The sequence below is a fragment of the Cimex lectularius genome, unplaced genomic scaffold (assembly GCF_000648675.2).
Source record: "Cimex lectularius strain Harlan isolate CLEC.00 unplaced genomic scaffold, Clec_2.1 scaffold17, whole genome shotgun sequence".
In the NCBI taxonomy this organism is placed as follows: Eukaryota; Metazoa; Arthropoda; class Insecta; order Hemiptera; family Cimicidae; genus Cimex; species Cimex lectularius.
In genome coordinates this window covers 1,953,200-2,097,378 of record NW_019392640.1, presented here as the reverse complement: position 1 = coordinate 2,097,378, position 144,179 = coordinate 1,953,200, and the positions used below count along the sequence as shown (strand labels likewise).

The following is a 144,179-nucleotide window of genomic DNA, read 5'->3' as shown; positions in this document are numbered from 1 at the left end:
AAATTCTAAAGGTTTTAGGTTGAGACGAGGGGTTGGTGTCCGTGTGAATTGAAGTCACGATAGCTCAAGTGGCTAGACCAGCGGCGTTTTGAGTCGAAGTTCATGAATTCAAATACCACTCATGGCACTGACTTTTTCATCTCAACCAAGACCTTAATGAAAAAGAATAATTAATTGAAATAAATTCAACTTTAATTTTTGATATTTAAACAATTAAATATAATAGATTGATCTAATAAATACTCATATTTAATTTTGTAAAACTTGAGAGAACAAATAAATAAAATGGATGAATTATATTGTCGTTCATAGATTTCAAGTTGATTTTGATTAACATGCATCCCCCCCAAAAAAAATTGTTACACACATTCTGCATTTCTTTCATGCAAACTCTGGGGCATCTGTTAAAACTAAAATTGGTAAAGGGGGCAAATTTTGAGAAAAAAAAGTCTAAGGGAAGGTTGTTTGTTTTTCCAATTTTTTTTTCTCTATAAACGATATTGTTAAAAATATCAGAGTAGGCGAAAAAATAAGGAGCATTAAAATAAAGCAGTAGTTTGGTTGTTTCTGATCCCTTTTGTGTGTCTATTCTCGTTGACTTGGGCTATGGGATGCATTTAAGCTAATCCGGTCAGCAATACAACCACGATTTACTGACTTCTTCATCACTTTGAAGATTGTGAGAAGCCGAAATTTATCAGACAGACCAATACAAAAGGAAGAGGTAGTCTTCTACTTAAGCAATTGGTAAAAACCAAACTACACATTGCAAATTTTTCATAAAATTTCATAACTAAAATAAATATTCTATATATTCAGTTTTTATCGTTACATTTGCTTCATTTTACAAGAGCATAAAATATAATGTTTATTAGATTGTTAAAAAGTTAGTTGTCAAAGGCAGTCCAAAACGATCAGAAACGACTTAACTATCATTAGGGGTACATCACCCTGCAGACCCTATGAAGGATTCCCAATTTAAAATATAACAGTGTAAAACAAAACAAAAAGAAAATGTTTTTTAACTAATTCAAAATACAAATTACATTAATCCATATATGTTTAGTGGTTATAATTGACGATATTAATTATTTCCATTAATTAATCTTTTCATATAAGGTATTTATTAAGATGAAAAGCTTAACGTCACGAGCGAGATTCAAACCCACAACCTTCGGCTAAATACGCCACTGCTCTCACTCACTTTTTCATTTCAATCAAGACCTTTGATAAAAAGAATGATTAATGGATACAAATTATAATTGAAGTGTTAGTATTTTCTTCAGTTCATTCTAGGAAATATTATTAAAATCAACATTTCCAGGCAGCCTATTAATATTAACTAGGCCCATCATTCCTGTTTAAGGGTATCTAATGTTGGTGCATGAGTTAAATTAGTTGAATAATTGGACATTTCGTGAGCAGACAGATAGGATATTCAAATTTAAATATGCTAATGATTCTGGTGATCAATTATGTTATTGAGAGAATAGAAAAGAAAGCAAATTGGTTGTCTTTACCTCCACTTAATCAACTTAAATAAACGGAACCTATATACTGGCATTTACAGCAGAATTACGGCAATTTTAACTATTTGGTTTGTACCTTTTCAATCATACTATAAACAATTATATGGGAGAGACCAGAAACTAGAATATTCAACGGCGGGACAAAACAGTACTAGTGTATCTGAGTAGGTTGTATGCTCATTTGCAGATAGAGTCTAATCTGGAGAAAAAGTTATTGTGGGATCAATCCAGACAAATAGATATTTTGAGGCAGATAATTTTTTTTTTTTTTAAATAAAAATATCCTTTTTTAGGGTGAGGGGGGTATTTAATAAAGTTAGTACTATCTTATTTTGCTTGAAGTGAGGTGGAGGTGGTTGAGTGTTGGACAATGGAACAATGCCTATATTAATAATTAAGAGAGGAATAAAATTATTAAATGCAAAACAGGAGGCCTGATCATTAATAAAATTCCGATTAAAATTGGATCAAAGTGCTATGTGGTGAGGAGACGATGGCTCCAAGACAGATGTTTGATTCATTAAAAGTCTAGGAATATACAGCCCCTGCCTTCAAGCCAACTCAATGGGTACTTGGGATGTGATGAGAAGGGCAGATACCAGATGAAATGTGATAGGTCGCCATCGAAATTTCCCTCTGGGCACCTGAACTCCGGCTGGATATTTTAAGCACCGATAAAACAGGAATATTTGTCCTGTAGTCCTGGACCTCATGGCGGCGTATGAAACCGAGGTGGGTTGACTCGAGTAGCAGACCTCAAGATATGGAAATACAGGGTGTTAAAAGGAAGCCCTCATGGAACTTCACCAGAAACATTTCTTTCTTTTTTAGTGTAGTAGTGGGAACACATGAGGGTGCATATGAGCAGACAAAAAGACACTCAGGGATCTCAGGAACTCCTGAGAATGCTCATCTTTTCCCTAACTGCTTTGAAGTCCTCACTATACATAGCCTGAAGATATGTGGGAATCTTTTCAGCCACTTGTTACCTCGCAATAGTGATGTTAAAATTGGATCAATGTGGGAGCCTTAAGAAACTCCGGAAAGAACATCAAATTCATTCGAATTGAAGGACAAGTATTTACAGCTTGGAATTATTCCATTCCGTCAGGTGGAGGTTGACCTGATAATATAATATACTCTTCTCCTCTCTCTCCCCTCCCTCGACAGAATATGAAGATTTTCAAGTATAAAAGATATAGAAAGCAAGAGAGAGAAAATTACAAAAAAAAAAAAATATAATGTAACACTTAACGATAAAAATACAAATATTGTGTAAATAAACATGTGAAAGAGAAAAAAAAGACAAAAAGGGAACAAATAAAATGCAAATCATTGTTAAGAATGAGTAAGAATGTTTAAAAATTGAATTGCTGTACTAGAAAGTATCTATCTATAATGCCACACAATACGTGCAAATTTAATGAGTGGTCGGCAATAGGAGTCGAGAAGAGAAATGAGCTGGGAATCACTAAGCTTGTAAGTACCCAGGTAATGCATACGGAACTCGGCAGGAACAGGACATATTGCTAAATAATGGAATACATCCTCTCTTGCATTTAGGTTACAAAGAAAGCGGGTAATTTCTTGGTCTATTAAGATACAAAAGTCCTCTCAATTTGAACAGCCATCTTGACTCTCTAAATGGCCAACTACTGGGCAATTCATTATTTTCAGAAAACAACCCTGATTGAATGTTTAGGCTTTAGTTTCTTATAAAACAAGAACCTGGACGACGATATGGCCCTAGTCGCAGCCTCTTCCCTATGATTCTCGTCTATTTTAATTAATAATGTGGAGAGTTGCCCCTTCCACAGATGCAAGTCTGAAAACTCCGGATTGAATTCGCACGAATGCTTTGCAGTAAGACTGATCCAGGTTTAGAACCATGAAGTTCTGTTGATTTACTTCAATCGCTAATATTCTCGGCTTCATTAATGTGAAAATCTCCAGCAGGTCTACATTAGTTTCTAATAATAACATAACATTGGGAGTGATCGTAGGTAAAGCAATCAACTTCTTTAGGAAAAATCTTAACAATTTTTCCAGACTCTCAAATCACTGATATCACAAAATTTGTGAACCATAGCAGGCAATGATCTAGCCACCGAGTAAAAAAGGTGATATTTTTTGGAAAGAGGGATCATGTTCTGTGCAAGGAAGCCCGACCAAACAGTATTGAGGGCCATCCTCGCAGAAGAGACTTTCTCTTTAAAGTGTGACACAAAATTATGTAAAAATATAAAAAATATTGTGACATGTGGAATCTATTAATAAACACAGAAAAAAATGAAATAATAAATATTGGAGCTATTTGGACACTATCACGACAAACTATCAATTTAATAAATACTTGGTGGTGAAGCTGGAAATGGCAAAATTCTTAGTAAAGATAACTTACGATGGAGTTGATTGGGCTGTGAGCAGATGCAGTTGACACTGATCACTGGTTCATCAGTTCTCGCTGGTAACGTTTGATCCATTAAAGTGATCAGTGTCGATTAGGTCAGCATAAAAATTTGTTTAAAAATGACAATATCCAGGTGTCAATAAAAAAAAAATCTTTAATAGAGTAACATGGGTAGTCATCTATTGAGTGGCTTTCATGAGTGTAAATTCTATATAAAAGTGACAACCCTTCCAAAACAACTTATGCCTTGTGCCCCAATTACAGTGTGTACACTGAGATAAACCAACTCAATTGTTTTTGTTTACCTGTCGTTTAAAACCTCAAATACATTCACCACATATTTCTATTACCTAATTTTGGCATACGAAAACATATAAGCTCCATATAAAAACATGTATTGATTTCTATGATTGAATTTTATTTTTTTTACGAAGATATACGAAAAAATAACACATGTATCTGTAGGATTTAAATGGTAAAAGCTGTCTTTATAGTCATATCGTATAATTGCTACATTTAGAATATTCTTAGTTAATTATAATACCTGAATAAGCCTTAACTATTGTTATATAACTAAATATGCTACGATCTTATATTTAGCTTTATTCATGAGAGTTGAGATAGGTAGAGATAGAGATAGAGATAGAGATAGATATATAGATAGATCAGAGACAGAGAGAGAGAGTGAGAGAGAGAGAGAGAGAGAGAGAGAGAGGAGAGAGAGAGAGATNAGAGAGACACACACAGACAGACAGAGAAAATTACAAAAAAAAAATTAGAATGTAAGAGAAGCAGTGTAAGGCAAAGACTTCTTCCATTTATTCCAAACCACTAAAAAATGGTGAAAAGCTGAAACGTAAACACATCTGACCTAAATAGCGAGGATAATCACATTAAAATGCACCAAAACAACCCAGATACAGCTTTTTCAAATTTCAATTTAACCGTTCTAATATAATATTGTACAAAACTCAACTGTCTTATTATTGCTCCATGTAGTTAGAAATTATTCAAAAATCTTTCATTCTGTGCCCTATGAGTTATTGCTCTGTTGTGATATATAGGATTGTAGCTTTTTTCCCATCAAAATACCAATTTTTAACTTCAAACCAATCTTTTTTCATTTAAAATTTACATTTTTTTATATTAAATTAACTCTTTTTAATTTCAAATTATCCCTTTCTTTAGATCATTAAAAAACTTGGTATTAACTGGTATAAAATATAAGCATGTAAAATAAAATTCCCTCCATATTTGTGATTTTTGTTTAAATATCAAATAATTGGGCTTTTTCAAATGGGCTCATATGAAAATGAATAACATTTAAAATTGAAAAATATATTAAGTTAAATATACAAATTTGAGAATTAAAAAATTAAAAGTTATAGAAAATTAAATATAAAAAACAAATAATTCTTCTATTGATTTAAGATTTAAAAAAATATAAACTAATTATTTCATGTTAAAGTTGTGCTAATCTCAAATTAATACTATAATTTGTTGAAATATTTTCTTTTATATAAATTTTAATTATAATTAATTTTCATTTGGTATTATATATATTTTTTTGTCTAAAATAATAAATAATTTGTTTTTCTACCATTTTTAATTTGTTATTGTAATTAATTTTCATATGGTCTTCTAAGAGCCAAATCATTTTATAATAAATANATTATATATATTATTTATATATTAGTACTAAAAAGGTTTAATTTGGCAGAAAAAAGTTAGAACATCAGTACACTGAATACGAACAGAAAGTATCATGCAATTTTTTTTTTTAATTAGAAGTTTGGGCAAATATTCAGCTTCATAACTCAATATAAATTGGTTAATAGTATTAAATATCATTACATTGTACAGAATTGAATTTCTTACGCAACCAAAATGCTTGTGTCCAGGAATCACTAGAAGACTGGATGCCTCAGTTAACATCCATAAAGAAAGGTTATCAGTTGTCACCATCAACACTAACTCACTATATTTAAAAGTATTATACGTTTACGGAACAAGAATTGGCCAAGAAGATACAATGAAGATGGCGAAATGCAGAATGTGTCTACCCATTGAGGATAGGTAGACCAAAATTAACAGTAATGACCAAATTTCATGCTTAACGCTCAATCACTATTTAATATTAAACTATTGCTTGTTCAAGAATATATTTTATTGTGCAGTTTGGTTGTTCTGCTTCTCATAGTTCTCTTTTTCTCACTGTTACGGTCTGTCAGAAGAGTTTTGGGAGTTTCAATATTTTCAGTTGTCATTCAGGATTATTTTTCATCTCAACCAAAAACCTTAGATGAAAAGAATTATTAATTGGAATAATTAATAAGGTCAATTAATGACCACTAAACAAATATTGATTATAAACAGAGTGAGTCAATCACTTTTTCCATTTTAAACACTGAACTACAGGTTCAACACGCTGACCTCAAGAAGAAATCTCGCAATATTTTAAAATTGTTAAGACCCTGCTATTTAAACCCTCGTTTCTCCTTAAATTTTACTATTTTTCGGATTAAACGCGCGTAATATCCTTAGAATCAATTTTTAAGGGATTACACAGACAGTTGGCGGAAGTAAAGAGATTTTAAATTCAGTTTAAGATTATGACAATTTTCAATCATGGTTAGCAAATAATGGCAGGAAATAAAAACAGTTTAGGTCATAAAACCCTGATGTTATAGTGATTCCTAGTTTAGGTTCATTGGCGTGTTCGCCAGCATGACCCGGCGTGGTGGAGGTCGAACCGTTATAAACACAGGGTACACCTGTTATTTCCAGCCTATCCGTACAGTCGTGTCACTCGACCGTTCGATTTTTGATCTAACGTAATAAATCTAGCATACGGTGCTGAAACTGCGGTGCTAATTTTGCGCAGGAAAATGGCGATGACACCGTCAAAACTGCAGCGGTCATTGTCTTAAGGCCGGTTGGGTTCCTGCTCAATAATCCACGCCAACCTTGGGAGACGAGTAATAAAACCGGTTCTATCCCTCACTCAGGCATGAAATGCCCCTAATTATAAAAAGAAACTAAGATTAATATCAACTGTACTGCAGAAAAACAGCCTTTTCAGAAAAATTCTTGCTTTGAACTTAGGTATAAGATTTATTCATAACTAATCTTTATGTAAGATATTGGTTGAGATAAAAATGTCAGTATCACGAGCGGGATTCGAACACACGACCTTCGGCTAAATACGCCGATCTATCACTTGAGCTATCGTGACTTCGATCAACTCGGACACTAACTTCCACTTCAAACCCAACCTTTCGAATTTTCCTTCCTTTTTGCCATTTTTTATCTCAACCAATACCTTACATAAATATTAATTAAAAGATGTTATTTGTTCAATCCGACCACGAAATCTATGAATTTATTCATTACTCTCAATTCTTTGATTTATTTATTTATTTCATTTTTTTTTTTTTTCAAAGAAACGATATTATTCATGCCTACGTACGCATAGAGAATTTATCGCTGATGCATCCGGTTTTATTCTTATCGCATCAGACGAAGTACAATAATTTCTTTTCACAGGGTTAGAAAATCATGCTAACTTTACAGATTGCCGATGGCAAATTAAAACTGCACAAACGCGGGCATTTTTTCAAATGCCGCATAAAAATCTAACAGGATGTTAACATAAAGCGCAAATTGTCCGTCCACTCGCTCATCATAATATTGCCGAATTCGATTCATAACCGTGCAGATTAACCCCGATAAATTCATCGGCTTTTAGTTGGATTATTTTTTTAATTTATTTCTTATCTCCCTTCGAGGAAACTTGTTTACAATTTATTGTACATCTGAAAAATTTACTGCGTCAACAAATTCATCGTACTCGAATTCTCGCGAAAAAATGTTGTGTAAGGGGTCTCATTTCTCAGGTCTCATCAGAGAGTAATTACTAATAGGATATTAACTCGTTCTTCGTTCTTTACACATAGATCATATAATTTGACTGAGAATTCTCGTTATTATGTCTTATTTAACATCATTGTAACGATTTGATCTTGCCGCCTGTGTAAAGGCAAATAATTTCACATCCGGCTACCAGTTAGTATGGCAATTGAACAGTTATCGAATTTCAATTGACCCAATAACGATCATTTGACCTTGTCATAGTTAGTCAATACTTAGATAATAAATCCAAAAAAAAGTTACCATCATTTTTTATTTCGATCATTAAGATTTTTTGACTATATCCTACTATGAAGTCAAATAATTTGACCATATTTGAAAGCGTAGCAAAAAATTTGACATTATTGTTGACTACATTTCGGCCACACCATCACAGTCGAGTATACAACTACGGTCCATTAATTTGACCACATCAACATCATTAAGTCAAATAACTGAATACGATCATTACACAGTCATCATAATCGACATTTTAATAATATAATCGTCACCTCAAAAAAAATTATATGATCAATTTCGGTCGTAGATGAAGAAGAAAATATATTTTAAGAAGAAAATAAATTTTATTCTGGGGCTTTGGGTCTCCTTGAATAACAAAAAATACAAAAATCATCTCATCAAAATATTTTACTAGGTCCTATTAATTTAACCTAAGAACACAAATAAGTGTTCATTGATCAATTAACATAATAAGAAAATCAACTTATCGTGTCATAGTGAGTCAATAGTAAAATCCAAAGGACAATACAATTATTAAAAAATTGACTTTTTGAGTATTCTATTAATTTGAACATAGTTCAACAGCAAAGTCAATAATTTGGCAAAACCATCATTGGCGAGTCAAATTATTTGATTGCATTCCCTAGCCTAATGCTATAAATAGGTCTTGATCGATCAATTAATTGAATATGAGATCAATTCACCTTGTCACATCCAGTCATAGTAAAATCCGAATGAAAGATACAATCATTACAAAATGGACTTATTGACTACATTATTAATTTGATCATGGCACTACAGCAAAGTCAATAATTTGGCAAAACCTTCATTGGCGAGGCAAATTATTTGATTGTATTCCATAGCCTGACGTCATAAGTAAGCCTTGATTGATTAATTGACTTTGTCACATCCAATCATAGAAAAATCCGAATGAATGATACCATCATTGAAAAATCGAAGTATGACTACATTATTAATTTGATCATGGCACCACAGTAAAGTCGATAATTTGACCCTGTTTCAGACATACCATCATTTGCGAGTAGTTACTTGACTTGTTTCCATTAATTTAACCGTATCATCATCAATAAGCCAAATAATTTGTCTGAATACATGATTATGGAATTGATATTTTACTAATTTGATCGTGTCACCGATATGAAGGCAAATTATTGACAATTAATTAAGGTTTTTAGTTGAGATAAAAAGTCAATGGCATGAGCGTGATTCGAACCCACGATCTTCGGCTTGATACGCCGCTGCTGTACCACTTGAGCTATCGTGACTTCGATCCACTCGGACACCAACTTTCCATCTCAACCGCACCTTTTGAATTTTCCCTCCTTTTTGCCATTTTTCAAATGTCGTGTAATCGGATTGGATTCTCGACGACAAATGGAAATGGAGAGCTTTAGCGAAGTATACTTCATTTTAAATCATTAAATTCACTAATTTCGTGGTCCGCTTGACCAATTGATGAAATGGCAAAAAGGAGGGAAAATTCAAAAGGTGCGGTTGAGATGGGAAGTTGGTGTCCGAGTGGATCGAGGTCACGAATGCTCAAGTGGTACAGCAGCGGCGTATCAAGCCGAAGATCGTGGGTTCGAATCACGCTCGTGCCATTGACTTTTTTACCTCAACTAAAAACCTTAATTAATTGTAATATATTAATTGGTCAAGCGGACCACGAAATTAGTGAATTTAATGAAAGCAAATTATTGATTACATTTCGGTAATATCATCATTGTCGAGTCAAATGATTTGACAATTTTCATTAATTTAATCTTACGGTCATCAACAAGTCAAATAATTTGACTAAATATGATCATTATATTGGGTTGTCCGGAAAATAATGCAGGATTTTGNTGACATTCATACAAATGAGTAATCCTGTAAACGTAAACAGAATATTTTATATAGATTTTTTTTAATGAAAACTTAAAATCCTGCATTATTTTCCGGACAACCCAATATAATCGTTACATTTGAAATGTTATTAATGTGTGCCAACGCTATTCAGTCAAATAGTTTTATTACAACTCGGTAATATCAACGTTGACGAGTCGAATGATTTGACAAGTTTCATTAATTTAACCTTACCGTCATCACTAAGTCAAATAATTTGATTGAACGTGGTCTTTTTTATTAAAGTCGTCATATTTGAAATTTTGTAAAACGCTATAAATCCAAATTATTTTTTATTACATTATCATATCATCACCATTGTCTAGCCAAATTATTTGTCTACGTTTGATAAATTTAAGCGTATCATCATAAGTCAAATATTTTAATTTCGCACCAGTAACTATATTAATTGAAAAGTTATTGAATTTCAATTGACCTAATTATGATAAAATGACCTTGCCACGGCTAGAAATAATTAAATCGAAACGAGATACCGTCATAATTAAAACGAAGTAATTGACGACATTGTTTTAATTTAAAGCCATCGCCAGGACTAAAGACCCACGACCCCACCCCAAGACAAATTTGACTAAGCTCGATTATATTGTTCATATCATATTATGTAAATTAATTTGACTAATTAATGGAGACGACGGCCGTGTCATCACAGACTTCAATGAAACATTTATCGGTGGTGACGCTAAATCGAAAAATATTAGGCGGTTTTTTTTTTTTTTTTTGTCTTTGAGTGTATATGTATTGTATGTTTTCTGTCTGTTCTGCAGTTGACAAGCTGAGGTACAAACGAAAGGCTTGCATTTTAAGACATCGACTTAGTTTTCATATAAAATCAGAGAATAAATAACAGATCGAATTGCTGCAGGTTGAAAAATACGCTTGAAAGAACCGAAAAAGAAGTAAAAAACGCAGAAGGACGATGATGATCTCAAAGATGGTTTATATCAGTCGATTTTCCTTATAGATTTGATAAATATAAAAAGTTATAAAAACGGTAAGACGCTTCCAGTAAAGAAGATGGAAAAAATTGTTTTCAGATAAAACAAATCAGATTTAAGCACCTTTAAAGCCTATAAATACAACATTTGGGCAGGATTAACCTAAGGCAATTTTTTCCTGCGATGCCCGGTATTCCTCTTTAAAAAAATTCATATCACTTCTGAATTTTATCCAAATTCAATGTTATTGCAACCTTTGGAAAGTTTTATGTCTCTTCTTTCGGACTAAGTTAACTATGTTTAGATTTTATGTCATTATAAGTGATTAATATAAGAATCAAATCAACAGAAAGTCCTCAAATATTTTATTTTATATCTCCATTTCTAAATTACGTACAGTCAACTAGTTCTTACCATTTCGTGAAGTTTACAGAGTTGTAAATCCGAGATAAGTTATGAACATTTTTACGAATTTTTGAAAAAATCTTTTGTTTGATTTAAATAAAAATTGGTAGTTTTTTTGGGTCGGGGGCAGGAAACGAATATCAACTTTATTTCTTAAAAAAAAAAAATATTTTAACCCAATTTGCAATGTCCCTTGGTCACAAAATTATTTCCATAGATAATGCAAATTTGCTCGCCAGCATAAATTATTTTCGTTTTTCTTTTGCAAAGAAGGTTAAAATAGTTTTAATAGTATCAAACAGTATTACTAAAATAAAAAAAAGGTCATTAAAAAAGGTATCATTAAAATCGGTGTTCCTAAGTCCGCAGCCTCACCTTGTAAGTTCAGTCAATTTGACCATTTCACCATTAAAAGTTAAAAAAGTAAAGTAATTTCTGTCTTACAAGAGAGCTTAACGTACAACTACCCTTGGGTGTTGCGGAAAAGGGAGTCAAACCGATTCACTATACATATTTCATACTATTTCCGATTAAAAAAAGCCATGGGCTCTGCCGGGATTTGAACACAGGGCTGCTAACATAGCAAATCGATTCGCATACCCCATTAGATGAGTTCAGTTTCCCTCGGGAGGTTCTGCCCGTCTTAAGATTCACTTACGTCTTCTGAAAATATGAAGTCGTTTAAATGATTTTTGACGATCTGGTGATTATTATTTAAGACTTATTGGGCTAGAATTAACATTCAACTGGCAAGTGCTGTTGTTCTTCCACCTTCGATATTCGGCGACCAGCAAGGAATTTTAATCACACTAGAAACATTCAGCATGGTCTGCAATCAATAAGAATCATCGACTCTTGGAAAGAAAAAAAAGACCAGCAATTATTACAATTACAAGCGACCCCCGTCCTGAAACGGTCGGTAAAAAGTTCAATAAAACTTTCAAATATTCTCACTATGCGTTTAAATTCAAAATTATGTTATATTTATCTCCGGGGAAAAACGGTGGAAAAGGTAAATTTCCTCGGCCAAGTTATTATTACATAGGCTGAAACGAAATTGTGCGAATCGGTTCCGGTTCGAGGAGGGGCCCTTTTGTTTGCACAAGGCCAGTGAATTTGCATGAAACTAATTTCGAACACGATAGAATTAGACAATTCTGCCAGTCAAGAGTACAATAGACTTGAGTGGAAACTATTAAAGATGAACAATACATTTTTTTACGACGCTCGAAGAAACCACGGCTATGGAACTGTGAAAAAAATAAACTTCTTGAACAGTGTACAAACATATTGGAGAATATCTATTACCTTCTCTGCAAAACTATTTACAACTAACATACTAATGTTATTATAACTTAACGCAAGTTTCCTAAGGTTGTTTTGCCGTAGGCAATCTAATTAAACTTTGTAAAACAGTTAATTCTAAACTATACAAAAAAATAAGCTTTCTACACAACAAAATAGAGAGCAGCACTATTCCAGAATTAATCAATTTTAAGACTTCTTTGAATGTATTTATTAGCGTGAATAGAGGGGCATATCCCCACCAATTACCCCGAGGAATATCGCCTACTCTGGCGTAGTGAGAATGAATGTGAGAATGTAATTTATTAGCGTGAATTGAGAGTCATATCCAAAATCACCCCGAGGGATATGGAGTACTCTGGCGTAATGAGAATGAATGTGAGAATGTAAATTATTAGCGTGAATTGAGAGGCATATCCAAAATCACCCCGAGGGATATGGAGTACTCTGGCGTAATGAGAATGAATGTGAGAATGTAAATTATTAGCGTGAATTGAGAGGCATATCCAAAATCACCCCGAGGGATATGGAGTACTCTGGCGTAATGAGAATGAATGTGAGAATGTAATTTATTAGCGTGAATTGAGAGGCATATCCAAAATCACCCCGAGGGATATCGAGTACTCTGGCGTAATGAGAATGAATGTGAGAATGTAATTTATTAGCGTGAATTGAGAGGCATATCTCCAATCACCCCGAGGGATATCGAGTACTCTGGCGTAGTGAGAATGAATGAGTTAAAGTAATTTATTAGTGGGAATGGACAGGCTTATCCCCAATTAGCTTGAGGAATATCAACCATCCGAATTGATAAAAGTGCTCTGAGTGAATTCAGTTTATTAAATGTAGTTGTGGACCTAATACATTCCAAAATGTAAGAACTGTTGCTGGTCGTTTATGTCCAACATAAGAGAAGCATGTCAAAAATTGAATTTACTTGAAAACCATGCAAAATAGTTCACTAGCTGATGCAATTTCTACTCAATCATATATGCTCTTCATAGCAATCATTTTATCAACATGTTTACCATAAAATGTAAATGAATTTTGGGGAAGATATAATGGCTTTATCACTAAAGACATTCATGCAAATCTCAGCAGAACTGTATAATGAAGAATTGGTTTTGGTTGACGACATATTCCTGATCACAGTTAATAAAGCTGATAATAACGTCTTAACTGGAACGACCTCATCTAATCGACTAGCTAATGAGTTATGACATATCTGATACTGAATTACAACGCTAAAAAAACTTCAACATCAATTAAATTGCACAATCCAATATTCAAACATTACCTCAAGAACGAAAACACGTTTTTAATGCGATAATACGAGCAACGAATGATGACAGCGGTGAAACGTATTTCTTGGATGCGCCATGTGGCACAGAAAAACATAATTCAATGGTACTGGCCTGCACAAAAATAACGTCGCGTTGGATTTGAATTTGGTTTTATATCAGTTCAAATGCGCACATGGTAATATACATGTATAAATTAAGCCTACAACGCTGCCGGGGGTGGGGGGGGCAGTCCTCGATCTTATCTGTCCAGCCACCAAAGTTGCTTCCGGTGCTGTCAGCAACTAGGTCAACCCAACGCAAACAATTCCTAGAATCAAACCCATTCATATTTAAATACCTTCTTTCCTATTTACATATTCTTTTAATCAATGAGGGTAGCGGAGTATTCTGATATTCCTACGTCATCCTTTACACCTATTAAGTAACTGACCTAATTGTGGGTTGGTGGGGTACTCAATATTCCATCGTCGACCCTTTCACGCTAATAAATACAGTCATTCATCAGCTACAGCCAGCATTACCTGGAATTGCACATCTCTTTTGGATAGTTGCAACTTAACTTACCATTGAACATGCAAAACACTGAACCACCTGACGATAGCTAGATTATATGGGATGAATGCACAATAGCGCATAAAAAAAATCGTTGGAAGCATTGGAACGAACATTGCAAGATTTACGTGAAAAAACGGCCATTCGGTGGTGTGCTAATATTATTAGCACGTGAATTTTCGACAGAACCTGTTATTCAGCGTTGAACACCATGTGGTGAAGTAAATGCGTGTTTACAAGCATCACATTTGTGGAGACATGTTAATAAATTGTCACTGACGACAAACATGTTAAACGTGTTAAATTACAAAAGGACCCTTCTGCAGAACATTTTGCAATACAATTATCGGACATTGCAAATAGGTTAATTACAATCAAAGAAATAACAGGCTGCATTAAGTTACCAAATCATTTTTACAAATCAATCACTCAGAAGAATTTGTTCAATGCGTATTTCGCGGCTTGCAATAACCACACAATAGTCATGTTATCGAAGAAACAGCTACATACAAATCATAGATAATGCTTTAAATCAAAATAAAACTATGAATTATATAACTGAATTAACTTGATTTATCTGGAATGCCATCAAACATAATTAATCTTGAGGTTGGTGTTCCTTTCATTATTCTTAGAAACACTAATTATTACGCTATGTCATCGAAGCGACAATTTTAATTGGCAAATTCAAAGGAGAGGATGTGCTAATATCACTTATACCAATGTTACCAACAGATATGCCATTCAAATTCAACGATTGCGATTTCCAATTAAACTAGATTTGGCAATAACGATAAAAACAAGGTCGATTGTTACAATTGTGTGGAATGAATTTAGAGGGTACATGTTTTCTTCAAGGGTCATGACACGTTGCCTTGCATGCTACCATATGCGAAAACCAAAGGATTTGTATATATGCCAAATGGAATCACGAAAAACATTGTATATCCAAGAGTATTGCAATGAAATTAAAGTTGAATACGAATTAAAATGTATAATACATAGGGTTGGGGGCGTAAGTGGCCGCAAGGGTTTAGGCGTTCACACTGGTCCTCATCACTGTATAATAAAGGTCCTCGGTTCGAATCTCCAAGGGAGGATATGACGAATGGGCTTTTTTTCAAAAACACCTGCACCCCGAGGAATTATATAACCTCGTAGATGAAGTACCCCTCTTAAAAAAAAGAGAGAAATATTGGGAAATATTTACACAACACACTACAAAGGTTATTGGCTAAATATGTGTTTAGAGACTCACGTCAAAATACAGAATTATAGTCTAGATAAAAAAAAGGAATATGATAAATTTAAATGGTTTTATGATAAAAAGAAAATAAAAAATATAAAATCTCGTGACATATCTAGGCAATCTATACCACAATATATCCTTAAAATCAAACTATTCCAAATTAAGAAAAACTCTTATCTGGAACAAAATATCGTCGCCTGCAGAAACAAAATTAGGTCCTTTATGAGGCCATATTGAGAGATTATGTTTTATAGTTTTTTCTTGTCAAATTAGCACTTTTTAATTTCAAATGAGCCCTTTATAAACCAACAGGATTTAAATAGAATAGTCTATTTTCAAATAAACAAATATCCATAATATGATCATAGTACAAAACGCTATTAGGCGTCATGGACGTCAGACTCTAACAACTTAATAATATTAGCAACAAATTAACAACTATACTATTATTAACAACTTAATACTAGCCTAAACAGTTCATTTTGATTTGCATGAATAAGCACACGAAGGAAAATTTTTACAATTTTATTTTACTATTCTGGCTGGTCGGCCTACCATTTCACAAAGCGATTTATAAGTATTGAACCTTAGTCATGCACCCTTGCTAACTCTGTACAAACAAAATTAAATTTAAGAAATATGAACAACCATCATTTAAATATCATGTAAAAGCGTCTATACGAATAAAAATACTTTGTATTTACCTAAACTCTTTTATTTTACACTACACTTCGTAGATGTAGGTGCATTAATCGTGAGTGATACACTGCGCCCTTTAAGAGCTGTTGTATCCCCCGTTCTGTGCTTAAAGCACACCGGGGAGTCCTATATCATCAACTTGATTAGTAGGCCTGGTTTCAGCGGTTGAATTTCTTCTACGGTCACATTGTCCCAAAACACTTCCTTCTGCGGGCAAGTGTAGCACTACAGTTTGTTAATAGGTGAGTTGGTGCCGCCTCTGCTTCTTTGCACAATCTGCATATGCCGTCTTGCATTATTCCAATCTTCTTTAAATGTCTGTTTAGTTCGCAGTGTCCTGTTATTCGCAGTTTTTTCCTGCTTCCTTTGATACATTCTGTTACTTCTTTCCTTTCTAAATTCGTTGGGAGGTTCTTGGTTTGTTTGTGCCCAATTAAAGTTCCATTGTTCCCTCATTTTCTTTTCGTCTTTCTGCCTGAGGTACTCATTAATAGAGTGGGTTCCTATGCCACAGATGGGTTCGAGTCCTATCAACGGTATAGCAGCTTTCTCGTCGCCTTCTACTCCCACATGTCCTGAGACCCATCAGATGCTGACTTAGTTCTGCATACTTAATATGCTTAATTTGGTATTTGCAGTTCAACACCATATTTGAACTAGCGATGTTTAGATGTAGCTTAGTGCTTTGATGGCTGCTTGGCTACCTGACATGATAGCTATGTTCTTGTTTTGGAACCCTTTATTCAAGTTGAATTAAGTTCATCTCTTGACTCATACACTTTACTACACTTTGATCTTAGCCAAAAGGCCAAATTTTATTTTAATAACTTTGTTCAAAAATTAAAACTAATGTAAATATCATGCAAGATTATTATATACAAATAAATATATTCAACCATAACAATAATAAACCATTCAGACAGATACCATTGAAAAATCAAATAGATAAATTTATGCTACGCCAAGGCATTTTTTCAATAAATATAAAATATAACGAATAAAAATAAACTTAAATTTAAATAAATAAAAAATATGTTATATTTTGCGAAATTTAATTAAATCATTTCATTTTAGTAATTGTATTCTAAAACTAAATTTGTTGAAGTTTTGAAGTTGTGAGGAGCGGTCAAGAATGAGGCTGTTTAGAAAAACACCTTTTCATTTTTTTGTTTGTTGACGTGTCGACCTTTATTCGGGTCATCTTCAGGGCATAAAGTGTGGTGTCGTAATGGTTTTGTGTGAAAGTGTTGTGGTGTTTTGATGTTTGATGGTGATATGTTTGTAAAAACCCATGTTAGTTGTGTTCTCGGGTAGAAACGTGTGTTTCTTACTGACCTGTTCTTTCAAAATTTGTTTAAGTCGTGACGAGCGGTCAAGAATGGGGTCACAACACTGTCACACAAAACCAATACGACACCACAGGAATAGCACCACACCTTATGCCCTGAAGATGACTCGAATAAAGGTCGAAATGTCGGCAAAAAAAAATGAAAAAGGTGTTTCTCTAAACTGCCACATTCTTCATCGCACCTCACGACTTCAACAAATTATGAAACAACAGATCACTAAGAAACAGACGTTTCTACAACTAATGCTCTCCTACACCTTAGTGAGTGTGATACATGTGCAAGCAAATTTTTCCAATTTTCTTTTTCATAAGCCATAAATTCAAGATAATTTAAGCATTCTTTTTTAAGCCGCATTCTTCTGTATTTCTTTATTATTGGACAAACACACACACACACACACACACACACACACACACACACACACACACACACACACACACACACACACACACACACACACAAACAAACACACAGTGGAAAACCTTCTCAACCTCCCCTAAATTACATAAGGAACACAGCTCCTGTTTTTCTTTGCTATTAATCGTACAATTCAATCCCACAAACTCCTCTCTGGTTTTAAACATTATACTCAATTAATTATACACATTTTTTCGAAATGAAAAATCTGTGTCACAGGCGGGTTTCGTACCCATGATTTTCGGCTAAATACGCCGCTGCTCTACCACTTGAGCTACCGTGATTTCGATCGCCCATGCCACAACCTCCCATTTTCGATCCCCGTTTTATTTATATTTTATTTATTAAACATTATAGACATAAAATAAAGTTTATTACTATTATGTAAGTAATATGCTAGCCCCGACTCGCAGTTGACAACTTTGTGTGCAAGAAAAAATGTCGATTGGCTCTTTTTTTTAATCAAAAACTGCAAACTATAACCATTCTTTATCCAATCTACAAGTTTATCCACAATAGTTTGTTCTTTACTTACATTTCTCTAGGGTTTAAATTAAATTTCTCGCTAATTTTGCGCTCATTTCTTGAAATCAAAATAATTTATTTTTCATTATGTTTTTAGTTAGTTTTTAAGTTAAGTGTGATTCAAGCTAAGTACTTTTCTAGTGTAATTTTTATTTAACAATATGTGCATAAAAATAGGATACCGTCTGGTATCAAGATACAAAATGTAGTTGGGTGTGTTTTGTGGTAAAGAAAACATCCATCGTTTACAAATAATAATTAATAATGAACCTGTTGGTTGATCGTTTTCGATTGTTTTTGACTTATCATCAGTGTTTTCTTTGCCTGGCCCCTGGTTATATCCATCCCATAATTTCGTTCCAATAGATCAAAACCGTTAAAGTAACGCTATAATGTAAAAATTAGCAACAGACCCAGAGAGTTGGTGGCGGATGGCTGAAGCGCGTCTGACAACTGGTGCTGCACATTTATTAGGTCATTGTAGACGATCGAATAATACGTCCACAGTTCAATTCAGCGAATCAAGCCGAGAACTCGTAGCTCCCAGGGCCTGTTAACCCCCAGTTTGACCTGACATGCGAAGTCGATCCACGATTTATAAGTTTGTCCTATGGACGGACGAATTATCACGGATCGATGGATTGACAGACGAGACGAGTCGAATCACCCACAAAATCGGCGATCTTCGTTTACACGGCCGACCTAGAAATAACGGTTCGGGGTCGATCAACGGTGGTCAACCTTGACCAAAAATTGGTCCAAAGGCAGCGAAAAACACAAGATAACGCTTGGCAAGCTGTTAACCATCCTAGTTCATCACCTAGAAGACATCAAATCAGAAACATTCGATATGAAAAAAGTACAATGTTCTCCTGTTACTCATGCAAACATAACTATAACAATTGTTATCCCTTATATTATTATTATAAAACTATAGTAAAGAGTTTACTCGCTTTATTAGCTTAAGACATTGTAGCTTCATTTGTCCCAAATCGATAAATAACAATAGTCTTTATTACAAAGAAAATGAATATTGCTATTATATAAGAAACACAAAGCAAAAATTGAAAACTAAATACGTGCATTGTATTGGTAACTAAGCCCACCAGACAAAGGTTTCTTCTATATTTTCCACTTAGGTTGGACCATTTTATGACGAATCCTCTTTTTCATCCTCTTTTTTTTAATACAACGATAAGACCTTATCCACTTCACCCTGGCAATATTCCTCGTTTGCACTTTAAAAAGCATCCTTAACCTGGCATTTCTTTTAATTTAGATTTTTCTAACTTTTTTTGAGATTCTTAATTCGTTGTTTACATCGCTAGGCATCTCTGACACGTGTTTCCAAACCCAGTTTCTACTTTACATCCCTTCTCTCCCAAAACTTCAAGTTCCAGGGATTTTTTTTCCACGAAAGTGATAGGGCGAATGACTGCCTTGTGTTAAACGTGCGTCAAGGTCCCAAAGTACCATAGGAAGTCGGTTTTAGTCTCAGGAATATTGTGAGGGGTTTTGCTTCTTCTTGGTTAGTGGGGGTGCATTTGTTTTCGTTAATCTTCATCCTCCGACGTTGATTCCATTCGGCTCTTAGTTGGACATGTGCCTGGTGCTCGCTCCTCCGAGGTAATTGCAGGATCGGGGTCAGAGCCCGTCCGCAAAGGATGAAGGAGTATAGAGGGTGTAGTTGGGATGTCTGAGGTGTAAAGGAGGTACGGTATTGTTCAACGTCTATTGCCCTGTGGAACTCCTCTGCCGACGTCTAACCTTGCTAAACACACCGCTTCTCGTCCGATCACCGAAGTTAAGCAGCTTTTGTTTTCGTTAATCTTTATCCTCCCAAGTTGATTCCATTCGGCTCTTAGTTGGACAGCCTGGTGCTCCTCCGAGGCAATTGCAGGATCAGGGTGAGCCCGTCCGCAAAGGAGAATGAAGGTAGAAGGTGTAGTTGGGATGTCTGAGGTGTAGAGGAGGTGCAGTATTGGTCTTAGCACATTGCCCTGTGGCAATCCCCTGCCAACGTCCAAACCATGCCGAACACCGGTTCTCGTCCGATCACCGAATTTAAAAAGCATCGAGCGTAGTTAATACTTGGATGGGTGACCGCATTTTCTCACGTTAAGTGTGTATGGTAGGTCAGAGACCATTAAACAAAACGATCTATCAATCAATCCCGCTCCTACAAGGCACTAATCCGACCCTTGGCGAAGTTGGAAAAGTAAGAACAAAGATTAGGGGTTTTGAAGGCCACACCCGGTAGGTGATTTTACAGGTTCATCACCCCGCAGATCGCAAAGAAATCTCACTTTTTTTTGTTGTAAAATACTGATTAAAAAAACTATATTTTCGTTCAAAACAACAATTTTAATAACGTTATATAAACGGCACTCGTCATTTAACTGGGTTGATATTGTAAATTAAAAAAATGGAGTGGTGTCGGTAACAGAACACTTATCTAATGGGCAATTGACTAAATGAATTTTAATTTTAGGTACGATAAATGACACTTGAAATAGAATTACGTTATTTCTAATTAATCACTACTAACTGTGTTTTTATCTTTGAAAAAATAGTTCTTTGCGACAACTCCCGATTATCGACGTGGGCATTTTATGCTGAAATTTATAAATAATTGAGTTTATTGTTAATTCCCGACCTTCCGATTGAAGGCTGGCGATAACGGCGAATGCAGAAGATTCCGATGTCTGTTTTTCTTATCAGAACACCAGAAAAAATAGGAAATCCGTCAATAACTTTTTTCAAGTAGAAACAATGACGATGAATGTTTCAAGTGTATAAATAAATTTTGTCTGACTTAGATAACACGAGGATGGAATTTATCGTTGTACAGCCTGGTTTTTTTTCGCCGAAAATGTTTTCAAATCCTCTCATCCAGTTCGGCAAAGAAATCGATGAATGAAGCCAAGAATGTTGGGCCTAAATGAAAAATCCAGCTCATTGGACAAATTTTACAAAATTTGTATTTTTAAGGGTCGATGTTTCGACCACTCTTTTACTCACGAATTGTCTGGAGCCTTGATGAAAAAGCAAATTCAATTGTTACTGCCAACCTTCCGATCCATCTTAAGGTCAGGGGCATAACAACCTTAAATATGTCTACAAATTGACATAATTGAGTTTTTAATAGACGATTTCGGATTACTTTGAAGAACGACTCTGTCCCAACACTGCCAGTACTGTACATTAGATTATATTATTTAAGATCCGGCCTCTTTAGGACCCGTGCACCTCGACCAGTACTGGTCTATTGTGCATCTCCATTTTTGTTCTAGATCTCACCTGGTCTTGTAAAGCTTGAGGCTTTTTACCAGCCTCCAAAGCATTTTCAAAATCTCCCATGTTTATCCTTCAGGCCCTGGCTTTTCCTCTCCCAGGATAAGGAATCTCAGCCTATATAGTCCTTCGCACCAACAGGGGATGTATTCCGCTGTTTCTTCTTCTTGGAAATATCTGCACAGGCTTGTTTCTGCCACTCCGAGTCTACACGTATACCTCCGGAATCTACAGTGTCCAGTTAGCAGTCTAAATATTATTCTAGTCCTAGATTTAATAGTTCTGCTGTTTCTGCGATGGTCCTTCCATAAATTTGTTCGCATGCCTCTGTCCTAGGCAACATTCCCATTGAGCGGAGGACTTATTTTTTAATCCATTATCTAATGGAGCCGCGTTTTTGGCAGTTTTGGAAACCACAAAAGGGTTTAGGGCTAATAGGTGTCCTCATTGAATTTTCCTTGACCAATTTATCGGCATTTTCGTCGCCACTCTGCCCTTGTGCCCTGGTACGCCAAGGACTGTAACCTGGCATGATTCTTACGTGCCAATGCGTAACCTGAAATGCCAAGTTTACAGTCCTTGGCAATGTTGGAGTGTCATTTTTCAAAAAAAAATTTATCTGTTAAAAACTTAATTACGTCAGTTTGTAGATATATTTAAGATTGCTTTGCCCTGATAATGACCTTAAAATAGGTCGAAAGCTTGAACGAATTCTTTTTATTTGTACAAAAATTCGATTGTTTCCAAAATTTGAAAATGAGATTGGTTTCTTACAATTTCCTATTTAATTTTTTAAATATTAATTTACATAGAGTTAAAAACAAATTATTGCAGACTACAATTTTTTTCTCTCTAAAATAATGTTTGAAACCCTTAAAAAATTAAATATCTTCATCTAACGTATAAGTGAAGCAGCTTGGACTAACCCCAACGATTTTCCAAGCTGAAGTCAAAGCAATACAACTTCGTGCAGAGGAGTTAATAAAGATATATATATATGAAAGGTTTATAGATGATACATATATTCTCTGACAACCAGGCAGCCATAAAGGCACGTTGCTTTCAACTCCAGACTTGTCCGGGAGTGCTTAAACTGCCAATGACTCTGGGAAAGCAAAACAATATTACCTTAAAGTGGTTACCGGACATGAACGCATAGAAGATAAACAGGATGCCAGCCAAAAAAATAAAAGGGGGCAACCATCTCACTCATGGGGCCAGAACAAACCTAAGTACTCCGGAGTGTATGAGTTGGAAAAATGGATTGAAAAAGAAAAACACAAATACTGGACAAACACTCCAGATGTGAGGCGAAGATATTTATAAATATCTCAAAAACGGAACGCCTAAGATCTCTTTCTCAGCAGATATGATTTAAGGAGAATTACTGGCCTCTTATCACCTTAAGATGTCAGGAGGTACCAGAAAATCGGCTCATATCTTTTGCGAATGCACAGCTTTAGCCTTACGGTACAGCCATTTCGGTAGGGCATTTCTCATACCCAAAGAGATCCATGAAGAAGCACCAAGGAAACTGCTGTTTTATAAGGAACGAAATATAAGTGGATCGAAGTCACGATAGCTCAAGTGGTTAGAGCAGCGGCGTATTGAGCCGAAGGATGTGGGTTCGAATCTCGCTCGTGACCCTAACTTTTTCATTTCAATCAATACCTTAAATAAAGATTAATTAATTGAAAGAAGTTAATTGGTCAATCGGGCCATGAAATAAAATGGATTTATAAGGAACATCGCACTTTCCAAGGTATGGCTATAAGCTTAGGGGTTCCACAGTTTAGGTCGCAGTGAAAGAATTGTCTTCTGCATCAACCACTCAAAAACCCCTTTTAAAAAAATCTTCAACTAACCGTCTTTAACAGTAAAGCAACATAAAATATTTACCAAAAATTTCACAAGTGAATTGAACATTAGGGTCAATTTGAAAATCTAAGTAAGGAATTTCTTTTTTTTCAATTTACAACAAAAATTGACCTCGTAATAGAGGCATTTACAAATATAACAAATACATTATCAATAGTTTAATCAGACCTGAATATTACATGATTTCCTTCAGAGGTTTAGAATTGAGAATAATTCTTTTTTAAAACAGTTTTGTGTCTGGTAAAATATTTCTAGTTGGTATTTTGTACATTTTAGTATTTTATAAGCCCTCTCCAGGGGAGAATTTTTACCATAATTGTTTTTATGATGTGCTGTATAAAACAACTCTGTTTGTCTATTTCTATAGGCAGGTACATGAAATTTTATCTCTTCTAGTAGAGAGGGGTATTTAATTATATTGTTAATTATTTTGAACAATATTAGCGCATCAGACATTGATCTTCTACATTCTAGTGAATTTATACCTAATTCGGATGTCAGTTGAATGTTTTGGTCATCTTGTTATAAACGTATTTGTAGTTTGAATCCAAAGAATCTTAAAAATTTGTTTTGCACTTTTTCTAATGTAAATACATGATTACTGTAGTAGGGTGACCAAGCAGGTGAGTTATTCTATAACTGGGACCTGACCAAAGCGAAATAAAGGTTTTTAATGACATTAATGTTATTTATATTTTTCAATTAATTAATCTTTATATAAGGTATTTATTGAGATAAAAAAGTCAGTGTCACGCGCGGGATTCGAACCCACGACTCTCGGATTAGTGTCTCGGATGTGAAGTCATGTGGTAGAGCAACGGCGTATTTAGCCGAGGTTCGTGGGTTCGAATCCCGCTCGTTTTTTTAATATTTTTTATCTCAAACAATACCTTAATTGAGCTTTTGTTTTGTACACATTCTACATATTCAAGGAACGTTAACTTAAAATCAAAAATTACCCCTAGGTCCTTTATGGAGTCTAGTGAAGAAAGTTTAATATCACAGATCTTATAATCACAGATTAGAGGGCATACATTTTGCAATATTAAGTTCTAGCCAGTTTACTGAGCACCACGTCACTATGCTATTTAATTCTGTTTGGATATCACAGTCGGTTGGACAATCTATAGTTCTGTACAATTTAAGATCATCTGCAAATAGATTAAATTTACAATTTTTAAAACATGATTTAACGTCATTTATATATTAAATAATAGAGGTGATAAATGTCCTCCTTGGGGAACACCAGATGTGACCACAATGGGATTGGATGGGGTATCATTAATGGTAACATATTGGATTCTATTATTTAAGTAACGGCTTATCCAATTCGGTAAATGGCCATGAACACCAATTCCATTCAACTTTTGGAGTAAAATACGATGGCTAATCTTGTCAAAAAGCTTTTGAGAAGTCTGTATATACCACGTCTACTTGCTTCTGGTCTTCGAAAGCATGTAGCAACATCATATTGGAATGATAGTAAGTTACTTAAAGTGGATTTATATTTGGTGAAGCCATGTTGTTCATCGAATATGACATCATTGAAATGTGGTGTGATTTGTCATTTATTACTTTTTCAAAGATTTTCGATATTTATCTAGTAACGAGATTAAATAATAGATTAGAAATGACAATATAGCAATATTATCGTAAGGTACTTTTTTCAGGATAAAATTGCATTTTTATTTTACTGATCTACAGTGCGGGAGGCTCTTCATTTATAAGACGAAGTTCATCAACCGAATAATATGTACATATGTGATTTTGTAACAAATATTCTTCTTTTCGTCCAAATTGAGTTTAATTTCCTGAAATGATCGGTTAAATTGCTTTATACGCCATATTACACATTCAGAGATAAATAGTGATTGCTGAGGTTTTCCCTAATGATTAATTGTGATTTTGGATTTCCGAAACATCCTCTGCTCGGATGGTTATCAAACAGTTTCTCAGGACCCGACATCAGTTAAAGTGGTCATTTGTGTTATATATAAAATAACGTGTCTGGATACAATCATGACGTGGGAGTAGTTTTAGCCAAATAGTTATCATACGTTTAAATATCAAGGTAGCATGTGGTGCACCTGTCTCCAATCTCACATAAGATCCAGCAGACCTGAATAAGTAATTTGACAAATTATTTGTTGCGCCTTGTCAATTTCCCGTTCGTACGGAATACCCCAAAAACCACAAGAGTATAGCGACTCTGTGTTTATCAGTGTTGGACAAATATACTTTTGAATCCCATGGGTTTGCTTTTGGTTTTAAAATTCTCAACTGCTTTTGTAAATTTACCATAGGACGAAATTGGGACGCCCAGATAGGTAAATGAGTGACAGGAGATTCCCCGAGTATTTAAAAGTTAAAATAGGCCGAAGGCTTAGTAAAAATTAAATTGCCTTTTCACAACCGCGATCCAGATCCTTTGTTTATTATTTATAAGGCGTTCACCTGGTTTTTAAAGGTTGATATCATTGAGCAGTTTCCTTAAAAAAGACTGCTAACACGAACGACACATATACAATCAATAATTAAGAGTTAAACAAATCTATGGAATTTTGATATCGCATCTATATTCTATTGCATTACAAACTGAAATTACATCCTTTAAAAAATGTTCAAAGAAATTTATCTCGTAACTTCAGAAATTGAGTTTCTGCTAAGAGCAGAGTCTTGGTGGAAGTTTAATTTAATTATATTTTTATCTAATCTAGCAAAAAATGTGACTAAACGTTTTCTAGACAAAAGACTTTAAACAAAAAGAAACAGTATCACAAACAGGCTTCCTCAAGAATCAAACTTTATCGTCGTTCTAAAATCTGTTATGTGATACAAAGGATAAGAAGTTAAATTTTACTCTTTCTTTAGACAACCTTAGAGTGATGTAAATACGACAGATACTTTTTTCGCAGTATTTCTTAATATATAGGGCTGTGATTTGCGTGTTTAATAAAAACAGGCAAATATGCACATATATATGTAAATATATTTGGTAAAAAATGCAATTTAAAACTGAAAATATGCGAAAACTACCATGGGAAAGAAATAAGGAAACCTCAGATTAAACCACATAATTGTATTGAAAAGAGAAACAGTGGCAATAGGAACACATGGCGAATATTAAAAAAGAAAAACGCATTAAAAAAAAATTAAATTTAAAAAATCCGTCCTCATCCATCAAGACCCAGATCGGTCCATTTTCGATTAAGTCTCTGATTTTATAGTGTTTCATTGTATATAAAATCCCGGTATCGTAGGGAATGGTTTTCCCTGTGTATTTCTCAAAAAAAAAAAAATTCAAGGTGGCTTAGTAGGGTATGTCAGCTCTAACTAAAGCACGACATAAATCGGTATCGAAACCGGACTTTCTAGACCCAGCACTTGTGGCAGGTTGTGTCACAAAAGTTTGTTGAAACTTAACCTTCTACCTTTGTTTTCTTTGTGTTTGCTGTCTTTATGTGATGTGTTACCAAAAAACGTATAGCCGTTGATACAGGTTTATCACAACAAACACAGTACAAAATGTCTGCATAGCCCTTAAAAGTCACTTGAAAACTCACGCACATACTTTTGAACAAGATCTGTCGTCTTTGCGGTGACTTTCGGCATTTTAAGAGTAGTCAGTTCATAACACACAAATGAGAAACTGGGTAAAGCTGAAGATGGTAGGGAAATGGGAGAACTGAGGTCGTAATGTATCCATGAATCCAATTAAACTATTCCAAAAGAACATTTACTGTGGTACAAACACAAAAATTTTACATTTATTTCAAGAGAAGCAAAAGGCTACCGAAAGTACGCGGAAAGCGGTGGAGCATCAAACCAACAAACACAAACTCGTTCGTTATGTGGACACGGAAGAATGGGAGCCCGTAACACGGAGAATTTTTTTTTTTCCTGCTCAGAAACATTAAATTTTGACGTGCCAAATGCCGATATGTAAAAAATATGCAATTACAATCCACTTATGCAAAAATATGCATTTATGGCAATATATGCACAAATATGCAAAATAAATATATCTTAAATTGATTCCAAATGCTTCAAAACATATACAGTTGTTAAAACTGGATGTTTTAATTAACCAGGCAAAATATACAAATGCACTATTAAAATGCGTACTTCAAGGAAGTACGCTGTTTTAAATCCTAGAAATTTTTTAACTAATCAAGCAGTACGCAAGATAATCAAGGTCCATCCTACGGCATTGATGAAACACGTGGGACTTAAGAATCATTCCGTTAATGTTGGAACATTAACCTGGGCAAGGTCAGAAAATGACATGGGATCCCTTGTAACACCTAGACTAATGACCTGAAAAAATGTTGCTGCTCACAATCCAATTATTTCTATTCCGTTTCAAGGCCAGTCGGAGTACCTCCAAGTACAAATCGTCAGTCGACTTCCTTCTGTACTAAATATAAATTAAGTTGGACCGTGTCGAAAGGAGTGGGAGATCAAGGCATCCGGTGCCAAAAAAAACCAGTAACGAACAGCATGTGATGCGAAAACTCCGCGAGACGTCTTTTCTTTTTATTAAGGACCGTCCAAGGATCTTTTGTTAAATCTTTGCTCCTGCTTTATTCTGAAATGGGTTTCATAAGCTCCCAGGTATACAATAAAATGACAAGAAAACATTTTTTTGTATAATAAATATGTAAAAACCCAAACAGAATCGGGTAGTACGTTTACATTAATTAAAGACAACTGCCCTGTGAGGGGCTCTCAGTGTGGTCCATTTAGGTTCGGTGAAGTGATAGTCTGTGGACGGTGTTTATTATGGGAGTGCAGCCTGGGTTTCAGCTGGATGGTTGCACTGGATCGACAGATTGACGGTTCAGCCATTGTGATGGTTAGTTTGGAGGTTGACAATTCGACTGAGGATAGGTAAGATGGGATGTGCTGGATATTGGTACGGATTGGCGAAACCCGTTCTGCTCCGTATGTCCACATTGGAAGTAACATATTACTAATGCGTTCGTATTGTTATTCTCAACCGCTCGAAATATATGGCCAGATTGGTAGCCGGAGTACACATGTGAGCTGCCTATCAGTGTGAATCCATTGAGAAGTCTCAAGGTCGTCGGTTATGGTGAATTTGACGTTAAAACGGATGGGGTGGTGTAAAGAAAACCTTATCAGATAGGGTAGAACAGATCTAAAGTTGTGAGATGTTACTTGCCCTCAATAGGAGTTCATTGCCAACCGAGGTCCCGAGTTCATCGTATATGGCGAAGTTGAAGGAATTGGGAGAGAATTGATAGAAAGTTGTGAAATTTCTCTTTATGGTCGGGGGGGGGGGACCATTGAATCTCTAATTTGGTCGTTACCGATCATTTTCGGCAGCCTCTCCTTGCTGGTTTGGCCTGCCAGACTCGGCTTTTCGCCGTTTTCAGAAGAGTGCAAGGAATAAAGGAATTTTGCCTCACCCAGCTTATGACCCTAGCAGAAATGGCATAACGCGTCTGACTGATTAAACCACCAAATTATAATATCGAAAGGTCTAGATGGAACTTTAAGAAGCGAGAACGGATCGATTCGTTGAATAATTCAGGTTGTTGTGGAGTGAGGTTACCTAGTTGACAATTCTGATGCACTATCCTGATGGATATTGTGGTGGGACGCCCCATTGTTCCGTTGCATTATCCACATTAGTGAAGTAAGATACTACAAATTTTCAACCGGCCGGAACAATAACGATATGGTCAGAACTGCCACCGAGACACAAGTTAACTGGAACTCAGTGTGAATCCATCGAGCTCTCTAAGTCATCAGTTTATGGCGAGGTTGATGGGATGTGTAAAGAAGCCTTGATGGTTGGGGTCTGATAGATCGAAAATGGTTTGTGAAAATTCTATGTGATCTCCGAGATCTTGTGATTAGAAGGATTGTATGCTATGTATATGCTAAAGTTTCATCAGTAAGTAAGGGATCAATTCACTAACAAAAGGAACTTTGCCAATTTATCGGAGAACTTTTGATTGGATAGTTTGGATAAGCTGGACATTGATATGGATCGACAGAACGCTGTTAATTCTTGTTTAAGGATACCACGTCTGCCAGGTATAGTTCTATGCTTTAGTTGATGTTGGTAACACTTTGTTGTTGTTGTTGTAATCCAGTGGAGCGAGGTTTTTTGCGCTATGTCCAGTTATCCTCGTTCAGTGTTGTTTTCATTAGCACCATGATAACCTCGTGATCTCGGACTACAGATGGCCTGAATAGGATTCGATTTAGGTGAAAGAATTGCGCTATGCTGCGAGTATGTTGAAATTGTACGGTGGAACAATGGTGTTCAAAACGGGGACATAAAACAAACCTCTCAAAAACCACCCTACTTGCTTTCACCAATAAAAGAAATATAAAAATGCAAAGCTTACGTTTCTATAACGAAATGCTGCAACTAAAAAATGAGATTAAATACCTAGGAATAATTATTCATAGGAAATTAACCTGGAACTCTCAACTGCAACATACTACAGCAAAAAGTAAAATATCGCTAATGACCGCAAGAAGAACCCTAGGCAAATCTTGGGGATTTAAACCGAAAATGGCCTATTGGCCATACACGGCAGTAATAAGACCCAGAATAACCTATGGATCATTAATCTGGTGGAACAAAGCTCATCAAAAAGTTGCTACCCAAACATTAGGCAGCATACAAAGACTAGCAAACCTATGTATCACAGGGGCAATGAGAACAACCCGTACAAACCCTCTAGAAACTCTACTAAACCCACCTCCGCTGGAAATATTTATACAAGGAGAGGCTAGGAAAAGCTCATTTAGGCTAAAGAAACAATCAAATTGGATAGGACCTAAACAATTCGGGCATACAACCATAATTAACAAAATCAGACACCCATTCTTAGAAATGGGGACTGACTATATGATTCCGGAAACATTCTTTATAACGTAAGTCTCAACGGACTATAAATGATGATGATAAATGATCATACAATGATATGGTATACAGATGGCTCCAAAACAAACGAAGGAACCGGATCGGGCATTTTCTGTACAAGCCCAAAACAAGAGCAATCAAACTCATTAGGGAAATACACTTCGGTCTTTCAAGCAGAAATACATGCCATCAATGCTTGTGCTCTGGGAAATTTTAAAAGAGGTTACACTGGCAAAAAGTCCTCACAAGATCTGAGCCTCAATTAAAGCATTAGCATGTAAAAGAATAACCTCAAAATTAGACAGTGAATACATCCAAAATCTCCAAAACCTGGGAAACTCAACAACGTGATGATATCTTGGGTGCCAGGGCATAGAGGAATTTTGGGTAATGAGAAAGCCGACGGACTGGCGAGAGGAGGATCCGTAAGACCATAAATAGGCCCCAAACCTATCCTTGGGATAACAAAAACAAATATAGAATCCTCCATCACAGAATGTTTCCAAACAAAACAAAAGGAGAAGTGTAAACAGTAAACTTATGTTAAAACAACCCTCACCAAGACTGGCAAACTAACTGCGGCGGTTGGAGAGGGCTAGACTCAGAGGAGTGATAGGACTATTAACAGGTCACTAGCATCTCAGAAAACATCCTATCTGCAGATTATGCAATGAGGAGGAAACAGCCACGAATATCATCTTCGAATGCGGTGCAACGCCTCAATTTAACCTAACATACAAAAAAAAAAACCTAGGGAATGAAATTGTAGCAGCGACAGTCAGACCTGATACTTCTAAGGAGAAGGATTGAGTCTATTGCACTGATCTAAGGAACTAGTAAGGTACAATAGGCCAGAAGGCTGCAGTGCCTGGGAGCACAAACCCCGCTTCCTAGTATCCTTATTACCATACCATACCATGTTGAAATGGTATAAGGTATGTATAAGTTATACCATAAAGGTTTTAGGTAGGCCGTCCACTGGAGCCGTTTTCGGCCGAATAGGGCCGGATGATCCAAAAGCGAAGAAACGAATGATCACGCGTCCATTAGAACCAATTCGTTCGGTCGTGTTGGGCCGTGTACGGCCGAAGCACTTTCCGATCCAAATAAAGTTGGATTTTCCAGTCCTATTCAAATTGTTACTTCGACTTCAACTGTCAACCACGTGACATCAAACCCTCAACATTGTTTAACGCCGTTCTTTGTTTTTTGCTTACCTTTTCGTTTCGTTTTCATTTCGATGGATTGCGAAAAATTGATAAGTGCGGTTGAGGAGCAGGCTCTTGGGACATGCGTGATCCACTCTATCATCGGAGAGATGTCCAGAGTAAGCTGTGGTCAAGGATAGCTTTAGAAATATTTTTGTTTATTTCTTTCATTCCATTTGTATGTAAACTAAGAATTTTCGAGCAGGAACAAATCTTCTACATCCATTTGGGCTGTGTCGTGAACTGACGAAAATCGGCTACAGTGGACGACGGCGTTCGGCTATATTGCCGGTCGTCCGTTTGGTCAAATAGTTCGGCTGTTGAACGGCCGTCTTAGTTCGGTTCCAATGGACGAGCAGCGGATTCTACGCCTGATGACTAGATATTTACCTGTGTACCTAATTTGCTTTTATGTCTGCATCTATTTGCTGATATACAGTGGAACACATGTTTTTTTAATGTAAATATGTTCTGAGCGTATTTTCCTCGTTCAGTTTTGTTTTCCACTTGCACCCCTCTTTTTGACTATCACAAGGTGTTATAGATAGGGTTGGAACTAGTAAACGACCAGTATGTACAAAATTTTTAAAATCATACTGGTATAAATTATAACAGTTGTATAAATATCAAGGTCAAAATAAGGAAGCGCTTATTAAATTTTATCTTACTCCTATTAAATTTCCCCATCAAACCTTATCTTAGCGGATGATACATCTGTTTTCAATCATTATTTTATATACCCAGCTTTTATGCACTTCCAGAAAACTGTTAAAAAATGTGCTAATAAATTGGTAAAAATCGAGTCTCAACAAGCAAAAAATTGACATTTATATCTTGTTACAAACAAGTCAACAGGCCATAAAGTAGGAAATATCTTTTAAAAGCCCTTGGATTCAACCGACTGTGTCAACTTATCAGACTGGCTTTCTTTCAACCTTCCGACGAGTTTGAACTACTTACAGAATAAAAGGTGCTTACGGTCACTATTAAATTACCACAGTCTACCAATAAAAATAATGATTTTAACAATTAATAACAGCATTAATAATAATGGCATCCTTATTCCGTATTTACAACATAAGAACATAGACTATGGCTTCAGTAAGTCCTTTTCTTTCAAAACATAGGTCTATGATAATTTTAACTTAAGGAAGGCAGTCTGTGCCATGATTGATCCGAGATCATAAGACGACCAATCTTCACATAATCCTATTGATGGGTCACGCCAAGAAACAAATAGCTTCTATTTTTCTGCTATCAGGCCAAATTCAATAAGAACTCGGTAAATGGTTCGTAAAAGAGTGATGTGCAAACAGTGTTAAGTCCAAATACGATTCGATGTCTTTAAGGGCGTTTAGAAAGATTTTAAATAGTGTTGGAGCCAGCGCGTAGCCTGGGGAACACCTGCTCCAGCATTCCCTACAAAAGACTTAACCTATACATAAAATTTAATAAGTTATTACATCTAGGAAAACCTAGTAGGCCTAGTTGGCTTTTGAGACCTCATTGAGATAGATTGACTACCGTGTTAAGTACCGTATTGATGATGATGTAATATAGTGGGGTTTGTATGTCCCCCTGAGCATTGTAACATTCTGGCTTATTGTACTTTTCCTAGATCTCAGTTCAATTCAATTGACTCGATCCTTCTCTTTAGAAGTGTAAGGTCAACGACTGCCGTTGCTACAATTCCCTGGGGTTTGTAGCAACCTTTGAGCAGTTACTTGACATTTGAAGATGGCGTAGGTGGCTGTTTCTTCCTCCTCATGAATAACCTTCAAATGGGATCATCAATGAATATAACCACGTTTTGTAGATTTTTTTTTCTCAGATGCCATTGACTTAACTAGCTGTATCAATAAGTTTACCAGTTTTGGTAAGGGTTCATTTAACATAAGCATACTATGCCTAACACCTCTAAAGTTTATACACTTCTCCTTTTATCCATTTTTTTAATCCATTCGGAAAATAGAGGATTCTATGCTTGTTTTTGTCATCCCAAGTATAAGTTCAGGCGCTAAATGTCCTCACCTTGCCAGTTTGTCTGCCTTTTCGTTACCCAAAATTTACTTTGTGTCCTGGTATCCATCAGGATGTCCCAGGTTTTGGAGATTTTGCATGCAATCACTGATTAATTTATGTTTTTTTTTATATGTTGATCAGTTAATGCTTTAATGGCTGCTTAGATCTTATGAAGATTTTTTGGGTGTAACCTCTTTTAAGATTTGCTAAGGCTCAAGCGTTATTGGCCTTTCAGCTTAAAATACCGAGGTATTTTCCTAATCATCATCGTCGTCTAGTATCGTGTAAACCATAAAAAAATCGGTAGCGCAGGCTTTTGATATTGCGTTTTCTAAATCGTGAATCCGTTTTCATTGGATATACAGTCGAGTTAATATCCAGGTCAAACAAAGCTCAATTACATATCTCTTTAGACGAGATAGTTCGTCTTTAAAACGCCATGATATCGATTTCAAATTAAACTCTACTTAGAACGTTAAACGTTCAACGGAAAATTGACTAAATGTTTTATGGGAAAAGTTTTGAATACCTTTCATGTATAATCGTGAGCAAGTTGTTTAAAAAATTGTCAAAGATAAACACTAACTAGGAGAGTGTACAAAGTGCCAGTCATGTAGGGTGAAAAAAAGCTGTTGTTTTAGATAATGAAAATTAATTAATTGTTCTGAGTGTGTTTAAATTTGAAGAGGAGCCATCGATTATGAAAATGTCAAATTGTATCATTCGATGGTTCTGGATGAGAAAATATATTTGCAAATATAAAACTGGTTAGATTGTCCAATTAAGAAATACCTGATCCCAAGAGCAGTTCTTTTTTAAAATTAAATCAAGGTCGAAGACGAACGACTTATTTATTAATTTCAAATCAATAGTGGCTTCGTATAAGTTCAATGACTCGAGGTAAATCCCGTCGTTAGTTATTTCCTCAAAATGCCAGAATTAAGGAATTGAATACTTGAAAATAACGGACTAGTCTCATTTTAAGCGTATCTTTCTATGAATTTTGTTCTTTAAACCTATGCCATCTTTTTATTGGTACTCTATTTGCATTACAAATGTGACCACAAAACTTTTTTTCACGTGGTTACAGCATTACAGTAAAGCCAACGCTTCACCTGGAATACACATGCCATAAGCTTACTGGGCCTAGCAAATCTAGAGTTTATCCACTCCACCTTTTGACGTTTTTAGGTCCATTTTGGATGTTACTCTATATATGTTTTTGTTTTCCCAAGAATAAGTTCAGGGCCTACATAGGATCTTGCAGATCCTCAACTTGTAAGTTTGACTGCCATTTCGTTACCCGAAATTCCTTTGTGTCCTGGTACTCATATCACCAGGATGTAGCGTTTTCCCAGGTTTTGCAGATTTTGATGTGATTTTTTACACGTTAATGCTTTAATGCTTCTGAGGATTTTTTTCAGGGATACCTCTTGACTACTGAATGATATTGGTGTACCTACCAATTCTAGTGTATTCCACTAATAATTAATTACATGGTTAAAGTAACTTAAGATCGAAACACAGCTTTAAGTTCTTACACGTCCAAACATGCGAGCTATTCTCCGGAAAATACCGATGACCAATAAAACCACATTGGTACGCAAATAAGATCACTTTTTTTCACACGGTCTAACACTAACACTAAGGCCAGCGTTGCACCTAGAGGACACATGCCAGGAGAAACCAGGCAATTAATACTCAGTGTGAAGGATTAAGGGACAAGGAGGTGTCGAGGCCAACGCCGATTAACGCGACGAGGCGGGTCCTCTGACTGGGAATGTGTAGAGAAGGCTCGAGCAGTAGAACTATGATCGAGAGGTTGGTGTGAGAATTTTGGAATCGGGAACGGATCAGTTAAAGGAATGTCTAGGTCGTTGTGGATAGGTTAGAGATGTAGTAAGGAACTTTAACGGTTTTTCTGAGAACCTTTGATTCGAAGGATCGTATGCATTGGATGTTAGATGGCTTGACAGAACAGTCCAAACTGGTCGCAGTAAAGTCTCGGATAACGTTAGTTTTGTTTTGATGGTCAAGTAAGATGTTGGTCCTAGAAGTATTTTTTTAGTTGTCCAAGTCTTCTGTTGAGTTTTTGTCTCTTAAGTTTTGTGTGGGGATTCCATGTCAGTGTGCTCGCTAAGTACAGTCCTAAGTATTTGATTTGACTGGAAGTCGGTATCTACCTGTTGTTCGATGTACAATGGAGGGCAAGATCATTTTCTCAGTGTGAACGCTGAGGACATTTCTCTTCATTCAGTTTTGTCCTCTATTTTTTGCACCAAAAGCTAAGCTCAAGGTGTTCTTTAATATTGGAGGTACAAATTAGAGGGTGAACTTGCAGAATCCTCTGCTTAGGTGGTAATGATGGTATTAGGACGTATAGGTAGATCAGATTATAAATTATATTAAGGATGGGACCAAGAATGCTCCTTGCGGGACACCGGCTGTAGCTGCCTCTGAGAACTCCTTTGCCGCACCTCACTCTAAAGCAGTGTGGATTAGATAGGATTTCAGGATAAAGGAGGGAGTAGGAAGCACTTAAGTTTACAAAGCATGCCCGAGTGCCAGACCATATTAAAAGCCTGTGTTGATGCAGACCATATATATCTAGGAAGCACCCAAGCAATACTCCTTATTCTCTAGAGCACAGGACAGTATCGACAACTATGAAACCTAATTGAATCATGGAATGATGACAACGATAGAAGGAATAATTTTATGAGTATCTAGGATGGGCGTTAAGCGCTTTAAAAGGATTTTGGGCAATGAAGGAAGAAGAATGATGGGCTGTAAGAGGATTGTGGTTGGAACGATTGTGAACTTTAGGAATGAGAATGAAATTATTTAACAAAGGCACTTTTTCGTGAAAAAACGTTTTCGGCGTACTTTAATAATTCCAATAATAACCAAGATAGAATAGGCAAACCAAAATGATCGTTGACGATCAAATTACAGGTTTATCACCCACAGATCTCAAGAGGTACTCTCAAAATTTTAATAACAACAATCAAAAACCGGTGAGTGTAAACTAATTGAAAAAGACAAAAATACTGTTTAATATAGGTTCTATTTATATTAGAAAAATATTAATTACTTTATCCATCAGATGAACTAATAATTTATCACGGATTATTAGAAAATATCCGTACAATCAGTATAAACTGACAGAACTGAGGTTCCGTTTTCTACCAAAGTTTGGTAGAAAAACAAACACAACAAAAATTGTACCAGTCGAAATATGGTTTGCTGTTAAACAATATTGAACGGAACTTTCAAAGTTAATATTATAGTTCAATATTCTATCACATTTCAACCATGTAAGCTTGCAGGATAGATTGATTTTGGCAAAAGCAGATTTTTAGAGCCCATTGCAAAAAAAAAAATATATTACCGAGAAATGGTCGAAAAGTAGTGAATCCGTCACTAAATTAATAGGAAAGTTTTGATTAGATGATCAATGCCCAAACTACAAGACAATTACAACTGGCACCTTTCAGTGTGCATGGAAACAAACCATGAACATGAACAGTAAAGAAAAATGCAGAAAAGATCGTAGTTCCACAACTAAAACGATAAATTGTTATAAAATAACTCTAAAAGGTTTGCATAGAAATATTTGTACAATCTGGAGTTAAGAAAAGGAATAAAAACTGTAGTTCGGTCCAAACTGCAATAGAACTACGACAAATGTCATCCTTCAAGTCGTATGCAGGCAAACTGTGAATGTGAAAAGGCCAAAAAATGTAGAAAAGATACTTGTTCCTCCACTAAATCGATCATTTTTATAATCTAATAATTTTTCATGGATAACTGAAAAAGTTTGAATAGAAATGTGAGTGCAATCCAGAGAAAATGACCAGTAGAAAAAAAACTGTAGTTCTATTTTATCAATATTTGGTCCACTCTCTAAACTTCACTAGAACTACAACATCCATAATCATAGCGCAAGCAGACAATATACATGACTGGTACAGGCAAAGGTAAAAAAAATCGTATTTCTACGACTAAATTCAATTTTCTATTATAAATTATTAATGTTTCATTAATTATTAGGAAAGTTTAGGTAGAAATGTTCGTACAATCCGTTAAAAATGACAAGGAATAAGAAATGCAGTTCCATTTTCTTTTATCGATGGTTCAGCCCACTGATCAAACTACAATAGAACTACAACACCTAGCAACTTTCATAGCACGAGCAGACAAACTTTGTACATGACTGGTAAAGAAAAAATACAGAAAAGGTAGAAAAGATCGTAGTTACACTACATAACCGATATATTTTTATAAACTAATAAAATTAATGCATTATAAGGAAACTTTAGATAGAAATGATAGTAAAATCCTGAGAAATTAAAAGGAGGACCTACGGTTCCATTTTGTATGTTCAGTTCGGTCCACTACCCAAAATTCAAAAAACTACAATCACCTGCATTTTTTACGGTGCGCATCAGGTAATATACAGAGTAAATATAATGTAGAAAAAGCCGAGGTCAAAAGTCCATAACCAAATCGATAAATGTTTTATAAAGTAATAATGATTCTTGGATTATTGGGAATGTTTGGTTATAAATGTTTGTACAATTACAGCGAAATTAAAAAGCGGAAGTACGGTTCCTCTGCCCAAACAACAACAGAACTACAGCAACCGGCACCTTTTATAACGCTTGAAAACCAAGTACATGACTTGTAAAGAAAAGTGAAACAAATCGTAGTTCCGCTAATAAATCGATCAATTCTTTGCAAAGTAATATTTATTAATTGATTATTACAAAAATTTAAATAGAAATATTCGTACAATGAGGAAAGAAAAGTAAAAATAACTGTAGTTCAAGTTTTCCAGTTTATAAAAACAGTTCGGTCCATTGCCCAAACTACAATAGAACTACAACAACCGGCACCGTTCATAGCGCAAGCAGACAATGTACCTGACTGGTACAGAAAAGTGCAGAAAAGGTGAAAAACGTGAACATAGTTCCACGATTAAATTGAATTTTTTTAAAATAAATTATTAATGTTTCATGGACTATTAGGAAAGTTTAGGTAGAAATTCGTTAAAAATGCAAGAATAAGAAATTCAGTTCCAATTTATATCAACAGTTCGCTCCATTGCCCAAACTGCAATAGAACCACAACCGGCACCTTTTACAGCGCAAGCAGACAAACTATGGATATCACTCGTAAAGAAAAATGCAGAAAAGGTCGTAGTTCCGCCAATACTTTTACGTCACTTTTTTATAAACTGATAATTCTTCAAAGAATATTGGGAAAGTTTCGAGTAGAAATATTAGAACAAACCATAGAAAATGACAAGCAGAAAAAAAATGATAGTTCTATGTTATCAATATTTGGTCCAGTCCCTAAACTAAACTAAAAACAACCGAAAGTTAAGAAGGTGACTCTCTTCTCAACTTTCTGTTTGTTTACACTGGAACTCCAACAACCTGCACCGTGGTACATGCAAACTAAACATATTTAGTTAAGAAAAGTGCAGTCGAAAAGATCGTAGTTTTGCTAATAAATCGAGAAAAACGTAAGTTAATAATGTTTCATAGATTATTAGGAAAGTATAGGTAGAAATGTTGGTACAATCCGTTAAAAATGACAAGGAATAAGAAATGCAGTTCCAATTTATATCAACAGTTCAGTCCATTGCCCGAACTGCAATAGAACTACAACAACCGGCACCTTTTATAGCGAGCAGACAAACCATACACATGACTGGTACAGAAAAGGTCGAAAAGATCAGTTTCTCTACTAAATTGAAAAATAAAATGGAGAAAATGAGAATGAGGCTGAACTGTAGTTCCGTTTTATATTAACAGTTCGGTAACTAAACTACAATAGAACTACAACAACCGGCACCTTTAATTGAGGATGCTTGTAAACAAAAGTGCAGAAAAGTTCGTAGTTCCGCCAATAAATTGATATAGATATACAAAATAACAATGATTCATACATTAGGAAATTTTGGATAAAAATGTTCGTACAATCCGGAGAAAATGATAAGGTTGAACTAGTTCCGTTTTATATTAACAGTTCGGTTCACTGCTCAAACTAAACTACAATAAAATTACAACAACCAACACCTTTTATGGCGTATGCTGTTAAACAAAGAGAAGGCTTTTAAAGACAAGTGCAGAAAAATCCGTAGTTCCGCTATTAACGATAAACGTTATATAAACTAATAATGATTCATGCATTATAAGTAAACTTTGGATAAAAATGTTCGTACAATCCGGAGAAAATGAGAAGGAAATTGAACTGTAGTTCCATTTTATATCAACATTTCGGTTCACTGCCCAAGCTAAACAATAGAACTACAACAACCGGCACATTTAGTAGAACATGCTTGCAGACGAGGTGAATGACTTGTAATGAAAAGTTCGTAGTTCCGCTACTCAATCGATATAAGTTATATAAATAATGATTTGTGTATTATTAGGAGGCGAGCAGACATACAACATATAACGTCTGGTTTGGATAGAAATGTCCGTACAATCCGGAGAAATGGATAAGAAGGATGAACTTCGATACCACCCTCTATCAATGTTCGTCCCACTGCCCTAACTAGTAACTACAAAGAAACTACAATCACCGGCATCTCTCATCATGCACTTCGAGCAACATGCAAGACTATGTAAATAAAACGTAGACAAATTCGACAAGTTTTGTTGTTATCAAACGTGTGCAAAAGAACTAGTATCTGCGACGCTGGTTAACCCCGTTTCACTGACATTTACAGAAAACCGAGTACTTCGGTTTTCCACCTTTCTGAGCATTTTTCAGATTTGTTAAAACTCCGATAACCATAGGTGATAGGAAGATGAACCGCCATCGTTCGATTTTGTACTCAGGGGTTCGTAAAACTAACTTCGCAATGTTCTTTTAAGCTCATTTGGTGGCAGTACAAAACATGATTCTATAAAGTATTAATTCTTTGTTAAAAATATGTCAGTTAAGATTACTGGTGAAAGTATAAATAGAAGGAAGATTTGAATTGTCTTATGTATGTCAATTAAAATATACGAACATGGATTGGGAATGTTTGTCGTTTCTAAAACGAAAATATTTCATAAAAGAGAAGCGTGTAAAGCGGGCATCAGCCGAGGGAAGACGTGACGTCGTATGTCCCCGGGGGCGGCGTTACCGCCCTCCGTTCAACGTTTTAAGACGGACGAGCGTAAATGACACTCACCTCGGTGATGAAAAGCGAGACCCGGCGACGTCTTCGTCGGTTGAACGGCCGACGGCGGTACGTTTCGCGTAACTGGCGACAACGGCACTGGGCAGCCGGCCTCGGCCCGCTCCGCGCTCGCTCGATCAGCTGTTCGACGAGGTGGGGACGCCGTGGCCACCCCGTGCCAGGGGGTATCGATCCTACCGCCATTATTCAAAACAATCCGTCTTTTTTTAACTTAAACACTCTATCTATCAGTGTCGTTTCCTATAATTTTGATATTTTTTTAAACTATTTAGGTCCATCAGGTTTCGGTTTCACGCCCCCTTTAGTGTGTAGATCTATGTTCCTGCCTCTATCTGCTTATACCCGATCAACCAATGAAAAAAGGAAACTACTAAACTACCATTTAAATGTTTTATACTAAAAAGTACTATTTTGGGGGGGATAACAATTTCCAACAAAAAGCAAGAATTTTAATCTTTTCTCTCCAGTACATCCTATGCAGCACTATCGAGGAAGAGTTATGATCGTGACTATAAGGCATAAGGTGAAAAGTACATTTTTCCCAATAAAACTAAGCATCTTCTTCTGTGCCTCTTTGCATCTCTTGATGTAACTTAAAACATCAGAATTGTACAGACTATTTAGGTCCATTAAGCTTGTTTCAGCCTTCTTCAGTGCTGGATCTATGCTGCTGCCTCACCCTGCTTATAACCTGACCAACCATTGAAAAAAAGGAAACGACCAAACCATTTAAACTTTTTATACTAAAAAAGGTTGTTTTTTTTTTTTTTTGGGGGGGGGTAAGGACGACAATTTCCAACAAGAAGTAAGAATTTTAACCTTTTCTCTTCAATCCAATCTATGCAGGACTATTGAGGAACAGCATCATAAGGTGAAAAGTATGCTTTTTCCAAAAAAATTAAATATTTTCTTCTGTGCTTCTTTACATCTCTTGATGTAAGAATTACCTTAGCAAAGTGGCTATACTGTATCCAGCCAAATTCACAAAGCATGTTGTGCTCACCCCAATTGACCTTCCACAACATACCACCCATACCTTCAAAAGATCCTTTCTGATCCAGGGCATCCAGGCCCCTAAGCTCTGGAACTCCCTTCCCTTTTCTATTCAGCACTCCGCCTCCTTTTCCTCCTTCAAACCCCATGTGTATAATCACCTTCTCCCTCCAAACATAGACTTTACATTAATATTTGTTATTTTTGTTTATTATTCTAGTTTTTTTCTTCTTATGGCTTGCCCTACTGCCATTGTGCCAAGACTTTTATTTCATTTTATTTTTAATTTCATAGAAGAAACTTCCTTTATTGCATATATATTATTCTAGGGGACACCAGTCCTAGAATAAAGTTTTATTTTTTTAATACGTGCTGATTTCTCTTCTCTGGCTTCTCTTGAAAGAGTTACTCTGAATGGGATTCACATACGTCAGAATTGAACTACAGGAAAAAAAACTGCCAGACCTACATTCAAAACATACTAATCAGAAAAACTGATAAACCAAAGGATGTTTATTTATTTCCTTTTTAATATTTAATTTGTGGATATTGTAGCCATAATTGAAAAAGATGTAGGTCTTTGTTGGAATTATTTACTGTATTTGTATTCTATATCAATTTATTTAATTTAATACAACAAAATATACATCTGTCTTAAATTGAATTTATTATTAAGTGTTTAATGTTCTTACAAGCTGGGCTTGAAATATGGATTACATTGGTATTTTTCTTCGTGATAAGTGTTGCATCTCTGCCTGACAGACGCAAGAACGAAGGCTTGGGAATTCATGTGGTCGGTGTTGCTGACGAAGATGATTTCAAATTGTATGACGACAAGACGCTTATAAAAACTCCAGACCTGTTTAGAAAAAGACAACGTAGAAAGGAGAAATTCTATTCGGTGAAGAAGTATTTCAAGTACCCCGAGCCCGATTATCCCCAGTTGTTGGAGAGGAAATACAGGATTAAAGTAAAAATACAAAATGTCGCGAATAAAGAAACAAATTACGACTACGAGGCTTTGAAAGATGAATATTTGACGATAGAAGAGGTAGAGAAAAACATTGACCGTTTAAATAATGCATCAGGTAGGATACAAGCTCGTGTTCCGCAGGTCTTGCACGAGATCGTCGATGTAAGCATGCCGAAAAACTGTTCTTATGAAGAAGACACCAACTACGGCATTCAGGCGATTCGGTGTGTCATGAGCGAAGCGGCGCAGTCTGGCTTGACAAAAGGTGTGAGAAGGCATGCAATCAGATTAGTGCTTTTCTGGCTGATTGTGTACGCAGTGATCGCCATCCCGCTTTGGCTTGTTAAAGGTTGGTGTTGCTGCTGCTGCCGGTGCAAGATCTGTTTCCCCGAACTCATCGCCGAAGAAGTCAAGACTTACATAGTACGAAATCCACCCGGCGTTATCACGCTCGCGAATGGAAAGACGAAGAAATACCCGGCGCAGATCTATGAAATTGACATGTTCAGAGAGCTGGAAGTAAAAGCTTTTAGATTCTAGTTGTTTAAAATTTTAACAAAAGAATAAAACACGGTGTAAAATTAAAATTAAAAAATTGTAAAATTGTATCAAATGTGATAATGGCAGCTGAATATAAAAACTTTCAATTTTTGCTAATAACCAGTTTTATAAACTATTACAAAGAATAAAATGTTTTAAAAAATTCTGTGTAAAGCCTTTTTTTTTTTTTTTTTTTTTTGTTAAGCCATTTAAAATGTTATTATTATAGTAATGTTTTTGTCTAATAAATTAATTTAAAAAATAATAAAGGTTAAAAGAATTGCAAGGGATATTTATATATTCATATAATATTAACAGGATAAATTAAAAATAAATATTCCTATGCGGCAATAAAAACATCAAATAAATTAATCATTAGTAGAAAAACAAATCCCTTTATACAGATAATATACATATTAAAATTAAAGATTTCAACAAGCGCTTAATTCATATAATTTTTTTCTAATATTGTCAAAAGTTGGTATGTCGACGTTCAGAGGGATCACTTTGCCACCGAGTACCGGGTCAACTGTTGGGATTGTAATTTCGCACAGGTCAACTGGCTCATTTTCTTGTATCACCTACGAAGAGGAAAACAAAAGAATAAATTTGTAATAATTTAATTTTTTATTAGTAAAATACCTTGACCATTTCGGGCGTCGGAAACAGTGTTAAGTCTGTTAGGATGTGGCCGCCCTTCTTCTGCTTTACTACTTCGAGCATGACCTCATTCTAAAGGGGGAAAAAATTATGACAATTATTTTATACAATGACAAGTATACCGGCTTTGTCCTACCTGAAGCGCAATGGTCCTTTCACGTATTTTCTTCGCCCTAAGTTCATCCTGAAGGATATGTGTTCGTATCGCAGAGCCCCAAAGCTCATGCTTCTTGCCTGAGAGATTCACAACAGTTGGCATCGAGTTTAAGTAGTCCTTGTGCAGCTCTTTCAGCTTCTTCTTCAGCTCGTTCACACGCTTCATCTCGTCATCTGGGATCTTCTTCGGAATCTTTTTTTAAAAATAAAAATCACCTTATTATTTCATATTATTTGCTACAAATTTTAATCCAAGCAATTATTATAACATAATAATTATGGAGGACCATGGTGGCCGAGAGGTTATGGCATCTAGTTCGTATTTGCCGTGCTAGCGATTCTGTGTTCTAAATCCTTATAATTTTATTTAAGATTTTAAATTTGAGATTTTATCTAGAGATCTTCGGGGCATTTAGGCTGGTCATTTCATCCTACATTCACTATTTTGGGTTGTCAGATGTCTTTCAGCTTATCGCCATCACGTTTAAAAAAAAAACAAAAAAAACAGGTATTTCAACAACAAGATTATATGAATCTTCAGGTGCCAGTGTTTTTGAAAAAGACCGATCTGTAAATATGACACCTGGGACCTTTACCTTAGTGATGAAGGCCATGGCCAACGTCCCCTCCCAAAAAAAGTGCTCAACATCCAACAACCTGTTACTGCTAGTTTCGTTCAGAAATAATATTTGGACGGGGAAAAGTGTTTTTCTTACATGAATCGGACCGAGTTTGTTAAGCATATCAACATATTTTTTCATCTGTTCGCTCATAGTTGACTTCCTTTCCTTTTTAACGAGCGATTTCAAATGTCTTATCTCTTCGAGGAGGATAGGTGATTCCATGACCTTGAGAGTGCCGCCGCCGGGCAGTTCTGTCGTACTGGTGACCACTTAAAAAAAATTGGTTTTAAAACAACTCGAACAGTGTGAAAACTTTGCTCTGTACAACTTACTACTGCTAGATATGAATTTCAATGAATCTGAAGACTTTTTCGGTGCGGATTTCAGCTTGTCCTTGAGTTCAACCTTCTCCACTTCAAGCGAGTCGATGTCTTTCTGAAGGTGGTCCATTGTGTCCTCGAATTCTTTTTCCTTCCTTCTCAACTGCTGTTGCGCCTCGTCGACTTTTCTCTGAAATGCGGAAAAGCAAACGTACAAAGGGAGTTTATTGGAAACAATAAAATAAGTTTTTCTAAATAATAATAAGTCTTTTTAATATCACATTTTCAGTACTTCGAGTTTCCTATTTTTTACGTCCTTATTTTCTTACCTTTTTTCTTTCTTTTAACAGGCTGAACTTCGCATATGAATGTGATGATATTTATGTGTAATGTGTATTTTTTGAAAGGAAGGGTTCGTGGGAGGAAAAAAAAAAAAAAAGGCCAGGGGGGATGGCTGGAATCGAACCCATGACAGTGGGGGTCTTCCTTCGAGCCGACAGTCTATCACGCTGACCTCTTGGCTTCTGCAGTCCCCTTCTTAGTTTGTAATTGTAAGTTGTACAGTTTTTTTTTTAAATTTCCCATAATTTTTGTAGTTACCCAATAAAATTTTTCAAAAATAATGTGCTTGTAAAGTTGTGTCACCATTAATTTATCGTATTAAGATTAGCGACAAGAAAATTCAGAAAACCTAATGAAGATGACAAAAAAGTTTGTCGAACAGGAATGGGACACTAGATCGTCCAAGCAGATGAAGGATAAAAACCCATGTTGATATTTTAAAACTGGGTTTCCATTGTGCAAAAAATTCACTGCCCAACTAAATGTGAGAATTTCTCGCAAAATGCCATCTCGGGTTAGCCATATCCATGAGGTGAAACAAGGTGAACCATCAGATTGCAAATCAGATACTGTTTGTAACTACACCAACTGCATTTGCTAAATGTCTCATTTTGATGTTCATTTCCTTCCACACACCCTCTCTCTTGTTCTTGTTATGATCAGTTTTATCTTTAGCATCACACAAAACTCGTGGCATTCATACATTTGGATAAGTCGAAGAATGAACTCTTCCTGGTTCATTCTCATACTCGACCCAGAAACAAAAAAGAAACAAACAACGCAAAATACTTTTAAGCGCACTAAAAAACTGATAACCAGTCAGCTCGTTCCGAAACATTCTCGCACTAAAAGTTTCGCAGTCCCGGCTAGGTCTCTACAATGAGTTTCGTGAAACAATTGCACGAGTGATGTTTTCGCACAATGAAAACCCAGCTTAACAAGATTTTTGTTGGGTCTAGTGGCGACATCCTGATAACTTTGAATGGTCAGATTGGGGTTAAACCTATTTTCCAGTTGATAAAAGGAACAACCCTGTTATTACGTTATCAGGCTGATGAAAAATTATTGTCACATCCACCATACAGCCCTAATATCACTGTCAGGTGACTTATTTCTTCGCCCCATGGGCCATTGTGTTTTGAAATTTTGCAGAATTGTCAGATTTCTTTGTAATAGCCCTATTGTAGTGAACCTGTTGGTACCCCTGTGGGTTTGAGCAACTGGCTGGGTAAAATATTGCTGATGACAGTTAATAAAAATGGGTATTATTATGCAGAAAGAATTTTTTCTTTTTAATTTTACTTACCTTTAAGGTCTCAACTGTTATTTCGTTGTCTCGTATGACGTTAGCGAGTTTCTTATCTGCAATTTCTTTCCTGAGGATCATTTCGGCAAGTTCATCTTGCTTGGCACGGAGATTCAGCCTAAGCTCGCGCAGATCTTCCTCCTTGCTCTCCAGTTTCCTCCGTAGGCCTGCCATAGCGTTGAGCTCTTCTTTGACCTGCTTAGATCTCAGCACCAATGGCGGATCAATTCCATCCTGCAAAATAAAAAGGTGAAAAATAAGCATTCATAGGGAACAAAAACCTCCATTACTTTTGCGTTTTTCAGGGAAAGATATTTATCCTCATTGTCTTGGAGCGCTTTGACAATATTGGTCACATTGGTTGTTACGGTGTTCATAGCCCATGGGATGTAAGTGTCTACGTTTCTCTCTTTATCGCCGATAATGTCATTGTGCTTATTGAAGCTCTGTTTTAACAACTCGGCAAGAAGCATTGGAGAAAGTGTATTATCATTATCTAAAATATACACAAGAAAATAAATATATGCAAAGATTTGTGCGTTATTTTTATATTCTTACCTGTGGGAAGTACAGCGAGGCGAGATGCGACGCCAGAAAGTATCTTGCTCAATGTCACGACAGGAAGAGCGATGCTCGTCAAATCGGTATTCTGTCCGAGAAGGAGGTTCGGGATTTCGGCACGGTGTCTCACCTGGCGTAGTTGAGCCCGTAGGGTATCAAAACTAGGCTTGATCTTATTCAATGTTGCGATACCTTCACCCTAAAACAAACAGTCGATATATTTAATTAATATGAAAAAAAAAAAAGATTAAAAATGTTTTACTCTTGGATATTAGCAATTTTATTGCTTAATAAAATTGTTTAATAAAATAATTGTCCTTTTAAACCATAATTCATTATATAAACTAAATTTGTTCAAAGATATCAACTTGCCTCGGGTAAAATGGCCGAGATGATGCTGATGTCTGTTTGTACGCTGTCTAAGGCACAGAGTAAACCTTTTCCAATATCTGCAAGGAGAAGGCCTTCGTGAATGGAACAATCGTCGCCTTGTAACATCAGCATTGGATGGAGCGTATTAAAGTATGTCACTATCTTCTCGAGGCTCTCTGTGTTCAGGTTCTCGTCGACCTGTTCCCTCTTTAGCATTTCTATGTACGAGTCAAGCGCTTTTTCCTGTTGCGCCATGTTCGGATATGACGCACCGACTTTAAGGAGCATCTCTGGTTTGCACGTATTCAACGAGTGTACGAATTGGTGCAAAATTGCCTGTATAAAAAATAAAAAATAAAAATACAGTATATTAAGACTGTAAATTATCATTTATAAGTTATATTACCTGCAGCATATGAATGTGCGCTGAAAATCTTGACATGGCTGAAAACTGCTGCGCTGATGTTACATTACTTTTATCGACAGTTGTGACCGGTGGGAATTTATCGCGTAATTGTGAAATCAATACTTGGCATTTTGCGAGAAGACGAGGCATAAGGAGCACCAGCATAATCGCATCTCCATCACCTGGCAAATACAAAATTTAAAAAGGTTTATTTAAAAAATGTATGAATATTCATACCTCCTCTTGTTAAAAAGGTGTCGGGCATGTATGAAAGCAAGTACTGAACATGTTGCTGCGCCTGTTGCACCTCCATGTGACGCAGTTCCAACTCAATGGCTCTTGCATGCGCTTTTGTCTCTGCGAACATTTTCTTGAAATCGAGCATTTCGGGTATGGCCGAAGTAGAAAGCGACGATGACTTGGAGGTGATCTCCAGCTGTGATCGTAGTTCCTGGTTCTCTTCTTGAAATCTCTGAACTAGTTCACGGAATTTCACTATTGTGAGCTCTCGGTCAGCCAGACTCTCAAGGACTGACTCGGTCTTTCTTTGTGCCTAGGATTAAAAAACAAAAATTATACCTATATCGCTTTAAAACGTCTTACGATTTGTTCTCACCTCCCACACTTGGTGATTTTTCATGTCCAGCTCTTGTCTGAAGTCGAGCTCTTGCTCCTTGAATCCTTCCTGAAGCTGATCGTTGATATCTTGAAGCTCTTCGAGCTCCTGCACCGCCTCTTCAAGCTCCTTAACCCTTTCTTCAAGAGAAAGCTTCTGTTGGCCTAACGTTTCCACCATCTCTTCTGCGCCAAGAGCTGCATCGACCTATATAGACAAAAGCTAATTAAACCTGACAAACATTTATTATATTGGCACATACGTTTGCATGAAGTTCAGATATTTGCTCTTCCATTTGATCAATCTGCGCTCTGAGTTTTTCATTCGACTTGAAAATCGTATCAAAATCTGCCTTTTTCTCTTCAAATTCCTTCAGGAACTTTTGTTTCTCGTGTTTTTCATGAGCCGACAAATCCCTTAATCTGTAGAATTTTGAAACCAAAATTTTTATAATTTATTCCTCCATATAAATAGCAAAGGTTTTGCATTGTTCGACACATACCGCACAAGTGTCTCCTTTAGTTTTTCATTCTGCTGTACTAGTTGCTTCATCTTGAAAGACGAGGAGCCATCCTCCTCGGTAGCAGGCTGCGTCACACCTTCCATTTTGTCAGACAGTTCAGATCTAAGTATCTCCAGTTCCATTTCCAGCTCTTCGATGCGTTCTTGTGCCTGCTCGTACTCTTTCTGAATAGCATCCGCCTTTTCCTCGGCCATCTCCTTGTCGAGTGTGGTCATCTCTAGCGTATCCGCTATCTCAGACAGCTCCTCTCTCGCTTGGACCGCCTCCTCTTTCTCCTTCTTGACCTTTTCAAGCTCCTTCTTGAGGGACGCCTGGGCTTCCATGATCTTGCTCTTGAATTCGACCGACTGCTCCAGCTGGAGCTTAAGTGTTTCCAGTTCATGTACCTTCTCTTTATACCTGACTAATTTTTTTTTTTTTTTCAGAAAAACAATTTTTGAGACAAGAAAAACAAATATACTGTATCTACTTGTAGCAAACTACTCACTTCTTAAGGTCTCCAGTTTTTCTGTCAGATCTTTATGCTGTTCTTTAAGCGCCTCAAGCTCAGGGCTGGGCTCTAGGGCAAGAGCTCTCCCAGATGAGACCGTCGTTGTAGCAGTGCTCACGACCTGCCCAGGTGTAAACTGGGGCTTGAGCGTCTCGACAAAGCCCGTCTAAAATGGATAAACATAACATGAGCATTCATTCAATCTGTACAAAAATCCCTTAGCTCAATTTTTATACACATATGTAACAAGTGTAAGTAATCTATTTGCAATTATTAGATTTAAACAATTATTATTAGATATTAAAATGCAAAACTTGAAAATGTGTAATGAATGAGTCAAATAGTATTTGTACAATCCAGAAAACTATTATACACTCCAAGGTAACAGATAAAACAATTATATTAATTTTTTTTTAAATTTACATTCAGCAAGAAACAAGATCTTTTATTAGTTGTTAAATATAGAACAAACATTAAAATTGTTAAATTTAAAATATCTATATCTGGCAAGTATTAAAATTTTAAATATTTCTTTCGTATTTGCCACGTACTATCCTTCAAATGTTTATTTTTGCATACATTGTGATAAATGCAGGTCGTCAAAGAGTAGACAAAAGATGCAGCATGTTCGACAACTGATCACAATTAGTGAGCGTCAGAAGCTTCTAGAAGTTCCAGGAAATCAGCACCCATGCACGGAGGAAGGGATAACCATAAGTGAGAAGAACAATAGACTTTTGGGCCTACATACTTTCAGTACAAGACAAGTGAAATGTTCTGAACTGTCATCTCATTGAAATTGTCAGAGGTGCAACTATTTCGGCTCTGCAGATAGAAAAAGGCTAAAAGAATGTGGATTGATCAGTGTACGAGTTGCTTAAGGGTCTCTTCTAACTAAAAAGCACTTGTCTGGGAGAGGGTTCTGATAGTAGTCTAAGATGTCCAGATTCAGATTCCAAGTTCAGATATTTGCTCAATGCAATATTATTCCTCACCTCACCTTTTGTCATGTTCTTTATCATGATGGAGGCGTGAATAAGTTGTTCAAGGAAGGAATGTGAATGCAGATAGGTATGTGGAAGAAAATCCTACAAAATCATGTAGCTTTTACTAGTAATGTTGCAGATCACTTTTTAAAGAACAAGATCACACAGTCGAGATCGGGAGAACAATATGTTAAGAGTATTGAAACGAATGAATAGCCAGTTTGAAATCCTGATCTCAACTTCATTGAACATGTGTTGTAATCAGGTCAACAGAATGTCCAAAATTTGGGTGTTGTGGACAAAGGTCTTCTCGAATTAATATCAAATAAAATTCCAAGAGCTATGCTAGGATTTGAACTCAGAAGCACAAGTTTGGCAAATTTTTGTCTGACACCTTCTCTCAGCCAACACAGTCCCTTACAAAGTTTGTATTATATTGCAAAGAATCAATAATATAAATAAATTTTTAGTTTTACAACTAACATCAGTGCTTAAAATGAGTTTTTCACCTTCACAAAAAAATTTTCAAGGGCCTTCAGCCTGAGAACATCTGTACCAGAGTACAGAATCACACAAACGGTAATCAAAGCTCAACACTTTAATTAAATCTCAAAAATAATTGCTAATAACCAACTTAAAAACAATTGAAAATATTTAAAATTGTAATCTTGCTAGATATATAATTAAATTTTAAGAAAAATTAAAAAATATATTTAAATTTTCCTGTGAAATCATCACTTTCTATTGCACTACAAACGAGGAATATTTTATTTAAAAAATCGTAGGAGGTAGTCATTCAGAAAATTTGAAATAAATTAAAAAAAGAAGTACAAAAAAAGAAAAAGCGAATGGCAAAATAAGCTTCAAGTGCAGAAAAATTGAAATTAAATTTGAAAAATGTGCTCACAAGACTGAAAAAAGGGTAGACCATGCGATTTATATGTTAAAAAAAAAAAAATAAATAAATAAATATTATAAGACAGAATTGGTGTTTGTAGTTGGCGAGTTGTGCTTGGGAAAAATTCCTACATGCTTTTGAATCCCGACATTTTCCCTTTTCGCATATATAAATCAAGTTCTTTGCCTTTGGGAAATTATGAGGTCTCACTTGTTTTCTATCACATTTACAGTCTAAAGAGGCTATGACAATCTTCTGATAATTTAACATTTGGCTATGTACACGTTAAAAGTATTCCACCACCTAAATATTCATGAAAACATTCGTCCATTCGTTTTCAAATAAATGACAAGAAATATTAATATCATAAATAAGATATAAAACAAATGCCCACAGATATTAAGAAGATTGGACTCTTCTTTTTCCATGAGTAGTGGTACAATGGTTTAGCCATAATTTACTAAACAAACAGAATTACCACGAATTTTATTATTTCATTACACAAATTCATTCGATATGAAACGTTTGTATGTTACATTCTGAAAATCATTGGGTACGAAGGATTGCAGGATTTGGAAAAGCTTATTATTATAATAAGCAAAGAGTATGGAATTTCTCATTTGTTAACATGTTATTTTTAATAATTGCTGTTTGCTAAATTATAAGTGTAGAACATCATTGTTGGTTCTTAAAATGTATTAAACTATTTGTATAGTTTATTCGTCCTTAAGAACCTCTTGATGACACTTCTAATATTAATAGAATGAAAAATATTAGCCAAAGAACTAGAAAATGCAACTTTTTGAACTTTGACACTAATGATCGCAGAGAGGGTTAAAACTATAAATTGCTTTAGCCATATTAGATAAAAATAGTTTCAAATCAAAAATTATACTTTGGCACATCATTCTCGCAGGGGAGGAAGATCAAATATATTTTTTAAAAAGCTGAGAATTACACTCATAAAAACAATAAATTTTTGATTTCTAATTTAATCATGATTTCTTAATTAGTTTAATAGAAAATGTAAATTGCAAAATTTCCACTTAAGGTTTGCGGTTTGGTCTTTTGAGGTCGTTTTAATCTACCTAGAATCGCTGTTTTGGTCTTCGGGCATGTTTTGGTTTCTTGCCATTTTCAGTATTGGATCTCTGACTCCATGGGACAAATATGTCTGACATGACAAGAAGGCAGATCAAAATGATCTGAAATGACAACAATAGAAAAATAAAAGACTAACAGAGAAAATAACCATTTCATCCACACCAACGAAGTCTTTCAGTCGAGGCAGTTTGGTTGATTTAACTAATTTGTCATGTGAACATGTGAAGATTTGGCCGATTTCACACCAGGCAACTTGTGGAATCGACTTCTCTTCCCAACAGTACATCAGTACGATGTTAGAACCAAAGGAAGCAGAAGTGCAAGAAGAGAAATAAAAATGGAGGAAACTCATTAAAAGAAAAGTGTAAATTCATCCATTGTTAAAAAATTGGGAAACAGGAACTTTCTCACTACATCTGTACCACTTCCCTCCAAGCTTCATCCCTTTTAATTATGTTGCTGTAATCCTCAAACTTCATATCCCATACTATGGAACTAATAGAAATTTCTTCAATGAACTTTTCCACATTGAAACTTCAAATTGCATCGTTGGTGGTGATCTCAGTTGATTCACTAGGCAACTGGTGTGAAGAAATGCAGAGTAGCCTTTTGTTTTGAGTCAACCAGTCTGGATGAGAACTTGAGTGACACTTGTGTCTGCAGGCTTGAAGGGGTTCAAGAGGTTCCTAATCATTTGCTACAGGGATTTGGAATCAGTCCATTCAACTAATTTCTAACCTCGTCTAAAAAGGCCCTCATCAACTCATAATATCTCCATTAAACTAAAAAATCCTCTAGTTAAACAATACAATTAAATAAAAAATAGTACATCACAACATTCAATATTAACATTATTAACATTTGAAAACAAATAAAATTGTGATTTTCTTTTAAGCAACTTTAAAACAATGATATACTTAACCCTTACATCCCACAGGTACACCTATAAATTTCATAGGGATATTTTGCAGCTAATTTTGGCACAATTATGTTTTGTAATAATCTGACAGAAAATCTCACATTCAACATGACGTGCAGTTCCTCAAATTTCTTCTTCCCATTTTGTGTAGTTCCTCAAATGTCTTCTTCCCATTTTGTGTAAGTTTATCATTTGTAAAAGTTAGTGATGTACCTGTGCCACTCGACAGTTCAAAACATGTCCGGATTCTCCTGTGGCCCAGGAGGTTCCCATTTTCAAAAACTTTCCTTTTGCGTTTTCTAGGATTAGGAAGTTTTCATTTTTTATATATTTACAAGGATTATTTGACTGCATTTTTTACATCAAAGATGGAATAATTTGTTGTTATTATTTAGTTATGTCTCGGAATCTATTTGTAGCTGTTTAAAGTGGCTTTGTGTTTTAATGATCCTGATGATGTCACTTGTCCGTTTAGGGGAAATAGCAGATCCTTAGTTTATTTCTTGCTACGTCGTGTAAATACTCACAGCTATATCTATCTTTACATCTAGTTAAACATATAATTATATAATTCACTGCCACCATTAACATTATTTAAATACATTTATACTTTTGAATGTGTTAAAATTAGTAAACACTGAATAATTGTAACTAAGTGGCTAAGAAACCGGCGTTTGAGGGACACACCTGTAGCGTTATGGGATAATCACCGAAAAGAAATTTTTGCACTTAATAATAAGAAATTCTGAAATTCTTTTCTTGTTCAATGCCAACATATGAAAGTCCAATTATGTTGAAAATACTCTCTGAGGTCAGTTCTAAACGATATTATATAAAACATACGCTAAATCTAGCCAGCAGAGGGATGGACTAATTGGATCATGTTTAATGAATTAAATTTGAAAAAAAAGAAAAGAAGAAAAACAGCACAAGCATTTCACCCATTTCGTTCAAAATGAATAATTCTCATCAAGCTCAAATCTAAGTCTAACGGTATTATTTTTCAGGTATTTTGTTCAAAAGAGCCTAAGAAATGAGATAGTCAAGATCGTGTTCGGAAGAAAAAAAAAAGATAAAAATAAAAAATAAACCTAATTGATTTCTATTTTTTAAATGGATAGACTAATAACTATCGAGACATTTTTCTAATTGTTACAGTGCAAATTTACAGCTATTTCCACAACATTGAAAACAGGCCAGCTTTTTAGAGGGCAAGCAATGTCATTTATGGAAGTGACAGGAGCAAAGAAGCAAGTAAAGTTTGAAAAGCGTGAACAACCAAACACACGGAATATTTTTTTTGTCTTTTGATTTTGTTTGTTTGTTTTTTTGTTGCTTGCCTGGCCTTCACTTGACGGTTGCTCTTCTTCAGCCACTTTCGCCACCTTTGGCTTTCCACCCTTCAACACAAGTCCCCAATCGGTAGAATTAATAATCAATGGGTAACATAGCGACATGATTTTTGTTGAGTATTTTTTGTTAAAAAAAAGACAACCCTTTTACAATTCGGCACGTTGTTTATTTATTAACTGTAATTATCTTCAACCTATTATCTAAATTTAAAATTTTACCTGGAAATCTTGGAATGCAATACAGCTGCCCTTTTCAAAGTAGTAAAATATTAAATTTAAAAAAAGCAATCGATAATTCTGTTAAAATTAAGTGACCAATTTGCAAAGACTTGTTTATTCATTTGTTTAGAATGAAAAAGTAATAAATCATTAACTAAAAAGCTCAAATTGTTCAATTATCAAAACAATAAAAAAGATGAATTCACCTCAGAATGAAGTACTTCTAAGTTTCCTTTTTAAATTTATATAATAAAATAAAACGTTATATTTACAAGACAACTGTTTACATATTTATTACATTTGAAATATAATAGGTTGAATACAAAAAACAAAAAAATGGATTTACTATAAAAAGGTTGTCTCATGCATATCCTTCATCTTTTATCAAATTAAATTGAAGAAGAATAAAATCAATAAAATGATATAAATAATGAATGATAGAACTGAAAAGTAATAAAATTATCTGAAAACAAAATGATCATAGACATGCTTACTTTAAAATAAAAACCAATGAAAGCTTAATTCACATTAGCTTTCATCAAAGAATTTCTACCTTATTTCTTTCACTCTAACGTCAACCTAACACCGTTCAATCCCTAAATGTTCTCTTTTTTTAACTTTGATATAAAATAAAGAGATAGAAAGGGCGAGGAAATAGATCGAGGGAGTGAGAGAGAACAAGAAACGCCGTGAAGAGATATTAACACAAGTTAGTGTGTTAATTTTCATAGAGTTGCTATTTACAATGTTAATGTTTTATGTAGGATTAAAGTGCAGTTCATGGCTTATTTCAGAAACGTCACCCTCCGCCATGCTTGTTATCTGAACCTAGTGTGGTAAGCAGACAAAGAATTTTAAGTCTGTACATTTTCCCTTTTCCCTTCACATTGATTACAATCAATTACTTGTTTTGTAGTCGGAATGAGCGATTTGTTGGGCCGCCGAGGCGTGATTAACGGTGTCTTCCGCGACTCCAATGGTGTAAGTTTCTGCAACATAATACCTCTCTACCAACAGCTCTCCAAAATATATAAAATATATATCAAACCACCAATCCTTTATAATGTCAGACACAAAAAATAAAAACAATCAGAAGGAACTCATAAGTCTTACATTTGTTGTTTGATTTGCTACATTTTCTTTAAAAAATATATATAATTTTTATTTATTACTCCTAATTATGTTAACTGTGTTTTAAAACTTTTAGCATGTTTGATAAGAAGAGGTATCGGCACTTTTAATTTGCAGACCAATATTTAAAAAACAACTATCTTTTTTTTTGCAAAATCTTGTTTTACTTCACTAATTAATTAGAGAAGTTTGTACATTTCAAAAACTGGAATTTAATAAGAACTGAAAAAAATATTTGTCATTAACGCTAGGACTACTAACAGATAAGAAATCTACCAAAATCAGTCAGTATGGCTAGTCTTTAAAAAAATAAATGCACAATCACTTTTATATTATTTGAAAAATTTTGTATTATTACTTTATTTAGGCCTATGATTTTTAAATATGGATTGATATAGATTACATTTACTGTAAAGTTAATTATTAAATATATTAATATATTGTCATTTCACACTGTTATCACAAAACATGTAATCATTACTGCACATAGATTTCATATTTGTTATCGTGTGAATTATTAATAATGGTTTCGAAAGTCCTAATATATTCCTCAGAAGCTTGGTGGAAGAACTGGATGTTTTTCATTTGTTCTGAATTGGTATAAGAAACCATGATGAAAAACTGTTTTGGCAATCATTGTAATAATATTTCAATAGTTATTGCAATTTGCATGAATTTTGAAATCAAACTGTGAAACAAATCATTTTGACTGGTAATGATAGCTTTTGTAACATAACATACTATAGATACTTGATAAACTTAGTTTTACTTACAAAATAAATTTATTATATTACTATTTTCAACATATTTTTACATTTTTTAAAATAACGATAATAATAATTATTATTATTTTACGGTTACCATAAAATAGCATCTCTACCCAACTACATGCCAATACCTCATCAGATGAAAAAAAAAATAAATAAATAAATGCTATGATAATTACCATGTCAAATACAAATGAAAACAACATAGAAGACAAATGTATTGGAAATTGTGATTGACGTGTTTGCTACTTTATTGTTCAGACCGTTTACACCATAATCCCTAATTATCCTTAATTATTAGACCAAGATGAAATGAAAGAAGCGAATAAAAATATAACGAATAAAAAGCATTCTGTTGTGTTTCTTTGGTGTAGTAAGCATGTTAAAGATTTCAAAGCAAACATGTGCCCGGTAAATTAAAAATAAAATAATATTAAACAAAACAAAAACAAAACATTTAGAAATGACATGGCAATTTCAGGCATTTGGCATCTTCTACTGAGCGAAATTAAAAAGCAAATCAGGTAAAGAAACAAAGTTCCTATGTTTCTGTCCAATAGCAAAAAAATGCATCAATGTCGGTGGGACAGAGTAAAAAATAAAATGAAATGAAAACAAACAAAGAAAACACTATGAAAGATGGTCTGCTGTATATTGAGCAAAATATATTAATGCAATTAATCTGTCATTTATACACTTTTTTTAAATTTGTTTTATGTTTTTATATTTCTTCTAGATTGGGTAGCGTAGTATGTTTTTATGTAGGTCCTATAGTTTTTAGTTTTTATTAGAATATAGTTTTTCTACAACTATGAGGTATGATAATTTAAAAAAAAAAAAATTGTTAGTATTCTGGGTTCAAATTCAAGGCTGCCCAATATTCAAACTCAAGACCCTTATAGGGAATACACTTACCCGATGCTACCCAATGCAAATTCAGTCCATTTTTCCATAAGATTGTATTACCCCCCAACACATCTGCCCGATGTTATGCAAAACTACCCTACTCTATGCTCTGCGAACCCCACTGTTCAGATTTTTGTCGGGTCGCATCGAGTACAGTTAACGACAAAAGAACCAGACACTTACATTTTTATTCAAACTACATGTATTATTGTCATTATATTAATTACAACAAACTTATTTTAATATAAACCAAATTAACCAAGATTAAAAATTTCATTATTTTTATTTAAAAAAATTAATTTAATGGTTTGGTAGAAAATTGATCAAAACACCAGAATACCATTTTTTGATATAATGAATTTAACTAACAATTTATTTCATGGTTTTGTTCATACAATTACACCATTTTCGTTGAGTAGCATCAGAACAGGACAATCATATTTTTTGTAGTTTATTTCAAACTATGTATATGTCATTTTGTCGTTATATTATTTATAACATTTTTATTTTAATATAAACCAAATTAAACGAGATTAAAAATTCATGAGTTTTTATAAAAATTATTTAATTATGATGGTTAGGAAGAAAATTTATCAAAACACCGGAATAACTTTATTTAAAACAATTAAATTTAACGAACAATTTATTACATGGTTGAGCTCATAAAATTTAACGAACAATTTATTACATGGTTGAGCTCATAAAATTTAACAAACAATTTATTACATGGTTTTGCTCAAAATAATGCATTAAAACAAAAGAGGTGTTGTGATTGTGATACTGATTTGTGATACATGCTGTGTGACTGAACGTGGCGTGTGCTTGCATCGGGCAGATGTGCACACCCTACCAAAACGTGGCAAGGCGTCGGGTTGCATTGGGTAGCGTCGCATGGCGATGCATCGGGCAAGTATGATCCTGGCTTTACAGTGATGAGACTTGCTCCAATTGTTGAGACCACTGGTGCCTCATAAAATGGCTTATATTATTATTTATTTTTAAAAACTTTTGTTTTTATATTGGTACTATTTATTCCTAGCATGTATGTATGTTCTAAATATTATCTATTTACTTTTTTTGCCAACTAAGAGGTAATATCAACTCCCAGAGTTAGGTATTTTGAAAAAAAAAAAAGTACTCTCAAACTCTTACAGACATGTGTTGCCATCTCTCAGTGTAACTGCTCAGTCCATGAAAAACGCTTTTATTTTTATTATTATTTGCTTTAATACTTAAACAACAACAGTTACTATACACTTAATATATAGCTCATTGGATAGTATTTATTCCTAGTAAGTAAAGATCTTGTAAATCTAAATGACAGTCAATTTTTATATTTTATCTAGCTCATTGGATAGTATTTATTCCTAGTAAGTAAAGATCTTGTAAATCTAAATGACAGACAATTTTTATATTTTATCTAGCTCATTGGATAGTATTTATTCCTAGTATGTATGTTTGTTCTAAATATTATATATTTACTTTTTTTTCCAACTAAGAGGTAATTTCAACTACTATAGTAAGGTCATAAAAAAATTGTTAGTACTCTGAGACCCTTACAGGGATGAATCGCCATCTCTTACTCTAATCATTGAGTCCATGAAAAAACAGCTTTTATTTTTATTATTTATTTTTTAATACTTTTGTTTTTATATTTCATCTAGCTAATTGGATAGTATTTATTCGTAGTAGGTAAATATGTTCTAAATATTATCGATTTCTGGCAAAACTGATAATTAACTTTTGGACTAAAATATTAGCGATTTTGGGGGGAAGCCATTTGTTATTTCTCTGGGTTTAAATTCAGGGCTGCTAAGATTCGAACTCGAGACCATTGATGATGCCTTCTTCTGCATACGAAAATCTACTTATATTTTATTTAATTATATTAATTAATTTATTTTTTAAGCTCCATTCATTACTGAAATATAAAAAAAAGGTTTTTTTTTTTTTTTTTGGCGTTATGAACTATGCATATTAGCCATGTGACAATTCATATATGTGTGTTCAAATTTGGGGGGTTATTGTGAAAAAAGGGCCAGAGGTGACGGTGGGAATCGAACTATTGATCTTGTAAATCTAAATGACAGATAATAATTGAATTAATTTATTTACAGGATGTTTATAAACATCATTGACAGACTATCTCACAAAATGAAAAAACAATATATATATAATGAGTCAAACTGAAAGAAAAAGCAAATGCATAAAATGTAAACAAAAAGTGCAAAAAAAGTGATTTTCTAAGTTTTTCCTTAACAATATAAGTTAATTACTCATGTTTACTTTCATATTATTTCATTTACATCAATTTTAAATTAATTTATTAAAAAAATTGAATTTATATTTTTTAAAAATTCAAATGGACTTACTTCGACAAATGACTTTTTACTTGAAGGTGTGTCTGTGCTGGCAAGAGAAGATGTGGACGAGTTCATATCCTCCCGGCTCCTGGATTCTTTGCTTCTTCCGCTTAAAGACTGTCGCGAGCTGAAATCGTTTTCTCCGATTTAAACCACACATTTCAAAAACAAATTTACAACATTAATTTTCTTTTTACAGTCATCAGTTTATAACAGTCTATACCTTGCACGTGATGGGGGAGCATGCGATGCGGGGGAAGATTTCCTTCGGACGCTGCCCAAAATCCGGTAAGGAGGCATTGTTAACAATTATTAAAACTAATTAGTCAAAACAGAGGGACAGGTGATAAAACACAGGGAGGTCATTTAAACGAGATTGGATGGTTGGGTGGGTGGGAATGATTATGGGGGATACATGATGATACATGCACATTAAGGTATAGTGTTAAAAATTCAAAATAAGTCAAAAAGAAAAGAATATGTCAGTGTGAGTCAAGTAATAAAATAAAATTCAATCCATAACCATTTTACTTGACTCACTCTGATTCTGACAGTCTGACAAAAAAAATCTGACAATTAAAAATATATAATTTTAATTAATTGAGATAACGCAATAATTTAGTACAACAGAAAATAAAATTCTATATACATATAAAATAGACATTTTTATAGATCGGTATTTTTAATTATTAGCAGTATTAGAATTATTATTATTATTATTTCAGAAGTATTTATTTTATTAGTCAGTATTTTTATAGACCAATAAAACAATGAGGCTAGAATTGAAATTTCCATCTTAAGACTTTAAGATCATTAAATATCACAAAACAAACCAACAAATATATTTATCTGGTACCTTGTAAGTCTCGATTTCATTGGTGTTCTTAAAGGGTCTTCGGGGGAAGTGACACTCGGGGATGAGGCAGTCATACCGGTGTTCGCCAGGTCGATACGGCTTCCTGTGTCTGTGATGATTGAAAGCTGTGACTGGCGGATGAACATCCCATGGTTCTCCTTGCACTGTAATCGAATAAAAAAAAAACTTAGCATCAAGTGCGGAGGTGAAAAAGGTGAAACGAACCTGGAAGTAGGTCTTGTTCTTGATCGTCCCATTGTTTTTTCCTTTGGGCTCGTCTAGAATCAGACCGACCCACTTGCCCTGGGCGAACGCTGTCGTACCGATGTACGCCACCTCTCCCTGGATATCCTTTCCGGTCACCTCGACCCGCTGTCCCACCTTCAGCAAATTTGCCATCTGCAGGAACAATTTTTATTATTAAATATCATCACTGAACTAAATTAAAGTTAATCATCTTTAACTGTTCTTTCATTATTTTTTTATTGAATTAATATAATATAATATTAATATAATTAAAATAAATAAATAAAAAATAAGACAAACCAACAATTAATGAGTAGTCCCAAATTTGATTTGACACGTTTTCCCTTTTCATGTACGTTTTTCTCAAAACATTTAAAATTTTTGTTTAATTAAGTTAACTAATGACATCTGTAGATCTTTATGAAAAAAAAGTGCATTAATTTCCCATTCTTAATATTTCATCTGCAATACTAAATCCCCAAGGCACATAAACTCCAGACCCATCGTGAGAGTACATGGTTGGTATATGGTTCAGCTTATACATTCAAGTTAAGCAATGGGAGATGAATAAGTAAAGAATTCCACTGTACATTTTGTGAAACAAAAAAACAATTGTTGGAGAAGTGTTTGGCATTAATGTGAAGAGTTTTGAAGTTTGTTAGTTTCCGAACAATTCCTTCAAGTTTTGATCTGTCAGAACTGTTTCGGCTTCTGGTGGGCCTGTAGAATTGAGGATATTTTTGGCATGTTGGCAAAACAACATCCAATCAAGTTCAATAAAATATATCAAATTAAGTAGCTCGACTGATGATGTCAAGATGAAATGTATCTGTCAAACCAAAACAGTGAAGATAAGCTGACAAATAATCGGAAGCGACTAAACTTCATCAAACCAAACATTACTCCAAAGACCTCACGAGGAAAGGAAATATCACTTAAGTATTTTTACTGTTTATGCTTTATCTGCCATTCTTCGACATGCCATAAATTCCACAAGAACTTTGTCATCTGACTAGTTGAACTATTAAGGTTTCGACCGACCAACACAGGCTGACCGAAGCCACCACCAAGAAGAGGCCAAGAGGACTCCATTTTAGACTTTACATTTTTAGCATTTGGGAACTCCTGTTGTTGTTGGGTTCTGTTGAACAAACAACAAACGAAACATTGAAAAACATGCTTGTAAATTTCAGCCTGATTATGAGCATTTAGTGCTCCAAATTTAGATTACTGCATAAAACCAGTTTGTGAGTAGAACTGTCGTTTCCAACCAGTGAACTGACATGCCCACTCCACCGTAAATATTTCTATTTGGGAACTTCACCCTCCCTTACGGAAGCGTTGGGAAGATGTGGATAAAAACCATTTACATCACTTTCTGATAGATCATTTACCGTTTTAACAGTCTCAATCTATATGGTATGGTAATGTGGTTTCTGTTGAATAAGGATTGGGCAACTCGATTAGGTTGGGAGGAGAGTTTATTGAGGAAAGTGGAAAATGTTTTGGAGATTATTTTTTGCCCGAGAGAGATTTTAAGGTCATTTTGAATGCGTGATGTTGGTGACATAGTAAGGAGCATTGATTACGGTTCTGACGACTTTTTATGGAAGGACAGTTTTCTTTGGAGTTGGAAAGTTTAGCATCCAGATTGGTTTAAAGCAGTGTCCACTAGCAATAAATCTTGCTCAAGTTGCTCAAGCAAATTCAGTTGTTACTGCTAGCTTTTCGACCTATTTAATGGTCATCATCAGGGCAAACAATCTTAAATTTATCTACAGATTGACACATTTAAGCTGTTTTACAGGCCATCTCAAATTTCCTTGAGACTCAGTACCAACATTGCCAAGGACTGTAATAGTATAGCCCATAAAATAAGTCAAAAGCTTGGCAGTAACAACTGAATTTGCTTTTTTCTTCAAGACCAAACCTTGATCTAGATTTTGTGAATGAAAAAGTGTCAATATGTCTAACACTGAAAACAAATCGACTTTCATAAGAGACTTTTGATGTACCCATGCAAGCATCATAGACTAAATGAGCTTGCTGTAAGTTGTATGTGTAATTATTTTGACCTTGCAACAAGCACTTTCTTGTTTATTGTGCGATAACAATGTTAAGTTTTTCTTTCAAGTTTTCACTGTTGAGTGAGAAAAACTGTGGTGTTGTGAAAAAATACTTAAGCCCATTTTGTTACATAAACAATATCCCAAATTATAGCACACAAAAAAGAACGATTTTAAAAATCAGTATTGGGAAGAATAATTGTAGCAATTGAATGTAATTGGCTTGTCATTCGTGAAAAAAATTTAAGTTGCATAGGGCTGAGTTCACTTAATAACCGATTATGAAGATCAAGAATAGATTAGATTATATAGGACCGGCCTCTTGACGACATATGCACCACGATGATTGGTCTATTGTGCATCTCCATTTTTTAATCTAGAGCTCCTTGTTAAGTGTAAGGCTTTCTACCAGACCCCAAAGGTATATCAACGGCTCTCGTGTATACCCTTCAGGCCTTGGCTTTTCCTTTCCCACGATTAGGAACCTCAGCCTACATAGGCCTTCACTGTTTCTTCTTCTTCTTGGCAATATCCGCACAGGCTTGTTTCTACCATGCCGAGTCTACATGTATGCCTCCAGAGTCTGCAGTGTCCAGTTAGCACTCTTTTGCATGCCTGTCCTGGGCTACCATTGAACATAGTGCTTATTTTTAATCCAGTCTATTGGATCCGGGATTTTGGCAGTTTAGTATGCCACGAAACGATTCTGGACCAATATCCAATCGAACTTTCCTTGGCCAATTTGTCAGCATCTTTATCACCACTTTATTTTGTGTGTCTTGGTGGATACCCAGATAAGAGTAATTGTTAGTTTCCCTAATGTACGAAGACCACAGTTATCACGCCTTGAAATCCAAACTACCCACAATTTTCAATTTTTCTATTATTACTAATAGCACTATAGCAGCAGCTGCTTGTATTTTGCGACAACTTTGCATCTTGAACTAGTGAATATGGCAGCTAATATATTCATCAAAACGAATCAATACTGGTGTTTATTCGGAAAAACGATATGCACTAGACAAATAGCAAACAGTGTGACATTAATGGCAGTATTGCTAGTGAATATGGCGCTTAATATTGGCTTGTAGATTGTCAATTTGTTTTTTGTCAAAATGGTAGATTTGCACGACAGTAGTCTGTAAAGTCGTATTAAAGATTTCAATTCCTGTCGCTTTAGTTGTGGGTCCGTTCTAGGTTTGTCTTGAGTCTAGATGGATCCCAAGGTAGCGGGCGAAGTCTGTTTTTTGGAGTATTATTGAGGAATGCTGTACGAGGGATTTTACTTCAAAGAGTGAAGCGTGGGAGCTTTTGCTTTAATTAAGCTTTAAAGGGAATCTGTCAGTCGATGAAATGTCTCAACAAAAGCCACAAAAAAGTTGAGACTTCTTAGGCAAACACATCTAAAGGAAACAATGAAAGTTTACTTTTTACTACATCAAACAATATACATAAAGGCAACAGTCGTGGAACTGCAAGGATGTGCAGGTTTTTATAGATTTAATTAAATTTATAAAACATTTGTAACGATTATGATCCAATTTGTAATTTTCAGCCAGTAAAGTGGCAGATTTGATGAAACCAGACCTCTTCGAAATATCCTCAAGAGTTTTGTCGTTTTTTTTTCTCTTACCTCAGGGGACTCGTCTTAACTCTGTTGCCTTTTCACTTATTTAACTCATTTGCTTATAAAACTATTTTTAAAATTGTTGTTTTAGGTTTAAAAATTGAAAAATTAAAAAAGAAATCCAGGAACGAGACGGGATTGCGGAAACCTCGCCGTCAGTCCCTCGATTGTCCCAATCATCGAGGATTTCTGATCGACATTCAAGAAGAGCGGGAAAAGGTGAAAATTCAAAAATTTATCACTTTTCCTATCACAAGCCACAAATTCAATTGATAATGAATTTCATGCAAAAAATACAGCTAAAATATAAAATTTGATGCACTGAATGGACTAGGTAAAATTTACCTTCATCATTCACAATCATTGCAGGCTAATGATCAAAATTTGGTCAATCTTATTGATTTTGAAACAGTGCTGAGTAAAACTCATGATCGTTAATCATCAACAATCATCCCGATTCTTACAAAAATGTTTCTGCAATTTATTACAGAACGAATATCAAAACTTCGGCAAAATACTGAAACGTATCTGACAAAAACTTGAAAAATAAGCAATTTTTTTATTTTCTTTAATTTATTTATTTAACAGGAGCCACACCTTTTTTTTTATATATATGTACAAAATGTAGAAAAGTAACAGTTTACAAAGTAAATTAAAATTTACAATGAAATAATATAATAATAGAAAATATACACTGAGATGCAAAAACAGTGGCCACTCTTAATATTTTTAACTATCTCTTAGACAATCCTCCATTGATTATCTTACAACAATATTTGGTTCATTTTAAAGGATTAAAGGTAAATAAAACACAGATTAGAATGTCCCACTTGTGTTTACGATTAGATTTTGTAAATAAATCTTTGAATAAATCAATCTTTGTTGGTTTTTCTGTAAAGCTTCTTTCTAACGTTCTAGTGGTTTGGTTTTTTTATGTTGCACCATTTTGAAGTTTGAGTGATAGTTTTAAGTGATGTAGATTTGGCTAGAATCAGCATTGTTGGAAGATGGAAGAAGTCAAGCATATGTGACCGGGGTGCTTAACATTCCCAGAACAACTGTCCGAAGGGTCTTCCATTTGAGAACTACTGAGATACTAGAGTTACTCAAGACGGCACGGATTGGGTCGCCATTCTGTCACATCTCAAAGAAATGATCAATCGTTTCTAATGTACTCCATATTCGACATTCTACTGCTGCTGAGATCGACCAATGACTTCACTAAGTTAGAAATTTAATGACAATTTATGCACTGTAAGGCAGACTTTCAGAAGTTGGATTACGCGTGAGAGACCTGCCACTTGTCCAGAACTTCTTACACAAAACAGCTCGGTTAAGTTTCACAACAAATCACATGTGACTTGCATGAATGTCTTCAGTGATAAAGTCTTTAAATCTTCCTCATAATTCATTTACATTTGATGGTGAACATGTTTATAAAATGATTGCTATTGGGTTGTCCGGAAAATAATGCAGGATTTTGGTATTAAACAAAAAAAAAGAAACTAGTTACTTTAAAGCAATGTTCTTTAATCAAAATAATTTNTGACATTCATACAAATGAGTAATCCTGTAAACGTAAACAGAATATTTTATATAGATTTTTTTTAATGAAAACTTAAAATCCTGCATTATTTTCCAGACAACCCAATATTAACAATTAAAAAATAAAATGGCGTTTATGTACAGGAATTTGACCACCCACATGTCCTGCTTCAGAACAAAGAAGGATATCTTTATAAAATGGTCGAACAGACTGGGAGAGCCATGATGGAGGCGCTGACAACAATTGCAGAGAAGGTACTAAAATCTATTACTAAATGTTTTCTCTTTTAATCGCTTTTTCTTTTCTTTTTTTTTTTTTGTAATTTTCAGAATTACTTGAAATCAAAGGACGGTGACAGACAATGACGGTAATACATTTAAGATGTATTATGTATTTTCAAAATGTTAAAAGTTCACTTAATGTAAAAATAAGACTTTATTATGAGAATTATTGTTTTGTACTTATATTCTTAGAATTCTCAAAATACTTTGTACTTATGCTGTATATAAATAATGTATTACTTGTAAAATTCAATTTTTTTTCATCTTCTTTCCAACCTATTTTGCCACAATTTTCAAAAGTTTATGTGGTCCAGCCATTTGGAGGCCATTCTTATTTTTTCTCTTGCTGAATTTAAATTAATTAAAAACCAGCATTCATGACCAAAACTTTATCTGAATCCATGACAGTATTTAGCCTATGCGCAATTGTTAATACCGTACAATTAGCAAATTTTTCTCTTATTGTTTTTTGTATCAATGAATCTGTTCTAAAAAAGAAAAAAAATCAGTGTTTAATTGCTTAAATTGTGGTGAAATCTGCATACTTTGGATCGACATTAGCGGTGGCTTCGTCCAAGACCAATATTTTGTTGTTTTTGACAATCGCCCTCGCCAAGCAGATAAGCTGCCTCTGGCCGATGCTCAAGTTCGAACCGCCTTCTGTAATCACCTCTTGAAGGCCGTTGTTCAATTCCTCGACGGTTTCCCTAAGCTCGACCTGAATTGAGGAAAAATGTTTAATTAGACAAAAAAATAAAAAGATACTTCAAATTGATTCCCTGTATCAATCTTCATGAAATTTGGTCAAAATATCCTCAAACATTATATGAAACTAAGGAAATATCAAAAGTCTAAAAAAACTCGTCAAAAATAACTTTTTTTTTCGATTTATACAAATTGAAGCCTCGGTTGCGAGTTATCGACATTGGCCTGTTGATACTTCAAATTGATTCCCTGTATCAATCTTCATGAAATTTGGTCAAAATATCCTCAAACATTATATGAAACTAAGGAAATATCAAAAAAAAAAATATCAAGTTAAAAACACAATCTGCCTTGTCAAGGGCGCTCCATAACACTGCATCCTCGTGCTCGTCGAAAGGATCGAGATTTTTTCTCAGGCTGCCAGAGAAGAGGATCGCTTCCTGGGGGATTATGGAAATTTTCGATCTGAGGTCATGCAGGCCTAAATCAGCGGTGTTGATCCCATCGATCTTTATCTCTCCACTTATCTCAGCCAGACGGAACAAGGCGGAAATAAGCGAAGATTTTCCAGCCCCGGTTCTTCCGACGATTCCGACCTGCATACAAAATTCACAAATAATTCTCTAAAAAAACTAATTATAACTCTTAAAGTTGAACATCCAAGTTTTTTTCTGTAATCATAATTAATAAAACCTAGGACTTATAATTAATTAACAGATTTAAGCTGTTCAAATACCAGGTGAATAGTCTTAAGTAAGAAAATTGTTTTATTCTTCAGACAACACATCCAATTTTACAATGGTAAAAATAATTTTAAAATATTCCATTTAATAATAACTAGATTTTAAGTTAGAATGAAACCGTACTGGCTTTCAGTGTACCTTTTCGTTTTTCACAACTGTGAAAAAGAGCTTCTGCAGAACCCACGGTGAATTTGGCCCATAACGAAGGTGAACATTAGAAAATTCGATTTTTCCATCATCTGGCCATGATTTTTTTGGCTTTTTGTCTGAAAAAGGTCAATCAGAGCTTTTACAATTAGGAAAAGATAATTTTTAAAAACATTGTAACTTGGTAATTTCCAATGTATCTTCAGTGGCGAAAGGCTGACAGACAAAAATGATCGAAAAGTACAAGTCACTGCAGATGTCATGCAGAAATTGGCAAAACTTCTGTTGTTTCTATCAAAGTTCAGTGTCTAAATCATGGATAAAGATAACCAAGGAAGTTTTCCAATTGTAATTTGACCGTTTCAAATTATTCCAGTCTACCTTGCATGCTGTCAGGGTAATAAGCAGAGTGAGGCAATTAGAAATGATCAAACTACAAGTTTCATAACTACGCAGACCACAAGAGGAAATCTCTCAATTTTAACCAATTGCCAACGAACCTGGACTTGATTCCAGAGGAGGCTCGCTTTCCAGATTGGAGTACTCTAACACCCTTTCGACGGACGTCATCTGATTTTCGAGTTCTGCGCTCTGCCTCATACCCCACTGGAACATTCCCGTGAGACCGGCCGCCTGTGTGATCGCCAGTCCCACATTTCCTCCCATCGTCTCTGCAAACCGGACCATCACACATGGAAATATTGCAAACAAAGATAGATTTACCTTCATCCATTAAAATGAAACTGAACGTGACCGATGTTATGTACACGACGCAGAACAAGTCGAGCCAGAAGCCAAACGTACGACTTGCTGCTATAAATAAATACCAAGCTGTCGAGTGGAGATCCTAATAAGACAAAAATCAATCGATTATATATTTTTATTAACAAATATCTACTCGTTTTACCTGATGGGCATCAAATTCATGAATTAATCTTTCCTGTGCGTTAAAGGCTCTGATTGTTGTCAAGCCCTGAAGGGAAGCATTCAAATGCGTAAACACGGGGCTCCGAGCTAAAACGTTTTTCTTATTTTAACAATTAATAAACAAATATTGATTATAGTTCATACTAGGTTTATTTTATAGTTTTTAAAGTTAAACTAGGGCAAATAAACTTCTTAACACTTTTATTATATTAGGGTCATGTAGGCCCTGTCAAAAGAGCGACTGACTTAATTTTATGATTATTCGAGAGCATAAATCTCCTGACTACTACTAGAATTATGTACATTTTATTAAATAATTTTTCTTACAGATTCCTTCTAATCTTTTTAAACATCGTGAAGTTGTTGTGTAGAATATCCGCATGAAATAAAACAATGTTGCACAGATTCCAGTTGGTATAAGTAACCAAGGATTGATAATTGCTACGACTGTTAGGATTGCAAGAAGAGTACCTGCTATCTAAAAATTGTCAAAAAAAATAAAATAAAATAAAATAAATTTAATTCAAAATATTCAGTATTTTATTCAAATCTTTCACCTGGAATACGTCCAACAAAGTTGAAGGCAGTAATTCATCAATTGTACCCATGTCTTTGGAAAATCTGTTTAATATACGTCCTGGGAAATGAAAAAAATATGTTTAGACAAAAACGCCAGCATAGAAAAAAAGATTAATAACCTGAAGGGTTGTTGTTGAAAAACAACATCGGAGCTCTTGTTATAGAGCTGAACATATGCCCGTGAAGTTTTTTAGAAGAATTCATACACAATTTGAAATACATAAATGATCTGATTAAAACGACGAACACAGTGGCGGCAGTGAGTGCGCTGAACACGTAGATATATGGGTATGATTCTTCTAAAGTCAACGTTCCATTTGTATAAGCATACTCTGCTGAATTCACCCTGGGAGGAGAATTTATTAAAACAAATCTATTATCAAAGGAAAAAGAAAATTACCAGTATGTTATCCAGATGTCACACCCACTCGCAAGAGCCTGTGTAAAAATGAACATAGACAGGACGAGAAATAGAAAAAACCATCCGCCGCCAGACTTAAGATATATCCTATAAACGTACCAACCGACTGAGCCTTTGCTCTGCATCTCGGCCTCCTCTTCCGGCTCTATGTCAATAACATTTTCATCATTAATGGAAGATATCAAACTCTGAAATACAAAATTTTACTTTTTTATTTCTTTTTATTTAAAAAACAATCATGCTTACTTGCTGTGAAGACCTCCGGCTGAGGAAATTTTTAGGAAGATGAGGCTTTTCTTCAAACTCCTCTTCTCCTTTATGCGCCACTACGTTTTTAAAGTCCATGCTTGATTTCTGCAACTCTTGGTAGGTGCCTTTTGCCAAAATCCTGCCCTTGTGAAACACGAAAACAAAGGTGTTTTAAATAATTTAAACAAATGATGAGCGTAATGCGCTTACATTTTCTAAAAGAACAATCTGATCCACATTTTCAAGGTATTGAAGCTGATGTGTGATAACAAGGACAGTTTTGTTTCTCAAAAAGCCTAAAAACATACAAGTAACATCATTTTTAATAAAAAAAGATGTCAAACAGTGCATTTTTTCCAGACAGAGTGGCCATGCATACGCCGACATCGCCCCCGAGGAAATATTTTCACAATTTTAGAACTTAATTTTTGAGTTATGGAGAAGATACTAATTTTTTAGGGGGTCCAGAGAATGCATTTATAATGCACACAGGGCTTGTGAAAAAGTCCACATTTGCCTCAGAACCCAGGGCACAATTACACCGCTTGTTTCCACCACTCTGAGACTATACATATGCCTTCAGTGTCCAGCAGAGCATGTCATCTGTTGGTATGAAGGTGTATGCAGGGGGTCTAATTAACTTCCCTTGGCCAATTTGTCGTCCACTTCATTGCGTCTCTGCCCTGGTAATAACGGTAATTTTGTTATTTTCCCCATTTTTTTATATGAATTCTAATGAATTCTAGGTTTATTTTCATAAATGCCAGCTCCTGACTCATATCCGATTTTGGAGCCATCTGTAAACCAGATATGGTCGGCAGTAACTGGGATCTCTTTTCCCAGTCTGCTCTACAGGGTATTTTGAGTAGAAATTTTATGTCAAAACTGAATTTAGGGGTCATGACATCAACAGGCATCCCGAGAAGTCTAGCTTCAGCTAACAGCTTTAGTTGTTTCCTTATGTGAGCAGGCTTTGGAGCTTTTGACTTTACTTTACTTACATTAATATTTTCAGCTCGACCCCCAAATTATATTGAAATATGAAAAAGTCTTCAGTGATGAAGATCCTGGTGAGACCAAAAAACATAAATATAAAAAAAAATTATAAATTTTGGTTACCAATATGACTTTGACTAATATATCAATAAATATATAGATAGATAATGATATTTCATTTAACAAGACCCAAGGCTCTCAGCCGAGCCATAAAAATATCAAATAATTTATTTAATTTCAGTTAATTTCGGTTTTGAAAAGTTGTTAGGTTCACCTTGAATGCACTCTTCAAAAAGGTGTTTTCCAACATGAGTGTCGACAGCAGATAAAGGGTCATCCAAGAGGTAAATGTCAGCATTTTTGTACACCGCCCTACAAACCAAAACTCAGTGAAAACAGCCCATAAACAAAATCCGATTAATTCACCTTGCAAGGTTGACCCTGGCACGCTGTCCTCCGCTCAGAGATACACCCCTTTCACCGACAATCGTCTTGTCTCCATGGGGAAACTGTTCGAAGTCTATGAGAAGCGAACAGGCACGCGTGACCGCCTGATATCGCGCCTTGTCGTAAGGCTCGCCGAAGAGAATGTTCTGTCGAATCGAGCCTTGGAACAGCCACGATTCCTGGGAAGCGTAGGATATTTTACCGGAAATTTTGATGGTCCCGCTTGTTAGAGAGAGCTCCTTCAGAAGAGCGAGGAAGAATGATGACTGAAAATTTACACTTATTTAATAACTTCTTTGAAACGAAAATTTTCAGACTCACTTTGCCACTTCCAACGGTTCCGACAATAACAGTAAGTTGGCCTGGAATTACTTCAAGATCGAGAGAATTGAGCGAATTGTCCAAAGAATCGGGCGACCATTTAGCACATGCATTTTTCACAATGATCCCTGGCTTTTTGCCCTCATGAGTGAAATGCTCGTACTTTGTAAGCAGGTGAAAGTGATTCTTTTCAACCTCATTTCCATCAACAAAATTTGTAAATTCTTCGTTTTGCAATTCTAGAACGAGGAATTTCTGAAATAAAAAACATAAATAGAAAACAGTTATTGATTCAAAATATTAATAAAAGTTTACTCTGATTCTTTCGACTGATACAAGTCCCTCGGCGAGCTGTGTTATACCCAGCGGGAAAAATATTGTCATAGATTCTCTTAATATGGAGTACAAAGATGTGAGCACGAACACCTATAAAAATTCTTTAATAAAACCCTGAATGTTTTTATGATTTTTAACATATTATAATTACATCCTCTGCATTTATCGAATTTCCAAGTAAAACATAAGAAATTATTGTAAAAAAAATGGCAGTCCGAGCGTGGAAGATGATGAAAGAATTCATTATTCCTCTGATATAAGAGGATTTTGTGATTTGATTGATCTCTTTTTTCCTGGACTGAGAGACCAGCTTGGCAAATGGCTTTTCCCAGGTGTACATTTTAATAACTTGGATTCCAGTGATGATTTCGTTCATGATGTGAACTCTGTAGTCAGTCCTGTGGGCAGTCTTGAGTCTTAAGTTTGACGCCTGCTTCCCCAGCCATCCTAAACAAGACCTATTATTCCTACAGGGCATTTTTTTTTAAAAGGAAAATTACAACCTTGAAATGGAATGAGGATGAGGAGTGATGTGACTCCGAGAACCGAAGCCGGTCCGACACGCAGCCACATCAAGTAAGTGACGACGCAAGTACTGACAGGCCCGATCCACAAATAGTGAATGAAGAGGAAGAAAAGATCAAAACGGTTCACATCGTTCGACATGAGATTGACCACTTGGCCGACGGTGGTCTTACCAAGTGACATCTTCGACAGCTTCAGTGCCTAAGGCAATAAACGAGTATCAACATTTGACCGATCAGAAGAAGCCGACTGATGAACCTTGCGGTACACTAAGGAGCAGACGGCCACTCGAAGTTTCATTCCTAAGTGCATCGTCCCAAGAATGAACGGGTGCTCGATGAGCACCACAAAAGCCACACAGACAACAAACCCCGTGGCAGAGAAGTAGGCATCATCCTTTGTACTACCAAGCGTAAAATAAGAGATCAGACCACCTAAAAACAATGGCTTCGCTATCCTGTAAACACAGTACTGTACTCGACACATGTTTAGACGGTTGATATGAAAATATCTCAAAATAAACAATAAACATTAATAATATTTGGGCAAATGTATGCAAGATAATTAAAAAGTTTAGGTGAAAATGAAAGTATTTTATAAAGCTGGCAGTAAATAATTAAACATACATAGAAGCAAACTAATATTTAAAAAAAAATAAGCTATAAATTTTAAATAATATTTAAATAAATAAATAAAAAAATAAAAAGTGAATTAAATTTTAAAATTGGTTTTTAAACAAGCAATCTTTTTATGAATATTTTTCATTAAAGGAGCAGAATGTAAAACTTTTCTTTTGCATAAAAAAACCGTTCAAAATTTCAAAATTACGGTATATAAATGAAATGAATTTTTAGCATTATTCAATTTTTTTTTTTTTAAATTTTAATGTCCAATCTGTTTAGAGATTAATTGTACTCACATAAATCCCAAGCATGATGTTGATAATTGTAAGCCATAGAGGATTAGCTTAAAACCGAAAATTTTGAGTATAGGCCTGAGTAGACTCGGTTGTTTGTTGAGTTTCTTCGACCGCAACACCTCAGCATCCCATTCTCTTGAACCAATAAAAAATAAATACATTTGATGATGATGATGACGATTCAAATGTTTTTACAGTTGTAAAGGACTTAATATTAAATTTTGAATTTAAGTCAGAAGCGTTTTAAACAAAATTTCATCACTTTTTTTAAAATTAGTGTTAAGGAATGTCTATTTAAGTAATTACTTCTCAAGTCTGCCTCCAAGTTTGGACGACTTGTGCTCATCTAGTGGCTCGAACAGATCGTCAAGGGTGAGATCTTTCTTCAGGCTTTTGAAGAATAGCGGCAGCATCCAGCTGAAAGTCACAGCGGAGAGTGGATTCGCTTCTGCCCTCGGGTTCTTACTCCTAGGTGTCTTTTCCGTCAGAGAATCCATCTTTTAATTCTAAAACCACAAACTAATATAGAATTTCTTTAATCCGACAATTTTCTTTTAAATTTATGAACTCTACTTTTTGAAGAAAAAGAACAAAACGATTCATAACAAGTTTTATAACTGGCAAATGTTTATTTAAAAAGAGTTCCAAGCTATCTACAAATTAATTCTTGTTTGCATATTTATTTTCAGTTACATGAACTGTTCCTTTTATCAGACAACAACTGCCACTTTTGTTATGGGATATTTCAAGAATTTGCTCATTAGATTTAAAAATTACAATTATAGACAATAAATCACTTCAAAGAAAAATTTAATGGACCCAATAAAAAGTAGAAATATTGTTTTGAATTTACCGTGTCTGATCTGATTGATAAGTTAATAAAAAACTTCCATTGACCCCAATTGAAATGAAAACTGATCACATTTACCAGCAATTTGTCGAGGAATTGTATAATTATTTTTTCATCTTAGTAATTAATAACTAGGGACTAAAAATTATTTTGTATGTAATAAATTTTCAAAAAGGAAAAAAGAGTACAGTTAATAAGTCCGGCCAAACGAAATCACTAATAACTAGGCAATAGAGTAAAACATAGGGCTTTTTTAAAATATAATATTCTATAATTATACAGATAAAGAGTACAGCTGCAAAGAAAGTGGAAAGTAAATATATATATATTTTAAATAGTAGTTTCTCATCATCCTAATCTATCTTTCCACATTTCACCTTCTTCAGTGGTTGGTCATAGATATTAGCAGGGCTAAACAAAGTTTGATGAACTTTCTTAACTCTTAGAACAGGTATAAGGAGAAACAAAGTTTGTAATGCTATCTTCACTCATTGATCAAGGAGATAAACAGGGCTAAGCAAAATTTTTAATGCTATGTTCAGTCGTTGATCAGGGGTATAAGCAGGGCTAAGTGAAATTTCTAACACTATCTTCACTCGTTGATCAGGGAGATAAACAGGGCTAAGCAAAATTTTTAATGCTATGTTCAGTCGTTGATCAAGGGTATAAGCAGGGCTAAACTGAGTCTGTTGTACTATCTTCAGTCATAGAACAGGAGTATAAGCAGAAACAAGGCTTGAAACAATATGTTCAATCATTGATCAGGGTTATAAACAGGTCTAAGCGAAATTGTTAACCTATCTTCAGTCGTTGGTCGGGGTTATAAACAGGACGAGGATACCGACATAATGCCAGAAGTCATAATTGAAGATGGCGACCAAACTATGAAACCTGTTTTGAAAACTACATTACAATTGAACTACAAAACGCCTGTTGTTCGGTGTTTTGGATCATTTCTCCATTCAGATCCATTTCGTTTTCTCACTATGTTCAGTGGTTGGGCGGGGATATAAGCAAGGCGAGGCACCAACAGTCAAACACTGAGGGTGACAAGAAACCAAAACACGTTTTTTTTCACTCTCCTTCGTTAGTCGGGGTTTTAAGTTATGAGCAGGGTGAGACACCCACGAGCCTTAGCTGACGATGGCGACCAAACTTTTAAACCTATTGATTTAAGATTCATGGCTTGAGCTGCGAAATGTCTTTAGTTTGGTCGCTTCCGCTCAGTTTAATCTGACAGTCGCATTTTGGCTTCTATCCAGATTCAATGCTCAGTCCGAGATACACCAACGGAGTTCCAGCACTGAGTGTGATGAGAAGCCATAGGTCGAACAAAACCATCTAAAAAGGCTATGAAGTTCGTTTAGTTTTATTGTTTCATCGTTTTTTTAAAACAACTAATTATTTAATTTTGCATTTGTTGTTGAGTTTAAAACAATGATAGACGTTATGTGGGAGGTAAGACGGTAATAAATCCCCAGGTCTTGGGCAAAATAATCACACGGCCTTCGGTTAGGAAATGAAAGAAAGGTGCAGAGTAAAAAGCAAAAACTGGTTTTCGACTTTTGCCCAGTCAAGGCCTGGCCTGAGAAGATTGCCATTTTTCCCCGAAGTGTTTATATTCCAAACAGGAATAAATCCATCTCCTATAAATCTTGCAATGGCGAATTATTCGCGAATCGGCCTCAAAACTTTATACAACTCAGCATGGCTGTAAAAAACTTCAAAAACGCACTAATTTCAAAACGGTCAAGTTCAAGGGCATCTGCAAATTGACTTTCACAAGTCAACCGTCTTCGGTACCACCATCCATATGATGCTGCATTTATTAACCGGCTGCTGTTTCAACAACCAGGCGGAAAATTGACAATTCAGAAAGCTTCAGATTGGATCGAAATAATCAATAATCGACGCTGCAAAGAAACTATGTTAACTGAGACATCATACAAGACTTTGGCTCCATACAAGTAAGGGATGGAAAGTGCCATTTATGCGGGTAAAATCGCATGCCGACAACATAGAAAACAAAACAGACTTATTGGCGAAAGAACCTGCCGCAGGAATGGCCAGGTGGGAAGATTCGAGCTGCAAGGCAGGCTCTCTACAAAAGAATTTTTCCCAACAGTTAAGCCTTGATTGGAATTCACTACAAAACTTCGAATGACAGAGGTCTTGAATGGCCATGGTAAAATGACATTATCTTCTCTGGTGTATAATTGTAGACGACCGGACAAGTAAATGTGGTAAGCTTCTTCACCTGGGATCACATGCCAACTCGAGTGCTTAAGAGGGAGGACGAAGCCATTCCAGAGAAGACCACCTATTCGTCACAATTCGAGTTTATTTTATTTTATTTTTATTTTTTTGACTGGGGCTTCCGACTTCTAGGTCATTTCAGCCCCCAACTATGTCTGTACTCTATTCACCCTTTCAAACACTACATTCATACAAATAAATACATTCATACAATACACTCTTTCCGTTTGGTCGGTGGAGTACTTGATATTCCTCCACCGACCCTATATTCAAACTAATCTANAGACATACTATATACAATAAAAAAAACCAATTTCCCCTAAAAAGCGGAACAGGGGACTCTGAAACTCGCTACCGTGCTCGAGAACTCTTCTTAAGTCCTGCGGCATGCCTACACGCTCTCTGTATGGAGCCGCGGCCTCTATTATGTGGGACACATCGAGCAACCTTTCTCTGCATAAGGGGCACCTATGGTAGGCCAAGGTACACAACTCCCCCCCCCCCCAGTACAAACCGCGGGCGATACTGCAATTCCTCTAACTCAAATCCACTCCAAGCTACCTCTAACATCCATACCTTCAGCTTGTCAAATACTGGTGCAAAAAGACTGATTGAAGAAAAATGTTCTCAATGTATGTCCAAATTGAAAAAGCCTTGACCTCCACTGTACATCAATAACAAAAAGATATCGATTTCCATTCAAGTCAATACTGAGATACCTAGAGAGTAGACTGACGTCGAATCTTTAGACAAGAGACATCATAACATAAGACTTGGACAACTACGAAGACTCCTAGGACCGAAATCTGTCTTGACGTCAAAACGAAACTAACCTTATACAAATTTTACTGCGACTACTTTGGGCATAAGGAGTGGAATTGCTCTGTCAAGCCATCCAACATACAGCGCAACCAATCGTTCCAATCAAAAGTCTTCAATACAAATTGTAAAAGCTCATTACTAACGTCACTGACCTAACTATCCACAACGACCTCAATATCTCTTGTCAACGAACTGATCCGTTCAAAAATTTCCACGCCAACCTCTCGATCCATTTTAACCATACTGCTCGAGCACTTTCTACAAATTCACATCCCGAGAACCCGCCCCGTCGCCTTATCGTCCATGACCTCAAGACTTTGTCCGTTAATCCTCATACTGATTACTACAACTGGCTGGTTTCTTTATTGGTAATCGGAATTTTCCGGAGAATAGCTCGTATGTTTCGACGTGTAAGAACTTAAAGCTCTGTTTCGATCTCAAGATACTTTAACCATGTAGTTAATTATTAGTGGAATAAACCAGAATTGGTAGGTACACAAATGTCATTGGTAGTCAAGAGGTTTTTCTGGAAAAAAAATCCTCAGAAGCATTAAAGCATTAACGTGTAAAAAAATCACATCAAAATTAGTAAGTGAATGCATCCACAATCTGCAAAACCTGGGAAAACGCAACATCCTGGTGATATCTTAAGTACCATGACACATTTTGGGTAACGAAATGACAGTCATACTGACAAGATGAGGATCTGCAAGGCCATATGTAGGCCCTGAACTTATTCTTGGGATAACAAAAACATATACAGAATATATGTAGATAACATATCCAAAATGGATCCAAAAAAGTCAAAAGTGAAGTGGATAACTACTGATTTACTAGACCCATAAGCTTATGTTAAAACAACCCTCACCAAGACTGATATACTCATTGATTCAGTTAGAGATAGCTAAACTCAGAGGAGTAATATGTCTATATACTAATCACTGGCATCCGAGAAAAAAAATCTGCATTGGGTACGACCACCATTGGGTTATGCAATGAGAAGGAAGAAACAGCCATTTTATCTTCGAATGTGAAACAACTCAAAAGAGCCATATCCTGGGGTACAGAAAAATCCAAGGCCAATGACCTTATTCTTCTAAAGTGAAGGATCGAGTCAATTGAACTGAAGAAACTAGGAAAGGTACAAGCCAGAAGGAATAAAACTGTATTTCCATCATCATCACCATCATTTATAGAATTTGATTCTTTTACAACACGATTAACCTTGTCGCTTGTTCGCGCAGAAGTCAGAAGTATAATTTATTTTATGGCTCCGAAAATCTAGTTAATGCACGATTACATCTAGGTAATCAACACCACTGGCATTTTGTGTTAATTAAAAGCAATGTTAACCTGGTCATCTTACGACGTTATCCACACCCTGTAGCGAGATGGAGTGTACATCTGGTAGCTTTACTTCGGAGTTTTCCGGAAAAAAGAGAACTTTTTTCATGATCGTCCTTCACTCAGAGACGTGCCTATTTTTATTGATTTTGATTAGTCCTTGAAAGTTTAGTTCTGGACCGGCGAAGAACTTGTACATAACTTGTAAGTTGAATAGTCACAAGGCCTCACAAAGTACACTCAAAAACACCCTGGACTTTAATAATTTTCGAATTATTACGGATTAACAAACAAAGAAGAAACATAAACGCACTGACTTATGAGTCGACATGAGTCAGGATTGATATTGAAATAGATAAGAATGCCCAGATCAAAATTTAATATTTTTTCGAAAAATCATAAGCGCAAGAACTTTGAAACCATCGGCATCCTAGTAAAATTTACAAAACCTTCTTCTTCAAACTGTAAGTCTGTTAAAAGCTCATTGCAATGTCACCACCAAATTAGGGCTCATTCCACATCCGCCATCGTCTTGCTGTTGCTATGCTGTTTCTGATGAATAAATCTTGTGGGATTTGTATTCAAATACAATTAACCGTCCACTTTTGATTCGGATAAGATTTTAAAAAAGTACGCTGGGTATTGCATAGTGGAACTTCAACTCAAAGTGGTCGAAGTTCTTGTACAATTTAGAAGGGCTTTTACATCTTCATGGTAGTATAAGCATTATGTTGAAGTGTTTAGGATCTCCACGAAAGTCTTAGGAATAATCTTAAGTACCTTTCCCAGTCACAATACTGAATCTACTGAATCACTGCGCCCAGAGGACACCTGAACAAACACCCATTGTCAGTCCGTTGAGAATTGAAGAGGTCTCGAGGTCATCTTCGTTTAAGGCGGCATGAAGATTTTTCGGGACTGGACAGGTTTACACAGTGTTTTAGCAGTATGATTAAGATGAATCGAAAGGTTGGGTTGGTATTTTACTAAGCAGGAACGAATTCGATCATAAAAGGAATGGATCAAGTCATAGAGGACGTTAATGACATAAGGTTAAAGTTAAAAGAGTCGTCTCTCTTAGGGCTTTCAACATTGCATCCAATATTGGCCTGTTGTGCAATCTCCGACAAATCTATCCACCAAGTTTTGTCTTTTCCTCTTCCAGCAATAGGAATCTCAGCTTGTACGGGCCTTCACACCAACAGACGACATCCCTATTTCTTCTTCTCCCTGCTTGTTTCTGCTGCTGCGTCTAATTTTGGTACGGATAGACCACACTGGCGACAACCACAAACGTTTTCGCTTCCAACCCAATATAACAAACAGTATAATAAAACAGGTAGAAGTTGTGATTTACAATGATATTTAGAAAAGTCGAGCTAGAAAAAGGCACGCGTTATCAGCCATTTTGACCTCTGGCGAAACGTTTCCTTGAATTTAAATTCTAGGTAAAATAGGTCGAATCAGAAGTCGTCAAATTTGATGAAATACTTTACAATTCATCGGACTTTGGGCTAATGAGTAAGAGTTAGGAAAAATAACTGTAGAAATAGCAGTTATTTCATTTAAGACTGCTAGATCGGTGAAATTAATGTGTTAAGCGTTAAAAAAAATTGGTCTTTTATAGGACGAAGAAGTCGGAGGATCTTATAAATTATGTTATTTTAATGTCATGCGGTACTCACTTCCGTCGTCGGCCCCACGGTTCCGCCGGCTCCGAAGCACTGGCAGTTAGCATGTGCTTAGATTATTAAATCAGCCACTCCTCCCGATTTTTGTAGAGGGGAAAAGATTGCGAAAAAGGGGGCAAATAACACGTGCCACCGCTAGACACGTCTCGGCTGTCTGTTTCGCCACGACTGAGGCCCGAAAAAAGCTCGTCCGTTTCGTAAAGTTTCAAATTCAGAACATACCGGGAACAACGGACTTGAAGAACCTGAAGGCGAGTTCGATGCGCTGTGAACATTTATGAAATTATTATTTTTAATAAATGAAATAGGTTCTTTTACTGGATGTCCTATTCATGTTTTTTAACTGTAAAACTTGTAATAGGGTCATCGTATTTGCGACACTTGTAATGAGGCGACATCATCTTGATTATCATGATATAAGGTCTATATATTAAAACGCCACATAGCAATTACCAAAAACCGCAACGCAAACATGGCTTACCTACTCAAAAAAAATTAAAAATTAAAAAAATACATTAGCAGAAATAAACTGAAACAGAAGCTAGTTTGTGTTATTTACAGTGTTTTGTTGAAAATGTAGCACAGAAACCATGAATAATGGGATTAATTATTTTTATTAATTGTACTTTTAATCTGAGGTCTTGGTTGAGATGAAAAAGCAAGTGTCATGAGCGGGATTCGAACCTACGACCTTCTGCTCAATAGGCCGCTTTTCTAACCATTTGATCTATCGTAATTTCGATCCACTCGGACACCATCACCTGTGACACTTTGCATATCTTTTAACATTTTCCTTTGTTAACTTTGCTTCCTGAAAGTAGCCCCTGTTTTTTTAAAGCTGTTTTGGATCATGGCTGTTTTTCGTACGGAAATGCATAGAAATCCTTTTTTAAGAAACTGGATGTCATAATAAAAATACACGGCACTCTTCGATCAAATCTAATGGACATAGTAAAACTGGAAACCGCCATAAGAGGATAGTTTCTGTCAGATAAATTCGTCCTAAAATTAATTAATTCGACTCAGAAATAAAATAAGCCTATTTTATTCGAAATTATTAACATATAAATATTGATCAAACAAACCGAATCCTATTCTAGTCACCAGCTTCTTAAGTACAAGAAAAAAAGCTTCTTAGTTTAAGCTTCCAAAGTTCAAATGCTATAATAAAATTAATTACTTCCTATGTTTGATAGGAAGGAACAAACATATGACTCTATGTGAGGAAGTCGAAATCTTTTCCTTTCAAGACATCAAAGATGTGGATGGTAAGCTAGATAATCATTTTTTCAACCCTGAATATATTGAAAATTGGCAAGATCACCACGTGGTGTTGACTGATGGTTCGAAAACTGAGGACAGTCTGGTTGTGCTATTTATGACCCTCAAAATGAATATGAATGCTAATAATATTACCATCGGAGGTTGACATTTATTCCGCAGTAGACCATATCAAATGCATTACATTCGATAAAAAATGATAAATTTCTGATAATATCTCACCTCTCACAAAACTAAACAAAGGCAATTTCAAGGAAAATTATATAATTTTTGAGATCCTATCCAAAACTCACCTCCTTAAGATGAGTTAAAAAGGAATTAAAATGGCATCGGTTCGAGCTCATACTAGGGATTGCCCATGTTGGCCAAACTAGCCTCATAAACAGAAAAGGATTCTAAGTTTCTGCTTAATTACGCATAATTAATGAAATGTGTTAAAAGGAATCAAATCTAGAATGGCAATCAATATAGTTACAGTCGGAAAAAGGAGCGTTTTTTTTCAAAAAAGTACAGCCAAAAGTGGAAATTAGTTGGTTGAAAAAATCAACGAGTCAGCAAGGAATTATGTAAGATCACATGCAGACTTACAAGAGTTGGTTTGAACCAAACAATTTTTGGTGATTCTATTCTATGCCGATTTAGAGCTGTTGGAGAAAAATAAATGTGAATTAAGTTTACAGTACAAGTGGTCTGTTTTGAAAGATCTGGAGAGGGAAGATACGTTGATCTTTAACACCTGGAATAGTATTCCTGACTCATATGATCAACTGAAGAAATTAGCGTTTGCTGTTCTTTCCTTATTTGGGTCTACATAATGATGCGAACAATCATTCTCAAGCATGAACTTTATCAAGAGTAGGTTAAGAAATCGGCAAAGACAAGAAAAAAAAGCTTCTTAGTTTAAGCTTCCTTAGACAAAATTTTACATTTTTTTCTGTTTAATATTTATATTTTCTTCCGAATCCAGCCTAAAATTTAATAAAACCGATAACAAATAAAACATAACTGTGTTTTTTTCTTCTGCAGATATCTAACGGTTGAAGATTGTTGCTTCAGAAAAGCATGGATTAACTAAACATTTTTTATGTCAGGACTTGACGCGAAGTGGAAGATCATACAATGATCTTAGTAATTTAATTTTTTTATGTAACAGACTACAGTAATAAAGTTAAATATACCCTTGATTCAATCCCTTTTCAAAAAGACTTTAATCAAATCTTGTACCAACTATATTTTCGTTTTTTTAATTTGTCACCTTCGCTGGAATAATAATGGCTAATAAGCACTTGCAAGCAGCGAAGGTTGTACTTGTATGTCATGGACATTATTGGATGCGGGACCCGTTCGACCTTGCTGATACGCATGTTAGGCATTGTCAAAACGTCCATTATTTTTTAATTTGTACTGTTGGTTCATTCTATGACCATTTTTCCCCGTAGTAGTTAAATCCGTAAACCATTAAATTATCCAGACTATATTCGAAAGGCTATGAACTCTGGGGGTCCCGAACCTTCATCGTGACCTTTTGTCTGCGGTGAGAAACCACCCTACGATGGAATTCAGAGCCTCCATAAAGGATCAAGATCATCATCAGCCGGGTTACTTTAATCGAAACGGTTGAATGGACCTCTAGGAAGCAGGGATTTCGATCCTCGAGGTCTTCACAATATTCTAAGCATTCTGTTAAGTTGTCTATTAACTTACGTGTGGGGATTTCACGATGTCAATCTGTAATCTTAGGTATATAGTTTTAAGTACCTTTCCTAGTCACATCAATGACTCTATAGCCAACCTTCGCCTGGTCCATTTTGTCCACACGTAATTTGATTAACAACGCCTGTCATGTACTCAGTGTGAGTCCATTGAAGTTTAAGGTCGTTTAAGGCTACATGAATTGGACTTGTGAACTTTTGTGACATACAAGGAGCTATGACCATTCATGTCAGAACTTCTGTAAGGGTTTGATATTTTGGGTGTTGGATGGTGGAACGACACAGAACTGCTATGTGTGGTCAAAACTTTTGTTCAAATTTTGTTCCTTCATCATTATAGTAGTCTAAGCATTATATTAATGGCTCTTAAGTCTTATATCATGTCTGCTTTTGCATTATCCGTACCATATTTCAAGTCAATTTTTGTCTTAAACTTTCTATACTATTATTTGATAACAGTTTGGTGTCTTATAACGATTGCGGTATGTTCTGGGTTGGTGATAATGACAGTACTGAGATGTGTAGAGTAAACGGTATGAAGGAAGGAACCAGGTACCCTTGCGCCTTCTTGTATTGGGCTAACCGAATATTCGTCGCCGCAATCTGAAGGAGCGCTGTTCAAATTCCTGGACTCCTAAAAATAAACCTGTTTAGATTTTTTGTTCGACAACGGACTGTCACATTTATTTTTGTTTTTGTAAACTATATAATTAAAGAGTAAGTCATTTTGTCGATACTATTTTAATACGTAACGTCCCTCTCAGTCTCGTACATTTAGGAATGACATCTATGAGTATGTCACACAGCTATTTTGGACTGTCATTGTTATCGCTTGTTGTTTCTTGGTCCAAGTTTTTTCTCGTTTCTTGAAATCGGATAAAGTCGATAAACTCTTAATGATCTGGATACGCTTGGTTCATATTTCCCAGACAGAGAAATAAGACTTTCTTATTCTTATACACCAGGGTCACGATAATACGAACATAGGCTAATCCGAACGGACTTCGCGGGATTATTTTGGTTATTGGTTAGCACATCGTCGTAATGCGCTGACATCCACTACCAGGCCTCTTTTGGTACTTCCAGTCTCTCGGAATCGGACTAAAGCCCGGGAGACCACGCTCTGAGAACTAACAACTGCCTCTGCGATATCCACCTGCCGGTGAACTCAAGTGGTTCGAGAATCTTTCCAAGATTAAAGAGAATACAACTGGATTAAATGGAGAAAAGACGAGAAAAAGTGTTTGTTTACAAAATGAATATTCTTCGTGTTTACTTAAGAATAAATTACAATATCCCTATTCATTTTTGAGCTGTTTACATTCTTTCTCCCTCCCTCTATCTCTCTACTTTGGTTGTATGTTACCTGTTATTACCTTTTGAATTAAAAAAGTTAAAAGTATCATTGAATAAAAGAATCAATCGAAAATTATTACAAAATCCCCTCTGAAAATGGCGAAAAAACGAACCTGATGAAATCTGGTCTACCAAAAAATGAAACTTGGCGGACCAAACTATATCAAGTCCATTACTCCGCAGACCACTAGAAGCGATACGCAAAAACCCACGAAACTATGTTAGGAGTCTGAGGTTTCAATGTTTTAAACTTTGTTTTTAGATCAAAAGCGATAAACGAAATGCAACAACTTGGCAGGTGGTCATGGCATTAGGATCGTTTCGTCGCATTTGCCCATTTTTAAATGTCCATAATGCTCAACGTTATAAGCCTTTTTCTTGCTCCGGAGAGAACAGATGACTGAGTAATTAATTAACGTTATCTCAGATCTACTCGAATGGTAAAATACAATTGCAATTAAGAGTATTATATTGCCATCTGTCATACGATGAGAGATCAACAATACAAACCGAAGAACCACATTTTTATTAAGTTAAAAGCACACACACCTTGTTTTACATGTGCTATTAAGTTTAACGTTCGAACAAATAAATGTAAATAACGAACGATTATTTCGCATACTTAGAAAGAAAAGTTTTCCCCACATTTTTTCAGGCCTTACTTTTACTATATTTATTACTGATCAGTTAGGCCACCGTGTATTGTATCTTAGGAAGTTGTCAGGGATATAAGTAGGGCGAGGCGTAACACAAACCTACCACTGAAGATGGTGAAAAGCCGAAACGCTTTGACACGCCACAAACTAATCGGATACGACCAAACAAGTCACATTGAAGACCTTGAGAATCCAAGCTTAAGATTTGCCTGTGCAGCATTTTGTGAACTTTAATTTTGAACCTATATGACATTGAATGTCAAGTAAGTCGTCGGATAAAGAGGATGGCGTCAGTTGTTGTAGGTTTTGAATAGATTGGGCCCTAGGGTGTACCCCTGCGGCACTCAGGTTTTTGTCTGTTTGAACTGTCACTTCTTAATAATTGCCTTTACATAGAATAGTCTTTTAAACAAATAATACATCATTTAATGAACATGGCAGTTAAGAAATTCGTGTATTTCAAATGGGCAGGGGATCGCATCGCGGGAGTAGGCTTTGAATAGTATGAGCTCTAAGATGGACCTCTGCGGTACCCCAGTTTTTTAAATTTCTTATTAATTGCCTTTATACTAGTTTTTAATCAAATGATTTATCTTTAATGAATATGGCAGTCAAGAAAGTCGTACAATCAGATGGGCAGGCAGAAGGGCGTTTTAAATCTGCAATGTACCTATTGCTTTCATGTGACTCTCTATTTTAGACTTTAGTTCGAAAACTGCATTTCATATCGGTTTCTTTTTTATAGTATATAGTACATTTTAGAGTATTATCATATTGAAGGCTAATAATTAATTATATCGTAGATAATTTCTAGTTAAATTAAAAATAAAAATGAACAGTTAACAGTAACTGGTACGAACACGGTTTGTAACACATGACTGAATTCACATTAACAAAAATAGAACATAATATAGCATTTTATTTTAGAAATTCATGTTTTCGAGAATAATTCTGGAAGAAAATGGAAAGCTGACATAATAAAAATCCAATTTCTTTGCACACCATGCCACCCTTCGTTGTTTGAATGGGAAATGTTGAAGTAGTCCAGATAATGTCCGAGGGAAGTGAAAAGCAGGCACTTCTCACGACAGTTCTTTGTACCTCCGCTGCAACAGACGAAATCGGAGTAGAGAAAAATGCCGAAGACGAGGTCATCGCAGACGAGCGGGACGCCGTATTGACTGGGAGGGCAGACGTTGAATTCCGCGCCGACCGGGGAAGTGCAGATGATCGAGTTACGCTGTTCGCCGACTGAGCCGGTGCAGTTTACCGGTTGTACTTCGAAGAAGAGCACGTTCATCGCTCCGGAACCGCTGGCTCCGACGGCGTAGCACAACGAGTTAAGCACGAGGATCCGGGTCCAAAGGTCCTCCAACATCTCCCCCGTACTTATCTCCATCGGCTTGATGGTCGCGTCGATCACGAAACCCTCGGACAGTTCGACCAAAGCCACGTCGTTCTCGTTGGGTCCGTCACGGCCTTCGACGAATTTGGCGTGAATGACGACCTTTTTCACAAGACGCCACTGCTTCTGCTTCATCTTGTAGACCCAGCCGGCGTGGACCGACGACTTATCCGGACGGACGGACTTGATCGTCCACAAGTAAGCCGACGTGATGACCGCCTTGGCCGTCACCAGGACCCCCGATGCGTGAAACCGCTTCTCCCCTTCTACCCAAATGCAGACGAAGGACGGAAAGTCTTCCCAGCTGGCCAGATTGCCCTTGAAATGGTTTCCCGTGCCGTGCGAATCATCAGCAAGAATTGTAACCGATTTCGCAGCAAGAATCATTAAAACATAAATCACCATTTCTTCTTAGATAAACAAAAATTTTTATCTTTGTGTTATACACTTTTGAAATTTTCAGAAAAAACATTGTACACATTCCAAGCAGCTGTGGTTTTTATAATTTCGGACCGCTTTCTCTTTCCTAGCTCCCATTTTAATAAATATACCAAAATTACACAGTATACTTTGTCCAGTACTCCAGACACACGTTCTTTTTTGGAAAATTGCAGTTTTGTTTATATCTAACAAACCAACCGTGTGCATGTCGGATTTCTGGAAGTGAATTTTGGAGTTGATCCCAGGGTGTTCCAGTTGAGAAAAAATGCGCAAAACCCCACCCAACTCATCATATGAACACAGAAACACAAAACAAAAATAATTTGTAACTGTACTTTTTAGGCTTCATTAATTAAAAACATATTTTTTTAACTTCATTTATTGTATCTACAGCTGTACGTGTAATATACAACCAGCAGATTGGATTTCAATTTTTGTTAGTGGCATTACGGGCAGAAAGCTACCCATTGACAACCACTCTGGATTAATAAAACCATTTAAGAGGTCTCATACATATTTTTTTCGAGACGTTTACGTGTAATTGTGGGGAATGGAGTAATCGTATTTCTGTGTAAGTGTGATTTTGTAATTTATTATGAAAACGGCTATGTTTTGATGGATGAAACAATTGTTGGCATGTGAAGGTCTCTGTGAAGTGTGTTACTGTTTAAGTAAAAAAGGGGCAGGAACAATTAATCTTAAAATTTCGGATTGAAAACTTTGTAATCTTTGAATATTGGACTATTTGGCCGATCCAGAAGCTTGGCACCCGTACATCCAAACAGGTTTGAGTAAGTATGTGTATGTCGAAATTTTTGAATTTAATAATTATTTGAAGGTTATGAGATGCGGTCTGGTTTGAAGTAGGTTTTAGCAAAACATTTTCTTTATCGTGCCAACGTTTCCATCTTTACTGAGATCATCTTCAGGGCTCAAAGTGTTTGTTTTCTGTGTAGATGTGTCATTCTTGTGCGTCGTTTTGAGAGTCCCAGTGAGATATTGACCACACGGTCTTCAACAGAGAGCAAAGTGGACCGGACTTGCTGTCACTCCTGGTATTCTCGCCAAAGACTTCAGCAGACCTGAACTGCTTACTTTAAAAAAAAATATAGCCTTATAAGCATATTTTTTATGCATATTAGCTAAGGAGATGATATATTAATGCGTATGCGTATTGTGAAAAAAAGGGCCAGAGGCGACGGTGGGAATCGAACCCACGACTGCGGGATCTACGAGCCGAGAGTCTGTCACATTAACCACAACTGCTTACTTAGAAACATAATATTTACTGCAGAAACCGAATAAAATGTTTTTTTGATGATGATGATTTAACGATTAATGATTTCATGATTTAATTTGATTTATAATTTTTATGTAAAGTGCGGTTGAGATGAAAAATGCCCAAAAGAGGTAACTTAAGAGGTTAAAAAAGTTCTAGGTCGAGAAGGTAAGTTGTCCTGGGACCGAAGTTCCGGTATCGTAAGTGGTTAAAGTCGGAAGAAGTGGGTTGTTCAAGTCCCACTCGTGACACTAATTTTTCATCTCAACCACACTTTACATAAACATTATAGCATGTACATCTCGGCCTATCGTAAAAACGGATAACTTAATTCAACTTATGTCAGCGTCATCATGGAAGCTGGTTCGACCCACTACAGCGCTAATGTATATGATGAGCAGGCTAAAAACTACTGCTAACTAAACATTGACAAAAACGGCAATATAGAAACAATGAATAAACTAGTAAGCAAAACACACACAGAACGAAACACTACAAAACAGACATTAAATGTAAACAAACACAATTGGAAAACCCCTGAAGCTAAACATCGAAAAAAATAAATCATTAGCAAAAATGGCATATACACAACAATCAAGTGAGTGAGGAACAAGGTAAAATCATCTTTGTTGAGTCAGTCACACTGCTGTCTGTCAGACGTGTTATCTTTCAGTGGTTGGCTAGGACGGTTAGCCAGTTAGAGGCAACTCCTTCCTTCCATTTATTCCCAACACCACTGAAGATGACATACTGAAACGCGTCTGACAGGTTAAACAGCGACGGTCCAACCAGGATGAATAGAATCGACCCAACTCCCCCGCAGATCTGAAGCATAAATTTCAGCAATTGTAATCCGTTTTCTAAGGTGCTTCTCTTCGCCAGACGCGTTTTCCACCATTTTCATTGGTTAATAAGGGATACTACGGAGAAGGGGGAGTACGGAGACAAACGAAAAAATTGAGGATAGACAGATCAGGATGATCAGAAAACGCCGAACTAAAGGTAGATCAACCCCGGTCTTCCAGAAGAAATCCGACAAATACGATGTCAGAGGCGTTCCACCAATTCGCCTTCTATGGTGGTAGCTCAGGGATGTAAGCAAGGTGAAGCATCTAATCTAACTAAATAATAGAGAAATCGTAAAAAAAAAGTTGATACTCAACAACTTGAATCTAAATCTATATCAAAATTATAGAAATAATTCATAAAATCGAACAAATAGAGGAGATAAAACGTTGTGAGTACGGCAATAAACAAACTACAGCGCGCTGACAGTAAACTAAGAAACGCGACGCTGGCGCACTTCTGCTAGAGTCAGTCGTCGTTCTCCAAGGGCCGTCAGAACAGCTCCAGACCCTGCACAGACATGACGGACAGAGAAGGAAACGTCTTAGAGATCTCCGGGCCACCGGCACCACAACTCGACGCCGACCTCTCCCTCGCCGAAGTCTTACTCTCGTCAATGAGGAAGTACCACGTCAAGTCCATAGCGGAGGTAAGCCCCGATCCATTCCAAATATACAGATTTGTTTCCTGTATCGATGTAGCTAAATTAATACTTTTTTTGCATAATAACTTGAATTATGCAGAAAAAAATCAGAATTGATGCCTTATCCGTGATATATTTTATATATAATAATTAATTATAATGATTATTTGGAGATCGTGAGATGCAGTCTGGTGTCTACCGGTAGGTTTAGAAAAACATTTTCTTTATCGTGCCAACGTTTCAATCATTATTGAGATCATCTTCAGAGCCTGGTATTGATAAACATTTTTTAAATTGTGCAAATACATGTAAGATGTGAGAAAATGAATTTAGACAATGCTCAAAATTTTAGACTCAATCAGAGTATTCGTGCTCACTCAAAGTGTTTGTTTTCTGTGTAGATATGTCATGGTTGTGTACCATGTTGAGAGATTAATGTTTTTTTGTTTATATATGTTTGATTTTGAAGGAGTGGAGAATGAAATGGTAATAGAAATTCATTTTTCTACGAGGAGTCGGTATCTTTGAGGTTAAACGAGCCGACAATCGGAAAGAACGGACCCATTGTTCGGGCTGATTATTCTTTCTTGATTATATAGACGGGGATAATTGGAGAAAGGAAAGCGAAATTGTTGAAGAAGACTACGTAGAAATGTTTGATGTGAGGAATGTAATGTCTGTTTTATATGTTAACCGTCGGTCAAAATCAAATTTTGAAGGGAATTACTACACATATAGGACCAAACTATGAAATTGATTACTGTTTACCAGTAGATAAATAGCCGCACCTGGCAATGTTCCCTGGAATAGATGAAAACCTCGAAAGGTACGATCGTGATATCAGATTTACACAGACGGAAGCAAAATGAACGGCCAAGTCGGTTGCGCAGTTGTAATTTTCAAATATTCTATCAGAATTCACGAGGAAAAACATAAAACGGAAAGTTGGTGCTCCAACAATCAAGCCGAACTTCTGGCTATTCTCGAAGCTTTAACGTGCCTAGAGGGATACAATCCAAACCCTGATAAAAGAACGGCCACATTATGGACAGATAGCCATCCCGATTCAGGACGAGTGGCTTTGAACTCGTTTCTTGTTGAAGAAATCAGGCAACTGGCTTTCCACCTAGAAAATACCGACGGTTGGTCTATAAGCATCGAGTGGATAAAAGCACATTTTGAATTCACTGAAAACGAAGCAGCTGGCACATTAGCCAAGGAGGCAGTCAACAGCAAGAACGAAATTAGGTTTTAGGTGGATTTTAGGTTTAGGATTAGGTATATAAACCCCAAGATGAGACAAGAAAGCAACGATGTTAAAAACAATGATCGGCCACAACAAAAGGGCTTCACATCACAAGGTTCTTCCCAATGACAACTGCCCGAGCAAACTCAACGTTTAAGGACCATTATAAGTCGATCCAAGTGACTGGACACGGAAAAACCGACCATACCTCCATCGTTTCAAGATTATAGAGGGCACAAAATGTCATTGCAGTAATCCAGAGGAACAGACGTGGGATCACATACTGTTCTACTGTACTTTATTTGATAAGCGTAGATCAGAGTTTGAACGGTACGTGATGAATACGGGAGGCGCCTAGCCAACAACGTGGGATAGGCTTTCTTACGTTTACAGTGAACACTCTAAAGTTCCTCGATTCTATAGACTATAATTTACTGTGATATACCCGTGTGGCTAAGTTAAGACAAAATTAGAATAACAATATTAAACTTATTGCTATAAGCACACAAGCACCATATGCTTTATGATTTTCATAGTCAGGCACTTGAGTCAAGACATTCGCCATCTTGGAAGGTGAAGTGATTTCTCATTTTGCTTATATCCTTGAGGAACCGTTGAAAAACAATTTGTGATGTTTCCTATGGAAGCGATGGGGTGATGGATTTGTTTGGCCGTGTCCGATCATCCTGATCTACTCTGGTTGTTTTTTTATCAGAGTTTTTAGGATTTTTTTTGTCGTGTATTTTGGAATGGGTTGAGTCAATGCGTCATCCTGCTTACATCCCCCTGCAACCTTAAGGTGAAATGGCAATGCACCTGTCAATTTGTGTGTTTTCTTCTGGATGTCCGCAGGATGATGGACTGATAATCTTGGTATGTTTTGGTCTGTGACGTGTTTCTGTATAACGCCATCCTCAGCGAACTTTATGAAATGAACAAGTAGTTCGGTCGTTTCTGATCATCCTGAAATATCCTGGGTTCTTTGGTCTTTCATACATGTTTCGGCATTTTGTCATCTTCAGTGGTATTTTTTGCATGGAAGGAAACATTACCACACCCTGCTTACATTTCAGTAGTTGTTTAAAATAAATGGAAGAGTTACCTCACCACCAACGAATTAATTGGCATAATAAACCGAAACAACCTTTCCATTTGTAATATTTCTTCTTTATGAAATTTGGTTGTTTAACCTGTAGTTTGTCCTGTGGTATGTACAAATTCGTAACATTGGTCTGTCAGAAAGATTTGTACAACGACACTAGACTGCNGGGCAGACTTAAATGATCAGGAATAACTAAACAACAAGGTCAACACCCTTGAACCTCAAGAAGACATCTCAGTAAGGGATATCTTGGTTTTGTCCTATGATTTTAGCTTGTATATCTTCATTGTTTTGTCCTGTAAGAAAATATGGAACGTTTCACTGTTTGGGCTCTTAGGAAGACTTAAAAGAACGAACGACAAAACTGCAAATTCAAAACCCAACAGGACTCCAGAAGATACCTAACTTCAATGCATGTTAGATCGTTTCAAGTAATTCTGGTCTTCCAATCCTCGTTTTGCCTGAAAAAGCATCAAAAGTTTCATGATTTGGTTGTCCTTGAAAGTCCTAAATGATCAGCAACGTCTAATCTATAGGTACATCGCAAATTCCAAGAAGATTTCCCACATTAATGAAAGTAGCTGAATCGTTTTTGTTCATTTTGGTCTGTCAACGAAAATATGTAACACTTCATTATTTGGATGTCATTAGCAGATTTAAACGACCAAAAATAACCTGAACTGGAGGTCCAACACACTACAGACGTCAAGAAGATACCATCCAGAGATAATGGTTCATCGTATCCGATGATTTCGGTCTTTCAATTCCCGCTGTTTTGTCCCGTCAAAATATACTAACTTTTCACGATTTTTTTGTGTCTTAAGGTAATCTAAATAACAAAAAAAGACTAACTAGGAGACTAACTAAGATCTAAATAACTAAAAGACTAAAAAAGCTGCAGGTTCAACGCCCTAATGACCTCAAGAAGATAGTAATAGAAACTTGATCGTTTCCGATTATTTTTATCTGCCTATCCTCGATGGATTTTAATTAGTCAAAATATGTGTTAAGTTCACGATTTTGGATAACTTAGACGGACTTCAACATCTACAGTCAGTTTACGCCATTGTCCGGTAATGACAGTCAAGTAATTTTATTGCTTCGCGAATAAATCAACATTTTGGACACTGTTTACGTTAAAATGTTGAGTAGTATGAGAGAACATTGATTTAATCCACCCAGGCGAAAGATAATAGTGAATATTTTAACCAGGATTTCACCCACGATAAGCCAGTAAAAGTTTTAAATTTTGTAGTATATTCCTGATGTCTGTAGAGTGTTGGGCTTGTCATTTCTGGTCACCCAATACAACCAAATTCGTGAATAACTACCCTGGTTATTTCTGCTCACTGAACCTAAAACACCTAAAATCTTCAAGGAACAAGCATTTGGGAATGGGAAACGATCTAATTTCTATTATTGCTAGGTATCGTTTTGAAGTCTGTACGATGTTGGACCTGTAGGTTGGTTAGTTATGATCATTTAAGTTTAAAAAGGAGGGTAAAGTGGACCGCTTCCTCGTAGTGCCCCTTAGTAAGCTTCAGCAGATTTAAGGGTACTTGGTAAGCATGTCATGTAAGCTAGTTCGGCTAATCGGTATGACGTGGCATAACACGAGCTACCAAGTCAAAGTGCAAAATACACTGTCGGAGGATTTTAGAGTGGGTGCGGGCCTGCGGCAAGGAGACCTTCTATCATGGGTCATCTTCGATCTATGTTTGGAAAGAGCGGTGCAGGCTATTAGAACAAACCCAGGCGGCACTATTTATAATAGATTAACGCAACACAAGGCATGTACGACATATTAATTATAGCAAGAATAAAGGCGGTACTGGGAGGAGCACTGCAAGAAGCCAGCAACAACGCGGTCTGGAAATTAACGAGGGCAAAACTAAGTATATAAGAACCTCGAGAACCCGTGGATGTGGAGAAGGACCAATTCAATTTGGAAATCATAGTTTCCTAGTAGACAGTAATTTTAAATATCTAGGGTCTTTGTAACAAAGAATAATGATGTATGGGCAGAAATAAAGGCGAGAATAGCGGCAGGGAATAGATGCCTGTTTGCGGTACAAAAGGCTCTGCGGTTCAAGGACCTCGCAAGGCTAAGATTGTTACAAAGCGACTCTAAGCCCAATAGGCTAGCGAAACGGGTGTTGAGTAAAGAAAGTGAAAAGATTCTTGGGGTATGGAAAAGAAAAGGCTAACAAAAATATTCGGCCCGAAGTGTGTAAATGGCGAATGGAAAGTACGCAAGAATATGTGGTGTTTGGTGACCGTTAGCCGATGATTATTTGAAGATCGTAAGGTGCGGTCTGGTGTGACGTAGGTTTAAGAAAAACGTTATCTTTATCATGCCAACGTTTCGGTCTTTATTGAGATCATCTTCAGGGCTCAAAGGGTTTGTCTTCTGTGTAATTGTGCCATTCTTGCGTGTCCTGTTGAGAGTGCCCACTGTCCCAACAAGTTGAGTTAGTGAAAGCTTGTTATTTATGCCCAATTTGCATAAAGCTAGGGCAACTACAAGTTTTATCAGTCATTATCTAAAAACCCACAATTGGCGTCAGGGGTTTATTCGCTTGCATTTATTTCGTTTTATTTCCCCATGTGTAAAAAGTACACTGTACGTCAACGTACAGGCAGTGCATATGTTTTATAAACGTATGAATAAAAAATTTAATCAAAAAGGGCCAGACTAAAATAGCATCGTCGGGTTAAACTTCCGGTGAATGGACAATAAATCCCATTTGTAATAATAATAATAATAATAATCCCATTGGGGTAATAATATAAGTTCGTGACATTTTCATCATTCATTTCGTTCAGTTATTAAAAATTAAACGGAACATTTCGTGCCGCGAGATGTTCTTCAAATAGGATTTTTTCGCTAATTATTTTTTAAAGCGTTGAACAATTATTAACCTATCGATCTGTGGTTTCCTATAAATCCTCTGATGAATCAAGTCGGTTACGGAAAAAAATAAATCCGCGCATATCCGCTGGATTAGGGCGATCCACTAACGTATTGATCTGTTTAGACCAATTCTCTGATAAGACGGCCCTGAGGGAAAAAGTGTCACATCTCTACTATCAATCAGCCAAAATTTTACCATCAGCCTCCCGAATTTGTGTATCAATCTGCTACTTATAGCTCACTGTGCTAAAGTTTTGGCAACATTTTGGCTAATTCCCAGTATCAACATGCCATGTTTATAATTTATCTATCAGTCCAAATTTTAGCATCACCTGCCGAATTTTTTGGTCAACTGCTAAATCGTTAACACCACACTGTTAAAGTTGTAACACATGTCTGCCCAATTTCTAATTTATAGTATCAAACTGCCAAAAATGTTTAGTGTCAACCTGTAATATTTTAACTAGATTGATTAGATATGGCATAATCCAGACAGTCTTTAAATATTTTTGAACATATTTATTCTTCTTCTTGTAGTCGATAATATTTAAAAATATCCACAATAGAAAATTATTTTTAAAAAATATGTGTTTCAAAACATAATGTTATTGTATGTATCTTGCATGCATACAATTCTTTCCTATCCACTAGCAATTGTACATACGCACTGTGATCATTACTGCTTTTATATTGATCGTTCAGAAATGTCCAACATACTAGTTATTTCTGCTTTATTTGTTTTTAAAATCATGCAAATGCCTGTTTTCTTTGTCACAAGGTAATGTTAAAATGTGCCTGTGTATCTTCGTATGAAATGTATGCACCCATGAAGCTAATGAAAGGCCTTAATATTGTTTTGTCCATTTTTGTAGAAGAAATGGCGTCTCTCATGGAACTTGTGTCACCTACCGTCGTATTCACAGAGGGCGGCAAGACTTTGTGCAAAGTTGAAAACGCGCTCACGCTCATATCAGCTGCACCGCTTCTTGTTGTCTTCTCAGGGAGAAGACACAGCTACCTGACATTCCAGGTACATTTAGCTATAAATAGCTGAGAATAAAGGTTGTTACAAAACTAAAATATTAATTTCAGGCCCTACTACAACCGAATGACCCGGAGTTCAGACCGTCTATATCCAACCCGGAGGACCACGTTGCCTTCGTACTATTCACTTCTGGCACCTCGGGCCTCCCAAAGGGCGTCATGCTGACAGATGTGTACCTCCTTCAGAACATGCCTCATTTGTAAGTATCCTATGTTTGTTTGGCAACATAAGCTCTCTTATATCACAATGAACAGAAATTCACACTTCCATCAATATAATAATTGACCGGTTAGACCTACGAACTCCTATGATCTTTAAACAATCATCAAATCATTTGAAAAGCCTGCATTTAATGAATGTTCGTTCCAAGAAAGCTTGTGCTGTTGAAGGTATTTATTGACTGACAATAGCTGGTTTTGTATTAAAAAAGTAAAAATTTACAGTTCGAGGAAAATTGACAAGCAGCCGACTACTTTGCTGACATCGCCCGTCTTTTGGATGAGCGGCACTACGATACTACTGGGGTCATTGATTGGAGGACTTAAGCTTGTCTTTGTACGAGGCCCTCCAAAGGAAGTGGAACTCCTCAGCTGTATACAGAACTACAAGGCCAACATATGGTTCTCCCTGCCAATGACACTCAATGCACTGCTGGACTTCCCGGGTAAAGACGCGTATGACTTAAGCAGCTTAGTCATTCTAAGTGTTGGCGGGGTGATCCTCAGTGCAGACAGTGCTCTTCGCATTCAAAAGGAGTTGTTCAGGAATAAGATCTCCATCCTACAAGGATATGGTAATTAGCTATTTCATTTTTCATTTTTGAATTATCTTTATTGTTGTGTCAACATTTATAATTTTAGCCTGAAAACAACACAATAAAGTCAATAGTTCCTAAAAAAATATATTAGTTAATGAGGTTTGAATTGAAAAATAGGGATCCAGGATTAGATAATTTAAAGCTACAGAAAAGTGCGGTTGACTTGCAAGTCATACAGTCTGGAAAAGATCTAAGGAGAACATAAAAGGGTCATATTTAAAATAGTCAGTGAATGCATCCAAAATCTTCAAAATGTGGGTAAACATAACGACCTAACAATATCTTGGGTGCCAGGGCATAAAGGAATTCCCCGGAGTGAACAAGTAGACCACCCAGCTGGAAGGGGATAAGCAAAACGTAGATTCCTACATCACAAATACCAAAATGACAAGTGGACAGGCTCCAAGGGTACGAGATACAGTAATTAAAGAACCCTCACCCAAAACTAGCAAAGCACAGTTAAACAGTGCAAAACTGAAGGGAAGATAGAATTAGACACCAGCCACTGGTAACTAAGAAAACAGCATGGGTATATTGAATGATGACACCATTTTTAGGTTATGCGATGGTTAAGGAGAAACTGCCACCCATTCATCTTTGAATCTCTCAATGGAAACATGACCTAGGTACCAAGAAGACCCAAGAAAAAGAATTGCAACAATGTCAGTGAAAGATCTAATACTTCTTAAAAGAAGAATCGAATCAATTAAAATGGCCTAACACACCGGACTACCTTACTAATGAACATGTTTCTATATTGCAGAATTGGGGTTGGGAATTTACTTCCAGAATCATGCTTATGTTTATGTTAGACTTTTTTTAATAATCCCTCCTCCTTCCCTGTCATACCTAAGGGAGACCCTATACTGGCTGACCTGCCATTCTCTAAACTTAATTCAGAAGGGCACATGGGATTTGTGGTTTTGGGGCTAAACTTCCCTCCAATTTCCTAGCTGATTGCTGAGGAATTAGGAGTGAAAATGAACTTAAAAATGAGCTTTGAATTTTAATAAACTAAATGGGTACTCCCCTGCTGTTTCTCTCTCACAACAGGTTTTGTCAAGAATTAAATTAATTAATTAAATAGGAGCTAAACTATTTAACATAATAGGTATATTACGTTCATATATTGCATACTCAAAACTTTATTTCTGACAAATTTTAAGTAAATATTAAACTAAATGGGAGAAATAACCCAATTTCCCTATTGTGTTAGCAATCTAAATACTTATCAGTTTTTCCTTCCTTTCTCCTTTCTTTCTTCTTTTTCCTTTATTCTTTTTTTTATCTTTTTATTAACAAAATTCAAGATCGGTTAGAACAGCAGAATTGTAAAAAAACCTGTGTACTTTGTTTGGTCTAAAAGTAAAAAAAATACCACATCAACCAGTAGTTTTTATTACACTATAATAACTGTTTTAAAAACTAATTAACAATAAATTTTCAGTTATTTTTAAAATCATTCCTTCAGCATAGTTTAAAAATTAATACGTTGCAATTTTTTTTTTTAATGCCGCACTGTAACTTTATTGGTGTTATTGTCAAACGTTTGTTTCAAAGGTTAAATCAAAACTTTTTTTAAAGATAATTTAATCTTTATTTTGTAGGAATGACTGAAATGGGAGTCATTGCGACTGGCCTCCCGGGGCTTAATAAGCCTGGATCATGCGGAGTGCTCAAACCAGGAATTAAATGCAGGGTCAGCGTGCTTGTTTTATTTATTTACTTTTTATTTATTTAATGATTACTAATGTTTCTCCATTAAGACTTGCTTTAAATCAATACAATGTTCTTGTAAAACAAGATTAAACTGAAACAGATTGAGGATTTGGAAACCGGTGATTCACTCGGGCCAGGGCAGGAAGGCGAGATCTGCCTAAAATCACCGTTCATGATGAAAGGGTACATCAACAATCCCGAAGCTACAGCAGCCACTTTTGACGATAATGGATGGTTTCATACAGGAGACATCGGCTACTATGACGAGGACGGGTTTTTATTTGTTATTGACAGGCTGAAGGACCTGTTCTTTTACAAATCTTATCAGGTTCTTTTTACTTCTTTCTTTTAAATTGTCTTAATTGAAAGTTTATCAATATTTTTATTTCAAAGAAATTATCTTAAAGCAAATGTAATAAAAAATGGGTCTCATTGCTTGTTTCGGGTGGTAGTCTGACAGGAGGTCAGGACTAAAGCATGGGTGAGGTAGAACATTCCATTCATTTTGGAAAAATTTTGCTTTGTATAAATATAGGTGGGTATAGTCTTGATTCAAAAAATAACATTCTTCCTTTTCATCAAAGTCCCAGAATCTTGTATCTTGTTTTCTCTAAAATATTTTCATAAATTAAAAATTACAACTATATAAACTCGTTAGATTGCTCCTGCTGAGATAGAAAACGTCCTGCGAACACATCCTGCTGTCAAAGATGTAGCTGTATTCGGCATACCACACCCGATCGATGGTGATCATGCGACTGCCTTCGTCGTAGCAAACAAGGCCATCTCGGAAACCCAGCTGCTCGAGTTTGTAGCAGGTAATGGAAAAAGGTTTTTTTTCTGTCTTTTTAATTTAACGGTATTGAAAACAAAAATTCTCCCAGAGAGGGTACCAGAGAAGAAACAAATCCATGGAGGGATCAGGTTCGTCGAATTCATCCCAAAAACGTCGACGGGAAAACCGAAAAAGAAGGCACTCAGGGCCCAACTTTTAGAGCTGGAGGGGACGAATTTTGTGTAAGAACAGCAACTCTCTAAATAATTCAAATATATAATTAAACAAAATAAAATCACTAACAAGTTAGAAACTAACAGTTTGAAATAAAGTCGATTAACAACATTTTACTTTCAAGTTTAATCACCAAAATCAGCAATGACCTCTAATTCTTCTTGTAAAAAAAATCCTCTGGTTTTAACTCTTAATTATTGTTTAATTGTAGACAGGGTAGATAATTTTAAAGTATGTGAAAATTGATTTCTGCCAGATATTTGTTTGTCTATTCTTGCTGTATGCTTGATTGCGTTTTTCTTAAGATGCTGAAGATATCTGAGGCTCATTTTATTGACATACAGTAAGAATGGTCAGATTATTCAACCAAAATTGGGAAAAAAGAAACTTCTTAATAATAGTAAGGCTGGGAGTGTGTGAGATGACGTCTTACATGAGGGTTTGTGTGATAGGATGATTATTTGTGAAATTACTTGAAGCTTCTTTTTTTGTCTACTTCAAGGACATTAAAGTTATTTTAGATGGTAAGATTGGATAAATAGAAAGGAGCACTGACAATGGTTCGGAGAATTTGGGTTTAAGGGATGGTTAGGGATGCTGAAGAGCAGTAGTGATTAAGTTTACAATGACTAGTGAAATGGTAATGTCTGAACCCTAACCGGTCGTAATGTACTTAAGCAGAAGTTTTTCTAAGGTTTTGTCCATTAACATCAATAGACTAATTGGATGGTAGGATGATGAAAAGTTTTGAGGTTTTAGAGTTTGGAATCCTCCTGATTAGAGAATTTATCAGTGGGATGGGAAGTATGTGGTTCTTAGGACAGAATTGTAAATTTAGGTAAAGAGAAATGCTTCTCTTTTTTGGAGGAGATACTTGTTTGTATGTGAATGTTTTTGGTGTGGAGATAGAGATGATAGATCGTGTTCTTCTAGTTGTATTGAAGACCATTGAGGACACAATGGTGAGTTGAAATGCTGGATAAACAGGAGGCAGTAAAGTAAGTTTGTTCTTCGTCAGACAGATTAAGAGCATCGTCAGGATCTTTATAAAAAGGAACAGATTTAAAGAATAGGTTGGTGCTTTAACATGCATGTTTTGAGGTTTCCTCTTGGGGTCACCAAAGGGATGAACCTGTAGTTTGGTCGTTTTGATTTTGGTCTCACAGACTGAATATAACAGTAAGAATAGGCCAGACCAAAATGATCAGAAATTACCAAACTATAGATAGATATGTGTAAAGTTTCTTTTTAAATTCTAAGTTGTTCAAATTTGTAGATCCTTAATTTATATTAATTACAATTAATCCCAGTCTATTATTAAACTTATCAACACTTGTTTATACCTAAAACAGAGCTCGCAATAAGAAATAAGTATAATTATTTAGTTGTTACCTTTAGATTACAAATGCATTTGCTTTTCTAACATTCCACTTAAAAAATATTAACTAACAAACTCATTCAACAACTGACAATTTTCAAAAAAAAAAAAAAAAAAAAGCCAAATTGTTAAAACAAAATTTAATTTCTTGCTTTATACCTAAATTATTAATATTTACGGATTTCATCCAGTGTAAATTGCCAAAAATTTGACATTTTTTGTCTTATATCAAGCACTCTGCACACGACTTTATTCCAATTTACACAACATAATTTTTACATACACAGGAAACGACCTTGGATGTCGGTGACACGGGCAAAGAAGAAAGCACCAAACAAACTACAACTCCTCCGTAGTCAATTCACATCGTGTTCATAAGACACAAAACCCGAGTATCGCCAAATGATTTACATAATGACCTGTTGAACACACTTGGCTGACACAATAGCGAGAACAGCAAGCCATGGCATACTACACTTAAAACTAGACGGCGAAGGATGGCGGACTTTCTTCCTCGCCACAATAAAAAATATTTTAAAAGAAGGCGCATACACGAAGAGATATGCCCAACTTTTCCATTCGTACCGAAACATGAAGAATGAGATTTACATTGATTTAGGGCGAAATATTTACGGCAAAACTTAATATATTAAGTACTTAAATGTAAAAATTGTTTTATACGATACTTATTTTTGTTACAGAGATTCCAACAGTCCTACAGTTTAGCTACACGGTGAATTATTTTTTGTAGACACTTTTATGAAGTTAATGCTCACTGAATTAGAAAATAAATAATTTATTTATATCACAAAATTTTGTGACATATGCACTGAGTATTCAATCTGTCAGTAGTGACCATAAAATTAGAATTAAACATTTTTTTAATGCTTTTAAATGCCTTGGCCTAAGAGTACAATTCCATTTTTCTTTATCAAAAAACACTGATAATGGAGATAGTATATTTTCAACTAATTGTTTTACCCATTTTAAACAGTTTCAAGTTACTATTTTTCAAAACCATCTTTGTTATGTAACAAAAGAACAATTATGTTGACAAAAATTCAATTTGATTAGAAATATATTTTTTAATGGTCTATAATTCACTTAATATTAGAGAATAATTGTAAAGAGGATATTAAATATAAAATTTTATTGAAAATACTAATCCAAAGAATGAAAAACTATTGTTAATTACTTTGACCAACAGGATCAGATTGAAAATAATTCACAGATTTTTCCCTCAATGAAATAAATATAATAATAAATAAATTTGGATAAATATATATTTTTTACGTTAACTGTGGATGTTGCTTTTCCACTACCAGATCCTGACATAATTTATTTTAGACTCTTTGAAATATAAAAATTTTGTTTCTATTTTTTAAATCAATATTATCTATTAAGTTGCTTGATGACAAAACTGTTTGTTTTTGCTCAAATAATTAATAGTTACAGTAAGGTGACACTTGGGGCAAACATTACCCCCTCTACCTTCCCTGTCATGGCGTCTGGCGAGACAGTTTTTACCACTTCTTTTCCTCCTTCCAGACACCCCCACCACTACTAGGAGTGACGTCACTGATTTTCCAATGTTTTGACGAGTGACGTCACTTAATTTTTTCACCACTATGGTATTTGATGAGGTTTTTTTCCCACCATATTGTGTCATGGGTTAAGAAAAACTGCCGGTTTGAAGAATATATTATTTATTTATATTATTTATAAAGTGTTACAATTAAATGAATTCAATTTCGTGGTCGCCTTTGTATACTAGTGACATTTTTCGTTGTGTTTCGCCGTACGAAGTTAACACGTCAGCGGTGATTATCTCGAACGTTTCGGGAGGAATACTCTCGTTGAAGAAGTCTCCGATGTAGTAGGTCCGAAGTATTCAAGGTCGGCGTAAATGGCATCGCCGTATTTCGTTGGGATTTTGACCAAACCCTTCACCTCGTAAGCGAATCCTACGTTTAAATCGGAAATTTTTCCAATTCTTTTTCGAGCAGTAATTTGGTTGAGAGCACGTACGAGTTTCGTAGAGTCCATCTATGTGAAATTAAGGTAAGTCAATATCTGTACGAAATAAATAAAGTTATGTATTGATATGTATTACCTTGTTTTATTTGGACGACCTCCTTCAGCGAACGCCTACGACGAAATGAACTTGGTTTGATCGACTGCGCATTATATTATCAAACGTAGACTTGCATGTTCCTGCATGTCTAATCCCCAAGTCCATCAAAGCAATATGATGAAAATAAAAGTGCTAAACAAACAAGTTCATGCATGTCTTTCCAGATCGTGAATTATTTTTTGTTATTATTCATCAAATAAAATAAAACGAAGACATGTATCTCTCTTTGTTTGTAAAGCCAACTCACTACGGCAAAGTGGAGATACGACGAGGAGGAGATTTGAAATTTGATTTTCATACAACAATTTTGGTTTGCAGGTTATTTACGACCTCGCCAGGGACCGTCCAATCGCTCAAGTTGACGAGTGTTTAACCACCAAGCCAATGACCTTACATGCAGACTTTCTTACCGTTATATTGAAAATTACTTCAAACCCACAAAAACAAAATATTTTCTACTTAAAAAAAACAAGTGTAAACTTTTCCAGAAAAAAATACTATATATGAAAACACCGTTTAATTTATAACAAAAAAATCCTTCTACAGATACAAAACATGAGAAAAAAAATTGCCTTCTCATTAAAACTATATTTTCTTTAAAAAAATTGCCGTCTTATTAAAACAAAATTCTTCTGTGCGCTAAATTTTTATTATTATTATTATTTTAATATCTCTAATAAATGATTTACGAATATCCAATTAGACAAGGCGTATGCGCGAAAATGTATGCACATCTTTGGCGTAATATTATGGAGTAAACAATGTGTCCCTTCTTGCGCTGGTTTCAAAATTCCAATTTGTGGACAGCCAAAATCTTCGAGGTCTATTTCATTATCGGTGAAATATGAGAGAAACCTTTTCTTTTGTAAGCCTTGAACAAAAATCTTTTTATAACTATCAAGATGATGACGTAAAATCGTATCTAATTGGTCATTGTCTACATCACCAGCGATGTAACCAACTATTTACTTGAAGACTGGACTCGTTTTGTGCACATTCCTCTGGCGGTTTGAAAACCCAATGTTGACTCGAATAGTGGTCAAGATCTACAATCGACATTTCTTTTACAATATATGCATTCGTTGTCCACAAAGCATTGAATTTCTACAACACATGCTCTGTTCGAACTCATGGTAGCAAATGAATTGAAATGTTCTGGCTTTTGGAACTTATACCATTCTATGAACAAGTTCGATGCGCTGTAAACATTTAAGAAATTATTATTTTTAATAAATGAAATAGGTTCTTTTACTGGATGTCCTATTCATGTTTTTTAACTGTAAAACTTGTAATAGGGTCATCGTATTTNTTTAGAGCTGGTGGAGAAAAATAAATGTGAATTAAGTTTACAGTACAAGTGGTCTGTTTTGAAAGATCTGGAGAGGGAAGATACGTTGATCTTTAACACCTGGAATAGTATTCCTGACTCATATGATCAACTGAAGAAATTAGCGTTTGCTGTTCTTTCCTTATTTGGGTCTACATAATGATGCGAACAATCATTCTCAAGCATGAACTTTATCAAGAGTAGGTTAAGAAATCGGCTTATCGATGAGAACTTGGAATCATGCCTAAAATTAAAAACAACAACATACAAACCTGACTTACCCCTACTTTCCAAGGAAATGCAAGGCCATTGTTCACACTAGTGGAGTATTTGTAGTTGTTTCAAGGATACCTTTTATATTATTTTAAATAAATATTATCTTTATGTAAGCGGACGACGGGGCGGCGGCCGAATAATCTCTCGATATTCGCTTGTTTTTCTCTAAGCGACAAGAGATGAGTCGACGTAAGCGCGTCGCTACTTATTCTTGAGTAGGGGAAGGTAAGGTTCCAGAATTCAATAAACCAGAGAGCGTATTCAGTTACATTTATTGTACACAATTCTTTCTCTTAATCTTAAAAACCTCAGAATCTTACTTAATCTACAAGTCAGCCACAACTCTAAATCTGGGATGAGTCTATCAACAAAGGGACTTACCCCCAAACGATGCTCGCCACGATCATTGTCCACAGCATCTCTTCTCTCGACCTCTGACTTGGCTCAATTGGTCGCAACGGCTGATCCTCGCTGGCTCTGGCTGGCTGAGTCCTCTTGTTGAATACCGGACGGAGTGTGGCTGCTTCTCTCCCGGTCCTTGGTCTTGACTGCCTGGGGTGAGTCTCGGCTGGGTCTTTGACTCTTGACTGACTTTTGATTTTCCAGTCATCCCTTTTATACCGGGTCTCTCCCGGAGTAGGGATGGAAAGGAAACTCAAGAGATGGGGGAGTCCTCACGCCGCGGTTGGGCAGGCAAAGACGGCGGCCAAGCACAGGGTTGACGTATTCCCAATTTACGATGTCCTCCGTTCTTACCTGTCTACCGGGGTAACCATTTCTAAGCTACATTTGCCAGATGTGTCACGTCGTTCCCGTCTGGGCGGTTGCCCCTTCAAAGCACAACCCCTGTCCTTTTCCTCGTTTACCTATTTTGTTCTTATTTTACAATTTAACTTATCGCTAAGACTGGGGCCGGCTTACATTTATATAAGAATGATACCAAGTTTTATTTAATGTGCCCGGGACCTTACTTAAGCACTTCAGATGAGTCGACTGTTTAATTCAACTAGTTGAATGGACGGGTGCCAAAGAGTTTAGCCAGGCAACAAATGATTAGGAACTGCCCAAACCCTTTCACACGCAGTCCACACCCCGTCATCACTACTAGTACTCGTTGACTTGGTGTGTACAATGACAAAAAAAAGTTCGGTCCAAATCGTGACCCACCAATCGTCGTCCCCTTGTTAGATCTAACCATGCCGTCTGGAAACAATACTTAAGAAAAATAAATAGATCAGAAATTAATATGAGTGATTATTCTTGGTCACAGAGACGATGGAACATGTCATGATGATTTGGACAAAATTCTATAAACAAAGAAAACCATTTTTCAATCAAGTAAGCCCCTATCTAGAAGTTCCATTTGACCATGCGTGATATTGTCCTTTGGTGGTTTCATTGTTTGCCAAATTTAGTTCGAGATAAACAGAGCCATTATGTCTCAAAAAATCCCCTGGAGTGTTGCTCATGTGTGACGTCGCTCCGCTGTCGAGGCACCATTTTTATTTTCCCGAGTCGTGTGTCGAACCTCCTAACGCGCAGAGCCATATTTTCAACTTTCTTGGCCGATTCCTTGGCTTTTTCGTGTTGTCAATGGCATTCGTTTGCCTTGTGGCCATATCTGCGGCACCTGTGGCACTTAAATCTGAACTTTACGTTTCGCTCGTTTTTACGATAATCCAGACGGTTTTCGATTTTTTTTTTTTGCTGAAAACATCGCTTCTTCCGAACCGTTGTTTCCGTTATTGTTCCGAGCTGCGCTCTCTTCCAAAATCTTGATTTTTAGGGCTTCCGGGACGGGCAAATCGTCTCAAGATTCGATGGCGCACCTGAAATTCTCGACGCTGGGTGGCAAGCTGTAAAATAGCATCATGGCAAGTAAATCGGGGTTGATATCGACGTTCATGTCGCCGAGTTTATCAACGGTGTCGAAAAAGGCCGTTAAGTGTTCACGAACGTCAGTTCCTTCCACCATTCGGCGTAAAGTAAGCTGTTTTAACAAAGTTGCTTTCCTTGCCGGGCCTTGAGACTGGTATGTGTCTTGCAATTTTATCCAGACTTCACGAGAAGTTGTGCAGCCCTTTACTTGTTTCAATTCGGAGGGTGAAATACTTAAAATAATGTCTGACCTGGCTTTGTTGTCGGCGTTTATCCACGCTAGAAGATCCGCTTGGTTATCTGCCGTCGGTTCCGGTTTTACGTTCCCTACGTTGAATTAATTCCAAGCGTCGTTCTTGATGAGGATCGCCTCCATCTGAATCCTCCAAGTGTCGTAGTTGTCTTTCGACAATTGTTCTATCCGCGTGATGTTCGTAACACTCGTCTCGCATGTTTCTTTCCGATACGCGAACGATACACAAACGAACTGTTTCCGACACTATAATTCTGGGCCCATAACCTGTCAGCAGAATTATAGGGATTCAATAAACAAGAATAGTTCTCACTGAGTCGTGTTTATTACACAAAGAAAGGAGCATGATACAAAATGTGTGAACAAAGAAAAACCCGAATACAAAGACAGAGGTTTCGGCACGACCGAGTACTTGATTTTTTGAGTACGAGAAGGCGCCACTGTCCAAAAACAACAACTGTAGGCGACGGCGCGCTCTACATCGTCTTCTCCAACACTTTCATGTGACTTTCTATTTTAGATTTTAGTTTGAAAACTGCATTTTATATTGGTTTCTTTTTTATAGTATATAATACATTTTAGAGTATTATAATATTGAAGGCTAATAATTATATCGTAGATAATTTCTAGTTAAATAAAAAATAAAAATGAACAGTTAACAGTAACTGGTACGAACACGGTGTGTAACACATGACTGAATTCACATTAACAAAAATAGAACATAATATAGCATTTCATTTTAGAAATTCATGTTTTCGAGAATAATTCTGGAAGAAAATGGAAAGCTGACATAATAAAAATCCAATTTCTTTGCACACCATGCCACCCTTCGTTGTTTGAATGGGAAATGTTGAAGTAGTCCAGATAATGTCCGAGGGAAGTGAAAAGCAGGCACTTCTCACGACAGTTCTTTGTACCTCCGCTGCAACAGACGAAATCGGAGTAGAGAAAAATGCCGAAGACGAGGTCATCGCAGACGAGCGGGACGCCGTATTGACTGGGAGGGCAGACGTTGAATTCCGCGCCGACCGGGGAAGTGCAGATGATCGAGTTACGCTGTTCGCCGACTGAGCCGGTGCAGTTTACCGGTTGTACTTCGAAGAAGAGCACGTTCATCGCTCCGGAACCGCTGGCTCCGACGGCGTAGCACAACGAGTTAAGCACGAGGATCCGGGTCCAAAGGTCCTCCAACATCTCCCCCGTACTTATCTCCATCGGCTTGATGGTCGCGTCGATCACGAAACCCTCGGACAGTTCGACCAAAGCCACGTCGTTCTCGTTGGGTCCGTCACGGCCTTCGACGAATTTGGCGTGAATGACGACCTTTTTCACAAGACGCCACTGCTTCTGCTTCATCTTGTAGACCCAGCCGGCGTGGACCGACGACTTATCCGGACGGACGGACTTGATCGTCCACAAGTAAGCCGACGTGATGACCGCCTTGGCCGTCACCAGGACCCCCGATGCGTGAAACCGCTTCTCCCCTTCTACCCAAATGCAGACGAAGGACGGAAAGTCTTCCCAGCTGGCCAGATTGCCCTTGAAATGGTTTCCCGTGCCGTGCGAATCATCAGCAAGAATTGTAACCGATTTCGCAGCAAGAATCATTAAAACATAAATCACCATTTCTTCTTAGATAAACAAAAATTTTTATCTTTGTGTTATACACTTTTGAAATTTTCAGAAAAAACATTGTACACATTCCAAGCAGCTGTGGTTTTTATAATTTCGGACCGCTTTCTCTTTCCTAGCTCCCATTTTAATAAATATACCAAAATTAAACAGTATACTTTGTCCAGTACTCCAGACACACGTTCTTTTTTGGAAAATTGCAGTTTTGTTTATATCTAACAAACCAACCGTGTGCATGTCGGATTTCTGGAAGTGAATTTTGGAGTTGATCCCAGGGTGTTCCAGTTGAGAAAAAATGCGCAAAACCCCACCCAACTCATCATATGAACACAGAAACACAAAACAAAAATAATTTGTAACTGTACTTTTTAGGCTTCATTAATTAAAAACATATTTTTTTAACTTCATTTATTGTATCTACAGCTGTACGTGTAATATACAACCAGCAGATTGGATTTCAATTTTTGTTAGTGGCATTACGGGCAGAAAGCTACCCATTGACAACCACTCTGGATTAATAAAACCATTTAAGAGGTCTCATACATATTTTTTTCGAGACGTTTACGTGTAATTGTGGGGAATGGAGTAATCGTATTTCTGTGTAAGTGTGATTTTGTAATTTATTATGAAAACGGCTATGTTTTGATGGATGAAACAATTGTTGGCATGTGAAGGTCTCTGTGAAGTGTGTTACTGTTTAAGTAAAAAAGGGGCAGGAACAATTAATCTTAAAATTTCGGATTGAAAACTTTGTAATCTTTGAATATTGGACTATTTGGCCGATCCAGAAGCTTGGCACCCGTACATCCAAACAGGTTTGAGTAAGTATGTGTATGTCGAAATTTTTGAATTTAATAATTATTTGAAGGTTATGAGATGCGGTCTGGTTTGAAGTAGGTTTTAGCAAAACATTTTCTTTATCGTGCCAACGTTTCCATCTTTACTGAGATCATCTTCAGGGCTCAAAGTGTTTGTTTTCTGTGTAGATGTGTCATTCTTGTGCGTCGTTTTGAGAGTCCCAGTGAGATATTGACCACACGGTCTTCAACAGAGAGCAAAGTGGACCGGACTTGCTGTCACTCCTGGTATTCTCGCCAAAGACTTCAGCAGACCTGAACTGCTTACTTTAAAAAAAAATATAGCCTTATAAGCATATTTTTTATGCATATTAGCTAAGGAGATGATATATTAATGCGTATGCGTATTGTGAAAAAAAGGGCCAGAGGCGACGGTGGGAATCGAACCCACGACTGCGGGATCTATCGGGTTGTCCGGAAAATAATGCAGGATTTTAAGTTTTCATTAAAAAAAATCTATATAAAATATTCTGTTTACGTTTACAGGATTACTCATTTGTATGAATGTCAACACTTATTAATCCTCTTCCAAATGATATTGTTTGTTTACCTCTGTAGCATTCCGCTACTTGGAAATAATTCAGTCATCCTTATAATGTCAAAGCGAGAATTTCGTACGATTTTCTTTTACGAGTTTAAACTCGGCCGAAGCGGAGCCCAAACGGCTAGAAACATTAACCAAGTCTGGGGCGAGGGTTGTGTTAATGAGTGCACTGTGCAAAGGTGGTTTAAAAAATTTCGGGAGGGAGATTTCAGCCTTGAAGATGAAGAAGGTCGTGGAAGGCCTTCCTCTCTTAATGATGATGTTCTGCGATCAGTGGTGGAAGAAAACCCCAAAACAACTGTTCGAGAACTTGCAGAGCAACTCAAAGTCAGTAAAACGACCGTCGCTGACCACCTCAAGGCGATTGGAAAAGTGAAAAAACTCGAAAATTGGGTTCCACACTCATTAAACGATCGCCAAAAAAATCAGCGCTTTGATGTTTGTGCATCACTTCTTTGTCGAAACAAAAATGACCCATTTCTGGCCAGAATTGTTACATGTGACGAAAAGTGGATTCTCTACGATAACACTAGACGTTCTGGACAGTGGCTCGACAAAGGAGAAGCTCCAATACATTTTCCAAAGCCCCCAACTCATCAAAAAAAGGTAATGGTTACGGTATGGTGGGCTTCATTTGGTTTAATACACTACAGCTTCTTAAATCCTGGCGAAACCATCAATGCTGAATCATACTGTAACCAAATTAATACCATGCATCAGAAATTGGCAGTAATGAAGCCCTCTTTGGTCAATCGGAAAGGGCCCATTTTGTTGCATGACAACGCTCGACCACATGTGTCACGTGTAACGTCACAAAAATTATTGGAGCTTGGCTATGAAACTTTGCCTCACCCACCCTACTCTCCGGACCTCTCGCCTACTGACTACCATTTTTTTAGACACCTGGACCACTACTTACAACACATAATATTCAAAAATCAAACGGAACTGGAAAATGCATTTATTGACTTTATCAATTCTAAAAATTCTGAATTCTACTCAGACGGAATTAATAAGTTACCAACACGTTGGGAGAAATGTATTGAGAGTATGGGAAATTATTTTGATTAAAGAACATTGCTTTAAAGTAACTAGTTTCTTTTTTTTTGTTTAATACCAAAATCCTGCATTATTTTCCGGACAACCCAATACGAGCCGAGAGTCTGTCACATTAACCACAACTGCTTACTTAGAAACATAATATTTACTGCAGAAACCGAATAAAATGTTTTTTTGATGATGATGATTTAACGATTAATGATTTCATGATTTAATTTGATTTATAATTTTTATGTAAAGTGCGGTTGAGATGAAAAATGCCCAAAAGAGGTAACTTAAGAGGTTAAAAAAGTTCTAGGTCGAGAAGGTAAGTTGTCCTGGGACCGAAGTTCCGGTATCTTAAGTGGTTAAAGTCGGAAGAAGTGGGTTGTTCAAGTCCCACTCGTGACACTAATTTTTCATCTCAACCACACTTTACATAAAAATTATAGCATGTACATCTCGGCCTATCGTAAAAACGGATAACTTAATTCAACTTATGTCAGCGTCATCATGGAAGCTGGTTCGACCCACTACAGCGCTAATGTATATGATGAGCAGGCTAAAAACTACTGCTAACTAAACATTGACAAAAACGGCAATATAGAAACAATGAATAAACTAGTAAGCAAAACACACAGAACGAAACACTACAAAAACAGGCATTTCTTGGCATGTGGGATTTCTGTGTGCTCAATCAGTTTATTGAAAAGTTTTCAGTGAGCCATTTAGCTTCGTCGTATATCAATGTCATGTTTGTACTCTCATGGAGGAGGATAATTTTAGTGCGCTGGCTCGAAGAGGTTACTAGCCTCAGAAATGTATTTTGCACTGTAACTTCTTCCAATTTATCTGGAGGTGTAATTCAAAGCGGGGCAGGCATACGGGAGGACAGGCTTTACCACAACATTGTAAAGGAGGAGTTTACTATTGAAATTGAGTTCATAGTTGTGGGACAAAAGCGGCCAGACTCACTTCAGAATAAGCAGAGTCCGCTGAAATTGAAGTGTGTGGTTAAAATGACGATGTAAAACTGAAAATGATTAGGCCTTGGACTTTATCGTGGCAGGAATAAATGAAACATACGCAAAAACGGAAAGAACAACTAAGGCATTTACGGTTAACTGAGCAAAGTACAAATACAACACAAAGCCGATCTGCACTATGGAATTTACTTTGGCTTTATCCCACTTGAGATTTGGAACACAGGTGGCGAACCCTGTTGACGTTTCATCACCATGTTTCACACCGTTTCAATTGGCGGGGAGCAAACACACCTCTGAAGATGGCAAAATGGCAAGTCTGTCCAATCTGACAAACTTGTCCATCATCCACGGACTTCAGAAGAAATTTCAGTACTCCTATTACTTAAACTAATTCAGTTTCAGAATTAACGCATCCGCCAGATGGAATGGCATATAGTCAAACTTGCCAAAAAACTAAACTAATGCAACAACGAAATAAAAATATCGGGGAAGTCATACAGGTGTTTCTATTATCCAAGCCCAAAATGTTCTGCACCAGTCTCAAAATAATCGAAATTGTAAATTGATGTTATCATGCAGTCCCACCAATTCCGTATGCCGGTTCTATTTATCAAGTTCCCCAATGAACATAAAGTTAACAAATAACCGCTGGCGTCCTTTGAACAATAAACTATAAAAAATATCTTATAGAAGAGGCAAACTGAGGACTTTACCCTCCTTAGATTAAACTTTGTCATGAAATCGAACTAAATAATAGAGAAATCGTAAAAAAAGTGGATACTTAACCACTTTGAATCTAAGTCTATATAAAAATTATATAAATAATTCATAAAATCGAACAAATAGAGGAGATAAAACGTTGTGAGTACGGCAATAAAAAAACTACTGCGCGCTGACAGTAAACTAAGAAACGCGACGCTGGCGCACTTCTGCTAGAGTCAGTCGTCGTTCTCCAAGGGCCGTCAGAACAGCTCCAGACCCTGCACAGACATGACGGACAGAGAAGGAAACGTCTTAGAGATCTCCGGGCCACCGGCACCACAACTCGACGCCGACCTCTCCCTCGCCGAAGTCTTACTCTCGTCAATGAGGAAGTACCACGTCAAGTCCATAGCGGAGGTAAGCCCCGATCCATTACTTGAATTATACAGAAAATAATCAGAATTGATGCCTTATCCATGATATATTTTATATATAATTATTAATTATAATGATTATTTGGAGATCGTGAGATGCGGTGTGTCTACCGGTAGGGTTTAGAAAAACATTTTCTTTATCGTGCCAAAGTTTCGATCTTTATTGAAATCATCTTCAGAGCCTGGGATTGATAAACATTGTTTCAATTGTGCAAATACATGTAAGATGTGAGAAAATGAATTTAGACAATGCTCAAAATTACATGTGTCTGTAATTTATGCTGTGTTTATCTCTGTTGAACAGGTAAACTCAGGCACAGCTACGTTAATATCATTAATCAAATTAAATATCAATAACGTACATTGATCACATGTAATGTGTAACATCATCACATCACACAAAACATACAATATAACCTATAAAACAGTCATTACATTCCTCACATCAAACATTTCAACGTTGTCTTCTTCCCCAATTATCCCCGTCTATATAATACTGATAACAATCGTAAATAACCGTCGATCAAATTCAAATTTTGAAGTGAACTTCTACACATTTAGGACCAAACGATGAAATCGATTACTGTTTACCAGTAGACAAATGGCCGCACCAGGAAATGTTTCCTGGAATAAATGAAAACCTCGAAACGTCCCATCGTGATCAGATTTACACGGAAGGAAGCAAAATGAACGGCCAAGTCGGTTGCGCAGTTGTAATTTTCAAATATTCAATCAGAATTCACGAGGAAAAACATAAAATGGAATGTTGGTGCTCCAATAATCAAGCCGAACTTCTGGCTATTCTCGAAGCTTTAGCGTGCCTAGAGGGATACAATCCAAACTCTGATAAAAGAATGGCCACATGGGGGGATGGCTATCCCTGGTCCCGATTCAGGACTGTCAAAGCCACTCGTTTCTTGTTGAAGAAATCAGGCAATTGGCTTTCCACCTAGAAAATACCGACGGTTGGTCTATAAGCATCGAGTGGATAAAAGCACATTTTGGATTCACTGAAAACGAAGCAGCTGACACATTAGCCAAGAAGGCAGTCAACAGCAAGGATGAAATTAACTTTTACCGTGTGCCGATCATATTATACACCCCAAGACGAGACAAGACAGCAAAGATGATAAAAACAATGATCGGCCACAACAAAAGGGCTTCACATCACAAGGTTCTTCCCAATGATAACTGCCCGAGTAAACTCAACGTTTAAGGACCATTATAAGTCGACCCAAGTGACTGGACACGGGAAAAACCGACCATACCTCCATCGTTTCAAGATTATAGAGGGCACAAAATGTCATTGCAGTAATCCAGAGGAACAGACTTGGGATCACATACTGTTCTACTGTACTTTATTTGATAAGCGTAGATCAGAGTTTGAACGGTACGTGATGAATACGGGGGGCGCCTAGCCACCAACGTGGGATAGGCTTTCTTACGTTTACAGTGAGCACTTTCTAAAGTTCCTCGACTCTATAGAATTTAATTTACTGTGATATACCCGTGTGGCTAAGTTAAGATAAAATTAGAATAACATTATTAAACTCATTGCAATCTGCACACAAGCACCATATGTTTTATGATTATATACGTTAGATTTTGAAGGGGTGGAAAAGATAGCAGGGATAGAAAAACAGTTTTCTTTGAGGTAAAAGTAGCCGACAATCGGAAAGAATGGGTACGGTTCGGCCTGATCCTTTCAGGATTACAAAGTAATCTACCTAAACTGAACCATTGATTTATTTGCAATTTAATATTTTCTGATTATCTTAGTCAGGCACTTGAGTCAAGACATTCGCCATCTTGGAAGGTAAAGTGATTTCTCATTTTGCTTATATCCTTGAGGAACCGTTGAAAAACAATTTCTGATGTTTCCTATGGAAGCGATGGGGTGATGGATTTGTTTGGCCGTGTCCGATCATCCTGATCTACTCTGGTTGTATTTTTGTCAGAGTGTTTCGGAATTTTTTTTGTGTTGTATTTTGGAATGGGTTGAGTCATAGGGTCATCCTTACAACGCTTACATCTCTGTGCAATCTTAAGGTGAAATGGCAATGCGCCTGTCAATTTGTGTGTTTTCTTCTGGACGTCCGCAGGATGATGGACTGATAATCTTGGTATGTTTTGGTCTGTGACGTGTTTCTGCATAACGCCATCCTCAGCGAAGTTTATGAAATGAACAAGTAGTTCGGTCGTTTCTGATCATCCTGATATATCCTGGCTTCTTTGGTCCTTCATACATGTTTCGGCATTTTGTCATCTTCAGTGGTATGTTTTGAATGGAAGGAAACATTACCACACCCTGCTTACATCTATCAACGGAAAACATACATAATGGTCTGTTTATCCCGGATGTTTTAGTCTTTCAGAATATTTCAGCACTTTCAGTGGAGTATGTAAAAACCCTCACAATCCTTACAACCCTGAGCAATCTCTGAAATGGAGTAATGTCCGATTGAAAGCGGCGTGGGTCTGAGTGGTTATGAACTTGTACATAAATCCTTTTCCGATCATTTCGGTCACGCAGATCCACAATGAAGACGGTACGGTCAAAACTGAGATTTTCTTCTTGAGATCCCGTGGGTTATGAAAACTGTAACTTGGCCGTATCTAAACATTTCGGTCTATCTTCCTAGCTTTTTCGGTCTGTTAGACATATTTCTCCATTAGTGGCATCTCCTACGATTGGACAGATGTCCCCAAGCTTATATACCTCACTAACCACCGAAAAAAGCATCTTGTCTAAGCAGACTCAAATGATTATAAACGAACAAATTACTAATGATATCAATGAAGCTTTAGAATGTTGATATTTCATCTTGAGGAATTCGGTGCGATGAACATGTTTGTTTCCCATCATCCTGTCAGGCCATCCTCTCCGTTTCTGAGTGTCTCGCCATTTCGCCATCTTCAGTAGTTGTTTAAAATAAATGGAAGTTACCTCACCACCAACGAATTAATTGGCATAATAAACCGAAGCAACCTTTCCATTTGTAATATTTCTTCTTTATGAAGTTTGGTTGTTTAACCTGTAGTTTGTCCTGTGGTATGTACAAATTCGTAACATTGGTCTGTCAGAAAGATTTGTACAACGACACTAGACTGCGGTGTCTAGTTAAAGGCTGAAACGCGTCTCACAAGCCAACATGATCAATAACGATCTTGTTTGCAAATTGAAGATTCGAAACTGTATCCCTATGTTGTACACATGTACTGAAGCACAGCCGATAAATTTAGGTGTACGGTGATACCAGGTGATACAATTCATTGATGTTCACAGTTCATTGGAACTGATATTCCCGATGTGACAGTTTTCAATGTGATTATACATCTGACTATATGAATTTGTTCGCAGTTCGAGGTGGAAACGGGCCGTGAGCTCACATACGGCCACATGGTACGTGAGAGCCTCTCCGCAGTGCAAGGACTCAAATCTGAAGGTGTGACTGAAAACTCCGTAGTCTCCGTCATCAGCTTCAACAGCCAGGAGTGCCACGTCGTCATCCTTGCCTGCATCTTCATCGGGGCGACAGTCGCACCCATCGATCCGTCGTTGACGGCAGGTATGTTTTACAAATTTCGATTTAAGATATCAATCTAAAATTGAGCAGCCATGGGGTACAGTTATCGATTTGGAGCTAGCACGGCCATGAACGTACGACTTTAATCTTTTATTAAATGGGTTCAGTTTCAGTTTTTGTCCGAATAATTGGTCATTCATAGTCGTGTTGAAATATTTTAGTTTGAGACAAAAACGTTCCTAGTCTGATGATTGTGTCAGGTACTATCTCTTCAATCTAAGAAGATACCACCCAGAGAAAGACATTTGGTCTTTGCCGATGATTTTCTCTTCCAATACTCGCTGCTTTATCGTGTGAAAAAATGTGGAATGAATTAGGATTTTTGGGTGGACCAGCCAGAGCTAAATTACCAGAAATGATTAAACTACAGGTCCAACACCGCGTACTACGAGAGATATCTCAGTAATGGACGTAATTTGGTCGTTTTGGTTTTCCTATTCTCGCATTTTTGTCCTGTCGGAAAATGTGCGACTCTTCACGATTTTTGGAAGTCTCTAGCAGATTTAAATGATCAGAAAACAGGTCCAACACCCTACAGAATTCATGAAGAAATCTGGTCTTCTAATACTCGCTGGTTTATCCTGTGAAGCTAAATAGACAGTTTCATGACTTTTGGTGTCGTAAGGAAATAAATCTGAATGACTACNATCTGGTCCTTTGCAGTTTTTCATTTCGGTTGGAGATATTAGATCTCATTTGTATAGGCACTCCTTGAGATCTTGGCAAAGGGAGTTTAGCTCCACAAGTAATGCCAAGGTTTACAAATCAATTCAAACCTATATTCCTTCCTTCTCGTGGTTCCGTTCTATGAATTATCCCCGACAATCCCTTACTTCCATAATCCGTCTCCGACTAAACCACAATAGTCTACCTGTCCACCTTTATAAAATCAAAATCCTTAATTCCCCTTACTGCTCCTGCAACAACTTAGTAGTGGCCAATGCCAACCACGTCCTTCTTGAGTGCCCTCTTACCGCCTCAGGCAGAGAAGCATTTTACAGATCGCTGATTATGGCCGGCATACCTCTTCCCATCACAGTGTCCAATTTCCTATGTTACTCCCACAGATCTGATATAATTGAACCCTCAATTAAATACATTTACCGCAATAAAATCATAATATAACAGACATAAAAATAAGAGAACGCTTTTTCTTAAATAAAATTATCCATAATTACAATCATTGGCTAATATGATTAACGTAAGGCCATAAGTTAGCTTTCCTTAAAGGAAAGTTATATATAAAAAAAAAAAAGTCTTAAATGATCAGCAACGTCTAATCTATAGGTACATCGCAAATTCCAAGAAGATTTCCCAGATTAATGAAAGTAGCTGAATCGTTTTTGTTCATTTTGGTCTATCAACGAAAATATGTAACACTTCATTATTTGGATGTCATTAGCAGATTTAAACGACCAAAAATAACCTAAACTGGAGGTCCAACACACTACAGACCTCAAGAAGATACCATCCAGAAATAATGGTTCATCGTATCCGATGATTTCGGTCTTTCAATTCCCGCTGTTTTGTCCCGTCAAACTAACTTTTCACGATTTTTTAATGCCTTAAGCAAATCTAAATAACCAAAAATGACTAAACTACAAGTTGAACGATCAAAAGACCTCAAGAAGTAATAGAAACTTGATCGTTTCCGATTATTTTTATCTGCCTATCCTCCATGGATTTTAATTAGTCAAAATATGTGTTAAGTTCACGATTTTGGATAACTTAGACAGACTTCAACACCTACAGTCTTCAAGAAAATACTGCCAACATAATTTCCATCCATTCCCACTGCTTTGTCCTGTGCACTATACTGAACGTTTCATAATTTTTGGTTTCTTAGGTAGCCCTACATCAAACGTAAATGACCAATGATATTTCGGCAAGCCTTCAAATATAGTCATAATTAACGTGTACGAACCAATAAAATATATTGATCCAACTCGGATCAATTCAGATCAGCTCGTTCCCATCACTCCCTAGATCCCCTTCACACGAATTCCAAAAATATTCATTATGATAAATTGTGAAATCCGCGTTTGAACAAAGTTTGAACAGATCATAGTCATAAGACATAAAGAAAGCCAGCAGCTTCCAGCTAGAAAATCAGGTATTGTTTGTAAAGATGGCAGAAATTTCAGCCGAAATCAAGCACAGCAGTCGTCCTAAGGTAATAAACAAAACCCAGTGGTTTAAATGCACATAATTTATTCATGTTTATCGACCCTAAAGGCACACGGTTTATTCCGAATTCGTTGAATAGTCGATAGTTTCGATCTGAAAAGTTTAATAGAATCTAAGCTAATTTCATTACTAAAATTTTATTTAGGCTGATAAAACCCAGGGCAATAAGTTATTTTCTGTTTTATCTGAACGGAATCTAAATGCCGATAAAATTATATATTACCGGTGGATTGAGCGGGTCGATGGTTACTGACCGGAAGACAGACTAGTGAGCTTTAGAATTTTTTAATTATTTATTTATTGCAATAAACTCATCGTACTTTAATTAAAATGAAAGACCCAAATGTACTGTAATACAGAATAATATTTCATTAGTTATTTGGATAACATGCAAGAATATATTACTGATGTCCATTTGAATGTCCATTTCCGGGTTTCGTGACCGCAGCTTTGCCACGATTCGAAATGTTTTTCGATAGCAACGGGACGAGGGTAAACGGTTTACGCCATTGTCCGGTAATAACAGTCAAGTAATTTTATTGCTTCGCGAATAAATCAACATTTTGGACACTGTTTACGTTAAAATGTTGAGTAGTATGAGAGAACATTGATTTCATCCACCACGACGACTGATTTCCAATCGATACACTTAATTCTGTTACAGGCGAAAGATAATGGTGAATATTTTAAACAGGATTTCACCCACGATAAACCAGTAAAAGTTTTACATTTTGTAGTATATTCCTGATATCTGTAGAGTGTTGGGCTTGTCATTTCTGGTCACCCATTACACCCAAAATCGTGAAAAAACTTTCCATGTTTTTCACATGCCAAATCAGCGACGTTTACCATCAACCTACTTCCATCAATAACGTTTCTTGACGTTTGGGGAACGATAAACCTGTACCCAGGTTATTTCTGTTCACTGAGCCTAAAACACCTAAAATCTTCAAGGAACAAACATTTGGGAATGGGAAACGATCTAATTTCTATTATTGCGAGGTATCGTTTTGAAGTCTGTAGGATGTTGGACCTGTAGGTTGGTTAGTTATGATCATTTAAGTTTTCTAAGGAGGGTAAAGTAGACCGCTTCCTCGTAGTGCCCCTTAGTAAGCTTTAGCAGATTTAAGGGTACTTGGTAAGCATGTCATGTAAGCTAGTTCGGCTAATCGGTATGACGTGGCATAACACGAGCTACCAAGTCAAAGTGCAAAATACACTGTCGGAGGATTTTAGAGTGGGTGCGGGCCTGCGGCAGGAGACCTTCTATCATGGGTCATCTTCGATCTATGTTTGGAAAGAGCGGTGCGGGCTATTAGAACAAACCCAGGCGGCACTATTTATAATAGATTAACGCAACACAAGGCATGGACGACATATTAATTATAGCAAGAATAAAGGCGGTACTGGGAGGAGCACTGCAAGAAGCCAGCAACAACGCGGTCTGGAAATTAACGAGGGCAAAACTAAGTATATAAGAACCTCGAGAACCCGTGGATGTGGACAAGGACCAATTCAATTTGGAAATCATAGTTTCCTAGTAGACAGTAATTTTAAATATCTAGGGTCTTTAGTAACAAAGAATAATGATGTATGGGCAGAAATAAAGGCGAGAATAGCGGCAGGGAATAGATGCCTGTTTGCGGTACAAAAGGCTCTGCGGTTCAAGGACCTCGCAAGGCTAAGATTGTTACAAAGCGACTCTAAGCCCAATAGGCTAGCGAAACGGGTGTTGAGTAAAGAAAGTGAAAAGATTCTTGGGGTATGGGAAAGAAAAGTGCTAAGAAAAATATTCGGCCCGAAGTGTGTAAATGGCGAATGGAAAATACGCAAGAATATGTGGTGTTTGGTGACCGTTAGCCAATGATTATTTGGAGATCGTGAGGTGCGGTCTGGTGTGACGTAGGTTTAAGAAAAACGTTATCTTTATCATGCCAACGTTTCGGTCTTTATTGAGATCATCTTCAGGGCTCAAAGTGTTTGGGCACTCTCAACTTGAAACATAAGAATGACACATCTACATGGGAAACAAACACTTTGAGCCATGAAGTTGATCTCAATAAAGATCGAAACGTTAACATGATAAAGAAAATGTTTTTCTAAAACCTACGTAATTCCAGACCGCACCTTACGATTTTCAAATAATCGTACGCAAGAATGATCAATTAAAGCAATTATTTGGCGAGCCGGATGTAGTAGCCCAAATAAATAAGGGAAGATTGAGACCTCAAGATAGGCTTCCAAGGAAATTCCTCTATGGGAAGCCAGGAGACTCAAGAATACGAGGACGCTCTCGGTTTAGGTGGTTGGACGATGTGGAGTTGGATCTACGGCGGACGGGTGTAAGAAGATGGCGCCCCAAGGTCGAAGACCGAAACGAATGGGGAGAACTTATAGAGAAAGTCCAGGTCCTGCTCTAAGGCCTGTCACACCGATTAGTAACTAAGTTTTCTAAAATTCACAAAGGACAAAATAGCTAGGATAGGCAGACCAAATCGACGAAAACGATCGAGCTACTTTCATTACTGTAGATAGCCATCTTGAAATATGCGGGGTAATGAACCTGTAGGTTAGTTATTTACTGATCATCCAGGGCTGCCTATGAATTCCAAATTATGAAATGTTACATATTTTTTGTAAGACAAAAAAGCGAGTGTATGCTCACCGAAATTTCAGAAATGATCAAAACTGTATTACTGTGAGCTGTATGTTTGAGGACTGAGGGAATTGGTCATGTAGCTTGGTCGTTTTTCAGCATTTCAGGTCTACCTAAAATTGTGAACTAGCCCATAAATTTACATAGAACAAAACGAGGATAGGCAGACCAGAATCATCGAAGACTATCGAGTGTCTTCCTGTATTGTGGGACAAGTAGGGATAAGTGAAGTTAGGAACTTTCTGATCAGTTAGATGGGGTCAAAGGCACCCCAAAATCGGGACGCGTTCAGTATATTTTGACAGATCAAAACAAAGTAGATAGGCAGGCCAAAATCAGCGGAAACTACAAAACTTCTAATATGGTAAGATATATTCTTGCGGTTGATGGTTCTTCCCTAACCATCCCTGTAGCTTAACCCTTTTCTGATCATCCTAGTTCTCTTCGATGTTTTCAGTGAGTCATGCGTTTTTTCCCAAACGATTCGACAACATACATTGTTTCAACCTGATTTATGGCAAAATTATTCTGAATGGGGATGAAACTCGGCAGTCTGCACATTTTAGTAGTTTTTTTTTTCTCTTTTCCAACAAGTTGAGTTAATGAAAGCTTTTATTTATGCCCAATTTTCGTAAAGCTAGGGCAACTACAAGTTTTATCAATCATTATCTAAAAACCCACAGTTGGCGTTAGGGGTTTATTCGTTTGTATTTATTTCGTTTTATTTCCCCATGTGTATAAATTACACAGTACGTCAACGTCCATATGTTTTATAAACGTATGAATAAAAAATTTAATCAAAAAGGGCCAGACTAAAATAGCATCGTCGGGTTAAACTTCCGGTGAATGGACAATAAATCCCATTTGTAATAATAATAATAATAATAATCCCATTGGGGTAATAATATAAGTTCGTGACATTTTCATCATTCATTTCGTTCAGTTATTAAAAATTAAACGGAACATTTCGTGCCGCGAGATGTTCTTCAAATAGGGTTTTTTCGCTAATTATTTTTTAAAGCGTTGAACAATTATTAACCTATCGATCTGTGGTTTCCTATAAATCCTCTGATGAATCAAGTCGGTTACGGAAAAAAATAAATCCGCGCATATCCGCTGGATTAGGGCGATCCACTAACGTATTGATCTGTTTAGACCAATTCTCTGATAAGACGGCCCCCAGGGAAATTTTAAAGCTTTTCCCATCGAGAAATTCTTAGAACCTTTATTATTTATTCGATCCGTAAATAACTGAACATAGGATGACATTCAACCTTATTGACTATCTTGTGGTGCACAAATATTGATGTGATGAAAACGGAACAATCCCATTTTACGTTTATGGCGGTGCTGCGTCTGCTGAAGATGTGAAAGCCAAAATTAAAAACGTTCGGTTTCAAACTCCAGGAGACTGGTACGGCAATCGGTCCTGCTGGACGTCTTTGTAAAAATCGTTTTCCTAGTGAGGTTACAGAAAAAGAATTGGCAGATTTTTAGAGAAAGAGCACAAGGATCGTACCTGAATCACTACGTATTCTTAGGGGTAGATTGAGAAAGGTAGTCTCTCTCAAGATGAAAGTACCCAGCCTAAAAATAATCGACAAAATGTATCTACAACCGTTTCGAACGAAAGCTGAATCCTGCCGATCCTGTATGTGACTGCAATGGTTTCCCAAATAAGATAAAGGCAAATAAGAAAACCGTACCACACTGGTAAATCTGAAACTCCTCTCCTTCTTGCGGATCTGCATCTGCATAGACCCTCAAAAAATATAAAAGGTAATCTGCGGTCTCCCCTTCTTCATGGCAGTGCTTCTTCGGTCTGTACTCCTATCCTACCAAGAATAGACGGATATTGAAAAAGGTTCTGCCATTGCAAAAGCAAAAACCTCTGGTAAAGCTGAAACTTTGCGTCTCTACCAAGAAAATACAGTTATCGTAAAAAGTTCTATGATTGCATGTAAACTCCCGGTAAAGCTGAAATTTTGCGTCTCTGTCAAGAAAAGGCAGATGTAAGAGGTTCTGTAAAGCTAAAACTTTGCGTTTCCACCAATAAAAAGGAATCATCCAAACAGGTTCTGTCACTGCAAAGCTAGAAAACGCTCGTAAAACTGAAACTGCATCTCAGTCAAGAAAAAGCAGATGTAGGAAAAGATACTGAGATTGCAGAGCTAGAAGCCCCTAGTAGAACTGAAACTGCGTTTCTACCAAGAAAACGCATAGTTATCGGTAAAGCTATAAAACAAGGCATCGGATCTGTGACCACAAAGCTATAAAGCACTCGTGAATGTACACTTGCTTTGTTAGCAGCAGCCTCGCCAGGGCTCATTTACGCTCCTCCATGAATACTCGGAAAACTTTCTGTGACTGCATAAATTGAAAATACTGGTGCTGTGAACTGACACGAACTACTAGAACAGACACACTCAGAACCGTCCCCTGTGTGCCTAGTGATAAACCTAAATCGCAAAACGGCCTAAAAAAGCCTCGCGTTGAATAATTAATGTCATCTATCTTCGTCTTGACGGATGCATCGATTTTGTTCGTCCAACCGCCGGGAAAGAGTTTTTAAATAATTTAGGACGGCCGGAACAATAATAGAACCGGCTGTTATCGACCGCCTTCAAAGAATTACACGATGTCGATGAGGTGGCTTTTTTACAAGAATACTTTAATTAATGAATTTTTAAAATGTTTAAATTATGAGATTTTCCCGCATTAATCCGATGAAAGTATGTATTAGCGTCTATCAGCCGAAGTAGTCTGTCGAATTCCTAGTTTTAGCACCAATATGACGAATTTTGTAACCAATCTACCAAAATTTCTAGCATCACGTTAATGTCTCACAAATCTCTACTATCAATCAGCCAAAATTTTACCATCAGCCACCCGAATTTGTGTATCAATCTGATACTTATAGCTCACTCTGCTAAAGTTTTGGCAACAGTTTGGCGAATTTCTAGTCTCTATCAGCCAAAATTTTAGCATCAGCTTCCTTAATTTTTGTACCAATCTGCTACTTATAGCTCACTCTGCTAATGATTTAGCACCAGTTTGGCTAATTCCTAGTATCAACATGCCATATTTATAATTTATTTATCAATCAGTCCAAATTTTAGCATCAGCTGTCGAATTTTTTGGTCAACAGTTAAATTGTTAACACCACACTGTTAAAGTTGTAACACATATCTGCCCAATGTATAATTTATAGTATCAAACTGCCAAAAATGTATCATCAGCAGGTGAATGTTTAGCGTCAACCTGTCTTATTTTATAACAACAATAAACTGTACATATTTTAGCTAGATTGATTAGATATGGCATAATCCAGACAGATGGAGTCAACTCGCATTTGTTGGGAGTGCACTGTCTTTAAATATTTTTGAACATATTTATTCTTCTTCTTGTAGTGGATGATATTTTAAAATATCCACAATAGAAAATTATTTTTTTTAAAATGTGTTTCAAAATATTATGTTATTGTATTATCTTGCATGCATCCAATTCTTTCCTATCCATCTATCCACTAACAATTGTTATTTATGTAATATTTACTTGCATAAACACTGTGATCATTATTGCTTTTATATTGATCTTTCAGAAATGTACAACATACTAGTTATTTCTGCTTTATTTATTTTTAAAATCATGTAAGTGCCTGTTTTCTTTGTCACAAGGTAATGTTAAAATGTGCCTGTATATCTTTGCATGAAATTTATGCAGTCATGAAGCAAATGAAGGAACTTAATTTTTTTTTTTGTGTACATTTTCGCAGAAGAAATGGTGTCTCTCATGGAACTTGTGTCACCTACCGTCGTATTCACAGAGGGCGGCAAGACTTTGCGCAAAGTTGAAAACGCGCTCATGCTCATATCAGCTGCACCGCTGCTTGTTGTCTCATCAGGGAGAAGACACAGCTACCTGACATTCCAGGTACGTTGTTACAAAATAGCTGGGAATAAAGGTTGTTACAAAACTAAAATATTAATTTCAGGCCCTCCTACAACCGACTGACCCGGAGTTTAGACCGTCTATATCCAACCCAGAGGACCACGTTGCCTTTGTACTATTCACTTCTGGCACCTCGGGCCTCCCAAAGGGCGTCATGCTGACAGATGTGTACCTCCTTCAGAACATGCCTCATTTGTACGTATCCTATGTTTGTTTGGAACATAAGCTCTCTTATATCACAATGAACATAAATTCAGACACTTCCATCAATATAATAATTGACCGGTTAGACCTACGAACTCCTATGATCTTTAAACTAATCATCAAATCATTTGAAAAGCCTGCATTTAATGAATGTTCGTTCCAAGAAAGCTTGTGCTGTTGAAGGTATTTATTGACTGACAATAGCTGGTTTTGTATTAAAAAAGTAAAAACTTACAGTTCGAGGAAAATTGACATGCAGCCGACTGCTTTGCTGACATCGCCCGTCTTTTGGCTGAGCGGGGCTATGATACTTCTGGGGTCTTTGATCGGAGGACTTAAGCTTGTCTTTCTACGAGGCCCTTCAAAGGAAGCGGTACTCCTCAGCTCTATACAGAACTACAAGGCCAACATATGGTTCTCCCCGCCAACGACGCTCAATGCACTGCTGAACTTCCCGGGAAAAGACGCGTATGACTTAAGCAGCTTAGTCGTTCTAAGTGTTGGCGGAGCGATCCTCAGTGCAGACAGTGCTCTTCGCATTCAAAAGGAGTTGTTCAGGAATAAGATCTCCATCCTACAAGGATATGGTAATTAGCTATTTCAATTTTCCTTTTGTGACTATGAACTTATTTTTGAAAAATTATAATTAATTAAGGTTTTTAGTTGAGATAAAAAAGTCAATGGCACGAGCGGGATTTGAACCCACGATCTTCGGCTTGATACGCCGCTGCTCTACCACTTGAGCTATCGTGACCTCGATCCACTCAGACACAACTTCCCATCTCAACCGCACCTTTTGAATTTTGAGATGGGAAATTGGTGTCCGAATGGATCGAGGTCACGATAGCTCAAGTGGTAGAGCAGCAGCGTATCAAGCCAAAGATCGTGGATTCGAATCCCACTCGTGCCATTGACTTTTTATCTCAACTAAAAGCCTTGATTAATTATAATATATTAGTTGGTCAAGCGGACCATGAAATTAGTTAATTTAATTTTTGAAAAATCTTTATAAAGTCAATTGTTCCTAAAAAATATATTAGTTAATGAGATTTGATTATAATACAGTGGGGGTAAAAATGATGTACACATTGTGGTGGCCATTGCACCCACACTTCAAGCCTAGTATGACAAAAATAGGGATCCATGATTAGATAATTTAAAGCTACAGAAAAGTGCGGTTGACTTGCAAGTCATACAGTCTGGAAAAGATCTAAGGAGAACATAAAAGGGTCATATTCAAAATAGTCAATGAATGCATCCAAAATCTTCAAAATGTGGGTAAACATAACGACCTAACAATATCCAGGGCATAAAGGAATTCCCAGGAGTGAACAAGTAGACCACCCAGCTGGAAGGGGATAAGCAAAACGTAGATTCCTTCATCACAAATACCAAAATGACAAGTGGACAGGCTCCAAGGGTACGAGATACAGTAATTAAAGAACCCCCACCCAAAACTAGCAAAGCACAGTCAAACAGTGCAAAACTGAAGGGAAGATAGAATTAGACACCAGCCACTGGTAACTAAGAAAACAGCATGAGTATATTGAATGATGACACCATTTTTAGATGGTTAAGGAGAAACTGCCACCCATTCATCTTTGAATCTCTCAATGGAAACATGACCTAGGTACCAAGAAGACCCAAGAAAAAGAATTGCAACAATGTCAGTGAAAGATCTAATACTTCTTAAAAGAAGAATCGAATCAATTAACTACCGACTACCTCACTAATGAACTAGTAATACTGCAATGACCCAAGAGATGCAGTGCTTGCACCTCCTAGTGTCCTCACTACAAGTCATTGAAACATTGTGGTCATGTTTCTATATTGCAGAGCATACCATGGGGTTGGGAATTTACTTCCAGAATCATGCTTATGTTTATGTTAGGCTTTTTTTAATAATCCCTCCTCCTTCCCTGTCATACCTAAGGGAGACCCTATACTGGCTGACCTGCTATTCTCTAAACTTAGTTCAAAAGGGCACATGGGATTTGTTGTTTTGGGGCTAAACTTCCCTCCAATTTCCTAGCTGATTGCTGAGGAATTAGGAGTGAAAATGAACTTAAAAATGAGCTTTGAATTTTAATAAACTAAATGGGTACTCCCCTGTTGTTTCTCTCTCACAACAGCAGAGGTGGTTTTGTCAAGAATTAAATTAATTAATTAAATAGGAGCTAAACTATTTAACATAATAGGTATATTATGTTCATATATTGCATACTCAAAATTTTATTTCTGACAAATTTTAAGTAAATATTAAACTAAATGGGAGAAATAACCCAATTTCCCTATTGTATTAGCAATCTAAATACTTATCAGTTTTCCTTCCTTTCTCCTTTCTTTCTTCTTTTTCCTTTATTCTTTTGTTTTATCTTTTTATTAACAAAATTCAAGATCGGTTAGAACAGCAGAATTGTAAAAAAAACCTGTGTACTTTGTTTGATCTAAAAGTAAAAAAAAAAAATACCACATCAACCAGTAGTTTTTATTACACTATAATAACTGTTTTAAAAACTAATTAACAATAAATGTTCAGTTATTTTTAAAATCATTCCTTCAGCATAGTTTAAAAATTAATACAGTGCAAATATTTTTTTAAATGCCGCACTGTAACTTTATTGGTGTTATTGTCAAACGTTTGTTTCAAAGGTTAAATCAAAACTTTTTTTAAAGATCATTTAATCTTTATTTTGTAGGAATGACTGAAATGGGAGTCATTGCGACTGGCCTCCCGGGGCTTAATAAGCCTGGATCATGCGGAGTGCTCAAACCAGGAATTAAATGCAGGGTCAGCGTGCTTGTTTTATTTATTTACTTTTTATTTATTTAATGATTACTAATGTTTCTCCATTAAGACTTGCTTTAAATCAATACAATGTTCTTGTAAAACAAGATTAAACTGAAACAGATTGAGGATTTGGAAACCGGTGATTCACTCGGGCCAGGGCAGGAAGGCGAGATCTGCCTTAAATCACCGTTCATGATGAAAGGGTACATCAACAATCCCGAAGCTACAGCAGCCACTTTTGACGATAATGGATGGTTTCATACAGGAGACATCGGCTACTATGACGAGGACGGGTTTTTATTTGTTATTGACAGGCTGAAGGACCTGTTCTTTTACAAATCTTATCAGGTTCTTTTTACTTCTTTCTTTTAAATTGTCTTAATTGAAAGTTTATCAATATTTTTATTTCAAAGAAATTATCTTAAAGCAAATGTAATAAAAAATGGGTCTCATTGCTTGTTTCGGGTGGTAGTCTGACAGGAGGTCAGGACTAAAGCATGGGTGAGGTAGAACATTCCATTCATTTTGGAAAAATTTTGCTTTGTATAAATATAGGTGGGTATAGTCTTGATTCAAAAAATAACATTCTTCCTTTTCATCAAAGTCCCAGAATCTTGTATCTTGTTTTCTCTAAAATATTTTCATAAATTAAAAATTACAACTACATAAACTCGTTAGATTGCTCCAGCTGAGATAGAAAACGTCCTGCGAACACATCCTGCTGTCAAAGATGTAGCTGTATTCGGCATACCACACCCGATCGATGGTGATCATGCGACTGCCTTCGTCGTAGCAAACAAGGCCATCTCGGAAACCCAGCTGCTCGAGTTTGTAGCAGGTAATGGAAAAAGGTTTTTTTCTGTCTTTTTAATTTAACGGTATTGAAAACAAATATTCTCCCAGAGAGGGTATCAGAGAAGAAACAAATCCGTGGAGGGATCAGGTTCGTCGAATTCATCCCAAAAACGTCGACGGGAAAGCCGAAAAGGAAGGCACTCAGGGCACAACTTTTAGCAGAGTTGCAGGGGACGAATTTTGTGTAAGAACAGCAACTCTTTAAATAATTCAAATATATAATTAAACAAAATGAAATCACTAACAAATTAGAAACTAACAGTTTGAAATAAAGTCGATTAACAACATTTTACTTTCAAGTTTGATCACCAAAATCAGCAATGACCTCTAATTCTTCTGGTAAAAAAAAATCCTCTGGTTTTAACTCTTAATTAGTTGTTTAATTATAGACAGGGTAGATAAGTTTAAATTAAAATCAGTGCGAAAATTAATATCTGCCAGATATTTGTCTGTCTATTCTTACTGTATGCTTGTTCACATGTTTTACTTAAGACACTGAAGATGTCTGAGGTCCATCTGATTGACATACAGTGAGAATGGTCAGATTATTCAACCAAAATCGGGAAAAAAGAAACTTCTTAATAATAGTAAGGCTTAAAACACTTCAACCGTTGGTAGGATTATCTGGGAGAGTTTTTGTGAAACTTCTTGAAGCTTTTTTTGGCTACTTCAAGAACATATTGGATGTTGAAGTCATTTTGAATGGTAAGATTGGATACATAGAAAGGAGCACTGACAATGATTCGAAGGATTTTGAATTTTAAGGGTTGAATAAATTAGAGGTTGGAACCCCAATGTTCGAATAATGAGTTGTTTTGAAAGATGTCCTCATTTTTGTATATTTGTTGTCATTTTTCAAGCTTGAACTACTGCTCAAGGGATGTGACATGGGTATGGAGGTCTCCGGTTGACTCCTTAAAAGAGCAAAGTATTGCAGTATCATCTGTATAGATGGTAAGAATAGTGTAAAAAAGGTAATGTCTGTGGTGTATAGTGTGTAGAAGATTGGTCCTAAGAAACTTCCTTAGGGTACCCCTTCTTCTGTGTAATAGCTGGCTGATAGAGAGGAGCCATTGATGGCTTGAAAATATGTGTCGGTTAAGTAGGATTTTAGGATCAGGTGGTGCTATACCCGATTGAAGGATTGCTTCACATTTAGGAATACGCTGGAGCAGAACTTCGCTAAAGAGCAGTAGTGGTTAAGTTTACAATGACTAGTGAAATGGTAATGTCTGAACCCAAACTGGTCAGTAATGTACTTAAGCAGTTTTTCTAAGATTTTGTGCATTAACGTCAATAGCCTAATTGGATGGTAGGATGACAAAAAGTTTTGAGGTTTTAGTTTGGAATCCTCCTGATTAGAGAATTTATCAGTGGGATGGGAAGTATGTGGTTCTTAGGACAGAATTGTAAATTTAGGTAAAGAGAAATGCTTCTCTTTTTTGGTAGGCTTTAAAGTATTTATGATTAGGTTGAAACCAGTTTATTTTTTTACTTGTGACATGGGATACTTGTTTGTACTTGTTGAAGTAGAGATGTTAGGTCATGTTCTTGTAGTTGTAATGAAGATCATTGAGGACACAATGGTGAGTTGAAATGCTGGATAAACAGGAGGCAGTAAAGTAAGTTTGTTCTTCGTCAGACAGATTAAGAGCATCGTCAGGATCTTTATAAAAAGGAACAGATTTAAAGAATAGGTTAGTGCTTTAACAAGCATGTTTTGAGGTTTCCTCTTGGGGTCACCAAAGGGATGAACCTGTAGTTTGGTCGTTTTGATTTTGGTCTCACAGACTGAATATAACAGTAAGAATAGGCCAGACGAAAATGATCAGAAATTACCAAACTATAGATAGATATGTGTAAAGTTTATTTTTAAATTCTAAGTTGTTCAAATTTGTAGATCCTTAATTTATATTAATTACAATTAATCCCAGTCTATTATTAAACTTATCAACACTTGTTTATACCTAAAACAGAGCTCGCAATAAGAAATAAGTATAATTATTTAGTTGTTAGCTTTAGATTACAAATGCATTTGCTTTTCTAACATTCCACTTAAAAAATATTAACTAACAAACTCATTCAACAACTGACAATTTTCAAAAAAAAAAAAAAAAAGAAGCCAAATTGTTAAAACAAAATTTAATTTCTTGCTTTATACCTAAATTATTAATATTTATGGACTTCATCCAGTGTAAATTGCCAAAAATTTGACATTTTTTGTCTTATATCAAGCACTCTGCACACGACTTTATTCCAATTTACACAACATAATTTTTACATACACAGGAAACGACCTTGGATGTCGGTGACACGGGCAAAGAAGAAAGCACCAAACAAACTACAACTCCTCCGTAGTCAATCCACATCGTGTTCATAAGACACAAAACCCGAGTATCGCCAAATGATTTACATAATGACCTGTTGAACACACTTGGCTGACACAATAGCGAGAACAGCAAGCCATGGCATACAACACTTAAAACTAGACGGCGAAGGATGGTGGACTTTCTTCCTCGCCACAATAAAAAATATTTTAAAAGAAGGCGCATATACGAAGAGATATGTCCAACTTTTCCATTCGTACCGAAACATGAAGAATGAGATTTACATTGATTTAGGGCGAAATATTTACGGCAAAACTTAATATATTAAGTACTTAAATGTAAAAATTGTTTTATACGATACTTATTTTTGTTACAGAGATTCCAACAATCCTACAGTTTAGCTACACGGTGAATTATTTTTGTAGACACTTTAATGATGTTAATGTTCACTGAATTAGAAAATAAATAATTTATTTATATCACAAAATTTTGTGACTTATATGCACTGAGTCACTCAATCTGTCAGTAGTGACCATAAAATTAGAATTAAAATTTTTTTTAATGCTTTTAAGTGCCTTGGCCTAAGAGTACAATTCCATTTTTCTTTATCAAAAGACACTGATAATGGAGACAGTATATTTTCAACTAATTGTTTTACCCATTTTAAACAGTTTCAAATTACTATTTTTCAAAACCATCTTTGTTATGTAACAAAAGAACAATTAAGTTGACAAAAATTCAATTTGATTAGAAATATATTTTTTAATGGTCTATAATTCACTTTATATTAGAGAATAATTGTAGAGAGGATATTAAATATAAAATTTTATTGAAAATACTAATTCAAAGAATAAAAAACTAGTGTTAAACTGTTAATTACTTTGACCAACAAGATCAGATTGAAAATAATTCACAGATTAATTTCATAAAAGGCCAGGATTTTTGCTAGTTTCATTAACCATCAAACCTTTAAAACTTAATTTCCAAAACCAGAGAGAAAACTTAACTGCCTGCTTAATAACAAAAAAACAAGTTTTCCCTCAATGAAATTAATATAATAATAAATTTGGATAATTTTTTTTTTACATTAACTGTGGATGTTGCTTTTCCCCTACCAGATCCTGACCTAGTTTATTTTACTCTTTGAAATATAAAAATTTTGTTTCTATTTTTTTAAATCAATATTATCTATTAAGTTGCTTGATGACAAAACTGTTTGTTTTTGCTCAAATAATTAATAGTTACCATTAAAAAATTAGATAATAGTTTGTACCTAAGCAATAGATTTTAACCAATTTTGAGATTGTAATTAAGACAATAAAACAGTATTGCAAAACAAAGTTTTTTAATTACTTTTCCTGTCAAGCCGTCATGGTCTGTGAATGATTTGCTTAATACAAAATAGTAAATGAAACATTTCTGACAGGCGAGGAGATGTAGGTAACCAGGCCTTAAAAAGTAAATAAAAATAAGTAAAGTAATTCCTAAGATTACTTCCTGCGGTCTGCGGGGTTGTAAAACTGTAACATGGTTACTGCCGATCATTTTAGTATATTCTTGATGGGCGTGCCTATTAGAAGCTTTCCTTCATCTAAGAAGACTAAAGGACACTTCACAATAGTACTGACTCACTTAAGATGTCGAAACGCATCTGATAGACTTTACGAAATTTAATAACAAATTATTTGCATTAAAGATGCGAGCTCGACGTCATCTATTAAAACAATGCTAAAAATTCAAAGCGAAATATGTCCTAATAAATTCGATTAAGTCCATTAAAAGCAATAAAACTAGAAAAGATGTTAGAAATGTATGTTTGGGCAAAGCTTTGGATGAAAAAGGCCGATTAAAAAACATGATCAGGGTTATAAGGAGGGTGAGGCATTGACAATCTGATCTATCCAAGAAAATGAATTTAAGAAATTCCAGTACATGCTAACCAGGGATGTGGTATTTGTTACATAAAATGTAATATGTGCTGAAAAAGCGTCAGACAAACCAACCCAGTGACGATAGACCAGGATAATCATTAAGGATTAAATTAAAATATATTCTATCATACCGGAAGGCTTAAAGTTCAAATACCTATCGGCTGTCGTGAAAGATGGGTCAGAAACACTTAATACTTTTTATATATTATTACCGATTAAGAAATCCATCGATTCTGCTGGGATTCGAACCCAGAACCGTTAGCGTGGCAAATACGAGGCACTGTCCACTGTAAAAGGCTGTACCTTCCACTGTGCTGATAGACCGTTCTCATCCTGGGTATGCAGATGTCTGATACCTAAGAAAAAATTGAACTATTATTCAATAAAAACTGAGTAAAATGTTTGTTTATGTACGTACCACAAATGCGAAGAAAATGTTCTGGGGTTAGTATATGGGTTTAGCAAAACTTATGCTAAAGATTTTCTAACATTAACACTTAAATAAAAGCATAAATTTATCCACATCAGAGATTACCTAATAATTATTAAGATCAGGCGTGTTAATAAAATTGACATAAGAGAAAACTGTCACAGTATCAACGAAGGTAAAATTATTCAACCAAGGTTCTGAACGCATTTAATTCAATTTGAATACCACAAAAATAAATGACTTCTGTTATAATTGTAATATTTTTATTGTGAAGTTTCCTCTTGGAGTCTGCATGACAATGATTAGTTTGGTCGTTTCCAATCGTCCTAGTTTGTTCTGTAGAATTTCGGCATTCACTCTTCTTCGGCAAATTCAGAATAAATGGAAGTTCTCCCTGCTTATGTCTGGCTATCTGACAGACCAAAACAGTTGAAAAAGACTAATACCTATATCCTGTCAAGAAGTATTTAAGAGAAAATTTCAATAGTTATTACATTAGTCAATATAGAAAAGAAACTAATTAGGAAACTGGAAGAATTCAAACGAGACGTTGCAATTTTATTTCTTTTATGTTACAATGTCTTTCTAAATTTTAATAAAATATAACATCCTCTTAAAAAGGCTATTCATTTTTTTAATTTTTTTGAAAAACAAAATTTATATCCTATAAGTACCCGAATTTTCTAGTTAACACAGTGCACATAATGATGTGGTCAAAAACATTAAAAAATAAAATAAAAAATTAATAAACAAGGCATCTATAAATAAGAGTGAACATAGAAAACAAGAACAAATTTGAGAAATGCATCTGTGTGCCTGGAAAGTATGATTATTATCAATAATTGAGCAACCTAATCGTCCTGGTGTGCTTCAATAAGTAGACAACGTACGAAAGAAAAATTCTTAAATAAAGAGTAATCTAAATGCTTTCCTCTATTTTATTATCTGGGCCTCAAAAGACTACTGGTTTCATCGAATGGCCACAATTTCATCTTCGACCGATTGAAGCCGCTAGAGCTATTTTTAACCTGGAGGTATTCAGTTGTTGAACAGTTTGTAAAGCTTCCAAGTGCAGAACGCCGTCGATAACAGGGTCACAGAGCAGTGGAGGATTTTGCGCCTAGAGTCGTTCTTCCTGATGAGGACTATCGGCGATGCGGAAGAGAGCGCATTGAAAAGTGGCAGTTTCGCAAGACGCTTTGAATCAGGAAACACTTGGTATTTAACGCAAGGGTCAAACTGCCACGACACCGTGTAAAGACCGGTGCAGAAAAACGAAACGGCACCAAGCGGAGCATACGCCAATGGGTACTCCTCCCACATTAAACCTGGAATTTACAGCAACTTTAAATTTTTCACCACAAAAAAATGTGTAAACATTTCTCATTTATTTAACATTAACATATAACATAAAAGAGGTGGTGTTATCCATATAATTTACATAATAAAATTTGTAAAAACTAATCGAATTGTTCCTTCTTCTATTTGATGTCTAAAAATAATATTGTATGGCTTCAGAGAAAGTATTTTTTTTTAAAATAGCCAAGGTAAATTAGCCCAAATTCTAAGGCTATAAGTAGATTTGATCAATCCTGCATGCGATACACTCTTTTACATAGCATCAGCACCGACATAAGTGTTTAGATGGTTTATGTCTCAAACCTTCTTCTTTTCTGCTGAAGAAACCGCACCTACTGATTGCCATCTGAGGAAGAAGTAAAAAGACCCCAGCTTCCTCAGTAAAGATAATTTTAACGTTTTTGGTCAATTAACTGTTCTACGTGGATTCTTAAAATAGAAACAGATGAGACAGGAAGATGGAAGTCAAGTTGAATCAGAGATAATTGAGCCAAAACCTGTCGAGCCAAGCGGCTATTAATTATCAGTTCAAAAATTATAGTAAGTTGAGCAAATCGTCTAAGAGGACAGCTGTAGATAGAAGAATTGAAGATCATGGCTTTCACAGGTCATGGAATGCTAATAGTCCTAATTATCATGCTTTGTTCAATGAATTGTTGATTTGTATCTACCTCTGTACAGAAAACATTATCACTGGTACAGTTTTACAATCTTTATTATAACTCTTATATATAATACAGTTAACTGATACAATCCAAGTACACACAAAATGCCATTTGCCCCTTTTGGGAGGCTAAAACCAAAGACAAAATGCAGGACAATTATGGAAAACTGACAGTCGGTGGCGTGTAGGGTAGTTTACTGAATAACACAACCCCATTTCGTGAAATGAAAGTCATCTTATGAGAATGACTTGGTCTAGGAACGTTTTAATAAACCTAAATATAATGTCAAACTACTCTGGACTCAATTCTCTATGTTTCACCATGGTGAGAGTAACTTGACTGAGAAACATGAACATGGGTACCTTCTAGCTGACCAAAGATCACAATTTGACAATCAAATACAATATTTTACACAATTATGTCTGACAACAAAAAAAAAAAAAAAAGTGGCCACCCTCATCGTTGTTTTAGTAAATACAAATAATCCCTCTACATCCACGAAGGTTACGTTCCAGAAAAACTACGTGAATGTTGAGTCCATATTCCTGTGCAAATAATGGGGTTCTGTTCCATAATAGTGGATAGAGATACAAAAACACATGCAATTTATTCCTATGATTAATGTATTACTGCATTTATCGGTATTTTTTCATAAATTAACATTTTCAAAATTTCCATCCATACCATTTAATTTTTGCTCGTTTTTTTAAGTTCTCTGGGAAATCTTTTTTTCTCCTTCATGGACAATTTTATATTATGCAAATTATGCTCAAAGTGTTTGTTTTCCGTGTAGATGTGTCTTTATGGATTATTATTCATCACACGTGTACACGGAAAACAAACACTTTGGGCCCTGAAGATGATCTGAATAAAGATCGAAACATTGGTACGATAAAGAAAATGTTTTTCTAAACCTACGTCACACCAGACCACGATCTCCAAATAATCAAGGGATTTATTTTAAACTTGCACGTTTTGCACTGGCAGGAGCACTAGCCATGACAAATCTCTTACTATTATTTTTTTAAATTAAATCAAACGCAGTGTCGACTTGTCGATGTTGAAGAATCTCCAACAGCAGTTGCACTTTCACCGATTTGCAATTTATCTAAAACCTTAATTTGAATAATTAACCTTAAAAAACCTTAATAATCAACCTTAATTTTATGAGGTTTTGAATATATAGGTATGGAATATTTTTGTACTCCTTCTTCTTAATTCCTGAAAATTTTCTGGCATCACTGGGCAACTCTGACAACTCGTCCCAAAGGTGATCAATACAGTTTAAGACAGTACTTCATGCTGGCCACTCGAACTTTGAGTTGAAGCCAGTTACAAGTAGTCTCCAACGATCCTAGATGTATGGGGCCTTGTATTGTCAAGCATAAAAAAAAAAAAACTATCGCCAATTAGTGGAAGGAACAACTGCTTCTGATAGCACATCTTCAATGTATCACACAGCTGTTAGGGAACCCTCGATGAATATCAAGTTTGTACAACCTTTCAGAGATATGCTTGACTATAATACCACCACATTCACAGCTTCTGCGTAGTGAAAATTCGGTGGAGATATATTGCTATCCTGTTCTTCTCCAAACCCTCTGTCAGCTATCAGAAAATATCAAAAAACTTTGACTCATCCAAAAACAAGATTTTGGTCCAATCTTGATGAGACCAAATGTGATTTCTTGCAAAACTTAACCGAGCTGTTCTGCGTGAGAAGTTCTGGACCAGTGGCAGGTCTTTTAGCACGTAATCCAGTTTCTGAAAGCCTTCAACTTACAGTGCATAAACTGACATTAACATTTCTAACTTGTTGAAGTCGTTGCTGGATCTCAACAGCTTTAGAATGTCTAACTTTCAGTATAAAACAATGAAACTTGGAAATGAAAAACGAAACTTAAAAATGATGCAATATAAAAAATTAAACCAACAGAACATTGGAAAGAAGCTTTAAAGAAAAACCGACAAAGAAGAGATGGACTAATCAAAGATTTAATTACAAAATTCAATTGTAAACACGTGTGGGAGATTTTATCTGTTTTATTTACCTCTAATACTTTAAAACGGACCATTTGTAAGATAATCAGTGGAGGATTGTCTAAGAGATTATTTAAAAAATTAAGAATGACCACCTTTTCTGCCTCTCAGTGAAGTAACAACAGGCTTGTGCACTCTTTATTATGAACTATAATCTTTTAATTGATGTAATACAAGTACCCACCAAGGACCTATTCCGTTAATGAGCCTCCGCCCCACTCGACTGCTAAGATCTCTCTCTGGCCACATAAGGAAATGCTCCTTTAAAGGAAATCATAAATACTGAAACATTTCATTTTAGGTAATTTGTGTAATAATAATTAAGTGTATAAATTGGTTGTCATTGTAATAAAGGAAATCACATTTGAGTCCCTGGGGGCCAAAATTCAACTATTTCACTAAGGATGTCTTCGAAAACATTCACATTTTTTGCTGTACATAACTGCCACCACATAAATTCGCATAGATTGGAGTCCAATAAACTGCAGTGGGTTGTCCCATTTGTCCCTCGCATTTGCTTTTCCCCATACACTTTCAATGGGTGCACAGGTGGTCAGGTCAACAAAATTGAGAGAGTGGTTCACTGTCATATGGCGGAAACTAGGATACTGGGATAATGTTTCATACGAACTGCTCGAAACCCTGGACCGTTCAGGAATAAAATGTCAGGGATATGCGGATGTCCTGACTGCCAGGAGAAAATTCGAGGAAACCCTCTGCGATATAATCCAAGAGGGACTAAAAATCACAGAAGAATGGTGTAAAAGCGCTGGCTTAGGGATCAATCCCAACAAAACAACTATAGTCGCTTTTACACGGAAAAGGAAACTTGATCACATGAAGGAAATAACACTCAATAACACCGTGATAGAAAAAAAAAAGTCAAATATCTGGACATCACACTAGATAAAACACTAACATTTAAGAAACACATCAGCTCTACCATCATGACGACGAATCGAGCTTTGATGGTGTGCAGAAGAATAGCAGGAAGTAACTGGGTAGGCAGACCGGAAACCCTGCTTTGGATGTACACCATGATAGTAAGACCTTTACTTACATATGGAGCTATAGCCTCGGCTGATGAAGCAGAACAAATGACTAAAAGAAAAAGCTCACAAAAATACACAGACTTGCATGCATCTGCATAACAGGAGCAATGAGAACATGTCCTACAATTAGCATGGAAAAAATACTATGATTAATCCCTCTACATCACATGGTAGTAAGGACAGCGCAGAAAACCATCATCAACTTTATCGAAGAGAAACCTCCAACAGGAATAAAACTGAAATTAAGAGATAGCAAGCAATAAGACCATCCGTTACTCATGGCTCCAAGAGACGACATGAACAGGATGTTTGAATTTAATCAAAAATTCCAAACATATCTGGGTACCAAAAAAGAATGGGAAAGAAAGGGAAATAATTCCTTTAAAAATGGCACCATCCTCTGGTACACAGATGGATCTAGAACACAAGAAGGTATGGGTGCAGGAGTATTTGGACCTGGAACCAAATACTCAGAACCCATGGGAAAATACTCCAGTATCTTCCAAGCTGAGATTCATGCAATTAAAAGATGTACCCAATTCAACCTAAGTAAAAGGTACAAGAACATAATCATGTCAGATAGCCAAGCAGCCATCAAAGCACTAAGCTCGAATACCATTAGTTCAAGGATAGTGCTGAACTGCAAAACCAAACTAAACATATTAGGTATGCAGAATAAAGTCATAATAAAGCTGGGTCCCAGGACACATGGGAGTAGAAGGCAACGAAAACGCACACACCCTTGCAAGGAAAGGGGCTGCTACAACAGTGATAGGACCTGAACCCTTCTGTGGCATAGGAATCCACACTATTAACAAATATCTCAGACAGAAGGACAAAAAGAAAATGTAGGAACTTTGGAATTCACTCATTGGACATAAACAATCCAAGAATCTTCTAACCAATTTTGGTAGGAAAAAAAATCACAGAATGTGTCAAAGTTAGCAGGAACAGACTGCGAATCCTAACAGGACACTGCAGATTAAATGGACGCTTAAAGAAAATTGGAACAATCCAAGATGGCACATGTAGATTCTGCAAGGAGGCAGAAGAGACACTAACCCATTTACTAACAAACTGCGGAGCTACACTAGCCCGCAGAAAGAAATGTTTTGGGGTGTATAATGTGACAATAGAAGAGCTTCAACCATTGAAACCGGGCCTATTAATCAAGTTTCTTGATGTGCTTTAGGCAGAGCACGGGGGATACAATAGCTCTTAAAGGGTGCAGTATACTATACCCTGAAAATATATTTACATCTACATGTACATGTTTCATAAGACTTCCACTGATTGGAGGTGATGACAGACCCAGCAGCGATCCGATTGGAATTATGGGGACAAGATTTGGTTGATCTGTCCTGAATAGCGAGTAGAAAACTTTCTCTCATTTCACAGCAAATGCCACCAAAAACCCACTGCAGTGGTAAGGTTCTCCTGGTGTTGTTTTCCTTTGTGAAAACAGAGATTTATCAATTTCCACAGTGCAACTGGGGCCACCAATGTGCAAATGTCTACACAAAATAGTTTGCACAGATTGTGTAGTTGCACCAAACAAAAAACGTGTTATGATTTATACTTAACTTTTTCCCAAAACTTAATGCTTACCATTTTATAAGTATAAACATATATGAACAGCACGATGGTCAAATATGGCAGCCTTAAGCCAGTTAGACAGGTGTTATTTCTTAATGCCATTTCCACCTTGCACCTACGTTTGTAGCACCTCCACTTGTCATGCAATCCTGTCAAATGCAGCCTCGCGTCGTGCACAGCTAGTGGAAGAATGCATTTTTCCTGAAGGAAACAAACTGCCATTTCCTTGATTTTGACAGCGTCGAATAGTGCAAGAAAGTTCATTTTTATTCTACATCGAACTCTTTGATAACTGGTATACAACTGAGTAAAAGATGCTGTTCACCTTGACTCAAAACTTAAGATAAGATAGGGTAAGAGCTGAAGCACAGAGACCTAACCTTCGTCTCGATCTCTGCCACCAAGGCGGTCAAGTGGGGCAGAGGCACATTAACGGAAAAGGACCCCACAAACACAGGACAAATGAGAAAACTGAATTGGTGGTGTGTTGTGTTCTTACCAAATAATACAGCCCCTAGACCTGAGATGACGGCTGTCTTATGAAGACAATTTCCGACAGTGATCCATCGTGCGGTCTCGTCACCAAGTCTGGGCGGTTCTATGATTATTATCCTGTAGCCAAGCTCCAGAGCTCTTTCCAGTTCATCGCCAAAAGTCTCATGTGCGTTCTCATTGTCGTAGACCTCTTTTATTATCGCGCTGTCTGCTGGGTCCAGCTCCCTGAAAACACATGAAATCACTTAGATTTATTATTCCAATTCTTAAAATAGGTCGAGTTTGTTGCATTTTTATTTGACGAACGGTCAAATCCATTTCGCGGGAAAACGATTCCGCCGTACTTACGCGTCTTGGTCGTCCTTAGAAGGCATTTTCCGGCGCTTTCAGAAGAAGACAGTTGACACCAATATCACGAGAAACCATAAAGGACGATTTTTCGGCGACGGGAAAGCGATCGACGGGGCGTCCCACACCCTCCCGAGTCCCTCCCTGTTAAATCCGGCTTTTGTCCAGGGCGGCTTCCGACGGCAATGGTGCCATTCTGCCAGGGTCGAGTCGGAAAAAGCGAAATAGGACGGACCAGGGACCAGACTGTCGGGACAGTACCGAGTTTCAAGGTCGATCCGAAGAAAGGTTCACAGCCGACGACGGCTTCACAGCTGATTCCCGCCAAACGGATCCCGCCCGACCATCGACGGTGAGAGAAAAAGGCCGATTTTCTTTTCAAAAAGAAGGCGTATTTTTCGAATTTTCTATTTTCTTTGCTTTTTCCGGAAAATCCGGCTCTGAATTTTTAAAGTCGGATCGCACCGAGTCGGTGTCTCTCGGCGATCGGTCTGGCCGTCCTTTTTTCCAGACTGTCGAACCATTTCCCGCCTTTTCCAGTCATAACAGCTGTCCAAAGCGGAAAAACTCTTTTCCGAGTTTTCCTTTTGACAATTTCAAACTGACTTCCTAAGCAAAAAAATGGAAATTCTTCCCTTGAAAAGGCGATTCGACGAGTCTACCGTCAACGACATCAAAGGTTCTTTGATCAGCAGACAACAAGAAGAACAGGTTTTCTTTCAACTTATTTTTTTAAAAATTTCCAAATAAAAAATCAAATGTTAACAAGTTTTTCTTTTTTGAAATGTGATCGTTTTCGACCAATTTGGTCTGCCTTTCTTCGCTGAGTTTTATCAAAATCGTTCGGCATTCGCCATCTTCAGTTAAGGTATAAGCAGGGAGAGGCAAATAACTTCTTCCGAATCAGCACTGAGGATGTGACACCAGCGATGAGGCAGACCAAAGCACAAACTTATTATTGATACAATGCTTACATTTTTGGACATGTTGAACCGACAATTCACACATTTTGTAGTGACTTGTGCAGATTCCATATGTGTCTACCAACACGCAAACTAACACCTATCATCGACTATAACTTTGTGTGATGAGTACAAAGATG

At 36.2% G+C, this 144,179-nt stretch overlaps 8 protein-coding genes across 17 annotated transcripts in view; 4 read left to right on the top strand and 4 right to left on the bottom strand.

Moving 5' to 3' along the window:
* Positions 1-41,362, bottom strand: part of LOC106672227 (probable multidrug resistance-associated protein lethal(2)03659) — a 59,385-nt gene extending 18,023 nt beyond the window's left edge. Inside the window, exon 1 of the mRNA XM_014403482.2 lies at positions 41,259-41,362. The gene's annotated coding sequence lies outside the window, so the exon portion shown is untranslated. The remainder of the gene's footprint in view (positions 1-41,258) is intronic.
* A 1,506-nt stretch (positions 41,363-42,868) lies between these two features.
* On the top strand, positions 42,869-43,968 carry LOC106672179. Its single transcript, XM_014403384.2, has one exon. It carries the CDS (start codon positions 42,943-42,945, stop codon positions 43,771-43,773), a length of 831 nt encoding a protein of 276 aa, XP_014258870.1. The 5' UTR covers positions 42,869-42,942; the 3' UTR covers positions 43,774-43,968.
* A 177-nt stretch (positions 43,969-44,145) lies between these two features.
* On the bottom strand, positions 44,146-65,730 carry LOC106672209 (dynactin subunit 1). 4 transcript variants are annotated; one of them, XM_014403445.2, is made up of 21 exons: positions 65,595-65,730; positions 61,875-62,048; positions 61,650-61,813; positions 61,017-61,067; positions 60,803-60,920; positions 55,396-55,455; positions 50,146-50,314; positions 49,638-50,061; positions 49,398-49,557; positions 49,136-49,342; positions 48,757-49,072; positions 48,520-48,701; positions 48,114-48,449; positions 47,739-47,940; positions 47,471-47,676; positions 47,181-47,414; positions 45,545-45,722; positions 45,306-45,481; positions 44,570-44,782; positions 44,416-44,505; positions 44,146-44,354 (listed from the first exon to the last, which is right to left on the bottom strand). In XM_014403445.2, exons 2-21 carry the CDS (start codon positions 62,046-62,048, stop codon positions 44,205-44,207), a joined length of 3,810 nt encoding a protein of 1,269 aa, XP_014258931.1. In that variant the 5' UTR covers positions 65,595-65,730; the 3' UTR covers positions 44,146-44,204. The 4 variants fall into 4 exon arrangements, with proteins under 4 accessions (XP_014258931.1, XP_014258930.1, XP_014258934.1 ...); XM_014403444.2 differs by lacking the exon at positions 55,396-55,455 and adding an exon at positions 56,532-56,615 and having other exon boundaries at positions 65,595-65,729; XM_014403448.2 differs by lacking the exon at positions 55,396-55,455 and having other exon boundaries at positions 65,595-65,729.
* LOC106672163 (multidrug resistance-associated protein 4-like) lies at positions 65,494-67,668 on the top strand. Its single transcript, XM_024228375.1, has 4 exons — positions 65,494-65,505; positions 65,547-65,807; positions 67,278-67,388; positions 67,464-67,668. The coding sequence occupies exons 1-4, from the start codon at positions 65,494-65,496 to the stop codon at positions 67,497-67,499; spliced, it is 420 nt and encodes a 139-aa protein (XP_024084143.1). The 3' UTR covers positions 67,500-67,668.
* A 9-nt stretch (positions 67,669-67,677) lies between these two features.
* LOC106672210 (probable multidrug resistance-associated protein lethal(2)03659) lies at positions 67,678-81,854 on the bottom strand. The gene is made up of 23 exons (XM_024228791.1): positions 81,688-81,854; positions 75,037-75,236; positions 74,731-74,865; positions 74,070-74,268; positions 73,790-74,012; positions 73,438-73,733; positions 73,266-73,376; positions 72,951-73,205; positions 72,609-72,895; positions 72,457-72,554; positions 71,397-71,482; positions 71,184-71,330; positions 70,917-71,125; positions 70,636-70,862; positions 70,495-70,574; positions 70,265-70,415; positions 69,918-70,024; positions 69,734-69,857; positions 69,511-69,681; positions 69,002-69,129; positions 68,471-68,716; positions 67,961-68,133; positions 67,678-67,903 (listed from the first exon to the last, which is right to left on the bottom strand). Exons 2-23 carry the CDS (start codon positions 75,225-75,227, stop codon positions 67,777-67,779), a joined length of 3,771 nt encoding a protein of 1,256 aa, XP_024084559.1. The 5' UTR covers positions 75,228-75,236; positions 81,688-81,854; the 3' UTR covers positions 67,678-67,776.
* Positions 81,855-97,165: 15,311 nt separating this feature from the next.
* Positions 97,166-105,153, top strand: LOC106672272 (4-coumarate--CoA ligase 1-like). Of its 3 annotated transcripts, none has more exons than XM_014403567.2 (9): positions 97,166-97,352; positions 97,447-97,604; positions 97,667-97,818; positions 98,063-98,412; positions 100,044-100,135; positions 100,256-100,483; positions 100,814-100,973; positions 101,040-101,172; positions 104,995-105,153. In XM_014403567.2, the coding sequence occupies exons 2-9, from the start codon at positions 97,452-97,454 to the stop codon at positions 105,047-105,049; spliced, it is 1,323 nt and encodes a 440-aa protein (XP_014259053.1). In that variant the 5' UTR covers positions 97,166-97,352; positions 97,447-97,451; the 3' UTR covers positions 105,050-105,153. The 3 variants fall into 3 exon arrangements, with proteins under 3 accessions (XP_014259053.1, XP_014259052.1, XP_014259054.1); XM_014403566.2 differs by lacking the exon at positions 104,995-105,153 and adding an exon at positions 102,830-104,651 and having other exon boundaries at positions 97,168-97,352; XM_014403568.2 differs by lacking the exon at positions 104,995-105,153 and adding an exon at positions 103,244-103,331 and having other exon boundaries at positions 97,168-97,352.
* Positions 105,154-110,618: 5,465 nt separating this feature from the next.
* Positions 110,619-134,611, top strand: LOC106672281 (4-coumarate--CoA ligase 1-like). Of its 5 annotated transcripts, none has more exons than XM_024228765.1 (10): positions 110,619-110,643; positions 117,965-118,172; positions 126,809-126,966; positions 127,028-127,179; positions 127,426-127,775; positions 129,888-129,979; positions 130,100-130,327; positions 130,658-130,817; positions 130,883-131,018; positions 133,124-134,605. In XM_024228765.1, the coding sequence occupies exons 2-10, from the start codon at positions 118,004-118,006 to the stop codon at positions 133,212-133,214; spliced, it is 1,536 nt and encodes a 511-aa protein (XP_024084533.1). In that variant the 5' UTR covers positions 110,619-110,643; positions 117,965-118,003; the 3' UTR covers positions 133,215-134,605. The 5 variants fall into 5 exon arrangements, with proteins under 5 accessions (XP_024084533.1, XP_024084531.1, XP_024084527.1 ...); XM_024228763.1 differs by lacking the exon at positions 110,619-110,643 and adding an exon at positions 110,824-110,863; XM_024228759.1 differs by lacking the exon at positions 110,619-110,643 and adding an exon at positions 112,732-114,586 and having other exon boundaries at positions 133,538-134,599.
* Positions 134,612-136,446: 1,835 nt separating this feature from the next.
* Positions 136,447-143,573, bottom strand: LOC106672283 (transmembrane protein 11 homolog, mitochondrial). Its single transcript, XM_014403593.2, has 3 exons — positions 143,078-143,573; positions 142,734-142,954; positions 136,447-136,850 (listed from the first exon to the last, which is right to left on the bottom strand). The coding sequence occupies exons 1-3, from the start codon at positions 143,101-143,103 to the stop codon at positions 136,561-136,563; spliced, it is 537 nt and encodes a 178-aa protein (XP_014259079.1). The 5' UTR covers positions 143,104-143,573; the 3' UTR covers positions 136,447-136,560.
* Positions 143,574-144,179: the final 606 nt, after the last annotated feature.

Coding starts and splice junctions, on each gene's coding strand:
- LOC106672179 (XM_014403384.2), top strand. CDS start 42,943: ATGTTCTTACAAGCTGGGCTTGAAATATGGATTACATTGGTATTTTTC.
- LOC106672209 (XM_014403444.2), bottom strand. CDS start 62,048: ATGGCAAATTTGCTGAAGGTGGGACAGCGGGTCGAGGTGACCGGAAAG. Junction 49,073..49,135: donor AAAATCACCAAGTGTGGGAG/GTGAGAACAAAT, acceptor TTTTAATCCTAG/GCACAAAGAAAGACCGAGTC. Junction 48,450..48,519: donor CGCACATTCATATGCTGCAG/GTAATATAACTT, acceptor TTTTTTATACAG/GCAATTTTGCACCAATTCGT.
- LOC106672163 (XM_024228375.1), top strand. Junction 65,808..67,277: donor TTCAAGAAGAGCGGGAAAAG/GTGAAAATTCAA, acceptor GTTTATGTACAG/GAATTTGACCACCCACATGT. Junction 67,389..67,463: donor TGACAACAATTGCAGAGAAG/GTACTAAAATCT, acceptor TGTAATTTTCAG/AATTACTTGAAATCAAAGGA.
- LOC106672210 (XM_024228791.1), bottom strand. CDS start 75,227: ATGGATTCTCTGACGGAAAAGACACCTAGGAGTAAGAACCCGAGGGCA. Junction 74,013..74,069: donor GCTCCTTAGTGTACCGCAAG/GTTCATCAGTCG, acceptor TTATTGCCTTAG/GCACTGAAGCTGTCGAAGAT. Junction 70,863..70,916: donor GACATCTGGATAACATACTG/GTAATTTTCTTT, acceptor TTCTCCTCCCAG/GGTGAATTCAGCAGAGTATG.
- LOC106672272 (XM_014403566.2), top strand. CDS start 97,452: ATGGCGTCTCTCATGGAACTTGTGTCACCTACCGTCGTATTCACAGAG. Junction 97,605..97,666: donor ACAGCTACCTGACATTCCAG/GTACATTTAGCT, acceptor TATTAATTTCAG/GCCCTACTACAACCGAATGA. Junction 98,413..100,043: donor CTCCATCCTACAAGGATATG/GTAATTAGCTAT, acceptor TTTATTTTGTAG/GAATGACTGAAATGGGAGTC.
- LOC106672281 (XM_024228756.1), top strand. CDS start 114,458: ATGACGGACAGAGAAGGAAACGTCTTAGAGATCTCCGGGCCACCGGCA. Junction 118,173..126,808: donor CGATCCGTCGTTGACGGCAG/GTATGTTTTACA, acceptor ACATTTTCGCAG/AAGAAATGGTGTCTCTCATG. Junction 130,818..130,882: donor GCTGCTCGAGTTTGTAGCAG/GTAATGGAAAAA, acceptor ATATTCTCCCAG/AGAGGGTATCAGAGAAGAAA.
- LOC106672283 (XM_014403593.2), bottom strand. CDS start 143,103: ATGCCTTCTAAGGACGACCAAGACGC. Junction 142,955..143,077: donor TCTAAGGACGACCAAGACGC/GTAAGTACGGCG, acceptor ATGTGTTTTCAG/GGAGCTGGACCCAGCAGACA. Junction 136,851..142,733: donor TCTAGGGGCTGTATTATTTG/GTAAGAACACAA, acceptor TGTAAATTCCAG/GTTTAATGTGGGAGGAGTAC.